Source organism: Diospyros lotus, chromosome 7 (genome assembly GCF_014633365.1).
Source record: "Diospyros lotus cultivar Yz01 chromosome 7, ASM1463336v1, whole genome shotgun sequence".
Classification (NCBI taxonomy): Eukaryota; Viridiplantae; Streptophyta; class Magnoliopsida; order Ericales; family Ebenaceae; genus Diospyros; species Diospyros lotus.
This window is the reverse complement of record NC_068344.1, coordinates 9,381,254-9,525,432: the sequence shown is the minus strand read 5'-3', so window position 1 is coordinate 9,525,432 and position 144,179 is coordinate 9,381,254. Positions and strand designations below refer to the sequence as shown.

Genomic DNA, 144,179 nt, shown 5'->3' with positions numbered 1-144,179 from the left:
ACGTTTCTGCAACAAAAACAGTTGACAGATTCAAAGAATCGGTTGACAAGTTAGTCCAAATATTTAAAAAATGGTCGACACCTTATGAAAATCAGTTGACATTATGCAAAATCGGTCGACAATTTGTGATGCAGTGAATGTCAACGACAAACAACTGAGAGCTATCATTTTGACCGATCGACAACTAATAAGGCTAACCGACAGCCTTGACTAAAACGGTCGGCAATTGCTTAGAATTTTCTAACAACTTGTCCTTTGCTTTGAAAACATATTGCTCTCCATTTTCTCCATCATTCAAAACCATTTTGGAACATATTTTAGGAGATTTATTTTGAGTCAAACGACTTTATTTTTCCAATCTCCAATAAGTTATTTTAACAAAGAATTAATTCGCATTTAGAGAAGATGAAATTGATTTTCATTTTAGTTTGAAATTGATTTTTATTTGAAGCCAAAGAATATTTCCATAACTTGGTTTAGGATATCATATAAAACTAATTGTTTTTTCATCATCAAAACCATACACAAGATCAAAATATCATCTTGTTGAATTGCAACATTATGTGGAACTTGAGGACATAGTTCATGTAATGACCCGTTAATGGGCTTGGATTATTCTGTTGACATTTCATCGCGTTTCAATTGTCAAAGTGACTATATGGATGTTTTAAGCAAAAATGACTATGCTTTCTCCATTAAGATGGATCGGGGATTAAATTGACATTAGAAATGTTGGTAAAATAATATTATAACATTCGGCACACTAGTTGCACCATTGGCTGAGGTTATTAAAAAAAAAATGTAGGATTCAAATGGGGTAAGAGTAACATGCATTTGATTTGATTAAAGAGAAATTATGTTTTACACCACTGCTTGCATTACTTGATTTCACCAAAACTTTTAAGGTTGAATGTAATGCTTCTGGTATAGGTATAAAGGCTATTTTGCTGCAAGAATGGAGGCCTATAGCATACTTTAGTGAAAAGCTTAATGGAGTAGCACTAAACTATCTGACTTATGATAGAGTTATATGCCTTAGTTAGCGCCTTGGTCTTTGAAGCATTTAAAGGGACGAGGTAAGTTAAATTGAAGGCATGCTAAGTTGGTTGAATTCATAGAAACATTCCCTTATGTGATAAAGTACAAGATTGGAAAAGAAAACATTATGGTGGATGCATTATCTCACATGTATGACTTGATGTCGACTTTGGAGACAAAATTATTGGGTTTTGAGCACATTAAGGATCTGTATGTCAATGATTTTGAGTTTTCTAATGTGTTCAGTGCTTATGAGAAGGCTGCTTTTGGGAAATTCTATAGGTATGAGGGTTACTAGTTTCAAGAAAATAAGGTATGTATTCCTCATAGATATTTAAGAAAATTGTTAGTTAGAAAGGCGCATAAGGGGTGGTTTAATGAGACACTTTGGTGTTAGGAAAACATTCGAGATGTTAAATGAGAATTTCTTTTGGCCATACCTGAAGAGAGATGTTGAATGTATTTGTGATAAATGCATAATATGTAGACAGTCTAAGTTTAAAGTTTTGCCTCATGGTTTGTATACACCTTTACCCATACCTAATGAATCTTGGACTGATATTTCTATGGATTTTGAATTAGGTTTACCTAGGTCCAAAAAGGGCTAAGATTCTATGTTTGTTGTGGTTGACTGGTTTTCAAACATTGCTCACTTCATACCATGTCACAAGGCTGATGATGCAACAAACATTTTTGATTTATTCTTCAGGGAAGTTGTGCGACTTCATGGAATGCCAAGGACAATAGTTTCAAACTGAGATGTGAAGTTCCTCAGCTACTTTTGGAAAACTTTGTGGGGGCAAGTTAGGAACTAAGCTCCTATTTTCTACTACTTGTCATTTATAAACTGATGGGCAAACAGAAGTGGTGAACATGACTTTAACTACCTTGTTGCATTCTATAGTCCAAAATAACTTGAAGAATTGGGAAGAGTGTTTTTCGCATGTGGGGTTTGCTTATAATTGTAGTGTGCATTCAGTAACAAATTCCTCCCCATTTGAAGTCATTTATGGGTTTAATCCATTAACTTTGTTGGACTTGATTCCATTACCTATTGGGGAGCGGGCCAGTATGGATGAGAAGAAAGATGAATCTATCAGACAGCTATATGAAAAGGTCAAAAAACATCAAAAGAAGAACTGAGCAATGTGCCTCTCAAGGTAACAAATGATGTATGAAAGTGATATTTGCACCAAGCGATTGAGTTTGGGTGCATTTGCGTAAAGAACAGTTTCCAATGAAGAGGAAATCTAAGTTGCAACGATGAGGAGATGGTCTATTCCAAGTGATTGCACGAATCAACGACAATTCTTATAAGCTGGACTTGCTCGGTGAATATAATGTCAATGCTACATTTAATGTGTTTGATCTTTCTTCTTTTGATGCAGGTGACAATTTGAGGACAAATCCTTTTGAGAAAAGGGGGAATGATGAAGATCAAGGTAGCAATCATGAAGAACGGCAAGGCAACACCAATGATCCATTACACATCCATGGTGGACTAATGACAAAGGCCAAAGCTAAAAGAATGAAAGAAGTTTTAAATGGGCTAATCAAGGAGACTTGGGATAAGAGTCATAAGCAATTTGGATTGGATAGCTTAGAGGAACCACAGGAGCAGTTGAGCCAAAATATAAAATATTATTCAAGTTCAAGTCCAACAAGACTAAAAGCATATGGGCCAAAACACAAAAGGCCACATTATTAGCACATTTTGGGCCTAATATGTGTTGTATCATATTTTTTGATTAATGAGAAAATGTGTTTGATGAAAAACCATGTATTAGAATGAAAAATCTTTTATGTTAGTCTCATATTTCGAAATAAGCTTTCTATATTTCGAAACATGTATGAAAAGTTTTGGTGCGAATATTCAAATATTTGAAAAATCTAAAGTTTATGCATCATGTTTCGAAACCTATATTCTATGTTTTGAAACATTGTTAAACCATATTTCTGTACTTGTTGCTAAACTCCTTTGAATAGGTTTCAAATGTTTTTCTAAGAGTGCATACTATATCTCGAAACATCTATGAGATTTAAGTATATGTTTCGAAATCTACATGGCATATTTCGAAATCTCTGACATTTTGGTCAACAGAGCATTTAAAAATCAAAATGCTTTTGCTTTACTTTTTTATTTTTATCTAAAAGCTTCTTAAATCATTTTTTAAGTTAATCTCCATACTCTCTGAATTTAAATTCAAATTTGAAGTGGATAACATTATTAAATCACAGTGGGCATAAGACTTTGTCTCTCACTCAATTATGTCTCTAAGTGCAAGTCCAGCTATATAGGTTGGATGTTTTGAAACATGTGGTGTATGTTTTGAAACTTTAATGTAAAATTGTGTTGTTTCGAAACCAATAAGATATGTTTCAAAACATGCTTTTAAATCTTGTCTCTAATGGCTATAAACGGTCAAAGTTTTATCTCTTGATATAAATAGCAGGTGTTTGAAGACAAGAAGCACATAGACAAGTACATACACGAGATTACACACACAAGAGACACAAGATACACATACAAGCACAAAGTGATCAAAAGCATTTTAGTGAGCTCTAAAAGAAAATCCATACATACATTTGTTGTGCTATGAATGTGCAAAGGAGAAGCAAGTTGAAAACTAAAAGTTCCATCTCGTTTAGCTTTCCTCACCTCAATTTGATTTAAGAGGTTTGTACAGCCATTGGTAAGATATCTCATTGCTATCAATTCATTAGGCTGTAAAGATAAAACTTTATTTATCTTGTTGATTGTTGTAAAGTTTGAGTTGCGCCTTAAAACTCATTGTGTAAAAGGTTTGAGTTGAGCCTCAAAACTTAGCGTGTCAAGGTTTGTGTTGAGCCATAAAACTCATTGTGTAAAAGGTTTTAGGGTGAACCATGGTAAAACCCTTGTGGTGGTCACTAGTGAAAGTGATTGGGATTAAAAAATCCTTCAAGTGAAAAAACGTGAAGGTAGTGGACTAGGCGGGGTGCCGAACCACTATAAATCTCATGTGCACTCACTTTATTATTTTGCTTGCTTAGTGTTCATTATTCAAACTTTCAAAAGCATCATTATCAAAGATTAAAACAAGCTTTCTTTCAACATAAACAAATACATATATATGTAGCTTCGATTATCATCATCTTTGATATACCTTTTCTTAAGGAAACTATCTTTGTTAAACCCTATACTTTGAAATACTAGTTAAAGATTTCGAAACAAGAAAAATAAAAAGTTACATTTCAAAACATATCTCATATATTTCGAAATAGGCTAAAATAGAAAGGTATATTTTGAAACATAAATAGTAGGTTTCAAAACATGCTTAACACAAATGTTTATTTTGAAACATAATTCTCTGCCATTAAATCGGTGTTTAAATTATCAAAAAATTTGTACGTATCCCAATTCAACCCCCCTCCTGGGATATATTTGCCATCATTCGAACTAACAATATGCACTTATTTTATTTTCATATGGGCTACATTTTTTAGGCCCTAGTTATTTATTTTAGCTATGTCTAGTTTTATTATTTTAGCTTGTATTTGGATTGGGCTAAAACATTATAGTTTGGGCTTAAAGCATTTAAAACCTTATTTTAACTTAAGCCCGTCCTTATTTAACTAAAACCCATTAGGTTTAGGGTTATGTTTGCCTATAAAAGGCTATATTCACGTGTAAAAGAGGAGGCATAATTTTGAAGGCAAATTTGAGAGCTTTTTTCTTGTTCTTTTGAAAAACTTTTAGATCTTATCAAGCTAACACTTGTGGTGATCAAATTCGACTTATCTTCCACCTTTTCATCTCGTTCTTGGGAGTTGCGTCTATACTTTTTAGTTTGTGATTCTCCAAAATCATCGAGTCAAGGTTTTTTTTTTTTTGTCTTTTATAAATATGTTTTAATCTTTCTTAAGGTCTTGTTTCTAATTTGATTTGTGAGTGGCATATTGGTATATGGGGTTCGCATCAAGCTCTACCACCTCTATGGACTCTGTTTCCATGGGAGTTAAGTCTGAACTTGTGAGGTTAAAGGGAACAATTGATTTCTTCAGTAAGAAAACATGAAAGATCGAGTGAATTCCTAACCCCTCTGGTAGTTATAACTTATAAGCCACCTTACCTACCTTGGCCAACACTTGGAAAGGTCCATAGTACTTTGGACTCAACTTGGATGGAGGGTTTTCAACAAATAGTTATTATTGGAACCTTGTTACCTTCAAATAGGCCATGTCTCCTACTTCAAAACTTCACTCACATATTTTCTTTTCTGCCAGCTACTTCATCTTGTTTTATGCCACTACCAATTCCTTCTTGATCACTTATAAGGCCTCTTGCCTTTGTTGTAAGTGTTTATCCATTGCCAACTCCACATTTGAGTAGTACATAACTGCAAGTATTAGTGAGGGGTTTGCAAACAAAGAAGGCCTTGAATGAGGACTTTTTTAAGGAGTGGCGGTAGTTGGAATTATACCACCACTAAGAAAGTGATAACCACTTATTCTAACTCTTAGGTTTGGAGAAACATAGGCACCTAAGATAGGATTTGAGGCACAGATTTACCATTTCAGTTTGTCCATCAGTCTCCAAGTAGTAAGCTGTTAACATGTGCAATCCTACTCCTAGCTACTTAAATAAATCCTTCTAGAAGTTACTGGTAAACACCTTGTCCTAGTCTGATGTTATGGACATAGGTAACCCATGTACCTTTACCATTGAATCCAATAGTAACCTAGCCACTTTAGGGGTCGTGAATTGGTGAGTTAGACTTAAAAAGTAGTTGAATTTCATCAACCTATTGACTGCTACCAATATGGTGTTCTATGCTTCAAATATTGGCAACCTCTTTACAAAATCAATGGAGATCTATTGTTATGCTTACTCCAATATGCATAGGGGTTGAAGTAATCTTGCGTAGGGAACCTGGCCAATGGAACAGTTGCTTCACCTTGTTGTAAGTAACATTTAGGCTGGAATGCCCTCCAATTAGGGAGTTGTGCAGAGCTTGTAGTATCCTCATTTTGAGTTGATTATCATCCCCAATGACTAGCATTCCCTTATACCTCATCAATCCAGCCTTTAAAGTATACCTCTTGTGATCAGTTGGCCTTGCTACCAACTAGGTTAGGAGATTATTTGCCCACACTGTTTGCTTGTAGCTACTAACACCTCCTTCACCCAATTCGGTACTATAACTGAGATAACTTAACACTCCCCTACTTCCTTATTTCTTGACAGTGCATCGACCAATGTATTTTCTTTTCCCTTCCTATATTGGATTGTATAATCCAATCCTAACAGCTTGGCTACCCTTTTTCTTTGTAATTACATATACAATATTTGCTGCATAAAAAATCTAAGGCTTTTGTGGTCTATCTTTATAATGAATGGATTCCCTTTTAGATAGTACCTCCATATCTCTATTGCAATGAGCATTGCTATATGTTCCTTGACGTATATGCTCAACCCTAAGTGTTTTGTGGCTAGAGCTTGATTGAGGAAAGCTATGGATTTGTTCCCCTGTACTAGTATTACCCCCACTCAAATGTCACAAGCATTAGTCTCCAAGATAAATGGTTTGGTGAAATCAGGCAACGCTAGTATGGGAGACTGTCATGGCCTTCTTAAGGGTGAGGAAGGCTGTCTTTTCCTTGGAATTCCATTCAAACCCATTTTTCTTTAGCAACTCAGTCAGGGCCTTGCTGATAGTTCCGTAGTTCTTGATGAACTTTCCGTAATCACCTGTCAACCCAAGGAATCTCCTCAATTCCCTTACTATCCTTGGTGTAGGTCATTCCACCATGGCAGTGATTTTCTTGGGATTCATGGTTACTCATTCCCTAGTGATGATGTGCCTTAAATATTTTGCTTCCCCCCCCCCCTACGAAGATACATTTAGACTTTTTACACACAGTTGGTTAGCCTGAGGATTTGGAAGGTAGTTTGTAGGTGGCTTACGTGTTGTTCAAAAGTTGGGTTGTATATAAGTATGTCATAAAAAAGAACAAGAATGAACTTTCTTAGGTAGAAGCCAAATATATGTATAACAAAATTAATTAAATAAATCCATGACAACCATTCTATTGAAATCCTCCCATAAATACCATTAAATTATTTTACTAAGTTAATTTACTAACTAACGAGCTTATCAAGTTAACTAGTTTAACTATATATTAGTTTTGAAATTAATATACCTCACTGCCGAAAATTCCTTTCCAAGCTCTCAGCCACCTCTCCTGCTTCCCTTACTTTATGTCTTCCATTTAACTTCCATGTCCACCTATTTATAGCCTTAGCTACCTCTTGTTTCCTCATCTAAATCCATGGTCTCATCCATTGTTTTACCTTCACAAGACACAAGACTAATTATGCCTCTGCAAAACATCATCATTTTATTTCTTCAATTTCCTAGGCAATCATTTGGTAGTCCATCATTCATTTTCCCCTCAAGTTCCAAGAGTACTTACAACTCCACACATATATGAATATTATATTTTAATTATAACTATCACTTAGTTACAACTCCATATATACATTTATAATTCCATCATCATGGCCAAGCCTTGGCCTTCACACCTACCTCACTTACACTTCACACACATAAATACATATATTATATGTTGGAACCTAACCTTCACTCATTTACTAATATATATATAATTTGCATATGTAATTCTTCAATTAAATTATTAATCCCACTTTATGCATTGCATGCTTACAATTATATCTTCAAATTTTAAATTAATAATCATTGAGATACTTAAAACACAAAATTAATAACTCAAAATTACTCAACAAGGTCGATTTTGCCCGTGTGCCTACACGGGATCTTTATTCCACCCGAAAATACTTCAGGGTTGCCTCACTGGCAAAACCGAACCATCCCTAGGGTCCCCTCAGCTTCCCGGAGGCCCCCCTACGATCATTCTGTACCAACATCCATTCGGGCTTATACACAAATTATTTATTTTCGGTTTAACTGTTTCCAGCATCATTAGCCTCATCTCGAGATGCTCACCAATCTCATACCCTCTTCCCTGGATATCCAAGTCCCAAGGCATTTCCTACCGTCGATTCAACGATTTATTAATTTTTTTCTCAAAATCACACATAACTCAATAAATCACCTTAAAATCCATAAACTAATTATTTCCAAAATCAGGGATGTTATAGTCTCCCCTCCTTATAAAATTTCGTCCTCGAAATTTTTGAATAATCATGTTTATCACATATACATTCTTAAAATTAGCATGTCCCTTGAGCAAATGTCATACATAAATTTCTATCAATCATTTATAAATTCTCAAAATTCATACCTTACAATCCTCAAATAAATAAGGAAGTTCTTTTTGCATAGTCTTTCTAAAGAAAGACACAAATCAATTTCCTTCATCAAACTTAACATTCATCAAAATCTCACATAATCATTTAATCTCCCGAATATAAAATAGAGCAAATTGTTCAGTATCTATGGCTCTTCCAGAAGATAAGATATGCGCTGATATCATCAATCAATCCATAATCGCCCAAATAACATTAATTTTCTTTGGGGTTCAAGGTAATCCCATGATAAAGTCTATTGCCACATGTACTTATTCTCATTCAGGAATCTTCGAATGTCATAATCTCTTCAATGATTATCATATCTTCCTTTAAATTCAATTTTACTTTTCTATTAATAAGTCATAAATAGATTAACACGAATACACAAGTCCTCGGCTCCCATATTTTCCCTTCATTCTCAACCACCATTATAGGGTTTTAGGGTGTACCATACATAGCGTTCGGTGCACCTTACTTAGAATCTCCTATTGTAGCTCACCACAGTCATATATATATCATTCCGCAGCACTCTCAATTAGTCTATGCGCCTCCACAGTGTTTAACTTCAAGTTGCTTGCATTATCCGTTCTTCTTCACCCATTTCCCTTGACTACCCTCTTGAGCCATAGCTCGCTTAATTTCTTCCCACAAGTTAACCTGCAAGTGATCTACACCACAACTATAGTGTCACTACATGGCTATACCTTGAGAGATAATTTTACAAATTTTCAATTAAGGTCCACAAATGAGTGATCAAATAAACTCCCGGGTGCACTGTATATGGAGTCCTGTGGGCCTCATCTAGAATCATTTGCCTCAATTCTCAAAGGTTAGGCACATACATTTTACCTCAAAACTTGAGAATGCCACATCGCATCTAAAAAAAAATAGAATCCTTGGGCTGGCCATGTTCATCTATCCATTGACAAATACTTGTCACCCACGTACGCCTCTTGTATTTAGTTCACCAGATCCAGCTAAACAACTAGGCTAGCGCTAAAAACAGACGATCCCTTTGGCACTACACTCATAGTTAGCAGGCTAAAAGCCTCCAACAACTGCTACTCATGGCTATCCACCCAGTTACAGTAGGCACACTCCTACTCAAAGCGTCAGACACCTCACTGCCACGCCCTGAGTGATACGAAGTAGTGCAGTCGTAGTCCTCAGGGAACTCCATCTATCATTGATGCCTCATGTTCAGCTCCTTCTGCAAGAACACATACCTTAGGCTCTTCATGGTCTGCGAGCATATCAAATGCCTCACTGTACCGGTAGTGCCTCCATAACCTCAAGAGCACATACCACGGCTGCCAGCTCCAAGTCTTACATCAGGTAGTTCACTTTGTGCCTTGGTGTAATCCACACATAATTATTCGTTCATGTTGCACCATCATGTAATTCGATCCTTTGAGCTATCACAAGCTCTCACTGTGTTTGGCAGATTATTCTCATTAGGCTCTTCATATGAGTCTTATTACGGACATAACTATTTCAAAATGTCCCATCACTACCCTCTGATAATAGTTTGCCAAAACATCTTATTTCGAAACATCTTAACATTCTATTTCGAAATCTAATTCCCAAAAATTTTATTTCGAACCCCACGTTGCTCCATGTTTCGAAATATAGGGTCAGGACTATAAATATCTGAAAAGCCTCAAACTCGACTTTCGTGTGTCCGGATAATTTTTTTGTTCTTACCAAAATCTTCGGAATAATAAAACATGTTTTTCTCATAAAGAAGAGAAAATTATTCTCTTTTTTTTTTTTTTTTTTCTTTTTCTTCCTTATTTCTTCTTTCTTCTTCTTCTTCTTCTTCTTCCTTTACCGACCCTGCGCGCGAACAGCCACCAGCTGCCGCCGCCTTCCAGCATCGCCGCCGCTGCCCCCCTCTGCAACCGCCGTCGGCGCCTGTTCCGCCATCGGCCGTGAGCCACCGTGCGGCTTCTCCGCTCCCCCAGTCGCCGATCACCATCTCTGAAGGACCAATCGGCCCTCCGTCAGCCGGATCTGGCACGCCGCCGTCGTTGCCAACTCTCTCGGGCAGCCACCGACCTTCGCCCGGCTTCCCTCGGTCGCCACCGCGCCATCGTCGCCCTTACTACTGCCGTTGTTGTCAGATCCGGGTCGATCCGACCCAACTCGACCCACTTCAGGTTTGACCCATCCTTGATTCGACCCATTAGATCTTACCCATATCTATTTTGACCCATCTATTTAGATCTGACCCATATCTGATCTATTTAGATTTAACCAGATCTAGATCTATCATGTCAAGGCACAACATGCCATGGGGCAGCATACCAAGGCCCCGATCTCGATGCGGTGCCTGCGTAGTCTTAAATAGAGGATGCAATTCATAATGCATCTTTGCTCCTTACTTCCATTGTGAGGATGATATTGCTTATTTTGTCGCCATCCGCGATGTTTTTACTGTCAAGAATGTCGTCAACATCCTAGCTCCGCTTCTAGTCAGCGACCGTTTTTGGGCTTCCGATACACTACTTTTTGAAGCTCAAGCCCGGCTTCAAGATCCCGTCTATGACTGTGTATCTCACATTCCTGCCCTTCAGCAGCAGGTTAGTGAGTTGCAAGCTTATCGAGCTTATTTGCAAGATTTACTATTCTCATATTATTCTTCGCATCCCCAACCTGTTTCTCAACCTGATTAAAACCCGAGCTAGAATTTCGATCTTCCTATCATCCCAGAGGATGTCCCTCATCCCAGTTTCTCAGAGGTTACTCTTCCACCTTACCTTGGTAAAGCCAATAGTAGCCAGATGCGACCCCCAGATGACATCGATGAGTTTGGACTTGTCATGTTTGGCAACCGTCGTCGTTACTGAGCATCGACATCATCATCAGTTTTATGGTTTCTTTTTTTTTTTTCTTTGGAGTGATTGTACGGCTTGATTTCCTGTAACTGTTTGAACATATGGAATGTATATTATGCTTTGGATGCTTTAACGTTCTATTCCCTTGTCTTACCTTCCATTGTATATTGATCATCAAATATCTTAGCCTCTTGTAGTTGTTTTAATAATTCATCAAATCGAGATAAAGACATCAGCTCTTAATTATCACCTGATAATTCATATCCTTAATCAAGTCACACATAACTAAGCATCCAATAATCTCAAGCTATCATTGGCAATTTCATCATTAAGAAATAATCCCGTTAAATCTTCCGAGAACATATCCTAGTTATTTCCCATTTTTCTTACGGCTTTTCACTGACCGCAAGTGCCTATACCTCATAACAATAGGCTTATTATTTTCATAACTTCCTGACATCATTTTAATGGTTGTCCCGCTATATTTTTCTCAATTTGCCTACTAGGGCTACCTAGACTAGCCGTCTAGCCATATGAGAGTTCCATTTTGAAAAGCTCGAATCTCTTAATCGATTTAGGTTTGCAGCTTCTCCTACTGCGACCCGTTATCCTGGCACATCTGCCATTACTTGATTTCCTTGATCCCGTCATCCAACCCTTACTGGATTTCTTCATGAAACTCTAAAGTTCCCTCACAACTCCTTTGATCCTCAATCAATTCTTTCAAAGAAATTCCTCAAAAATCTCATATCGATCAATCCTCGAAGATCTTGAATCAGATCACGATATCTAGTTCTAATGATCTTCCAAGAACTCGATTTTCTTTGCCATCATGGCTCTCAATCCACCATTCATCATGGTGCTTTCAAGTTTACCTTGTCAGGTTGACCACCTACAACTTTACCTGATTTTGTAGGTCCATCTGGCACACTGAACCGTAGTCATAACCTCTGTTGACTAGGTCTTCTCCTTATTCCTTTAGGGCCGATAGGACCTACCAAACAACTCTTTCCTTTTCGATACCCGAACTCTTCCTTGAACCAAGGTTACCATCTCACAACTCATTGTCAAGGTTTTGGACTTGCCATGTTCCATTAGCTAAAATCTTATTTATCCAGAATCCACTGACTTTTGCATTCCGTTTTTCAGACCCAATTGACTATCGGCATACGACCATTAAATTAGTTCTTCCTAAGCACTACACTTACAGTCGGCCAGCACACAAGCTGTCATCATCACCCCAATCACATGGTAGGCTTACTCCTACATCATACGTTAGCCCTCACATGGTTACGTCCCGGGTGAAAACTGCACGATCTCATCGTAGGCCTTCAAGAACTATCATTCGTTGTCGCTGCCACGAGTCCAACTCCTTCTGCAAGAACATTCATTCTAGGCCCTCGAGCCTCCCATTGCTCATCGTGTCACCAATTCCAAAGATAACCACGAACCCTGATGCAATTCTTTCAATAGGACACACGGTCCATCTCACATCGGGTTGATTCCCTTTTTCAACCAACTAGTGGCACACCTCGCACTTAGACCATTGGGACTTGAACCCCCCTACAAGGTACAGACCCTACCGGGTTATCCCGGATCTTTAACATTTGATCGTGTCCTTGGCAGTTCACTAAGTAACTCAAACCATAGGTTCCAGACCTATACCGCGAGATAGCCTACAAGCTTCTCCGGCACGTTAATCACAAGCTCATTGCAAGTCTTCTGCCTTGGTCCCTAGATCTAGATCTGTCACTACGAACACCGAACCAATAGTGTCGTCACGATGCTAGGGTTCCTTATCCTGTCTCTGCGAGTTTCATCGGTTGCACCACTATTACCTCATCAATTGACGCTACTCACGCGCCATCACTTGGCCATCTTCAACCTCTTATTTGACCCAATCCGTTGATTCCTGATCTATACATCTTATTTCCGAGATACTAGATGATCCTTGAAAAATACTTATCATTCGATCCTTAACTCACCAGCTAGGCCATGCCACATCAGACTAACCATTCATGATTAGATTATCCTAGATAACCACCAGTTATCCTATCATTTCTCGCAATTATTCCAACTAATGACCTCAAGTCAACAGTCTCCAAATCTCTCTGATCCATAATCATGGTTACCGAGTCAACCTTACACCCGAATCACATCATCGGATTCTAACTTCAATAGCTAGATCATTCCGCTTGTATTAGCTTTCATCAGGCTTACACTATTCACTATAAATAGTAACCATATAATGGAATGATGTATGTACGTGAATAGTACACCAGGTAAGTTCCCAAGAAAGAGAGGTGGGTCACAAATGGACATACTTAAACACCAAGTCTTTTCTTAGCCAGAACTTTCCTAGACATACACTTCCACTACACTACACTTAAATCTAAGTAGGGATTTCGTCCTATGAGCCATTAGTCTCATTTCCCCTAAGCCTTCACTTGGGGTTCCCACTAATTGGCTCTAACAATATCAGATTCTCTTAAGTCTCCAAGTTATTTTTCCCTAAATCTCTAAATAGGGTTAAGCTCTGATACCACCTTGTGACGCCCCGTCCCCACTATCGGGTGTCACCGTAACCCAAGGTTACGTCAGTAGGTCCCACTCCGGAGGCCGGCTATGCCCTAACAACAGGGGGGATAAAATAATGTGGGCGCCCTGGGTAGGGTCCAGGCTTTGCCGCCTCCGACCATCAAGAACTCGAGGTCTATGACTCATTTGCAACGGAAGGACACTCGAGTCTCGAGTTTGACCTGTGCCTTATGAGTAGATTAATAAATTGCAATTAGGGTATATCACAACTTACTCCTACAAGTACTCATTAAAAGTAATAAGTCCAACTGGGAAATACAACAGCGTTCAACATAACCACAAAATAATTACATGACAGACACAAGTTACTAGGTCATATTCCTGTCATGGGTTACCATTCCCATCATTCAGCTGGTCTTCGGCGTACACTGCCTTCCCTTTACCGGACCTTGAACTATCTGTGCAATTAGTAGGAATGGAAAGGTGAGTCCTAGGACTCAGTAAAGGTAATATGCAATGTAGTAAATTAGTAAGCATAACATCACAGATAAAAATGAAATGCAATATGCATGCAAGCCTGTCCACCGCACCTATCTTAGGCTCTAGGTGGCCCCTAATAGTTCCATCTATGACCCTGTCCTAGGACTCCCACGGTCAACAATCCACTGCCCCATGCTTAGTCACTTCCACAATATCTTATGCAAGTCATGACAAAAGAAATTTACACGCAGAGCATATTAAACACTTACCTCGAGATACGTGCCGCCTGATAGTTTGTACCGTTGACATACTCAAAATCCCTATATGTATAATAAAATTAATTAAATAAATCCATGACAACCATTCTATTGAAATCCTCCCATAAATACCATTAAATTATTTTACTAGGTTAATTTACTAACTAACGAGCTTATCAAGTTAACTAGTTTAACTATAAATTAGTTTTGAAATTAATATACCTCACTGTCGAAAATTCATTTCCAAGCTCTCAGCCACCTCTCCTGCTTCCCTTACTTCATGTCTTCCATTTAACTTCCATATCCACCTATTTATAGCCTTAGCTGCCCCTTGTTTCCTCATCTAAATCCATGGTCTCATCTATTGTTTTACCTTCACAAGACACAAGACTAATAATGCCTCTGTAAAACATCATCATTTTATTCCTTCAATTTTCTAGGCAATCATTTGGTAGTCCATCATTCATTTTCCCCTCAAGTTCCAAGAGTACTTACAACTCCACACATATATGAATATTATATTTTAATTATAACTATCACTTAGTTACAACTCCATATATACATTTATAATTCCATCATCATGGCCAAGCCTTGGCCTTCACGCCCACCTCACTTACACTTCACACACATAAATACATATATTATATGTTGGAACCTAACATTCACTCATTTACTAATATATATATAATTTGCATATGTAATTCTTCAATTAAATTATTAATCCCACTTTATGCGTTGCATGCTTGCAATTATATCCTCAAATTTTAAATTAATAATTATTGAGATACTTAAAACCCAAAATTAATAACTCCAAATAACTCAACAAGGTCGATTTCGCTCGTGTGCCTACACGAGATCTTTATTCCACCCGAAAATATTTCAAGGTTGCCTCACTGGCAAAATCGAACCATCCCTAGGGTCCTCTCAGCTTCCCAGAGGCCCCCCCCTTACGATCATTCGGTACCAACATCCATTCGGGCTTATACACAAATTATTTATTTTCGGTTTGACTGTTTCCAGCATCATTAGTCTCATTTCGAGATGCTCACCAATCTCATACCCTCTTCCCTAGATATCCAAGTCCCATGGCATTTCCTGCCGTCGATTCAACGATTTATTAATTTTTTCTCAAAATCGCACATAACTCAATAAATCACCTTAAAATCCATAAATTAATTATTTCCAAAATCAGAGATGTTACAGAGCTCATCACTCAATCCACTAAGGAAGCTAGATACGAAGTAATGCTCATCTAATGTCGGATGAGCATGACTAAGTATTACCTTAAGCTCCTTAAACCTGATTTGATACTTCTCCATTGTCCCCTTCTGCTTTAGCTTATTGAATTGTTCTACCTCATCTGTCAAGCTACGCTTTCCAAAGCGAGCACATAATTCTTCCACAAATTCTAGCCACTTGTACTTTGTTCCTTATCCAAGGTACTCCGTTCATGCTATGTTCATTGCTTTAACATTACTTTGTGCCTTCCCACTATCTTCTTCATCAAAATCTTCCTCAGGTTTTGGAATTAATTTCCCATCTTCTATAATGCTAGGCATTTCTATACCCTTAGTTATGGCTTTCCATGAATCATAGTCATTTGCTTGAGCACATATTTTCATCTTAGCTTTCCAATAAGTGTAGTTTGTGCCATTGAATAGTGAAGGTTGATTTATGGACTAACCTTCAGCTGTACCATTTCCAATAATGGATGTCATAGTATAATATTAAAGAGAAAGATCACAAGAAAGAGAATTAGACAATAAGATCAGATTATATACTTGCTCTGATACCAAATGTTACCCAAAAAATACCCAAGAAGAGGGTTGAATTGAGTGTTTAAAAACTTAAGATTTTAATTCTTGTTGAAAACTCTTAAATTGTGATCTTGATATCAAGTGATTGTAATTGAAATAAGAGCAATAATAACAACAAGCAACCACAAATAACATGGGAATTTTCATAAAGGTTCGACCTTAAGAGCTTAGTCTTCTATCTCAAGACTATGCTTGGGGTTTCATTAGGTGAAATATATTACTAGCTTTTAATTGGAGATAGAACCAACATACAATCACTTGCCTAAGTAAGAACCACAAGAACATTATTAAAAAATACAAATTTCTCACATAATAGGTGAATAAAACCACAACTTACAAACAAAGACAAACCAAACAAGTCACCAATTATGAGAATTCCACCAGCCAACACACTTTCAATTCTTGAACTCTATTACTCTATTTGAATGCTCTTCTAGTCAATTTGTTGTTTATTTTAAGACCCCATACTTACCCTATATATATTATTCTCCATAAAACTAGTTGTTACAAAGAAGTGCTAAAGGTAATTTTGAAATTACAAAATATTTCAAGCTTTTCCAGACTGCAACCAATTCATTCTAACATTTTATAGGTATATTTGATTACAGAAATATATTTTGCACAAAAAAATATATCGATCAGAATAATTTCTTGAGACAAATTAGATAAAACTAGGAATGTATAAGGAGATAACTTGAGATTAGAATTAAACATAAGCTTTTTGACATAAAAAGTTCATAAAAGTGAAAGAGAATAAGGTCAAAGAAAACATCAAAATATGCAAAGGGGGACAAATCTAAAGTCAAACACCTTTTCTTTTCAAAAGAGATTTTACTTTTTACATGAGGATTTGAAATGGGAAAGATAAACTAATCAAATTATGATTTTAAAGTGAAAGATGAGAAAAACATCTATTTGATTTTATTTTTGAACATGCAATAAAAAAAATTGAGAAAACTAAGGCTATCTGACATGTCTCTTGGACTTCAATCGACTTAAGTTGTCCAAAAACCTTTTGCACAACTTCAATTGAAGCTCAATCGACCTAACATTAGAGGCTAAAATTTTAGATGACTTCAGATGACTTAAGTTCATCTTAGGTTGACTTAACTTATGCAAAATTTAATACCAACTTACTGCCTAACTTCAATTGACTTAAGCTTAACTATCAATCAACTTAAGTTACTTAACCATAATTTTCATTTCTTCTTTACATTAAACTGATTAAAAAAAATTATTTTTATTTTTATCTTAATAAAATAATTTTTGTTATCATCAAAATCATATTTTTCTATCCTTGAGCTTAACACTTTATATGCAGGTCAACACATTCATTAAATGAAAATCAATGAGAAATATATTATGCAAAGGTGGTTCTCAAAATATAGTACAATATCTAAACATTTACCAAGAAATAAATTAAGTTGTAAAATAGAGAAAATATGATATGTGATCTAACATTTCAACTTTTATATAAAATTATCACAAACGTTATGCTTAAGAGATGAGAATAATATGATCACATAGATGGGGGATAATGGGTACAAAAATTATTAAGGCTACTAGTAAAATGAGACTTTCACTAATTATTTAAAGTCCATAAACTCAAATCATAGATATATTACTTTTTTAGATAGTGTTTGTTAAGTAAGATATATACCGGAAAAGATAAGATATGAAAAGTATTCCAGACTTTTGTCCTTTCTAATGTGTTTCTTAAATTTATTTAGCGACTTTTGGAATCGAAGTCATGTGACTTCTTATTTGACATTTTTCAGATGTACTTCTCTCCCCCCCCCCCCTCCCCAAGATAAACATATATTGGATCTTACAGATAAGAGAAATGACGCACATGTTCTCCAGTGCATTCCAAAAAAATTGACAAACAGTTTGATAAAAATCTTAGAATGCTTCCCAACATTATCTTGATCATTCCATATCTTGGTATGGAAAGCATTACAACTTTATCTTGATACAACTTTATTTTAACAAAAGCTACCTTAGAGAATGTTTCATTATGTGTTTAACCAAAATGAAAAAAAATACCTTTAACTTATTTTGATCAAGACTGGGTATATATTATGAGAATGTAGTTCAATAATCTTATAAACAAGAGATGATTAGTTGACATAAAGTAAAATTCTAAGATGGATGAGACATTTTGATCGAATGAAATTATCCAATCAATTGACCCAAGTACCTCAAGTTGACTAAAGTGGTATTTGAGATCAACTAAAATTGATTAGATAACAACCCACCCAATCTGTCACTGAAGTGATAACTTTGATCGACTTAAGATCATTTAAAATATTGTAGGTTTTGGTGGAGATGCTGGAACAAAAAACTTTTAAATTTTACATAAAATTTTATATATATGGACCGTCCGGGCCTAATCTCGGCCCTTTCCTTAGGCCCAGCGCCAACCTGCCACGGCATCATTGCGACTCCCGCTGGATATCTGTACAACAGCCTCAGATCCTGTCCTCATTAATGGCGGATCCCATCCACATTAATGAGGATCCTGTCACCACCATGCTACCACCACCTGGGAAGCTCCACCGGTGCCGGATAGCCAGTCCCATCACTTGAAAACACACGACGCATGCATGCAGGATGACATCTCTTCCTTCTATATCAACCAGCTATCTTCAGAGCCAATGTATGTTCTGATCTCTGACTTACTGATACACTGTCTCTCCTTACTCTCTTACTCACTCGACCATCGGAGTGCTTGCAGGTGCTAGCCGCCCCTCGGACGAACTCGTCGCCAGAGTCCGTGCCCTGCCTTCGATCGTCCTTTCTTGATCAGAAAGGAACATTTGGCGCCCACCATGGGGCTCGGTAAAACTCACCTACCCTATAAGTTCACTAAAAAGCCTTTCAAACTGCCCCAGTGGCCATATCATGGTGCGAACAAGAAATGCCCCCGCCCAAGAGCCGAATAACCCCGATCATCCCCCGCAAAACCCAATTGTCATAGAAGTCCCCTTTAAACAACCCAGCAACTCCAAAATCGAGTTACTGAATTAACCCAAAACCAGTAGCACAAACCCAACGAGCGAATTGACTTTGATGCGGAATGAAGTCATCACCAACACCACCAGGCTACCCACACCCTTATTCCCTCACCTTCCACGTCCTTATACTCCCACAGCCATCCCTTTTCTGAGTTCATCATGACCGTTCCCTTACCTTATGATGGCACCACTGACCCTTAGGATCACTTCACCACCTTCAACGCCACTATGCTGATAAGCGGAAGCTCGGAATTGATCATGTGCCAATCCTTTCATAGCACCCTAAGAAAATCGGCCATGTTGTGGTCTCGTCCTTGGAGCCGAATTCTATCCATGACTTCTCCGAGCTAGCTACTCACTTCCTCGCTCATTTCTCCACTAGTCGAGCCCATCGCAGGACCTTGGCCAGTCTTATCAACCAGAAACAAGGCGAGCACTAGCCACTACGAGCATTCATGAGTAGGTTCTTTCAATAAGCCTTCCAGATCAAAGATCTCAACCCTACTGTATCCCTACATGCCATTACGGCTAGATTAAGAGCATGTCCCTTCACCGATTTCCTGGCCTGAAAGCCCCCCGCCACCCTGACCGATCTTAGAACGCAGTCGACAGGGGTCATCAACATGGAAGAAGCCTCGGTCGACCGACGCATGGAAGCTGTGTTGCAAGTACAGCCGTAACTAGCCCCCCAGCTAGGGCCTCTTGCCCAACATCAACACAGCCACATGAGGGATCCCCACCGAAACCAAGAATGCCGGGATCACAACAAAGGGCGGAGAGAACCACCCCGGGCCCTTGAGCCACCTCGGTTACACTACAACGCATACACCCCCCTCATAACAAGGCGGGATCAAATTTTTAAAAGTCTACAACACCAAGGTCATTCCTCTCCCGGATACCAGCGAACAACGACCCCCTCGCGGTAACACTGACGATAGCAAGCGGTGTGATTACCACCGCATGTTTTGACATACGACCAAGGAGTGAGCCGCCCTAAAGGAAAAAATAAAGAGGCTGGTCAGGGAGGGTCATCTTCATTAATACGTTTACAAACCAGACAGGAGGCGATCCCCCTAGGGCAACCCAGAAAGGCAAAAAAGCCACAGCCCTCAAAGGCAGCACCAAGCATGCAATAGGCAAAACACTGGATCGCCCCCAAGAAACTTGGTAGTTGGGGTTATTGACAACATCTTTGGAGGCTTCGCAAGCGGAGGAGAATCAAGCTTGGTAAGAAGAAGACATCTCCGGGCGGTAATGTCAATAGATAGCGCTGAGAGGAGACCAAGGAGAATTCCTCGCCACCCCATAATCTCCTTTACTGAGGAGGATTTCGAAGGTATTGACAAAAACCTCAAAGATCCCATGGTAATCTCGGTCGTTATAGCCAACTTCTTGGTAAAGAAAGTCCTTGTATATCAGGGCAGCTCGGCCGACCTGATGTACTTGTCAACCCTAAAGAAGATGGGAATCCTCGAAGAGGAACTAAGACCATTTGATGGCAACCTGATTCGTTTTTCAAGAGAACATGTAAGGATCAGGGGTTACATCGACTTATTAACTTCATTCGGGACAGCTCCCCTTGTCAAGATAATCTGCATCTGATACCTAATCATTGGCTGTCGAATACCATACAACGCGCTGCTCAGCCGCCCTTCTCTCAACAAATTAGGCGCAGTAGTGTCCACTCCCCATCTAACCATGAAGTTCTCAGTAACAGACACCAAGGTCGGAGCGATTTACGCCAACCAAAAGAGGCTCGATAATGTTGCCACAACAATCTCAGGGTTCGAAACCCTGAGCCCGGTAAGGATAGTAGGGGAAGCGACACTCCTGGGAATAATAGTCAAGTGGTAGGGACAAATAGCCAAGCCTCGCACCCCAGTGTGCACATCACAGAGTTATAAAAGTAAAACCAACCAGCAGATGATCACTGTCGACCAGAGACAGAGCCCTACCTCGAAGGATCGGACTCCTGCCCAAAACAAATCATCTGTGGCATAAGCGTTGCGCTAGGATCAACATCAACAGCAAGGCCTGCCACCTAGTTGAATCCGAGGCGTGAGAAAGCAAGGGTGCACCCCAACTAGGCATCCATCCTTCTAGGGACTCATTATTACAACATTCCTTGCTAAATAAAGATGGTTGCTTCCACTTATTACTTGTCATAGCTTCACAAAAAGTGGAAACACGGACTTTCCTTCAACACTCCTGAATAAATCCCAACATAATCCCATTTTTTCTCAATCACCCTGAGACCACCTCAACACAGATAACCCCAGCCTTGCCTGATCAATTAAATATGAGAGCAAGTCATCTGCAACCTCGACCCACATAGTGTATATGCTAAACTAAGATAAATGTTCGGGCGAGCCACTACCGAAAGGGTCCGAAGTAACGAGGTATGCAAAAAAGACCATATTTTACGAAGCAAATTCAAATAGAGGTACAAATGCGGACCTTAGGCATGGCCCCGTCATTGCTCTAGGTGCCTCGAGCCCGCCTCGGCCCTATAGAGCCGCGCCTTGTATCAAGTAGGCGCACAGGACCTCGAACCAGACTTGGTCATCCTTTAAATCGTGCTCAGGACCTAGACCGACACAGGTCAGTCCGCCCCACGTAGACCTCAGGCACAACCCTGTCATTAATCTAGGCATCTCGAGCCCACCTCGGCCCTATCGATCCACGCCTTGTATCAGATAGGCGCACAAGACCTCAAGCCAGACTAAGTCCTCCTCTAAATCGTGCTCGGGACCTAGACCGACATGGTCAGTCCGCCCCCCGCGGATCTCGAGCACAACCCCGTCATTGCTTTAGGCGCCTCGAGCTTTCCTCGGCCCTACAGAGCCATGCCTTGTATTAAACAGGCGCACGTGACCTCGAGCTAGACTCGGTCCTCCTCCCATACTTGAGGCCCAGATCAACATGGTCAGTTCGCCCCGCGCGAACCTCGGGCACAGCCCGATCATTGCTTTAAGCGCCTCGAGCTCGCCTTAGTCCTATCGAGCCACGCCTTGTATCAGACATGCTCACAGAACCTCGAGCCAGACTCGGTCCTCCTCTAAACTGTGCTCGGGACCCAGACCGACATGGTTAGTTTGCCCCAAGTGGATCTCGGGCACAGCCCCGTCATTGCTCTAGGCGCCTCGAGCCTGCCTTGGCCTTATCGAGCCACATCTTGTATCAGACAAGCGCACAAGACCTCAAGTCAGACTCGGTCCTCCTCTAAACTATGCTCGAAACCTAAACCGACATGGTCAGTCCGCCTCGCACGGACCTCTGGCACAACCCGTCATTGCTCTAGGTGCCTCGAGCCCGCCTCGGCCCTATCGAGCCACGCTTTGTATCAAACATGCGCACAGGACCTCGAGTCAGACTCAGTTCTCCTTTAAAGCGTGCTTGGGACGCAAACCAACATGGTCAGTCCACCCTGCAAAGACTTCAGGCACAACCCCATCATTGCTCTAGGCGTCTCGAGCCACGTCTTGTATCAGACAGGTGCACAGGACCTCGAGCTTTCCTCGGCCCAATCCCAAAGTCGTGCCTTGTAATAGACAGGCACGTCGGACCTCGAGCTTCCCTCAATCCAATCCCAAAGTCATGCCTTGTAACAAATAGGCTCGCTAGACCTCGAGCATTCCTCGGCTCGGTCCCAAAGTCATGCCCTGTAACAGACAGGCACGCAAGACATCGAGCTTCCCTCGGTCCGATCCCAAAGTCATGCCTTGTAACAGATAACCACGCTGGACCCCGAGCTTCCCTTGGTCCGATCCTAAAGTCGTGTCTTGTAAAAAATAGGCACGCCGGACCTCGAGCTTCTCTTGGTCCAATCCCAACAAAAAACAACAGTCGCACTACAGAAAACACGGTACCTAGAAGATACTTACATTTCATTACAAACAATTTACATCTGATTACAAGCCTCACATCTATAATAGTTATACGTTACACTTGCCTATCATACTACAACTGTCGCACGATACAAATGCCTGGAAACCTACTAGGGAATAAGCAAACGAGTAAAGCATGGCTAAGCGACGGTAGTTGCAGAGCGCACTCTCATAGGTCACCAGTAATCATTTTCCCCATAAATCGCTTAGGAAATGATGGAACCCTTTTGTACTACCTAGCGTCCTACCCCTTGGATTCTGCCAGCCCGGCAACTGCTCCTAAAGAAAATCTGGGACAACCCGCCGCCTAGGTAGCCTCGACATTTCCAACTTTCAACTTGGAGCTGGCAGACGAGCCCCTACCTCCAGCTTGATAATGCCGACGTTAATGACCCAAGCCCTCGGAACCAGAACACGATACTTCCACCAAAGGTGAACTCCGAGAAAGCCACATTACCCATCCTAGACACGACATGTCTCACTCATCCTAGTATTACCCTCGTCTTAACGCGCTCAACCACAGACCTCTCGGGCCCTACCATACCACTCAGAAACTTGCCACTCGTAGAATCACCAGCAAAAACACCCCACCCAAGTGAAAAATTCCCATCGTAAAACACTAACCACATTTCCTTAATCTCCCAGAATGAAGACACAAACAAGCACAAATAGCATGGAGCGAAACCAAGAGCTTTTCTTTCCCTTTTTATAAATGCAATTGCCCGACAATCAGAAGTTCCTCACCATCTCCTAAACATTAAATACGGTCAGGCTCTAAAAAATCACGCCATCAATACGGTCACATCTCTACCTCAAAAATTGAAAAACCACTCTTACCCTAACCAATAAACACCCCCCGCATGTTGATAAAAATACCCGAAAGACGAAGCGTTTCGTCAAAATAACAAGTTCAATGCTGAAACGTTGCCTCATTTATAACCTCAAAGCTCGCATTACGCGCATAGTCCCCCCAAACCTCTACCAAACTCAAAGAATCGACACCTAGAGTTCTAGGATTTGACACTAATCATACCATCCAACTCAGGACCGCCACATCCGCACTCAAGTGCCCCGACTTGACTCAAAGAAAGTACGATGTTCCAAAAAAAAAAACATCCCATCAGGAACGGCAAGTCAAAAGATGACAAAAAGTCATAATACCATAAGCCCAGGCAAACTAAAGGAAACATTGAACAACCTACACTACTGTAACAAAAGAGTAAATTAGCCCAGGTTGGTTAGGGATTCAGCATCATCGATAGCACCTTCCCCAGCTCAACCCACCTGGGGAGTTTCCCTTAAAGTCCTCACACGCATCCCTTCGGTTGGGTCAACAAGACGGCCACCCTCGTCGACCCTCATATACGGCTTGCAAGGTTGCAGGTCTAGGCTGGGGAACAAAATCCGAACGTGGAGAAGAGCTTCCTCTTAGCCCTCCAGATACTCATCCACGACCTCTAACACCAGAGTCCTACCAGCCTCCGCCATCGATTGGGTAGCCCCGAGCGCCGCTCACAGATGGGCAACCTCTGCCTTTGAATCACGAAGGGTCGCCCTGGCATCCTCGTGCTAGCGGCCAAGACGGCTTATGACCTCGTGGCAACAAGTTAGTGACGCCTCCATCCATTGACAGAAGTTAGCCGTCTCCCTAGCCACCCTCTCCCTCACTTTTCTCTCTATTGCCTCCTGGACACGCCCAACCTCCTCTTGATGTGATCTCTTAAGGGTAGCTACCTCCCAGTGGAATCCGAACTCCAATGCCTGGTACTCCGCCAGAACACGATCCTCCATTCGGCGATACTCCATTTGATGGTTCCCTGAGGTGGAAAGATCGGATACACCAACAGATGGCACCCTAACGGATGACTCAGCCCCCCGGCGCCCCTTGAACGCTTCCCAGCCGGTGATCGCCTTTTATCACGAGCAGTCGGAAGAGCGGACCCAACAATGGAGGATATCAGACGGATGGTTGGGTAAGTGACGCCTGGCTGCACTCTCACCTTGCAATTAAAACACAAAACAAAACACAATAAAAATTTTATATTTTTTTTCTTTATTTAGGTGAGAGATTTATACTCGTCAATGTACGAGTGCAGTTGTAGTCCAAATTTAAATTTATACTTTCTGGATGACTCCAGGTCATCCACTGAGAGATTTATTTATGGCAAAAGAAAAAGAATGTCACACACACGCACACGCTTTTAGATGGATTGATAACAAGATTTTTTTATAGTTTTTTAGATAACAAATACTAGAAAATAAAGCAAGGCAGAAGTTGAAATAAATACTGAACGTGAGAATATGAAATTGGATAGTACTTGAGTTGAGACAATTTCAGCACCAACTCGTTGATTCTCAAATTTTAGCAGAAAAGATTAGCAACATTAATTTAATTTCAGATATGAGGGTTTGTTATTAAATGTAATTAAAGATAATGATAGTTCTAGTTTAAGCAATCCCCATACATGATATGCGGAATTCTAATTTAAGAAACTACCATAAATCCAATTGTAATTAATACACAAAATAACTAAATTAATCATCCGAGTTTGGGTATGATAGCGTTTCCAGTTCTAGTAACTCTCATGCGTGACATGAAAGCTCTAAGTTAGGCTTACGTTCCAATTCAAACCTAGTGATTTCTCAATAATTAAGACACACTCATACTGAAATTTAAATTAATGTTACTCATTTAAAGCGCAGCTTTCTTTGGGAATCATTGGCGTTGGACACTGTCCTTGCCTTAACCCAAGATTAGATTTAGCCACTCATCTCCATTTAAAAATTAATTGACAGGAATTTAAATGACATAATTTAAATAACATAATTTAAATGACAGGAATTAAAATAGTAGAAACTAACCGGCCATTTAGGCGGTAAACAATTAAATGACAAGAATTAAAATTACAGAAATTTAAAGGCATAAACTAACCGGCCATTTAGGCCGTGGATAATTAAATGACAAGAATTAAAATTGCAGAAATTTAAAGGCATAAATTAACCGGCCATTTAGGCGGTGAATAATAAAGTAATAATAAATGACATAAAAATTTAAAAGAACAAAGAAAGGAAGTAAGATCACAAGAGAAAACAATAAAGAAAATGAGAGAGAACAAAAGCAATTCTCAAAGAGAGAATTCTAAGGAAACAACTAAACTTTAATTCAAGAATAATAATCACCCTTACAAATGCAATCAAGTGAGCTATTTATAGGCCACAAGATGCAATACAAATCATACAATTTTAATTATTCAACTAGACATAATTATATCTAATGGGCACTCACACACTTAAAGTTAAATGGATTTTAGCTATAATACACACCTAATATTAAATGGATTTTAGCTAAAATACATACCTAATAAAGCACTCATAAAGTTAAATGGATTTTAGCTATAATACACACCTAATAGTTAAATGGATTTTAACTAAAAAATACACCTAATAAAGCACTCACAAAAAAATAAAAATAGATTTCTATAATTGGGTTTTTTTATCTTCATTAGGATTAAAAATAATGCTTGGACCTTCTCCAAATGATATATTCCATGGGTTGCTCAAATTGGGCCTTAATTCTTCATGGGTTTTAATTCTTCGTGAGTTTGAATTCTTCATGGGCTTTAATTCTTTTTGAGTCTCCAAGCCCACCTTCTTCATACCTACAAAAAAACAATTTAATGTTATTAATAAATTATATATTATATATATATGTACTACACATGGCACATATATATATATTACATGCACGCATATAATGATTTATATGTATTATATATAATTTTATATATTATTATTATTATTATTATTATTATTTTTAAATTTTACTTTAGAACTTCATTTCATTCATTTTTCAATTTAAACTTGCATATAACCATAAAATATATATTAATATTTAATTTAAGCCATTTTTAAGATCAAAAGAAAGGTGTAATTATAACATAATTTTTACAAATTTAACCACTAATCAACGCCTCCTTAAGCGTTGCTGCTAGTGTCCCTTTGATGACCAATAGGGATAACCTTCAACATCTTTCTATTGAAACAAGAAACTGCCTCTACTTGTGAGGAACGAACAGGAAGAAAGATTTAGAAAATTGTGCGCCTTTGAGAAAGAAACAATGAAAAACCCAGAAGCAAGAGGACGCACCTTTTATATTGTCTCACCCGTCGCATTTGAAAGAAAGCAAAACACAATCAGACACTTAGTAGAACATTAGAGGCACGCCACCTATCACGCACCTGTCACGCATTCAAGTTTCTCAGGGGAACCAGAAGTCGTCGTGCACACCTACGACAATACACCTTTTTGGCGTAGCACTCTATATCCAAAAGTCCCGCACAATTTATGCACCAGGGGATTTCCCCTGTCGCTGGGGTCAATCATCACCTTGCAAAGATTCAGAGTCCAGTTATAGCTAGAGCCCTAGAAACATATCCAAAGCCTCACCGGTGAAAACGCGACCTTTCCTTCTCAAACTTAGATAGCATACATGAGCAAGAACTCGACCATATCCCGAACATGTCACGGCAGTGCGAGACCCTGCCGACGCACACTCATGGTGGCTAGCTGCCCTTCCCACTTGGGCGTCACCCAATTAACGCCTTCTCCTTCCAGGAAAAGCACCCTCGAATCCCAAAGCCACGCGTGACACGAGTCAGCGCATAGAGAATACTGCTCTGCTTACTCGTTTCAGGCTGACCTTGAAATAACTCTAGAATCTTCATCCCAGCAAAGACAAAATCAGACTGCCTCGATCCCATTTAATTTGACTCTCCAAAACTAGCACATACAACAAAAATTGCTCAGGCTTCCCTTTTTCAGCCTGAACGCTCGTTACTTGAGCATCTGACCTGGGGGGTTATGGACCGTCCGGGCCCAATCTTGGCCTTCTCCTTAGGCCCAGTCTTGGCCCAATCTTGGTCCTCCCCCAGGACCCAACCTTGGCCCAGTGCCAACCTGCCACGACATCATTGCGACTCCCACTGGATATCCGTGCAGCAGCCTCAGATCATGTTCTCATTAATGGCAGATCCCATCCATATTAATGAGGGTCTCGTCGCCACCATGCTACTACCTAAGAACCTCCACCGGCGCCAAATAGCCAGTCCCATGATCTGCAAATGCACAACGCATGCATGCAGGAGGGCATATTCTCCTTTTATATAAACCAGCTCTCTTCAGAGCCAAGATATGTTCTGATCTCTGACTTACTGATACACTGTCTCTCCTTACTCTCTTACTTACTCGAACGTCGAAGTGCTTGCAGGTACCAGCCACCCCCTAGATGGACCTATCGTTGGAGTCTGCACCCTATCTCTGATCATCTTCACTTGGTCAAAAAGGAACAATATATATATATATATATTTATATTTTATACTTTTGACTTTTAACAAATTCAATCTAAATTAAGGGTGGTTGGGTTGGGTTTGGGTTTCTAATATGCCTTGCAAACAACAAATAGTTTGGATATGAAGCAAACCCAAGTGGCAGATCTAAGTCATTTATATATATATATATATATTTATGGGTCGAAATAAAAAAATTCAAGGCAAATAATGGCAAGTGAAAGAGAAAAAAAATTAAAAACCAAGCAATGACCAAGTAGGGTGCACCCTATTCAGTGATGACTGAGCAGGTTGCACCCCACCTAATCATGAATGGTTTTAGCCTTCGAAGATGCACAATCGACCCATCTACGAAGAAAAGTTTGCGAAACAAACTTGTTATTGAGCAAAGAGAAGGATGAAGAACCACAAAACAAAGTGGAAAACCCTCCACTCGATCCATGATTGGGTGGTACACCCCACACGGTCATTACCGAATGGGGTACACCCCACTTGATCATCCATGGCATTAGTAGCCCAAACTCCTAGCAAGTTCAACAACAAGAAGGAATATCATCAAGCTAGCATAAGAAGGAAGGAAAAGCCAAATTAAGGCCTTTCCACTCGGCCATGACCGAGTTACACCCCACTTAGTCATGACCAAACCCAACCATGCATTCTAGCACCCTTAAAAGCCTCTCTTGTCACTAAAAGACCTTCCCAGAGTGTTCCTTAAACCAAGCTCGGAAGCCTCTTTCCAAGACCCTTCATGGGACCCACAATAATATTTTAAGATTTCTCAAAATATGTTATCCGAGAAATGTGAGTTTGCTGACACATGTCCTTATCTCCCTCATTTATAAATAGGAGAGTCACCTCATCTTTTAAGTAATTTCACTTATGCTCTCAAACCCTACTCTTTGCGCTCAATCACTCGAAAACTGACTTAAGCATCAAAGGGTTTGCGCGGGGACATCCACTCATGCCCCAAACCGATTGTTCGTCTTAGCAGGTCATTCGGTCATCAAGGAGTCATTCGATTAACAAGGGAGCATCTAGTCATCAAGAAGGCATCCAGTTATCAACAAAGCACCTAATCACTAAGCATTCGGTCATTAGCAAGGCATGTGATCATTAGGGTACTCGATCATTAGGGCACCCAATCATTCACAAGACTCTCTAGATCACTTACACTTAGATTTGCAAGTCTCCAGATCATTTGCATCTAGACCTCCAAGTCTCATGATCGATCATCAGCACCTAAACTTGAAACTCTCGGGATAATTAATCGAGATCATTTTTTTTCGCACTAGAAATTCATTGTTGTATTGAGACAATAACAGTTTCGATTTCAAAACTTATACAATAATGTCAAGAATTTAATCTCAAAACTAGTAGGTCATTAAAAAAACTAGAATTTATATAAATTTATTTTGACAAGAACTATAAATCAACACATAATCAACAAGCTCAATCTAATAATCATAGGTAACAAAAATTTTACAATCAAGATATTAGCAAATAAAGGGGGTTTTATGGTTAGGGCATAATTTTAAGGGTCCATTACAATATGACCAAGAGAAAGGTAATATTGATAGAATTTTATTTTTTCCAATGACTTTACCCTAAATTACTAAAATAAAAAATGATGAATTTATTACTTTGCTAAACAATTAATTTAAAATTCATAGTTTATTGCTTAAATAAAAAATTTAAATAATAAAAATTCAGTCAATTTTATAATTCATTGAAATGTAAAATCCAAATTAAATAGGTTTAAAAGGTTTTTAAAATTCCTAAATTATAATTAAATATCTTTTTAAAAAATCACTATGTAACAATTTAACTAAAAATGGTGACTTTGAGTTCGAGCCCAACTCTTGAACATGATCGGATAATGAAATTAATATAATAAAAAATCACCTTCACAGGAGATAGAGAACCAGTTACAGTACATGCTAGCGGAATTAAGGTGATAAACATGCAAAGTCAACACTAATTACAGTTTAATTATAAAATATTTTAGACTTAATACATCCAGAGTTCTCTCTACGATTAAGAAGTATGGCATTTGGTTCTTGACTTGTAAAACATCAAGATTATGTATCTTAATAAGTTATTAACTATGTCATGTAAGATGTAATCGTAAAAATATAAAGTGTTATGTTATAAAAAAATTATGATAACGAAATATATTGTATTAAAATTTATCTTAATGAGAAAAAAAATCTAATTTCTCATAATTTAAAAAAAATCTAAATCCCAAATAAATAAACCCTAAACACCTAAATCTCTAAATTACTAACTTAAAAAATGTTACTTTATTCTATACTCAATCACAAAATATGACAAAACTAATTTGCATCGTTTCTTTTTTAACTTTGTTCCATCACTCTCGCACTCTGATATTTATATCATATTTTCTGTTGTAGAGTAAGCACTTAAAATAATAATTTTAAATAATTGAAATACGAAATTTTGATATTTTGCATATTAAAAATTAAATATCATATTTTTTAATTATTGAGGGCACAACAAACATACTAGCTTATTCAAATAGGGTCGTTCACACACACACACACACACACACTAACATTTTGTTGTGATAAATACGTAAGACAATAATTTTTAATAAATGAGATATAAATTTTCATAATTTACATATTAAAAATCAAACATTATATTTTTCAGTTATTGAGCGTGTGTATTCAATATTTTAACAAGGTTAAATACATATATTCACCCTTCAACTTTTATTTTTTTAAATTGTGCCACTCTCAACTTTAGCTTTTCCCAATTGAACCCTTGAACCAGCCAATATGGCATAAATTCATCCCTCAACATTCACATTTTTTTATTATGGCATCCTCAATTTTGTTTGATCTTAATTGCACCCTAAATCAACTAAACACTTGGACTATTTTGGAGTTACGACTCATGTGTATGTGCTTCTGATAACTTGAGGTCTATAGTCTCTACGGTTGGATCGACCATATAATCTATTGTCGATATTAATAGGAAAAAAATTTAAACTTTTGATATTATTTTTATTTTAATTTCAAAACTTTTCAATCTAACCCAATTCAATAATATTGCTTCTGCTCCTTCTCCGTCTTCCAACAAAGATGATGATGATAATGAATGTTCGAAGATTGGATTGGGAATTGCGTTGGGGATTTGTTCGATTCTTCTTGTTTTAGTGAGTAGATTTTGGTGTTACAGAGAAGTTTCATTTAAGAAAAAGAAAAGATGGGAATTAATTCACATCAACACGAATAATCCCATCATTTTCTATTAGACGAGCGCACATCATTTATTTTGAGCCACTCCAACCAAATATTTATATATTGTGAAATTGGTTAAGACCAAATAAAGTTGGGTATCATAATAAAAAAATAAAAATTAAGAGGTGAATTTATATTATATTGACTCATCATGAGTGTAATTAAGAAAAACAAAATTAAGAATATCATAATAAAAAAATAAAAATTAAAAAGGTAAAGTTATGGATTTAGCCTTTTTAACAAGAGAAGCAACCTTATTATTCCATCTGAAGGACATGGTGTCTCCATTGCCTCAAACCGGAAGACGCTGGGCCTAGATACTACTCGAAATGAAGAATCTTCGTGACATGGCGTGCCATTGAATCTGTTATCATTACTTTTTTTTTTAATTTTTATTTAAAATTATTATTTTTTATCGTTACTCATACTCTCAATTTCAGCAAGTGAAGTAAATAACTGATAAAGCCTTTATCTCATTACTCAAGACAAAAAATCGAACGTATGATCTATTGGTGCAATCCCAACTGCTCGTAGTCCAACTGTTTGACCTATGAATTGGGAATTTATTTTTAATTTTTGAAAAAATACTTTACTTTATTCTCTTGCTTTTTTATTTTGAGTTCAATCGTTTTGATCTCGGTTAATAAATAAAATACCTGGATTACAAATATAATGTAGAGACTAATAAGATTTTGAAATATATATATTTCATTACAAATTTTATTCATTCCAGTATATATAAATTATTATTCAATTGTAAAAATTAAATACTCAATTGATGTTGACTTATTAAAAATTTACATTATTTACTTGAATACAAACGCTTTAGGGTGTATTCGATTGCATTCGCATTGCCTAGAAAATAAAAATCACCCCATTCTCTTGAAAAATAAATTTTATGAAAAGAAAGTTTAAATACTTGTACCATACACATTTTTTCATAGAAAAGTTAAGAATGTTTAATTGCTTCCATAGAAAATATTGTAATAATTATACATTTTTTATGATAAATATGTGCAATCAAACACACTCTTATTTAATTGAATATATTGAACCTTTACTCAAATATACTTATATTTATAATCAATTACCTATTGAATAGCTAATGTTTACTTGATTACAAACAAAATGCGCTCGATTATAAAATCTTCTTACTTTGACTTTTAACTTAAGGTTTTCCTAACACAAGAATTACTCGAGTATATACAAGTTTTTACTCGAATACAAGAATTGAATCAAATACTTACTCGATTGAATGGAGTTTATCACTCGATTATCAGAATCTATAATTTGACTTGATTTAAGAACTTTGTTGTATTACTCGATTAAAAACTTTGATTAACTTAATTACTATGTATATACCTTATTTGATTATTCTTTCAAGCATATTTATCTTTAACATACTGTTTGATCATCATCATTCAACACAAATTTTCCTATTCCCTCGTCAAATCAAAATTAACACATTACATAAGAGTCCTTATTTTGATTGAGAGTAAATAGAACCATTACTTATGTCTCGTAAGACATATGTGAAAAAAAAAAGAAAAAAAGTGTCATGCTATGAAAAAGTTTTGTAAGTGAAATATATCATATTAAAATTGTTCTTGATGGAAAATAGACTAAATTACTCATAGTTTAAAAAAATATTAAATTCCAAATAAATAAATCTCAAACACCTCAATCTCTAAATCACTAACTCAAAAAACACCATCTTCTTCTATACTGAATCATAAAATATGATAGAACTAATCTCTATCATTTTTTTTTTAACTTGGTTCCATCGCTTTCATACTCTTATTTATATCATCTTTTATATTGCATAATAAACAATTAAAACAATAATTTTTAATAGTTGAAATACAAAATTTTAACATTTTTCCTATCAAGAATCAAATATTATAATTTTACTTATTAAGGGAGCACAACAAACTTACTAGCTTATTCAAATATTGTCAACTAGTCATCTATGTGGAGTGTCATTATGAAAAACAAAGCGTGTTCATACATGCACTAACGTTTTGTTGCGATAAATACGTAAAATAATAATTTTTAATAAATGAGATAGAATCTTCATGATTTACATAGTAAAAATAAAAAAATTATATATTTTTTTAATTATTGAGCATGTGTATTCAATATGTTAACAAGGCTAAACGCTTAAATTCACCCTTCATTTTTCACATTTTTTTTTATTGTGGTATTCTTAACTTTGTTTGATTTCAATTTTACCCTTAAACCAACCAATATGGTGTAAATTCACCTCTCAACTTTCACCTTTTTTATTATGGCATTCTCAACTTTGCTTGATCACCTTGAACCAACCCAATTTCACGCCATATGAACATTTGAACCATTCTGGAGTTATGACTGATATTTTCGTGCTTTTGATAACTTGAGGTATGTTGCCTAAAGGTTTGAATAGACCATACAATCTATTGTTAATGTTAATATGAACATAATTCAAACTTTTAATATCATATTCTTTTTGATTTCAAAATTTTTCAATCTAATCCAATTAAATAATACTGCTTCTTCTGCTCCTACTCTATCTTCCAACAAAGATGATGATGACAATAAAGGTGCGGTGAGTGGATTGAGAATTGTATTGGGGATTTGTTCGATTCTTCTTGCGTTTGGTGGGTGAATTTTGGTGTTATATAGAAATTTCATTTAAGAAAACAAAAAAGGAAAGATAAGACTTGAATTTACCTCTTTTTCTGGTTTTGCATTTTTTAATATAAATAAAATTCACATCATTAACATTAATAATCTCGTCATTTTTTATTAGGCGAATCACTATATCCAAAGTTTATATGGCGCGAAAATAGTTGGGATTAAGTAAAGTTGAGGGTGTTATAATAAAAAAAATGATAGAAATTAAGAGATAAATTTATATTATATTAATTGATTCAAAAGTGCAATTAAAAACAAACAAAATTAAGAATGTCACAATTAAAAAAATAAAAATTAAAAAGGTAAAGTTAAGAATTTAGCCTTTTTAAACAATAGAAGCAACCTTATTATCGCATCTGGAACACATGGCTTGCCAATTGTCCTACATCCGTCTTCTATAAAAAAGAGAAAAAACCGGAACATGCTTTGCTCTGTTTAGGGAAGTACTTTACTTCAAAATTTTCTATCGCTCTCACGTTCCCTTTTGATTTCGAGTGGATCGCTTTGCTCTGTTTTCGGTTAACTGAAGAAGGAACAGAACAGAAGCCCTGTTGAATTGATTCCCCAAATTATTTTTTTATTAAATTAAAATTATTTTCAAAGATAGTTTCAATGATTCAGCCAAACCTACCGTCGGCGCTCCAAATCGTATCCACTTTCGTCCGTCGCAACCCCGGCCACCGTCCGTTGCTCCACCGCGCGGTAGCCGCTGTTCCGCGTCTGCCACCGTGGAGTTTGACGGTGAGGGTGAGATCTTTCTCCACCAACGAAAGCGAGATAGCCGATGCTGCCGCGGCCATGGAGGAGGTGTGTAACAAGCCATCGGTGTGCACCGCCGATGAGCTCCATTACGTCTCCGTCCCCAATACCAACTGGAGGCTCGCTCTCTGGCGCCACTTTCCTTCTCCTCAGGTCCATTTTTTTTCTTATATCGTTTTGGTTCGCAACGTCAGACTTTTTATAGTTAAAATACGATATTTTACATATAAAAAATTAAATATTATATTTTTTAATTATTAATAATTACACAATAAATTTATTAAGTTATTTAAATATTATTAACTAATCGTCTATATAAATTGTTATTATTAAAAACATAATATATTCATACACGCACTAATGTTCTATCATGATAAATATGCAAGATAATAATTTTTAATAAATAAGATAAATTATGTTCATATATACATTAACGTTCTATTATGATAAATACGTAAGATAATAATTTTTAATAAATGAGATATAAAATTTTTATGATTTACATATTCAAAATCATATAAAAGACAACCATTTTTAATAAATGAGATATGAAATCATCATGATTTAAATAATTCAAAATCAAATGTTATATTTTCTAGTTATTAAACGTGCGCACTCAATATTTTAACAAAGACCAGCCTATAAATTCACCCTTTAACTTTTTATTTTTATTTTTATTATGGCATTCTCTAACTTTGATTGGTACCAATTGAACCCATGAATAATCAATATGGCATAAATTTATCTCTTTAACTTTCATTTTTTTTATTGTGGCATACTTAATTTTATTTAATTCTAATTGCATCATTGAACCAATCATTTTCACGCCATATGAACATTTTGACCATTTTGGAGCTACAACTAATATTTATGCGTTTTTAATAACTTGAGATTTATTGCCTTAAAATTTTAATCGATCGTATAATTTATTGTCAATATTAATAAGAATATAATTTAAATTTTCGATACTATATTAGTTTAGATTTCAAAACTTTCCAATCTAATCCAGTTAAATAATATTGTTTCTATTTTTACTCCATGTTCTAACTAGGATGATGATAACAATGAAGGTGCGGTGATTGAATTAGGAATTGGGTTGGGAATTTGGTTTATTTTTCTTGTTTTGGTGGGTGAATTTTGGTGTTATAAAGAAATTTGGTTTAAAAAAAATAATAAAATAAAAGAAAAATTAAATTTATTTATTTATTTATTTTTTTTTTTAATACAAATATGACATATTGTGAGTCACTTGATTATATGACATGAAATTAGTTGAGATCAAATAAAGTTAAGGGTGTTATAATAAAAAAAATAAAAATTATGAGGTGAATTTACATTATATTAATCTATGCAATTAAAAATAAATAAAATTAAGAATATCACAATAAAAAAATAAAAATTAAAAAGGAAAAATTATGAATTTAGCCTTTTTAACAACAGAAGCAACTTTATTATCGCATCTGGAACACATGGCGTGTCCATTGTCTTCTATAAAAAAAGAGAAAAAACTGGAAGACGCTGGGCATAGAAACAACCCGAAATCGAGAATCTTCGTGACATGACGTGGCATTGACTCTGTTGTCAGATTCTGTTGCTCCACCGCGGGGTAGCCGCTGTTCGGCGTCTGCCACCGCGGAGTTTGACGGTGAGGGTGAGATCTTTCTCCACCAACGAAAGCGAGATTCCCGATGCTGCCGCGGCAGGGGAGAAGGTGGGTAACAAGCCATCGGTCTGCACCGCCGATGAGCTCCATTACGTCTCCGTCCCCAATACCAACTGGAGGCTCGCTCTCTGGCGCTACTTTCCTTCTCCTGAGGTCCATTTTCTTTCTAATATCATTTTCTTTCACAACGTCTCCTGATTTTTGTTTCGGATGTATGAATAGGAAAGAAAGAGGACTTTTGAATTCATTTACTCATGGCTAACCTAATTACTGACTACTTGGTTTATCCCAATCACTTGTGTGCTCAATGAACTTACGCATGACTGGATGAGATGTACTTCTAATTGCTTCATTTATGCTATTCACTTGATTCTTCCAAATCACTTGGTTTATGAGATATGTTCTGAATAGTACATGTCTGTAATGTGCAGGCTCCTCCAAGGAATCATCCGCTGTTGCTATTGTCTGGAGTGGGAACTAATGCCATTGAATACGATCTCTCTCCATTGGTTAGTTTACTCTTATCTTTGACCCTTCCCGTCTCTCTAATAAATAGTTTCCGTTTCAACTTTAGGTAGGCGTGACGTACGTGTATGCTAAGATTGAAAAGAGGCTTCGGGGGTTGGAAAATGTAGGATTAGCTTGACATAATGCATAAGCCACTTCAAGTCTGTTGATACCCTGTTTTAATTTTATAATTACTTTTTATTTAACACCTCTAGAATATATATAACTAAAACTTCCCACCCATTGATTTTTGAACTCTTACTTTTTTGCCCATTGGATGATTGACGTATTTTTATGCCCAAGCTGTGGGTATGCATGCAAAGAAAATAGCATGTGCAGGTTTAATTTGTATGCAATAGTCCAGGTGCGGATCCAGAAATTTTTGTAAGGGAAGGTTGACATTTTTTTTGAGTTATAGAATTGCACATCACAGATTTGGAGGTTGAAATTTTTTTTGAGGTGTAGAATTGCACATCACAAATTTTGGGGGTGGACTGTAATTTTTTTTAACTATGTTATTATTAAAAATTATCATTTTTACATTACAAATGAATTTTTTGTATTACAAATTATTTTTTACATTAAAAATTAATTTTTTATTTTAAAAAATTAATTTTTTAATTAACGTGGATCCGCCACTGCAATAGTCAAAGGTTTAAGTACCCCTTTCAACGCCCTCTTGTGCTGAAGGTATTTCTCCTTATCACACAGCTGGTTCCAAGCTCAGGTAAAGGGGAGTTGCCTTAAGTAGCTTACAGCTAGAGTAAAAATTGTTGGATTTTTGTTATCAAATTTTAAAAACAACATGAGATATAAGACTTGTGATGATGTTGATGAGTAGAGTTTCATATAATTACCCTTGCATTGTATTTGACTATTTGTCGAAAAATAAAGCCTCAATAAAGATGTCAAGCGATCCCTCTTTCTATTTTTTTTTATGTGTTTCTCTTTTGCTTTTTTTATTCTTTTTCTTCTTTATATTTTTTTTAGAGCAAACCTTGGTAGAAATTGTAAGGTTATTCCTTTGTAATTAGAAGGTCTTGGGTTTGAGATGTGGAAACAATCTATCAATAAAAAAAGCTAGGAGAAGACTATAAATTCGACCCTCCCCTAACCCTTGCAAAGTGAGTTGCTTTGTGTATTGGAGATGCTTTCTATGTCCTCTCTCTTTTTAGCCGCTAACAGTGCTTGAATCATCTTGTTATGAAATTTTAGAAAGTTTAGAAGGCTTGATAGGATGACCTTGGAGACAAGTTGATCCATACTTATTGCTTTAATAATGGATGAACTCACTAAACACATTTAGGCAGAGGTGCCATGATGTATGCTATTTGCAGATGACATAATGTTGGTGGATGAAACAAAAGAGGGAGTGAACACTAAGCTTGAATTGTGGAGAAACAATTTAGAATTTAAGGGATTTAAATTAAGTAGAAAGAAAACGGAATATATGGAATATAAATTTAGTAAGAATGCAAGAGTGGATGATGTTATAATAAAATTGGAAGATCAAATCATACAAAGAAAATACCATTTTCAATATTTGGGATTAGTGGTTAAAAAAGATGGAGAAATTCACGAGGATATCACGCATAGAATTAAGGCAGGTTGGCTAAAATGGAAAAATGTATCGGAAGTGTTATGTGATGGTAAAATCACATTAAAACTGAAAGAAAAATTTTATAGGACAGCTATAAGACCAGTCTTGTTGTATGTCTCAGAATGTTGAGCGGTCAAATACTAGTATAAGCAAAAGACGAGCGTAGCGGAGATGAGGATGCTAAGATGGATGTGCGGCCATATAAGAAAAAATAAAATTATAAATGAGGTTATTCGTAATAAGGTAAGAGTAGTGTTAATCGAGGAGAAGATGAGAGATACTTAGACTAAGATGGTTTGGTCATATGAGAAGAAGACCAAGAGATGCTCATGTGAGAAGAGTTGATGAAATTGAACAATTAGTCAAAAAAAGAAGTAGAGGCAGACTCAAGAAGATTTTGAGAGAGACATTAAAGTTTGATATGAAGTGTATAGGCCTAAATATGACAAAAGATAGAAATACATGGAAGTCTAGAATTCATGTAGCCGACCCCACATAGTGGGATAAAGGCTGGGTATGTTGTTGTAATCCATATTCTCATGTTTTCATGTTGTACATGTTAGTTTCATAATATCAACTATGTGTGAAACACAACCATATCAATTATCTTCATTCTTATCTTATGAAAAATTCTTTCCATATAAAGATGGTGTTTTTATCTCATTATTTCCTCACTAGAATGTTGTATTTGGAAGGGAATATGGTTAAAAATTTTGCCACATTATTCTTTTGCATAGATTTGGATTGTCAATGTGACTTCTATAAGTCAATCAACATAATGATGCTGTGTCACTGACCATAACTTAGTCAATATTAGGTGCAATTGATGATGATGATGAGATTGAGAAAGAATGATTTATATATGTGGTTTTGTGTCCTTGATTTGTAGCATCGATCCAGTTAAAACTTAAACCCTTAAACCTACATCTTATGTAACTATTTAGCTCAACCACACTTCACTCAAAGATGACAGCCTAACTCGCTTCTTTCCAAAGACATTATTTAAATCTCTCCTATTTTTTCCCTCCTTAATTAGATTCGTTCCTGGAATTGAACTTGTGACTTCAAAAAAAAAAAAATTGTTGAATGTTGCCATGTGTTGCATAACTTTGAAACGCTCCCCCACTGATGCATTATCTCTTCAAAATTACCAAATATTCTTGTGAAATTTCTGTAGAAAGCCATAGAACTGAGTGCAACTTTTGCATTAAGGTGTTGACTTTTCATAATTGAGTGCACACTCTGAGTAACATGGCGCTCTATAATGTCTCTGAACCCTTGTAAGTTGGCATACTTTACATTTGAATACTTTCATAAATTGTTTTCATCTTTATTTTTGCATTGTTCTTGAATAATTTATGCAGATTATTTCCATGCCAGTTTCTGTTGTTTTTCAGTTGCTTCCTTCTTTTATCTTCTTTTAAATCTTTATTTTATCATCTTTCCTTGTATCAGTTTTATTTTGTTGCTTCAGCTTCAATGCTTCGTAAATAGATAAATTTTCAAATTATTAGGGCATTCACACAATAAATATTGTTACTGTCAAATCTCGTGAAATTAGAAGCTTGGAAGTGTCTTAATCCAGCTGATCTGTTTTTTAGAGATTTCTAAATTCTGTTTTTGGAGGTTTCTAAATTCAGGTTTAGGGAACTTTCCTATTCTTGTTTAGGAAACTTTTTAATTATATATAGTCAATTCTTTCCTTTGTTGTTGTTGTTTTTGTAGAAAGGGAGAAAGGGAAGTGATATTCCCACACACTTTATTGATATGAATCAGAAATATTTGTAAAGAAGTTTCCGAAGATTTAGGACTAGATTACAATCCTATTATCTAGGACTAGATGTTATTCTACTAGATTACAACACTAAGAGATAATCTAAGAAATATCTAAGAAATAATACAAGATAATACAAAACAAAATAACAAAAATAAATAGAAAGATGATAATGGATAATCTTCAAGGCCCGGCCCAGCCGGTCTTATTTTATTTCTTCAACACTTCCCCTCAAGCTGGGGAATAGATGTCAATCATCCCCAACTTGCTCACTAAGGCTTCAAACTAAGTACTATAGAGACCTTTGGTGAGGACATCATCTGCCACTTGTTCAGTAGATGGAACATAGGAAATCTGCAAGAGACTTGTATCCAAATTTTCTTTTAAGAAATGCCTATCAATCTCAATATGTTTTGTTTTTCATGCTGCACCGGATTGTGGGCTATGCTTATAGTTGATTGATTATCTCCCAAAAGTTTAATTGGCCTTGGCCTTGAAATTTTTAAATCTTCTAAAATGATCTTGACCCACAAGAGTTCACACACCTAGAGCCATAGCTTTAAACTCAGCCTCAGCACTTGATCTAGCCACTACCCCTTGTTTTTTACTCCTCCAAGATATCAAATTCCCTCCTAGGAATACATAATACCTAGTTGTGGATCTTCAGTCAAATAAAGAACCACCATAATCAGCATCCATATAGCCTTGAAGCCTCAAGTCTGTCCTAGGAGTAAATAGAATCCCTTTTCTAGGTGTAGCTTTGAGATAACATAGAATCTTCCTAATTGCTACCATATGTTCCTCATTAGGATCATGCATGAACTGACTGATTGGGCTGACAGCAAATGATATGTCAGGCCTAGTATGTGCTAGATATATTAATTGCCCTACCAAGCGCTAAAATCTCCCCTTGTCTACCTCTTGACCATCCTTATTTGCTTGCAGTTTTGTATTGGGATCTACTGGTATCCGTTCCCCTTTTCTTCCTAATAAACCGGTTTCATCAATCAAATCCAAAACATATTTTCTTTGTGACAGAAAAATGCTTTCCTTTGAGTGAGCTACTTCAATGCCTAGGAAGTACCTTAATTGGCCAAGGTCTTTGATTTCAAATTCTTGAGTGAAGTTGTGCTTTAGACAGGCTTGTTCAACTATATCATTCCTTGTCACCACAATATCATTCACATATACATGTAAAGCTGTTACCTTCTTTCCTTGATGCTTGATAAATAAAGTATGATCCCCTTGACTTTGGTGGTATCCCACATATAACATGGCCTTTGAGAATCTGCCAAACCATGCACGGCTTAAGCCCATATAGGGCTTTCTTAAGTTTACAAACTTGATTTTTTTCCATCTAGACTGCTTGAGCCCATATAGGGCTTTCTTAAGTTTACAAACTTGATTTTTTTCCATCTCCTTTATGCTGAAAACCTGGAGGTATTTCCATAAAGACATCTTCTTCTAAATCCCCGTGTAAGATGGCATTCTTGACATCAAATTGTTGCAATTTCCAACCAAAGTTAGCTGCTAATGCTATAAGAATTCTATCAGTAGTCATTTTGGCCACAGGAGCAAATGTTTCTAAATAATCAATACTATAAGATTGAGTATAGCCTTTGGCAACTAGGCGTGCCTAATGCCTGTCAAGTGTTCCATCTACCTTGTATTTAACATTAAAAATACACCTGCACCCCACTGGTTTTGCATCCCTTGGTCTAGGAACTAGCTCCCAAGTATGGTTTCTTTCTAGGGCATTCATTTCTTTCATCATGGCCTTTTTCTAGTTGTGGTCTTTTACAACCTCTTCCAATGATTTAGGAATAGCAATTGTATCCATTGATGCTAGAAAGCTCCGGTGATTAGGGGATAAGCAGTGGTAGGATAAGAAGTTGGACAATGGGTGCTTGGTACAAGTTCTAACACCTTTCCGGATGACAATTGGTATGTCTAGATCTATATATTTCGGTTGAGTCTGAGATGAGTTAGAAGCGTTGGTAGAGTCCTCACCATGTGAAATTTTCAAGCTAGTGTCAGGGATTGATGATGGGTTTGGCTCCAGCTCTTCAATGGGTTGCCTTCTCTTGTAAACATAGGGAGAGCCTTTGTATCTTATAGGAGAACTAAGTCTCGAGTAAGCTTGTTCAGTAGGAAAATCAGATGGCAAAGGTTGAGATGATATAATAGGATTGAGATCTTGTGAAGGGAGACTCTGGATGTTACTATTTCAAGACTAGGGTTGAGAAATTCCCAATCCATATCAGCTTGTCCAATGACATTTGGCCTATCTGGAATTGGAGTAAAGTATGGTTGTGATTCATTGAATGCAACATCTTTAGGGACATAAAATTTCTAAGTGATAGGATGATGGCATTTATACCCCTTTTGTGTTGGAGAATATCCAAGGAAGATACACTTAAGGGCCCTAGGGTCTAATTTGTCTTTATGGATTTTGAGTATGTGAATAAAACACATACATCCAAACACTTTTAAGGGTAAATGAGTATGAAGATTGAGGTTTGGAAAGAAACGAGCTAGACATTGGAAAGGACTTTGACCATTAAGAATCTTAGATGTCACCCTATTAATGACATAGGTGGCTGTCAACACTACCTCTCCCAAAAAATATTTCGGTACATGATGATGGTGAAGGAGGGTTCGAGTGACATTGAGAAGATGTCGCATCTTTCTCTCTACCACCCCATTTGTTTGAGGTGTATCAATGCAAGATGACTCATGGATGATTCCTTTTTTGTTGAAAATAAGTATGCAAGTTAGTATTGAAATAATCCCCTGCATTGTCTGTTCTAAACCGTTTTATAGGAGTACCAAATTGGGTTTGAATCATTTTGCAAAATGTGATTAACACTGACCCAATGGCAGCCTTATCCTTTAGAAGAAATACCCAACACATGCGAGTACAATCATCGATAAATGAGATGAACCATTTTGTCCCAAAATAATTGGGTATTTTGGATGGTCCCCCAAATATCAAAGTGAATCAAATTGAAAGGTTTTGAAGATAACATGTTACTAATTGGAAATGAGACTCGATGATATTTAGCAACAATACATTTATCACACCTAAAGCTACTAGGATCTAAAGATTTAAACAAATCTGGAAATAATTGTTTTAACACTGCAAATGGAGGATGGCCTAACCTAAAATGGTGTAACCAAATAGAAGACAGATTAGAGGCTGACTGGGAGGAGAAGGCCACAAGTTGCTGCTGTCTCTTTGTAGAACAATCACTTCCCCCGTCTCAGAGGTAGAGCCTATTCCAAACCTTAGCCACACCAATCATCTTCCCCATTTTCTTGTCCTGAAACTTACACATTGAAGGTGAAAAAACAGCTAAACAGTTAAGATCTTTGGTTAGTTTATGTATAGAGATCAAACTGGTAGCTAAGGTTGGGACATGAAAAACTTGTTCAAGGTGAAGCTGTGGGTTTAATGACACTCTACCTCTTCCAGAGATAGGGACAGTTGTTCCATTTGCAATGGTGATATGTTTGGTAGGTTCAAGGGTTTCAAAACAATGGATATTAGGGGTCATATGATCCGTAACTCCTAAATCAAGGACCCAAATGCTATTCTTATCAGATTTAGAAGATGTAAAAGTTGTATAGGAAAGAGTATTACCTTGCTGCACTAAGTAGCAGAAGGCTCCATCTTGGAACGTTCGGAGAAAGGCCTTCAGCTTGCCTTACTCCTCAGTATTTAATTGAGTTAGATCAGCCTCTGATTCTCCTTTATCAGCTTCTTCTTCTGGATTTTTATTGGATAGATAACTCTGGGGTTTCATATTTTTGAAGCCTCCAATCTTGCTCAAGATTGCTTCCTTCCCATGTAATTTGAAACAAGTTTTCCTTGTGTGTCGAGGCATTTTGCAATAGCTACACCATTGCTCATCATGATTAGAGCTAGCACCCCGGCTCTGAGAAACTGGTCCAGGTCTTCCAGGGTTCTAAAAACTTGATTTTCTAGCCTTATTTCCTCTTCCTTCTTGCTTATTGATGATTAGTGCTATGCTCAGTTAGGATTGCATATCTTCGATTTTCCTTACTCCTTATAATAGCAAAAACTTCATTTAAATTTGGGAGTTTGTCCTTACCAAGAACCTGCACCCTTACTTGGTCGAATTCATGGTTGAGCCTATGACCAGGTAGGAACTCCACAATCCGGCCTCTTGGTCAAATTCATGATTGAGAGTTGCAGCATCCTCTTAGCACACCATCTTGATGGCTTGATATTGGTCAAGCTCCAACTATAAGCTCCAAGCATTTGGTCACTGTCAACTGCCCTTGTTTGGTGGAGTTAGTCTTTGTTTTCACTTCAAAAATCACAGAGGCATCTTTAACCTTGGAGAAGGTTTATTGGACTCTCTCTCAGATCTCTTTGGCTGTTCTTAGGAACATAAAATTCCTACTTATGTTCGATTGCATTGCACTCCACAATTGTAACATAATCCTTGAGCCCTCCACATCTCATACGGTGAAGGATGGATCTTTTTCTTTCGATGGATTGTTTTGTTAAGTGACTTCCTTTACTGCGTCCTTTAAGAAGGATCTTTGTTGGCCCTTTGAGACACAGTGACCACTTAAGAGGGGGGGTGAATTGAGTGATAAAAACTTGTTAAATCGAATTCTTCCATTTTTTAAACTCTTGAGCTTTTCTTATACAAAGAAAATACTTGTTATAAATATATATGTTGTTTGGGAGTGATAGCAATATAAATACACAAACAACCACAATATTAACACAAGATATATGGTGGTTCGGTGTCTCTAACACCTACGTCCACTCTCTCAAGGTCAACCCGACACTTGAGGTTCCATTATAACCACACCTAGGTTTTCCAACAAGCTCACCTAGGAAACTTTTACACAACACCGAGGTTTTCCTCTTAGCTCACCCTAGAAACTAATACAACCCACCTAGATTACAACGGGTTCTAGGATGCCACTCACAATCCTTAATTAATACAAATAAATCCTATGTCCAAATAACCTTGGACTAATATGGAATTAAAACAATGATATTACAAGGCAAATATAAATAATACAAGAGTTACCAATAAGAAGAAAACTTCTTTGCCCTGGGCTCCAAATGATGTATCTTTAATGCTTGGGCCTTGGATTGCTTTTCTTGAGTGCTTGAGAGTACCTTTAGAAAGATTAATCTTGGTTGTGCATTAGCCTTCTCCAAAAAAACTCTTCTTGATATATAAACTTGAGCTTCCAACGAATTCGTAACGGTTAGAAAAATTCGATTGTTGGAGTCTGGAAGTCGACTGTTCTAACTGACAGTTGACTGTCGACTCTGCGACACCCACAGTCGACTCTAGATGCTGACAATCGACTCTCATTGGCCTATAGTCGACTCCCAATCGATTGGCTAAAACCTGCTCTCGGCTACCTCGACTTTGCATAATCTACATTCGACCATCTCTTACCAGGAGTCAACTCTCAGTCCAAATTTTCAGAAAAAATATATTTGCATGATGATACAAACCATAACATGTATACATTACAAAATAAGAAAGTAGCCCCCATTTAGATTCAATAAAAATATCTAAAAAATCAAAATCCATAACAATAAGAAAATAGAATTTTGGTTTTAGTACAAATTTGGGATTTAGCGATTTTACCACCTCTAAATACATACCTTATATTTCTTGAAAAATTCATTAAAATTATTTTAACAACAATGAATATTAGCTATCAAAATACCGTGAGATAGTTTTTCAAAATAAAAACATTTTCTTATATGTCTCCTTATAATGCGCTAATCTCTCAGACTTAGAAAAATAACATTTCTTGGTTCATTTTGATACACAAAATACTATGATACTTAAAATATGTTTTCCATCATAAGACATATAAAAAATCCATTAGGAGATTTAAATATACCAAAAATAGTTTTACTAAAATTATGTTTTGTTAAATATCAAAATACACAATAGGTTGATTGAAGCAATTTGGCTCAACAGTCTTCACCAATTGAGCTCATTGAAGATAATTCCTACCATATAATCGGTAGGACTGATGAAGGCTCGGCAACTCCCCTGCTATAAGGTTTTGATAAACCGGATTTAGCTTTTTGATTATGTTGGATGAATGAGTAAAAGATGGGGTGTTCAACGAGGATGTTTCTGTCATGATACAATTGGAAGGCATGAACACGAAGGATTTTGACACTAGGGATGGGCTAAAAAGACATCGGAGGGCCGATCAAAAGTAGCGGGGGCGAAAGGACAACGGATGTGCCTTCACGTGTCGGCGCGTGGGGTCAGAAGCAAACTGGCGGCGACGTGTGGGGGTGGGTGGAGACTCCGGCGGCAATGGGTCTCCAGTGGTTGGCCGATCTGATGACGATGAACCCAATGGTGGTGGCAATGCCAGTGCCGGTAGGCAGTTGTCGGACAGTGGTGTTTCAATTTCGACAATGACAGTGCAATGAAGACACTTGAATAGAATAAAGTGATAGTGCAATGAAGGCACTAGGGTTTATTGAATTAGCCTATTAACAAGGCTCTGATATCATGTAGAAAGGGAGAAAGGGAAGCAGTATTCTTGCACACTTTATTGATATGAATTAGAAATATTTATACAAGAAGTTTACTAAGAATTCTCCTGAGATTTAGGACTAGATTACAACCCTATTATCTAGGACTAGATGTTATTCTACCAGATTACAACACTAAAAGATAATACAAAGATAATCTAAGAAATATCTAAGAAATAATACAAGATAATACCAGCAAAATAAATAAAGCAAAATAACAAAAATAAATAGAAAGATGATAATGGATAATCTTCAAGGCTCGGCCCTGTCTTATTTTATTTCTTCAACAGGTTCCTATGCTGTATAATCCTCATTTCTGTAAGAGGACTTGTAAAGTTTCATATGAGAATAAGAATGAAAGTAAAAACATTATGCTTTTACATGGTATCAGAGCTATAGGCAATTCTCTCTATTGCCATGTGCCGTCATTGCCACAGCTGTGTTAGAGTCTGATTCCAGTTTGTCAGCCATTGTAATACCCTGTATTTAATATCAAGAGTATTTAGTGGCAAAGTTTCGAGCCTACGTGTAATATTCAAAACGTAAACAAAAGGCGAGGGACTATGTCAAAGCAAGTCAATAAAGGTAAAATTGACCAAATAAGAGATATTTGACAAAATCAAGAGATTCGCGAAGGTTTGAGGTCGAAAACACGCAATTAGGGGCATCCGGGCAAAAGTGCAGATTTTGTAAACTGCCCGAGGGAGGTCAAAACAGTGAATTCTTTAGAAATTCTTGAGGGAAATGAGATGTTTAGAACTTGTGGGCAGTCAAGGAATTAACAAAAAATCTAGGGGCATCCTGGATAGGGAGAAATGAGGTTGCAAAATAATTAAGGGGCTAAAATGCAAAAAAATGGAAAGCTAGGTGGGAAACCGATCGGCCGCACATGGCCGTCGGCTAGCTGCCTGGAGGCGTCGGGAAGGTCGCTTGGAGGCTCCAGAGTAGCCTCGAGGTGATGATGAAGCGAGTGGTGGTCGCCATTGGCTGAAAATGGCTGCGAAGTGGCCGGCTTTAATGGCGAATGGGATCAGAAATTTGGCTGAGATTTTCGAAGCCATTTTCTCATGATTTAGGGCTATTTGATGGGATTAAAGGCTAGATTTGGGATAAGGGGATAAGATCAATTGAGATTTGGTGGGTTTTGGCGTCAAAATCGGGTATAAATAGGGGTTGAAGGCCGAGGGTTTTGAAGAGCAAGTCGAAGAAATTGGCCGTGTTTTTGCTTGAATCAAGCTTCGGGGATAAGGGACTTTTGTTCTTTGAAGGTTGGAGAGCATTTCTAGAAAGTTTGGAGTCATTTGGCGTAGGATTCATTGGGTTTTAGCGCAACAGCCCGGCCATCTAACCCAATTACAATCATATGCAACCCCAATTACAATATTACCCTTCTACTATCCTAGGGTCGTGACACCTATGTGCCATCCGAACAGCAGTTAGTTGATCTTTTGATAAAAGGGTTGCCCACTAAGCGATTTGAAGAATTGGCATACAAGTTGAGAATGTTTGATATCTATTCACCAGTTTGAGGGAGAGTGTTAAATCTCATGGATTTAGAAGTTTGGAAGTGTCCTAATCCAGCTGATCTGTTTTTTTAGAGATTTCTATATTCTGCTTTTGGAGGTTTCAAAATTCAGGTTTAGGGAACTTTCCTATTCTTGTTTAGGAAACTTCCTAATTGTATATAGTCAATTCTTTCCTTTGTTTTTGTTGTTTCCTATGTTGCATAATCCTCATCTCTATAAGGGGACTTGTAAAGTTTCATACGAGAATAAGAATGAAAGTAAAAACATTCTGTTTCTACAGTTACTTGTATCTTGCTAGAGTTTAGTCAGACAAGTTCCTTTCAACATTGTGACTAAGACATGCAACAACAGGGTTGAGATCCAATTGAGTTCAGGTGGTTCCTAACCCAAGTGCTCAAGTTGTGAAATTGTGAAGCTTATAAATGTTCAAACCCAAACATTTGAAACTGAGAAGATAGCACAAACATCACTGATTGCAAATTGAATACAGAATTTAACATTCAAATACATACAAATTTTAGTCACTGTAAACCTGACTAAATTTTCATTTGGGCTTGGAGTTCAAGTCGCAGATCGCTTCTGACTCCAGTGGATCTTACCCCCATTATTTTCACATATCTTATTGCTAATATAGTTCGTACAATGATGCAATTCAAAAGCTCTTGTCATACCTTCTTAAATGAAGGCTCATTGTGTACTCAGTCATGTTTGTCCAATTACATGTGTGCAGTCTTCATTTGCACGTTACATGTGTGGTCAAGGATTTGACACATGGATTCTTGAAGTTCGGGGGTCTGGATTGAGCATGCAGAAACCAACTTTAGAAGGAATTGAGCAGTCTGCCCAAGAATTATCTGATCAGATGAAAGCTTCTGCTCAGACTGCAACTGATAAAGGTTTTCGTGCAGACCAGCGTTCAAGGAATAACATCTCTAGTACTTTGGTAGATGCTGATATATCCCTTGTCAAAGAAGACCAGCCCAGGGGGATGGGAACAGCATTGGATGAGTCCATTGGAGTGACAAAGTTGACGGGAACTTTTATGCATCTGTCAGAAAGACTCTCTGGTTTTCTAAGTGAAGGCCAGTCACAAATTATGTCTGCCAGATTTTTTGATCAAATATCACGACTTTTGGAGGATTCTTTTCTTTATGAACGTTTTAACGAGGTAAGAGGAAAACTGTCAAGTTTGTTAGAAGTGAGGTAAAATTCTGCTGTGGCTAGCCAAATCAGGGATCTGAGTCATAAGCTTGTAAATATTATTGAAGAAAGTCAACGTTCTGTTTCTCCTCAGCTGTTTAATCTGCAAGAGCTTTTTTCCACAACAATCGATGATCTCCAGAAGCAACTTGACGTGATTGTGAAGTATGATTGGGACTTTGATCATTACTTGGAAGAGGACGTCCCTGCTGCGGTGAGCTGGCTTTCTCCTTGCTGGAAGGCTATAAGCTTGTGATTCCACTTTTCTTAGCCCTAATGCATTCTTCTGATTCTTTCATTGAATTTTTACTGCATGTCAATGAATTATGCATTAACATCACATGGTACAGTCTTCAGTTCTTTTTTTCCTTTTTCTTTAATCACTTTATGCTACAGATGGAGTATGTAAGGGCCCAAACCAAACCAAGGGATGGTAAATTGCTGGCAGTTGGACACTCCATGGGAGGTATCTTGCTGTATGCTCTGCTTTCGCGATGTGGTAAGATAGCATTTTCTATTTAACCTACAGTCACTTGTTATTTCTTGTGAGCTGTAATACTCCCTGATCAGGAAGAAAAGAACAGACAGAAACTTCCTTCCACATTTTAGGAGTTGATTATTTAATATGGACACAGCCTTTTGTAAGTATTGGTTTTCTTCATTTTTCCCATGTATAATTGTAGATGACTAATGTTCTATTATTTATGATTGTTGGTTGAAGAAAGCTTCTAGTCTGTTGTGGGGTTCCAACTTTTCGTGAATGTTTCTCAATTGTTCATGCTGAAGAGAGTCGATGAGGTGGTATGTTGGAACCTTGCTTACAAGAGGCTGCACTAACGATCTGTTGTAAACTTGGAGAAGGAGGGAATAATGAAAGAATAATGCTATTGGTACACCTTTGTGTATACCTTGGGCTACACAAAGGTGTATCAATGATATAAAAATCTCTCATGAGGCGCATAGAGGCGCATGAAGGCGAGTGATATTTTGCTCATAATACCCCTTTATGTAGCTTAAGATGTACAAAAGTGATGAACATATAGCATGATTCATAACGGAAACAATGATTTGCGGTTGGCTGATCAAGGAAACAGTTAACAATCTAGCAAAGATGGACTGTGGTGCACTTACTGCAACAAACCTTGCCACTCTTGTCAGAATTGTTTTAAACTACACAGTAAGGCCCAAGTTTTGGCACAGACATGAGGATTTAAGGGCCAAGTAAATTGCCAAGTTAATGTGGCCAGTAAAGAGCAGTCACTAAATGACACTGCACGAACAAACAAGGAGGAAATAGGAAGATTGAGATGTCTTCTTGAATTCCTAGATAAATTTTCAAGTTCTTGTTTTCTTGCCAAAAGTGGGTATGTGTCTTATGATTGATTCTTTTAAAGCATCACATACTAAAATGGATAGATGGATTGTAGATTCAGTGGCGATTGATCATATGACTCATGATCTCTTTCTTTGATTCATATAAACCAACCCTAAGAAACCAAAAAAAATACTGTAGCTGATGGTTCTCCCACTGACATTGTTGGACATGGAAGTCTTCATCTTACCCTTCGATATCTCTTACAAATGTCCTTCATATCCCTAACCTTTCAACTAATCTCATCTTTATTCAAAAAATTACTAAAGAACTCCTTTGAAAATAGCATTCTTTGACTCTCATTATGTGTTTCATGATCAAGCCTAGGGGAAGATTGGATTTGCTAGTGATTGTGATGGGTTGTACTACCTTGTGGATCTTGCCAATGGTTGAGTAAATGAAACCGTTCTCCTTTCTCTCAATCCTTTTTAACCACATCTAATGAACAAATGATCTGGGCACATCATCTTCGTCTTGATCATCCACCTTTTTCTCTCTTAAAACATATGTTTCCATTGTTGTTAATAGATATGGTTGTGTCAAATTTTCAGTATGAGGTGTGTCAAATTTGCTAAATACTATCGTACTTCATTCCCTACAAATTCAATGAAATGTAATCAGCCTTCTACTTTGATACATTATGATATTTGGGGGTTGACCAACATTCTTGATATTCATGGGGCAAGGTGGTTTGTCACTTTTATTGATGACTGCACTAGGGCTACTAGGTTGTTCTTAATGCAAGACAAATTTGAAGTTATTTCACTGCTTCCTCAATTCCAAAAAATGATTTTTACTCAGTTTGGAGCAAAAATAAAATGGTTTCGTTTGGATAATGCCATAGAGTATTTCAATCAAAATCTCTCTTCCCTTTTTTTATCAAGGAAGGTATTATTTATGAATTTTCATGTGTTGAAACCCCACAATAGAATGAAGTGGTAGAACAGAAAAACCATCATCTCCTAGAAGTCACTCATGCACTTCTTTTTTCTATCTAATGCTCCAAAATTCCTATGCGGGGAAGCAGTTCTAACAGCTACCCATCTCATCAATCGTCTTCTTTCTAAAGTCCTAGTCAATCATAGTCATATACATATCATGTCCAACTATTTTCCTGCATTGCGTGTTTTGCATATTCACAAAACTCTGGGCAAAGAAGTGTGTCTTTCTTGGTTATTCTTTTACCTTAAAAGAGTTTCAAATGTTATGATTCTTCTAGTCATTGTTGTCAAACTCTTGAGTCAACTCGTATGAGTTTACGAGTCACGTAATTTTAAATGAGTCAACTTGCTTATAAACTCAAATTTTTATAGAATCGGAGTTGACTCGCGATTCAATACTGTAAACTCACATACTTTTGTTAGATGTTTAACAATGTATGTTGTTTTTATTTATATTAGGTTATGATTGACTTATGAGAATTTACATTATATATAAATTAATATTTAAAATTTTGATTATGGATGAATGATGATAAAAGATGGACTTAATATTTCAAAATTTCATATTATTTAGTATTTTTGAAATTAATAGATAAATTTATTTTAAAATAAGTACATACATGTACTTTATTCATAAGGAATATGGTTGTAAATTGTAATAATTATGTTATTAAGTAATAATAATTCATTTTTTTTTATAAAATTATGTCATTTTGAACATATATTTACATACATTAAAGAGTATTTACAATCCGAGTTTACGATTCGATTTTATGGATCTTCCTTTGATTCCACTTAAAATCTCGATTTTAACAACCTTGCTTCTAGTCGATGCATCTATGTTTCTCCTGATGTCACATTCCATGAGTCTCAACCTTTCTATAGATTTCCTCACACCCATGTTCAATGGAGCAATCCAAAGATGAAAATGCATGCTCAAGTCTCATCTCTTTTCTAGAGCTACATGCAAACCTTCTTGATAAATCACTACCCCCACCATCATTATCATCATCTCAAACCTTTCCAAATGTTATCATCCTAGAAACAATTGAACAGGTTGTAGATATCACTGCTACAACATACATTGCAGCAATTGATACTATCAACATCGAACTTGTCAATGTTGTTGAACCTGCTAATAACACTGCAAATGTGTTGGAACTTGCCAATGCCATTGAACCTGTAGATGTCTGTGAATGTGTTCAAGTCCATATCCCTTTAAAGCCACTGAAGCAACATTCAAGAAAAGTACAACCCTCACAACCTCTCAAGCAAGTCCAAGAATCAACTCCAAGTCTAGGTAATGAAAACACTTTGAACTTGTTCAATTCTAAAATCAATAGTACTATTGTTTGTGATGCTAATTCAAATTGTGATCTCTATCTTCTTATTACCTGGAGAAAAAAGGAACATGAAAGTGTACCCAACATCATATAGCTAATTTCATCTCCTTACATAGACTATCCTCCTTGCACAAAAGTTTTCTCTCCACCTTTAACTCAATTGAGATACCCAAAACAGTATATGATGCTTTAAGGGACAGGAATTGGACATGCGCCATGAAGGAGGAAATGAGAGCTTTGGAGAAGAATGAAACATGGAAGATAGTGGTGCGCTCCAAGGAAAAGAAAGTAGTAGGTTGCAAATGGGTCTACACTATTAAGTTGAAGGCAAATGGAACTATTGAACGATACAAGGCAAGATTAGTTGCAAAAAGCTACACACAAACCTATAGGTGGATTACCAAGAGACTTTTGCACCAGTGGCAAAAATGAACACAATGAGAATTCTATTATCTCTAGCAATACATTTTGGCTGGAAAATCTAGCAATATGATGTAAAACATACATTTCTTCATGGAGACTTAGAAGAAAAGGTGTACATGGAGCCACCACTGAGCTTTGATGGCAAGTATGGTGCTAATAAAGTTTGCAAATTAAAGAAATCCTTTTATGGTCTAAAATAATCCCTGCGTACTTGGTTTGGGAGATTCACTAAGGTTATGATGTAGTTTAGGTATAAGTAGAGTCATGGTGACCATACTCTATGTTAGAATTATTTATAATTATTATGTGTGTGTTTTATTTGTAATTAAATTAAGCTCATAGATGTTTAAAGCTCGTTATGCCTATTATAAATAACAAGATAAGAGAGGCTAATCTTTTAGATTTTTCTCTCATAATTATTTTCTCATATGGTATTAGAGCCACTGGTAAGAAAAACCCTAACCATCGCTATGTATCTTTTTCCTGCGATCGTCAAACCCCAGTTGTCACCGTCACTGCCCATACCAAAACCCCATTATCTAACCACCACCTGGTGATTTGCAGGAAAAGGTATATATGGAGCAACCACTTGGTTTTGTTGTTCAGGGGGAGTCTAATGTAGTCTGCAAACTCAAGAAGTCTTTCTATGGTCTGAAACAATCTCTACGGGCATGGTTTGGCAGGTTCAACACTGTAGTTCAAGCCTTTGGTCTCACTTGAAGTGAAGCTGTTCATTTGGTTTTCTATCGCCATTCTTCTTCCTTATGTATCTATCTTGTTGTTTATGTAAATGATATTGTTATCACAGGGAGTGATCAGGTTGGAATACAGAAGCTAAAGGAACATCTACATCAACACTTTCAGACCAAAGATCTAGGCCCATTTCAGTATTTCTTGGGTATTGAAGTTGCTCAATCAAGAAATGATATCTCAATTTCTCAGAGGAAATATGCCCTTGACATCTTAGAAGAAACTGGTATGGTGAACTGCAAACCAGTTGACACCCCAATAGATCTGAATGTCTAACTCTGGCCGGGACAGGGGGAGCTTTATTCAAATTCTGGAAGGTATAGGAGATTGGTAGGCAAGTTGAACTATCTCATAATCACTTATCCCAACATTGCTTTTGTTATGAGTGTAGTTAGTCAGTTCCTCAATTCTCCATGTGATTCTCACTGAGATGTTATCTGGATTCTGAGATATATCAAAAGAGCGCCAAGGAAAGGGTTACTCTATGAGGATAAGAGACACACAGATATTTGTTGTTATGCAAACGCAGATTGGGCAGAATCTCTTTCTAATCATCGTTCAACCTTTAGATATTGTGTTCTTGTGGGAGGAAATCTAGTTTATTGGAAAAGTAAGAAACAGAATGTAGTACCTAGATCTAATGCAAAGTATCGAGTTATGGTTAATGCAACTTGTGAGCTCATCTGGCTTAAACAACTTCTATAGGAACTCAAGTTTTGTGAAGTATCCCCTATGAAGCTTGTTTGTGATAATCAGACTGCCTTACACATTGCTTCCAATCCAATGTTCCATAAACGGACTAAGTATATTGAAATCGACTGTCACTTTATTAGAGAAAAGCTAGTTGAATGTGTTATTGTTACAGAGTTTGTTAACTCCAATGATCAATTTGCAGATGTCTTCACCAAGTCTCTAAAGGGTCCTCGAGTGGAATATATTTGTAACAAGTTTGGTGCATATGATATCTATACTCCAGCTTGAGGGGGAGTGTTAGAATTATTTATAATTATTATGTGTGTGTTTTATTTGTAATTAGGTTAAGCCCATAGATGTTTAAGGCCCGTTATGCCTATTATACATAACAAGATAAGATAGGCTAATCTCTTAGGTTTTTCTCTTATAATTATTTTCTCACACTCTATTTGTGAAACACTTAGGTAAGGGAAAGATTACTGTACTATTGGTATATATAGATAATATTATAGTTACTAGAAGTGATGAGGAAGAGAAACTTAGGCTGAAAACACAATTAGCTCGAGAATTTGAAATAAAAAAGCTAGGGAAACTAAAATAATTCCTCAAAATTGAAGTGGCATATTCCAAACAAGGGATATTTATATCCCAGCGAAAGTATATTCTTGACCTGCTCAAGGAAACAGGTACCCTTGGATGCAAACCAATGAGTACACCTATTGATCCAAACCATAGAATGAGCTAAGAAGTTATGCAAGAGATAATCATTGATAAAGGGCGTTATCAAAGACTAGTAGGAAGATTGATTTATCTCTCACACACCAGACTTGATATCGCTTATACTGTGAGAGTAGTTAGTCAGTTCATGCATGATCCTAAGAAAGAACACCTACAAGCAGTTTAGAGAATTCTCAGGTACTTAAAAGCTACTACAGGAAAAGGAATTTTGTTTAGAAAGGGAAGTAACTTGACAGTAGAGGCATACATCGATGCGAACCATGCAGGATCTCTCACAAATAGGAGGTCAACTACAAGCTATTGTGCTTTCCTAGGAGAAAATTTGATTACTTGGAGGAGTAAGAAGCAAAATGTGGTAGTCAAATCAAGTGTAGAAGCAGAATTTTGTGCTATGACTCTTAAGTGTTTGTGAACTTCTGTGGATCAAAATTATTCTAGAGGATTTAATGATTGAAAGTGGATCAATGAAACTATAATGTGATAACAAATCAGCTATCAATATAGCACACAACCCGACAGAACATGATCGAATGAAGCATGTAAAAGTGGACAAATATTTCATCAAAGAGAAATTTGACAGTGGGCTCATTACTATCCCTCACGTGACATCAGAAAACCAATTGACTGATGTTCTAATCAAAGGGCTACCCATTTCTAGATTTCAAGAGATTGTTGGCAAGCTAGGAATGGAAGATATCCATTCACCAACTTGAGGGGAAGTGTTGGAATAATGCAAATGGAAGACTTACTCGGCTAATGGGCTCACCATTGAACTATGTTTCCTAATTTCGATATGGAATGTACAGTTAGTTTTTTCTATATTAATTAGCTACCTAATTAGTTAGTTTCCCAATTGTATAAGTTTCCTTAATAGCTAGTTTCCTTGAAAGATAGATTGATAGTTTCCTTATCAAGCTGTTAAGATTCACCTTAAATATGACTATAAATTTATGTTGTGAATATACAAGAATTCTGAGAATTCCTATAGTGTATGATTTTAGAATTATGATATATTAGGATTTGATTTTGCCTATAGCTAAATGTATGATATACTCAGAAATACTACCTTTGATTATTTTGAATATAGAGTTATCAATTTCCTGATTATTCTAAATCAATATCATCTAAACACTTTTAGCTTATTGCGTTGTGGCCATTCAATTCTTATACCTTCACATATTATGTATAAATGTGTTCATCTTTTCATGGAAAATAGATGACTAGATCATGGAAAAAGATTACTAGATACTGAAAAATGTTTATCTTTTTGATGATTTCTAGTATCATTGTGATGAGTTTAGCATTATTGTAGCTTTTGCATCAATAATGACTAAGACATTAAGGAGTGATATTAGTTGCATTTGATTCTTAAAACTACAACTTTACAGTTTGCTCATGGTTCCTCTATGTTGGAAAATCGATTTGATTTGATTTGATTTGTAGACATCCCAATCAATCTCGTCTGATTGTGGGATTGGTTGTTAGGATCTTTCCATGTTTATTAGTTGTCTTTTGTATATATTTGATTAGGTTTAGTTTCCTTGTCGTAATCTTTCCTCCTACGTTGTAAGTTTCTACATCTATATATAGGGTGGTTTACCCTACAATGTAGAGATGAGAAATACAATTATAGCTTTTCTTACATGGAGCATCTCAGTTCCTAGGGCATTACGTTTCTCCGACCTTCATTGCCATTCATTCTTTCCATGACTCTCAGTTTCTCTAGCCTTCATCGCCATCGTCCTTGAGGTTCTTTCCCATCTACCTTCATCACCATTGCCATGACTGTTGGCCTTCATTGCTGTTGCCACGTCGGTTAGCCTTCATTGCCATTGTCATTTCCATCGGCCTTCATTGTCGTTGCTACTCCCATCGGCCTTCATTGTTTTCCTGTCACCCATCTCTAATCTCTATCGTCACTGACCTAGATTGAGGAGGTGTTGTTGTAGCTACTATTCCTAGCACCCTCGTTGCTATCTCATCTCCCTTGCGTCGCTCGTTTTGTCATCTCCAGCAACTATAGTGGGAGACAAACTGACGCCCTTTTTATCCTAGACTTCACATCTCCGGCATCACGACGTCCTTGTTGTAGCAAGTTGTTGTGACATTGCTGTGAATTGACTTTTCCAAATTTGTTTGGTATTGAAGTGTTCTTGCTCTGGTGACAATCCAGAATACTCATATATGTTTTTTTAGCAATTGTTCGTATTTTCGGGGACTGTTCTTGCTTTTCCTAATAACTCTTGATATTTTCTAGCAGCTATTCATGTTTTTTTCCGGTGATTGTTCAACTTCTAGTGACTGGTCACCCCATTTTCTAGTGACTATGATCTACCCTGACAAGATATGTCTTCAATTTCTACAACCAGTAACCCTGTCCCCACTTTGGCTGATCCTAACACTGGTATATTGTTTGGAGCCGCTTCTAGTAAGTGTCTCTACTTGTTCCTTTAATGCTAATGAAAGTCCACACCTTACTCCATGGATCCTTGACTCGGGAGCAACTGACCACAACACTGTGCCCCACCTTCTTTGAAACCAATAAACCTTTCTTGGGAAATAGGAGGATTGTTGTTGCAAATGGCTCTCATCTTCCAATTGCTGGTCAAGGCAATGTCAATCTCATCCCAAATATTCCATTAAACTGTGTTGTTCATGTTCCAAATCTATCCACTAACCTTTTGTCCATTAGCCAACTTACTAAATCTTTAAACTGCAGTGTTACCTTTTTTAACACACTGTGTTTTCTAGGACTGGACTTCAGGGAAGAGGATTGGACTTGCTAAGGTTAAAGATGCTCTCTACTATCTTGAGGCTGCGAGGACTTCTAATGGATTAGGGCAACAGTTGGCTCTCACGAGGTACCTCCTCTCATGCTACTACTTCCAAAATCTTACTGCAACATTGTCGATTTGGCCATCCCTCATTCAACCTACTAAAAACCATGTTTCTTGCCTTATTCCACAATGTCTCTCTTGACAATCTTCGTTGTGAAATCTATGAACTTGCGAAACATCATAGGCTTCTTTTCCTTCAAGGGTTCGGAGTTGCACTGTGGCTCGATGGTTTGTTTCCTTTATTGATGATTACGCTAGAGTCACTTGGGTTTACCTCATGAAAGACAAATATGAAGTTTCTACTATTCTTCCTATTTTTTGTCAAATGATCAAAACACAATTTGGGGTGTGTATCAAATAGTTTCGGTTTGATAATGCCAAGGATTACTTCAACCAATGTCTAAATCAATTCTTTCTAAAGGAAGGCATTATCCATGAGTCTTTTTGTGTAGACACCCCCCAACAGAACGATGTGGTCGAAAGGAAAAATTGTCACCTCTTAAATGTCACTTGTTCCTTGTTTCATTCTTGTGTACCTAATCAATTCTGGGGGGAAGCCGTGCTCACAACAACTCATTTGATTAATAGTCTACCATATGATCCCTTGACAACAAGAGTCCTATTCGGCTCCTGATGCAACACTACTTGTCTGTCCCCATTTCCTCTAAAGGTTTTTGGGTGCATGACTTATGTCCATCCATCTTTGTCCACATAAATGTGATACGCTTGACCCTCGAGCGCTCAATTGTATCTACCTTGGTTATTCTAACACCTATAAGGGGTATAAGTGCTATCTTCCATCCTCTCATAAATTCTTTGTTTCCATGGATGTTACCTTCAGAAGATATTGTTAGATATGAGCCCTAAAGACTAATTCTAGTGACACAAAGGGACTCGATCTTGTAATTCTTTAAATATTATTTAAATGGCAAGTTTATGTTTTATTTAAATTGCAATATGGTTTAAATTATAAAACATACATCCATTAGTATAATAAGGAGTGGATATCATTCTTAAGAGTTAAGAATACGAGTTACGAATAATCCACAGTTCGTTATACTATAAACATGTTTCTGGCCGTAGAATTCATAATCTGGATAATAGCAACTCGTAAAGGCCAGCACATCGTCTTCTTCCTTATTTAGTATGAGATACTGAAAGATAAGGTTGGTGAGTCTCGTGCCATTCTGTATGAGATATAGAAGGAAGATGAGTGGGTGCTCGTTACAAAAACGAGTTCACTGAAAGGGACTGTTAACATTAAATCACATGGGTTATTTTTTGCGGTCAATCATTTAATGTTAGCTGCGATTTTGCAACTAGTCCTTAGACCTGAGATGACTTGGATATCTGTGTATTGGTAAATTAGGATATCAGGGATATTATGTGGTTGTTCTAATCAAGGATAATCATACGTATCTATGTGCCTGATTCAATGATACATGAGGTATGTGTGCATCAGACATGGAATCTATCATCTCGAGATTTATGAGGAAGATATCCTATGCAATCCAGTAATCACTTGACGATAAATCCTTGGCCAAGGTAATATGACGATGGAATTTGTTCCATAAATGTTGTGTCATAATTAATCAAGATTGATTTTGGATTTGGTCATATGACGAGATTAAGAGATTCAACCTACTGACCATGATCTCATATCTTGTCTGGATATAGGATGATAGAGGGACCGTATTGCATGGTAACATAGTAAAAGGTTCACAATACCCGCTTCACAATAAATTGGGTAATCATGACATATTGCTAGATGTCACTCGTGATTTATAAGAATTAATTGTTGATTATTCTTGTTGTCAATTTATTTGTGAACCCGGAAAGTCCCACCCAAAAAGAAATCACTTTCAAAGAGAAAATAGATAAATTAGTAATTTTATAATTACTAATAATAATGCATTTATTTATTGAATAAATAAGAATAATTAAATAATTATATTATGAATATAATTATTTAATCATTAACTGGGTTGGACCTTTTGCTAGCACATTAGGCTTGGCCCAATAGCACTATTGAATTCAAGTTAACTTAAATGATTTGGACTTGGCCCAATTACATTAAATGGAATGGGCTTGAGAAGCCCAACCCATTTAATGTATATATTAGTTTTCCATCTGTTCATTTACTTCACTTGAGTCTTCTTGATTCACTTGAATGTTGAGAGAGTTTTTGGAGAAGTGTTCTTGAATCCAAAAGGTAAGTTGGAAATTTTAGTGAAAAATTTCTCACTTATCTCTCTCTTTGATATTCTTGGATAGAAGTGGTTTCGAATGGACCGACTCAGAATCCTACACTTGGAGGATTAAACGGCGGGAAATCTAACGATGAAATCGAATTTCATCAAAGATGTAACCTTTCGTTTTTGTTTCCAATTTTATTAAACCATAATTTCTGAAAAACGGGATACCTGAAAAACTAAATTTAATTTCCGCTGCGCATATGATAAGATCTATGTAATCCCAACAGTGGATCTGTTGCATTCTCTAATGTATCTATTCTCTGCACATTAACATCTCCTTTACCAACAATCTCTTTAATGAGATGGAAAGGTCTTTCAATATGTTTGGACTTTTGGTGAGACTTCAGTTCCTTAGCTTACGCTATGGTTTCATTGTTGTCGCAAAACAAGGGCACAACATACTTTATAGAAGGAACCTAACCAAGTTCTATCACAAACTTTTTGACCCAGACAGCTTCTTTTGCAGCATCGGATACTGCAATATACTTGGCTTCTATAGTAGAATCGGCAGTCGTATCCTATTTGGAACTCTTCCAACTGAATACTCCTCCGTTACAGGTAAACACATATCCAGATATAGACTTTCTATCATCATCTGATTGAAAATCAGAATCTGTGCAACCTTCTACTTTCAATTCTTCTTCACTATAAGTAAGAATCAAATCCTTAGTTCTTTTCAAGTACTTAAGGATATTCTTAACGGCAATCCAGTGTTGTTCACCTGGATTAGACTGATATCTACTTGTAACACTTACAGCATGAGTAATATCAGGTCTAGTACATAGCATCGCATACATTAGGCTTTCTATTGCCGAAGCATAAGGAATCTTAGACATGCGTTCTCTCTCTTCTTGTGTCTTAGGGCATATGTCACGAGAGAGGTGGATTCCATGTCTAAAGGGCAGCAGTCCTCTTTTGGAATCTTCCATGTTGAACCTCTTCAACACTCTTTCTATGTACTTATTTTGGGAGAGTCCTATCAATCTCTTGGTTCTATCTCTATAGATCCGTATACCGAGAATATAGGCTGCTTCTCCCAAATCTTTTGTGGAGAACTTACTTGACAACCAGACTTTTATTCTTGACAACAATCCTACATCATTTTCAATGAGTAAGATATCATCTACTTATGAGACCAAAAATGCTATTGCACTCCCACTAACCTTTTTATAAACACAGGATTTATCAACGTTTTAAATGAAACCAAACGATTTGACTTCATCATTAAAACGGATGTTCCAACTTCTGGATGCTTACTTAAGACCTTAAATGGATCTCTTAAGCTTGCATACCTTCCCTGCGTTAACTTTAGGTGTGAAGCCTTCAGGTTGTTCCATATAAATATCCTGGTCTATATAACCATTCAAGAAGGCTGTCTTCACATCCATCTGTCAAATCTCATAATCATAATGAGCAGCAATGGCTAGTAAAATTTTGATGGATTTAAGCATGATGACTGGAGAAAAGGTTTCTTCATAGTCAATGTCTTGCCTTTGACGATAACCTTTTGCCACAAGTCTTGCTTTATAGGTCTCTATCTTTCCATCTGAACCTATCTTCTTCTTAAAGACTCATTTACACCCAATAGGTATTATACCTTCTGGTGGATCTACAAGAGTCTAGACTTGATTCTCATACATGGAATCCATTTCAGATTTCATGGCTTGTAGCCATCTTTTCGAGTCGATATCTGATATCGCCTCTTGGTAAGTGGTAAGATCATCTGAGTGATCATTGTCTCCTACAAGGAACAACTCTTGTTCATTTAGAAAACCATATCTCTCAAGTTGATGGGGTATACTCTCACTTCTTCTAATGGGAGGTGCAATACTCAACCCTGGCTTCTTAATTGGTACTTGAACATCTTGTGGCATAGCTTCAGGCTCTGCGAATGGCGAACCCTTCACCAAGTTCTATTTTCCTTTCATTGCCACTTTCTTGAATAAACTTTTTTTTAAGAAAAATGACATTCTTGCTAACAACTACTTGTTGCAGTTCAGGAATGTAGAACTCATATCTTAAGGAATCCTTAGGATAACTTATGAAACTACCCTTTAAAGACCGTGTCTCAAGTTTTTCTAATTTAAGCTTTTTTACAAAAGTTGTACATCCCCAAATCTTAACATGTTTAAGACTGGGCTTCCTATCAAACCATATCTCATGTGATGTTGTAGGAACTGATTTGGAAGGAACTCTGTTTAGGATATATATTGCCGTAAGAAGGGCGTGTCCCCACAGAAACAAAGGTAAGTTTGTATAACTTAACATACTTCGGACCATATCTAATAAAGTCCGATTCCTCCTCTCTGAAACTCCATTCAGTTGAGGCGTTCTTGGTGGGGTCCGTTGTGAAATAATACCTACCTGAGACCTTAAGAAAATCTTCAAACTTGTTACTAAGATACTCGCCTCCACAATCTGATCGTAAGGCCTTTATCTTTTTACCAGTTTGATTTTCTTCTTCATCTTTGAAATCTTTGAACATTTCAAAAGATTCAGATTTATGTCTCATGAGATAAACGTATTCATATCTAGACATATCATCTGTAAAAGTTATGAAGTATTGATATAATAGGCCCACATACATCTGAATGTATAAGTCCTAACAATTCTGTGACCCTTATACCTTGCCCAGTAAAAGGCAATTTGGTCATCTTACCAAGGATACAAGATTCACAAGTTGGATATGGTTCACAACCTAATGGGCCCAGAAGCCCATCTTTCTCAAACTTAATGATTCTGTCATCCCCTATATGACCCAATCTATAATGCCACAAAATTTTAGAATTTCAGTTATCACGTGGTCTCTTATTATTATTTGATATACACAGATGTTTCCATCATCAACAGTCACATTCAAAATGTAAAGACCATTGACTAAATTACCAGTAGCAATTAATTTATTTCTAAAATAAATTTCACAAACATTATTCTTAAAAGAAATTTCATAATTTTCTTTCACCAAAACATGAATAGAAATAATGTTCTTAAAAGCTCCAGGTACACATAAACAATTGTTTAAAACTAAACTATGTTCATGTGATAAAATTAAAAATACAGTGCCGATAGTTGTGGCTGCAACTCTTGCCCCGTTTGCCACCTTTAGCACAATCTCATCATCTGCAAGTCTTCTACTTTGTTCTAGATCTTGTATAGGGGCACAAACATGAGTTGTTGCTCCAGAATCTAGAATCCATAAAGTAGAAGAATAAGCAATGGAAAAATATTCATCAACTATCATCATACCTTATGCTTCCTTTTTCAAGGAACTGAGATAATCTTTACAGTTACTCTTCCAATGCCCATCTTTGCCACAATGGAAACATTTTCCTTTGGCAACTATTTTTCCCTTCTTCTTATTTATTACTTTAGTTGCTTGGGTGGCCTTCTTTTTCTCTTTCCCCTTCTTAGTCTTACTAGAAGAGGACACAACCATCACATTGCCTTAGTTCATGTTGCCTTGGGTTGTTATTAACATGTTCATAAGCTCTGCAGGAGAGCACTTAATCTTATTCATATAGAAGTTTGAAATAAAACCCCCAAATGAATATGGCAAAGACTGAAGAATTGCATCAATTTGAAGATATTTATGCATCGGAACATCCAATTCCTTTAACTTATCCATCCAAGAGATCATTTTGAAAACATGGTCCCCAACTGATCCTCTAGGAGACATCTTTGCTCGAAAGATTGTTTTAGATGTCTCATATCTAGCACTTCGACTTTGCTCACCTTGCAACTCTTGTAAGCGAGTAACAATCAAATATGAATCTGACATGTTATTAAATTGCCGCTTTAGCTCAGTACTCATAGAAAGCAGGATGTAACTCTTAATGACAAGATCATCATCGTGCCACTTTGTGTGAGTGTCCTGCTCCTCCTGAGTAATGTGCTCAGCAGTAGGCCCAAGGTAAGCGCATCCATAACATATGTGATTGTTTCCAAGTTTGTAATCAATTTCAAATTAAGAAGCCAGTCATTGAAATTTGGTCCGATTAGCCGGTTTGCGTCAATAAATTTAGAAAGTGCATTTAGTGAAGCCATTTGATGTATCTGCAAAAAATAAATAGATTATTAGATATCTTGTTTTCTTAACTATCTGATTTTGGTCTTTAAATCAAACAATACCTCCCACTAAATTTTTCAAATTCCTTACTCCCATTAAAGGAAAAAGCAAATTCACGTTGGTATGAATTCTAGTGGGTATTTGGATTATTATTAAATTTATTACTCCTCACATAATAGATTTTTGGAATAATAAATTCAATAAGTGGACAACTACTGTCCAGTACATCTTATGTACGGCCCAAATATTTTATTTCAGCTCCTAGTCCAATGTACCTCACATAATAGTTTCTTGGCAATTGAACATAGTTAAATCATACCATCACGCTGACAAGTCTGCACAGTTGAATATCGATTCCCTCACATAATAGTTTCTTGAGTCACGATATTTGTGCATCCTCATCTCATCAAATGTTTTTAAATAGAAATTAAAGTATTTTAATCAATGTGCAACCCCTATGTATCCATAGCCGATCAACACACGAATTAAAATGCTCCAATTTCTACCGTGATGGAGAGCCCCGATTAGATTGTCTTAACTCTTAAGGTCTAACCAGTTACAATTTAATTTTACAAATATGGAGATTTTTTTTTTTTTTAATTAATTGGTCTCACTTTTCACATGCAACGTTTTAACATACATCAACTATGTAAATAAACATTGCATAAAAGTAGTCGATATGGTCATGAACTCAAACATGTATTCTAGGCACAACTCTAGCCATTGAAATTATGCGGTGCATTCGTGGGCGTATAAATAAGGAAACGCCTATAACTATTACAAGCATAACCCTTTCACATAGGGTCTTCGTTTCCTTTGATTATTTTGCCATCAACGACTTCACTCCAAGCCGTGCCTCAATAGGTGTGAATCCCTTACTTTTACAATTTACTATAAACTACTTTTACAATAAATTAAAAGCAATAAATAATTATTTTACAACCGTTGTGAAAAAGACGGCTACCTCCGGCACGCAGGCTGTTAAATAAAATAATCTATACATCCACATCACACATATATCATCCATGTAGTGTCCTAAGTCCATGACTAATACCGAAATACAACAAGGCATCCACAACATGTTATTAACAATTAAAAGCATATTATAAACAATCATATGATTATTAGACATGGGTATAACAAATTATACCTTGGAGTTTCTTAAAATTAAAAACATATAAATAAATAAATAAAATAATAAAAATTTAAAGTTAAATAAATGAAAAAAATAAAATAAAAATTTTAAAATTACTTATTTTATTTTATTTATTATTATTTTTATTTATTTATTTTATATATATTTTTTAATTTTATTTTCTGCATGCTGTGGTAGACAAAGGAGGGAGGGGGGGCCAGCCCCCCACTGTGGGCGCAGTGCTCACACTAAGCTGGTGCTCGGGCGAGGTCCGCGCACTCTCCTGCGCGCGATGTTGGTGCGCAGGCCTAGCCCGTGCATGGGCAGTAGCGTGGGCGCATCTGCACACACCATGCGCGCCTAGCGTGCACCGGTGCGCACCAGCCGCCCTGAGGCACCCCCGATACTACCCAACAGCTCCGGAACTGATTCCAACCCTGCCAATCATGCTAGATCTGATTCAAGTACTGTCCAACAGTACCAAATCAGTTCTATGGCGCTGCCAGCATGCAACTCATACTCAGATCTCATCCAAAATTCTTTTATTTTTCAAAACACCAATTTTATGTCCAATAATCACATGAATAAAACCATAAAACTGAAAAACGATAGCTCTGATACCACTGTTGGGATTACATAGATCTTATCATATGCCCAGCGGAAATTAAATTTAGTTTTTCAGGTATCCCTTTTTTCAAAAATTATGGTTTAATAAAATTGGAAACAAAAACGAAAGGTTACCTCATTGATGAAATCCGATTTCACTGTTAGATTTCCCGCCGTTTAATCCTCCAAGTGTAGGATGCCGAGTCGGTCCACCCGAAACCATTTCTATCCAAGAATATCAAAGAGAGAGATAAGTGAAAAAAAAATTTTAAAAAAAATGTCTAACTTACCTGTTGAATTCAAGAACATTTCTCCAAAAACTCTCTCAACATTCAAGTGAATCAAGAAGACTCAAGTGAAGTAAATGAAGAGATGGAAAGCTTATATATACATTAAATGGGTTGGGCTTCTCAAGCCCATTCCATTTAATGTAATTAGGCCAAGCCCAAATCATTTAAGTTAACTTGAATCCAATAGTGCTATTGGGCCAAGCCTAATGTGCTAGCAAAAGGTCCAACCCAATTAATGGTTAAATAATTATATTCATAATATAATTATTTAATTATTCTTATTTATCCAATAAATAAATGCATTATTATTAGTAATTATAAAATTACTAATTTATCTATTTTCTCTTTGAAAGTGATTTCTTTTTGGGTGAAATTTTCTGGGTTCACAAATAAATTGGCAACAAGAATAATCAACAATTAATTCTTGTAAATCACGAGTGATATCTAGCAATATGTCATGATTACCCAATTTATTGTGAAGCGGGTATTGTGAACCTTTTACTACGTTACCATGCAATACGGTCCCTCTATCATCCTATATCTCGACAAGATATGAGATCATGATCAGTAGGTCGAATCTCTTAATCTCGTCATATGACCAAATCCAAAATCAATCTTGACTAATTATGACACAACCTTTATGGAACAAATTCCATCGTCATATTACCTTGGCCAAAGATTTATCATCAAGTGATTACTGGATCGCATAGGATATCTTTCTCATAAATCTCGAGATGATAGATTCCATGTCTGATGCACACATACCTCATGTATCACTGAATCAGGCACATAGATACGTATGATTATCCTTGATTAGAACAACCACATAATATCCCTGATATCCTAATTCACTAATACACAGATATCCATGTCATCTTAGGTCTAAGAATTAGTTGCAAAATCGCAACTAACATTAAATCATTGACCCGTGAAAAATAACCCATGTGATTTAATGTTAACAGTCCCTTTCAGTGAACTCCTTTTTGTAACGAGCACCCACTCATCTTCCTTCTATATCTCATACAGAATGGCACGAGACTCACCAACCTTATCTTTTAGTATCTCATACTGAATAAGGAAGAAGACGATGTGCTGGCCTTTACGAGTTGCTATTATTCAGATTAGGAATTCTACGACCAGAAACATGTTTATAGTATAACGAACTGTGGATTATCCGTAACTCGTATTCTTAACTCTTAAGAATGGTATCCACTCCTTATTATATTAATGGATGTATGTTTTATAATTTAAACCATATTTCAATTTAAATAAAACATAAACTTGTCATTTAAAGAATTACAAGATCGAGTCCCTTTGTGTCATTAGAATTGGTCTTTAGGGCTCATATCTAACAGATACCCCCTTCTTCTCTCCCCAACCTCATCTTCAGGAGGAGCACTGTTGTGAAGATGAGGATCTCACTCTTGACACTCGTTTAAACCTTCCCCCCTTCTCTCTACCTTATTCACTCCCTTCATCAGGGTTCTTTGCAATCTTGCAACCCTCCACCTTATCTCCTCAATCTACCCTAATTCAGTCAGATACTATTTGTGATGAACGTAGTCAAATTGCAACATTGCAACAGCTAAACTTGGATCCACAAGAAACCCTCGTCTACTCAAGAAAGAAGGGAGCTAATCCTCGACCAATACGAGTTCAAGACTCTTGCCTGAATGAAGGTAATACCGTTATCCCTTATCCAAAATCTGTGGAAGAACTTAAGTCCCATGACCTTGACCTGCCCATTGCATTAAGAAAAGGCACTCGAGAATGCACAAAATGTCCTATCTACCCCATATCCCAATTTGTATCCAACCATAGACCGTCCTTACAACATCAAGCCTTGCCTCACTAGACACTATAGAAATTCCAAAGTTAGTTCATGATGCATTAAAGGGTAAGAATTGGACACTTGCTATGAAAGGGGAAATGAGAGTACTAGAAATAACATAACTTGGGAGGTTATACCTAAACCAAAGGATAAGAAACTAGTGGGATTTAAATGGGTGTTTATGGTGAAATACAAATCTGATGGGACACTTGAAAGATACAAAGCAAAACTAGTAGCAAAAGGATACACACAAACCTATGGTATAATCAAGAGACATTATCTTTTGTAGTCAAGATGAATGCAGTTAGAATATTCATTTCTCTTGTCGCTTGTTTTAATTGGCCATTGTTGCAATTTGATGTTAAGGATGCCTTCCTACATGGTAACTTAGAAGATGAAGTTTATATGGAGTCTCCTCCTGAGTTTGAAGGATTATTTGGGGGTAATAAGGTGTATCGATTGAAAAGGCCTTGTATAGGCTAAAATAGTCTCTGGGGGCGTGGTTTGGAAGGTTCACAAAGGTAATAAGAAAACTGAGATATAAACAAAGTCTGGGAGATCATACCCTGTTCATAAAGCACAATGGAGAAGGTAAGATCACAACCTTATTGGTTTATGTTGATGATATTTTTATTATGGTGAATGATGATATTGAAATACTTGCTCTAAGAGAACATCTGACACGAGAATTTAAATTAAAGACCTCAGTAGTTGAGCTACTTTCTTGGAATTGAAGTAACCTACTCCAAGAACAGTATATTTCTATCCTAAAGGAAGTATATTTTGGACCCACTGAAGGAACTAGGGAAGTTTAATAGCAGGACATCAAGCTCTCCCATTGATCTGAATCACATAATGGGGTCAAAAGATGAAGGCAACATAATTAATAAAGACAGGTACCAAAGGTTAGTTAATAAACTAATATATTTGTCTCATATCATGGCCCGATATCGCTTACTCCATTGGAATAGTCAACTAATTTTTTCATGACCTGAAGGAAGAACATCTATAGGTTGTCAACTACATCCTACATTACTTAAAGGCTACTCCAAGAAGAGGAATCATGTTTTCGAACAATGGTGGTATGACTCTAGAAGCCTATTTTGATGCGGACTATGCAGGGTTCCTTATGGACAGGCGATCCACATCAGGTTACTGTACGTTTCTAGGAGGAAATTTGGTCACATGGAGGAGTAAAAAGTAAAGTGTGGTTGCAAGATCAAGTGCTGAGGCAGAATTTAGAGTTATGGCTCATGGAGAATGCGAATTTATGTGGCTGAGGATTATTTTAAATGACTTCAAGATCAAATCAGAAGGAACGATGAAATTGTATTGTTATAACAAGTTTGTTATCAGTTTTGCTCACAATCCAGTCCAACGTGATCGTAATATAGAGATCGATAGATATTTCATCAAGGACAAACTGGACAGTGGTTTAATTACTACTCCTTCTATGCCAACAAAAAATCAATTAGCATACATCCTAACCAAAGGTCTTCCACCAGCAAGATTTTAGGAGATTACATGCAAACTGGGAATGGTCAATATATACTCGCCAGCTTGAGGAGGTGTGTTGGAGAAACTAATTTGATTTGTAGACATCCTAATCAATCTCCTTTGAATGTGGGATTGGCTGTTAGAATCTTTCCATGTTTGTTATTTGCCTTTTGTACATATTTGATTAGGTTTTCTAAACAAGATTGAGAAAATATAATTCTCTATTTCTTGAAATAATACAATGATTTCCCTTTTCTCTTTATAGAAGAAGAGAATAATACAAAAGGAAAATAATAAAAAGGAAATAGGAATATACATAGAATATACATAGAATCTAAGATATACAAAGAATATTCTATATCCATGAAATACTTCTATTTCTACACTCCCCCTCAAGCTGGCTTGAAGATATCTTCCATGGCAAGTTTGCTCACAAGATTCTCAAACTGAGTTCTATGTACTCCTTTTGTAAGAATATCAGCCACTTGGTCAACTATTGGAATGTAAGGCATACAAATTACTCCATTATCAATTTTTTCCTTAATAAAGTGTTTATCCACCTCTACATGTTTTGTCCTGTCATGGAGAACTGGATTATGAGCAATAGAGATTGCAGCTTTATTATCACAGTAAACTTTAGCTGGAAGGGAAATGGAGACCCTCAAGTCTGATAGAAGCCTCTTTATCCACATGATCTCACAAATACCATGGGCAATTGCACGAAATTCAGCTTTAGCACTGCTTCTGACCACCACATTTTGTTTCTTACTCCTCCAAGTAACAAAATTGCCTCCCACAAAAGTGCAATAACCTGATGTAGATCTTCGGTCAGTTATACTACCTGCCTAGTCCGCATTTGTATAAGCCTCTACATGAAGATGTCCACGTTTTCTAAAAAGTAGACCTTTCCCAGGGGTTCCCTTTAGGTATCGCAGAATTCTGTAGGTAGCTTCAAAATGTTGTGAACTAGGTGAGTGCATAAATTAACTTACAACACTTACAGCAAAGGCTATGTCTGGTCGAGTATGGGATAAATAGACAAGTCTACCTACAAGTCTTTGATATTTCTCCCTTTCTACCATATTCTTGGCCTCGGCAGGTTGAAGTTTTAAGTTGGGTTCAATGGGAGTTTCAACAACCTTACACCCAAGCATTCCTGTTTCATTGAGTAAATCCAGAATATACTTACGTTGGTTGACAAAGATCCCCTCCTTAGATCTTGCAAATTCTATCCCAAGAAAATACTTTAGAGGACCCAAGTCCTTGATCTCGAACTCGTGAGCTAATCTCCTCTTAAGCTGTTCAATCTCTCCCTTGTCATCATTAGTCATTATTATATCATTCACATAGACAATTAAGATTGCTTTCTTACCGTCGTCGGCGTGCTTAAAGAATAGTGTGTGGTCTACTTGGCTCTGAATGTAACCATAACTTTTTACCGTCTTTCCAAATCTTTCAAACCACGCTCTCGGAGACTGTTTTAAACCATACAATGATTTTTTTAAACGACATACCTTGTTTGTACCGAGGCTCTTTTCAAACCCTGGTGGAAGATCCATAAACACTTCTTCTTCTAAATCACCATTTAGGAAGGCATTCTTAACATCAAATTGGTGGAGTGGCCAATCAAGATTCACTGCAAGGGAGAGGAGAACTCGAATGGAGTTTATTTTAGCTACTGGAGCAAATGTTTCTTGATAGTCGATGCCGTATGTTTTGGTGAAACCCTTAGCAACCAACCTTGCTTTGTATCTTTCAATGCTCCCATTTGCCTTACATTTTATAGTAAATACCCACTTACAACCTACTGTTGTCTTGTCTTCTGGTTTATTCACAATCTCCCAAGTTCCATTATTTCTAAGAGCACTCATTTCCTCCTGGACTGCTAACTTCCAATCTGGGTCACCAAGGGCATCCTGAATTGTTCATGGGACATGCAAGTTAGAAATATTTGAAAGAAAGGCCTTGTGATGATTGGACAATTTTTTATATGACAGGTATTTAGCAATTGGGTGTTTGGTACAAGATCTCACTCCTTTCCTAGTAGCAATAGGAACATCAAGATCAGACGAATCAAATGAAGAATAATCTAGAGGAGTGAGTTTAGAGTTACCATGAGAAGAAGAAGAACTATCGGAAAGCCCATCACTCGAATACGTCGATTGTTCAATTGTTAGAGGAATATTCGGATTGATAGTATTCTTCAGGGTTTGTCTTCTAATATAAAACTAAGCTCCGGTTTTGGAATATTTTGATCCGTTTGTGGTAATTCTCTCCCTGATTCCAATCCCATCACGCTAGGCACCTGTGAACCAGACACACCCTGTTCCACAATATTTGGAACATTTATATCCTTGAGTTGTTTATCAGAGTGGAGGGGAGCACCAATCATGGTAGGACGAGGATCATAGAGTTTTAAGTAATTATTCTCCTCAACATTAGAATTCAAAAAATTATCTTCTTTCTCAATATGCTCCCCCTGAAGATGATTTTTGGGAAAGTAGTGTTGAGTTTCGAGGAAAGACACATCCATACTAATATAAGTTTTTTTGGTAATAGGATTAAAGCATTTGTACCCTTTTTTATTTGGTGCATAGCCCAGAAAGACACATTTTTCAGCTGTGGGATTCAATTTGGAACGAAATATTTGAGGAACATAAACAAAACAAGTGCATCCAAAAACTTTTAAGGGTAACTCAGAATATATACGACAGAGAGGGGAGAGTTGTTTTAAAGAGTGTAAGGGGGTTTGAAACTGTAGAACACGAGTGGGCATACGATTGATGAGATAGGAAGCTATTAAAATTGCATCACCCCAGAGGTATTTAGGGACATTCATAGAAAACATGATGGCCCTACCAACCTCGAGTAGATGTCGATTTTTTCGTTCAGCAATACCATTTTGTTGGGGAGTTTCACAGCAAGTGGATTGATGTAAAATTCATTTTTCTTTTAAAAACACCCCCAAAGATTCATTAAAATATTCAGTGCCATTATCAAATCGAAGAATACAGATTTTTGTGTTAAATTGAGCTTCAATCAGATGGAAAAAATCCTTGAAAGTTCTAGGCACATCGGATTTCTTTGCAAGTAAGTAAACCCAACAAATTCGAGTATGATCATCAATAAAAGTAACAAACCACTTTTTTCCAGATAAAGTGGAGACCTTAAAAGGGCCCCAAACATCACTATGTATTAAATAGAATGGTTTTGAAGGACAATAGGGTTTTGAAAGAAATTTAACACGATGATCTTTGGATAAATGACAACTCTCGCATTGAAACATAGAAGAATCCACTCCTTTAAACAATGTAGGAAATAAATGTTTCAAGTAAGGAAAACTAGGATGGCCTAGCCTAAGATGCCATTGCATTATTTGATTAGAAACAGAAGTAGAACTAATACCACTCAACCCGTGAGCTTTTTTATTACGCAAGACATCCCCATCCAAATAGTAGAGCCCATTTATTTCTCTAGCACTGCCAATCGTCTTCTCCGAGTTCTGGGCCTAAAAAATGCAATAAGAATAAAAAAAGATAACACGACAGTTAGAATCTTTGGAGAGTTTACTAACAGAAAGAAGATTGTAAGCAAGTTTAGGAACATGGAGTACTGATTGAAAATCAATATTGTCAGAAAGTTTATTGAGACCTTTACCTGCAATAGGGGAAAGACTACCATCGGCTATTCTTATTTTTTTACTACCAGAACAAGGAATATACGAGTTGAACAGATGCTATAAACTAGTCATATGATCAGATGCCCCTGAATCAATGATCCATGGAACAGACTGAAAAGAGCTAGATAGGGCAAAAGAGTTTCTACCTGAATAGGCCAAAGAACAATTGGGTGTATCAGGGGACAGATTAGGCTTTAGCAGTCGTAGAAGTTGATCAAGTTGCTCCTTGTTGAATGGTCCTGCATCAACTTCATGAGCAGTAGGTTGGGATCGCTTCGATCTAGACTTCCAATTGGTTGGCTTGCCATGAAGCACCCAACAGGTCTCCCAAGTATGGCGTGGTTTATTGCAATGATCACACCAAACACGAGGTTTTTCTTCTGCCTTTCGTTGACTCGTAATATGCCGCCCACCAGCATTAGCATCAGCAGTCACAAGCGCCATATTTTCAGATAGCCCACTTTCTCCACTTTTTTTCTTGCCCAACATAACCAGTCTTCGGCTTTCTTCATGCCAAACTTCAAAGAAGGCTTCACTAAGAGACGGGAGTGGATTTCTACCGACGATCCTCCCTCGGACTTCATCATACTCAACATTGAGTTCAGCGAGAAACTTAAATACTCGATTAGCATCGACCATTTTCTGATAATATTTGCAATCTTCTGTGTTTTTTCACTCATATGTATTGAAGAGATCCAAGTCCTGCCAAATGTGCTTTAAAGAATTAAAATATATGGTGACAGTATCACTACCTTGTCGAATCTCACCAAGTTTCAAGTTGAGCTCGTAGATTTGGGATTGATTCCCCAAATCGAAATACATGGCAGTGACTTCATCCCATAGTTCTTTTGCTGTAGAGAAGCACATATAGTTCGAACTTATCTCTTCCTCCATGGAGTTAACAAGCCACGTCATCACCATCGAATTTTCGGCATCCCAAGTGTCATACAACAGGTCTTTACTGTCTGGGGCTAATGTGGTGCCAGTCAAATAGCCAATCTTTCCCCGACCTCGAATGTACATACGAATAGATTGCGACCAATGCAGGAAATTGGTACCATTGAGACGAATGGTCGTAATCTGTACCGGATGTTAGTCGGAGGAGTTTCGGGGAACGCGAAACTGGTCTTGAGAAGACTGGGATTGCTGGGTCGGAGTGACTGAAGATACAGAGTCAGTCATGATGGTTGAATAAATGGATCAGGGCAGCAGAAGCAAGGACCCACTAGCAGCTGGATCTGAATCTGGAGCTATATAGATCTGGACACCCTAGCAGAGACCCACGGATCTGGATACTTAGATCTGGGTACTCAATTGCCCAATCTAAACAATAAAGGTCCAGCACAAACAGCAACACAAACGGCACTAGCGAAGCACGAACGAAGCAGCAAGAACGAAGGAGGCGGCTCTGGTGTGTGATGCAGAGCCGACCTTCTCGACAACAACAGGTGCGATTGTCCAATGCGTGATGGGACGCAGGACGAACGACGAGTAGGGGCTGCTCTGGAGAGCGATGCAACGCTGATCTTCGCAACCAAGGACCGCTATAGGTGCAACTGATGAGAGCCAACCTTTGCGAGAGGCTAAGGGTTCGCGACCGTTCCAGAGGTGGGAACCCTACTGGAGAACAACAACACCTGAAGATGCAACAGCGATCGGGATGGCCGAATCTCAGAGGCAACGGCCGATGTAAGGGCGGCGGCAGTCGGATGATGGCCATTGAAGGACATAGAGCTTTTAGGGTATAGCAAAGGAAATGAGGAAATTAAGGTTTCACAGTTGAATGACTGTGATTTAATCCTAATTTTAGCTCTGATACCATCTAAACAAGATTGAGAAAATATAATTCTCTATTTCTTCAAATAATACAATGATTTTCCTTTTCTCTTTATAGAAGAAGAGAATAATACAAAAGGAAAATAATAAAAAGGAAATAGGAATATACATAGAATCTAAGATATACAAAGAATATTCTATATCCAAGAAATACTTCTATTTCTACAAGTTTAGTTCCTTGTTGTAATCTTTCCTGCTTTGTATGTTTCTATGTGTATATATGGGCTGATTTACCCTACGATATAGAGATGAGAAATACAATTACAGCTTTTCTTACACTATATTGTTTAGACCTGCTACAGGAAAGATGATCAAAGTGATTGTTTCACGCCCATTTGTTGGAGTTCATACCTCATACATTTAGTATACTTGTACATGTGGCAAAGTTTTGTGCTGTTACTTTAGAGCAGATAATTTAGCAATCTTTTCAATTCCACTGTATTGTGTCTCAAAGGCCTTTGGTATGGCTACCAGCAAAGATTTAGCTGTGTTGTCCATGGAAGCACATTGTAGAATTCCCTCCCCCACTGATTTGCTGATAAGAATAGACTGATGTGTCTGTGTTGGACCTTGTATAAATGTCATAGTATCACAAGTACTGATTTTCTTTATGAAGAATACTTCTATTTTTAAGTTTCGAGATAGTTTCATATTTTATTCATCATTTTAAACCTTTCTTGCCCTTTTTGGTTGTCTGAAAAGGTTTTAAAGGAAGAGAACCTGGGTTGGCAGCTATTGGTACTTTGGCGTCGTCACTAGACTATACATCTTCAAAATCAGTGCTCAAACTTTTCCTTCCCCTGGTAAGTTGATAGAACATGCAGGGAAGGGTACTGTTTGTGTAACTATCTTTGTGTATGTCTTAGGTGGGATGCCCTCTTCCAAAGGTGTGATATGAAATAATTTTCTGTACAGGCTGATCCTGCACAGGCTCTCAATGTTCCTGTTCCTTTAGGGGCATTTCTGTCAGCTGTTTATCCTCTTTCATCTCGACTTCCTTATGTCTCATCTTGGCTTAATCTGATATCTGCAGAGGACATGATGCATCCGGAGTTGTTAAGAAAGCTTGTCATGAACGGCTTTTGTAAGTACAGCATCCAAAATTTCTTGAATTTTTATTTGAAATTATAAACTTTCTTACTTTATTGGTGCTAAAATTGAAGGCATGAAATCATATTTTTAGAGTGGTTTCTAAAGAACCTCTCCGTCTAGAGCACATTATGTGACATCATGACCTTGAGATTATTATGTTATTGCTTATGAATCAAAATTGAATACATAGATGTGTATGTTAAAATATGTTGATAAAAATGCTTTAAATATATAATTTACATCTTAACGGTTGATTTTCAAGCTAAGGTTGAGTCAATCTTTTAAGTCCCCTGGTGCTGTAACGTTTGAGGATGTAATTTTACATTTTCCCCAATAGGCAACTAAATTGTGAATCATTGGATGGACTGATGTAGTAAATGACCATGGAGCAAGTTATATCGTTTTTTATTTGAGCAAGATTACCAAAGGGCTTATTCCAAAAGGAAAAGAGTAACCCAGGCATGCCTCTAATCAATTTTGGAAGCAGCTAAATTTAGTAGTTTGTTTTGTTTTTTAGTTTTTTTCTTCAAATTGACTTGTTGCCTCAATCGACTGCCAATCTGGTGAATCATTCCAAATAAATAAAATGTAAGTGCTGAGAATGATGATTTAGATGGATAAAAATGAGATTGTGCAGACTTAAAGGACGTTATTAAATGCTGGTACCTGTTAACGGAGGCTGCTGGGAGGTGTTTGACCAAAGATTTTGTAGCCTTGTAGGATAGTTGCTTCTCTTAGGCTTAAACTTGTGTTCTTACAATTGGCTTGGTCTGGAATAATGAAATCCAATGTATGAGAATCTAAGAGACACAGACACGGGCACGGGACATAGGGAAACGACATTTTTCGAAAAATTAGGACACGGGTTGGGATAAGCTAGGTAATGAACTAAATTTTTATATTTCTAGTGACATGAAATACCAAAACTATATTCTAAACTCATAAATATGCATTTAAAATTCAAAATATGAAGTTCCCAATAAGTAGCTCTAATCTCATTACTTATTTTGAATTTAAACACCAAAAGATCTAAAACGAGTATCTAAGATTAAAAAAAATAATAATAAAGACTAGATTTAGGAATTATATAAACGCTAAACATAAATCAATCCTTCATGCCTTCATACTTCAGGCCTTAGCTGCTTGATCTTCAATTTCATTTACATCATCAATATTATCTACAAAAGTCACACCCTCCAAGTCTGGTTCATCCAAAGAAAGATTATCAATTTCAAGCATCCCAACATCCCCAAATGAATTAAACAAATCCCTAGCTATATCCCACATATTAGTCTCTCCTTGTACATATTGTGGGGATTTTCTTGACAAAAGGCAAAGGTTACTATGAATGAAAACTAAATCTTCGGCACATGCTTTGGGGTCGTCTTGTTTCTCTTCATGGGATGCACAAAAGAGCAAGTACTCTAATTTCTTTCACAACATGAAGAGGATGATGGCTGCATAAGTTAACCACCCGAGGTTAAGGAGTTGAAGAACCATGGAGGCTCCACCATATAATAGAATACATCGAGTACCTGTCTTCTATAGAGTCACTATTTGCAAACTCCCCTTCTCATCAATGAAAATTTGTAAATTTAGTAGCAACTCTAACACGTTTCTCATTATAGAAAAATATGTTTTCATACACTTTCCCCATTCTTTGCTTACGTCCAAATTCTTATGTGGAGCAATTTGATTTAGATGTTCTTGGAGCCTCTTTTCATTGTAAAACCTTTAGTAAAACATAGAGTAAAAAGAAAAAAAGATAAAAATCTGTTTGAATATAAATGACAAAAACACAAGCACCCAATATAAAATTAAATTAGAAAAAGATAGAAAGAATTACCTTGGATTCAAAGAATGAGCTAAACAATGGAGTGATGTATTATTTTTTGTCCAACGATCAATAAGGATGTCATATACCACCTCATAAAAGATAGATGATTCGGTTAGCCTTCCCCCTCATGCTTGTATATTGCGTTCTTCACATTTTCAATCGTAGAATCCCACATCTCGTGGACTAAATGGAGACAAGGTCTAACTGTGTCACAAGCTCTAAGCATGTCATATATAGGTGTTGTGAACTCAAAGTATATAATCAACACCATCCCACCAAAGTTCATCCAAAATCTTGTCACTCGCAAACCTTGCCTTAATCATATCATCATCTTGGTAGCATGACCATTTGTCATTGATCCCCATTGATTGCAGACCACAATTGATAAGCTTGAGCCTTTTTAACATTACTATAGTTGTTGCAAAATTGTGTATCTGCAACAGATAACAACTTTAAAGGAATTCTAGACAAACTATCTATTGGGATGTAACCCACATAGAAGTCTAGAATTCATGTAGCCAACCCCACATAGTGAGATAACGGCTGGATATGTTGTTGTTGTTGTTGTTGTTGTAAGCATCATCATGAATTTCTGTAATCCAACTGCTTGTGTCATAGGTAACTTCACTATTTTCATGATTCTTGGCTGCATAAATATTTTTCAATGCCAAATTCAACTATGAACCACACAAGGAGTCCAAAAAAAAAAAAAATGGAAATAATCCTTAAATGATTTGCCTGGCACCTTTACAATTTCTGGCGTTATCAGTAATGAATCACATTATCAACCCCAATCTCATTGATCACCTCTTGCATCAGATTAGTAATAAATTTCTTATCTTTAACTTCCCCTGAATAGTCAACAGCTTTCAGAAACTATGGGCTAACCATCTGAAACTGCTATAAAGTTAATTAATGGTCTTCTTTGTGAGTCATTTCAACCATCACTCACAATACTAATGGCCCTTACCCTCCAAGTTCCTTTGATAGGCTCAAACAATCTTTCAACATGTGCCTTTTCATGTTGGAGCAAACTACTCCTCAACAAATTATATCCAGGAGGCAAATAACCAGGAATTGCATTAGCAGTTGCATAGGTATAAGAACTCACATAATATTGACTCCTAGCAAGATGAAACAGTAAACCAGCTGAATAAACCATTCTAGTAATGTTAGCATGCAATTCATTATTTGCTTGCATATTAAAAGCTTTGGAACGAGAACTACTTCTACCACTACTTTCACTCACTCGTTATTCTCTTTGTTGAGCTAACACTTTCTTGTACATAACCCCCTAATGATCCTAATACAATATACTTTGATGAACCACTTTGAGGAGGCAAAGGAAAATTTTTTAGCTCGTTCTTCTTTGCTATCTCAACTTCATCATCTAACTTTTGTACTGTCAAGACCTTAGGATGTATAGTAGCTTATGGTAGAGTTGAGTGTATTAGATTATCCCTCAGGAGGAGGAGTTAATTCTGTTAAGTTGATTACCAATAGTTATTTTGCTTATTGTATTTTTTGTTAAGCTGTTGAAGTAGTTATATAAAGCGATTAGGGCTGTTGTAGATGGATTATCCAGAAATATATCAATTGAATCTTCTGATTCCCCTCCCCCATTCTCTCTCTCTCACAGATCTCTCTTTCTCTCCCTCAGCTTCTCTTCCTCTTGATTCTTTCTGATTCTCCCTCTCGATCTCCTTGTTTCTTTTACCTCCTGTTTTTCCCTCTCTTTAACCCTAGGATCCTAACAATTTAGTATCAAAGCAAGGTTTTTCTTGGCTGAGATTCCTTAATTTTTTGCACTAACAATTTAAGCGAATGTAGTTCAACTAACTTTCAACGGTGATTCTAGCAACTTCTAGAGCAGTTCCAATTTATTAGAATTTGCAGACAAGCAAGGCTATCCTTGAAAGCTGATCGCAGGCAAATTTAGAGGAAGCTGCAACTGAGGCAATCAATTTAGGAGGTATAATAAAGGTGATACCTACAGAGCTAAGCAAATTTTGGCGAGTATAGGAAATTGTTGCAACAGGCGAGTCAGAAGGTGGAATCGAATCTATTGCCTAGCAGTTCATTTCAGTCGGAAGTTCAAGGTTACTGATTGGTGCGACGATCGATTCTAAGAGGCCGATTCATAGCAGCTGATACTCGGTTATTGCAATGGACTCCAGTGAATCCTTGTGATCGAGATAGCGAAGCAAGGTCAGGTGATTCTATCGAACCGGGTGTTTGAGATAGATTGGGTCACAATAAGAAGAGTGCAATAATACTTGACTCGGAATTGAAGTGAAGTAAAGCAGTTGATCAGAAATTCTTGTTCGAATTTTGACAGCGATGACTAAACTAATTGTACGAGGCGATGGAAAATAAGTTTGATAATGCAAATAGTTGAATGTGCGAGGAAATAGGTAGGGTGATACACGAAGAGATGCATAATTTCATGATAATGTTCACTAGACAAAATCAAATTAGACTACCAACTTGCTTGCTTTCCAGTGAATATTTTGATCCACTTAGTATAAAGAAGCAATCAAATCTTGTGATTGGTGGAAATCCTCCCTCTCCTCAAAGAAATGGATCAGATCATGTTCGGTTGGAGCTTCGTACCTTACTCGTCTATGGAATTAGAATTCCAAGAATAGTTGATGGAATCAGAACTCCATTGTCAAATCTTAAAGTTCAACTCAAAGAGATGAAATTGTTCTAGTGAAAAAGGACTTTGGAATGTCTAAGGAAGAAAACAATGATAAGAAGAACGTTATTAATGAAGCATTACAGCCTTAGGAGCTCCTTAAAATGGAGCAGTCTAAGGAAAAGGGCGTACAATCATAGGAGGAGACATTCAAGAACTTTTAGAGAAATGGTTGGTTAACATCAACCAAATGATCAACTGAAGGGACGAAAGACTGACTTTGTTTGCAAAGAATTGGAAGGTTAGTAGATTAGTGGGATCTATATACAAAGTCCACTATAGTATCGGTTTCAGCAGGAGCTGGACTCCTACCTAAGACATTCAATCTGCATGAAGTTGTTGACTTACCTGCAACAGATCCGAAAATTCAAGATGATTGTCTCGATTGTTTTGATCATGAGAATGTTGATTTAGATGTTGGAGATGATGTGGATGGAGATATATTGGCAGCTGATGTTGCAGAGGACAGCAATTTGCCTATTGGAAATATTATTGAAACTCCTGAAGGAGAATTCTGTAGACATGAATTCGGTTAAAGTTGTTAGGCAACCAGATGCAAAGCTGATAAATCAAGATGTACCTATTGAAAGGTTATAGGAGGAAAATGATAAAGTAGTTGATGAAGGGATAGAGAAAGCCAAGTCCATGTTACCCTTGATGATTAGTCCATTGACTGAAGGCCTAGCTAGTGTCCAGGATTGGAATCTTGTGAGGAATGGAATCGATATTGGAGTTCTTAAGAATACTATTCCATTGCTTTTGATTTTGGAGAAGGCTAAGGATTCCTTAGCTTTGGTTAAAACGAGCAACGAGAAAGTAAAGATAGCACTAGCAGGAGAATATCTTACTGTCGACATGAAAGACTCTAACCCTGAATAGTATGACGGTATTGTTGTCATTCCAGAAGATGGAAGCCAGATTGCAAAAGATGCAAACCAATTTCTGATGCTAGTTGTAACAGATGTATCTATAACAGGTGTTTCAAGAAAGCAAGACATACTCGCTGAAATGAGGGATGTTGATTTCTCTTTTAATCATAAGATGGAGACAAAAGAGAGTTGGATATCATGCTTGTTCTGTGCATGACAGGATTTGGAATATAAGAACTTTGATTGCTCAACCTCTAGAATTACAATTAATCAAAGGCATGTCCTAGTAGCAGCCTTGGGAAGTCTCCTGAGAGTTATGGTCCTAATAGGAATTCTCTCAGTAAAGAGCAAATTCAAAGCTGTAAGGAATTTTGAAGACATTTTATAGCTAGAGGGAAGCTAAGAAAGATAGTTGAAGAAATCAAGGTTTTGTTGTGGAGAACAATACTCTTACTATTTTGTTTGTTCTTACTCCAGCTAGCCAATTAGGATTTATGTCTACTATATTGAAGGATGGATTGATGACTGAAATTAGTGTTGCAGCAACTCTTAGTTTTGATGCTCTCAGACAATTTTTATCTGAGTATCTGATGTGAGTCTGTATTTCTCAATTGCTGCATTTGAAGGTTATTGCAAATATTTCTGCAGTAGTGAATGGCAGTTGGTCTGTCCGAAATCCATTAACTGCTGGTACGGATGTGTGTTTGACATCCTTACTTGTACTAGATGGTGATGAACTATTAAAGGAAGTGACGGACACAGTTAGTCAATCCTCTGGACTCCAACCGACCAACATTGAAAGAGCTGTGATGAGAAAAATTTGTGTGAACAACGATTGGCAGGTTTCAACTGCTAACTATGACAAACAAAGTGGTTGATTCTGGTTTTATCCCGATCGATGATTACATGAGAGCTATGGACAACTTGTCATGCTTACATGGGTGGTTTTTCAAAATTTCTCCATCCAAATTGTGGAAGAGAAGGAAAAACAAGCTAAGATTGGGAAGTTGTAGCATTCTTAAGCTTATTTACAGCACTTCCACTCCAGCTTCCCGAGAGTTGCCTGGTAAGGTTTTGTATTTTTTGAGAACAAGAAATATTTCAAGGTTGGGAAAATGTCAAGACCTTAGGATGTATAATAGTTTACAGTAGGGTTAATGTAACAAATTTTCTCTCAGGAATAGTAGTTAATTATGGTAAGTTGATTAGTAGCAGTTAATTTTGCTACTTGTATTTTCTATTAAGTTGTTGAAATAACTATATAAAATTATTAGAGTGGTTGTAGATGAATTATCCAGAAATATATAAATTGAATCTTCTGATTTCCTCTCTTCAAACTCTCTCTCTGTCTCACCCTCAGCTTCTCTTCCTCCGAATTCTCCCTCTCGATCTCCCTGTTTCTTCTACCTTTTTCTATTTTTCTCTCCCTTTCTCTAATTCTGTCCTAATTTTTCTTAAAATCTATCCTAATTCTCTACTGAAACACTAAGCGAACCGTAGGATCCTTACATGTACCTCAATGAAATCATTTCCTAGAATTTTCTTACAAGGTGCAACACTTCTCCTGTATTTTTAGCAAGTGAACTCTAATCCTTGTATATGAGCCGGACTTCTTCTCACTGCAAAAGTTACATTGCCATTGAACATTCCCCCCTCCCTTTTGAGAAGTACTAATTTTTGTCACATATTTCCACAAAGGCAGATCCAAGTTTTCCTCAAAATGAATATTAGTAGCATCAACATGAGAAGAAGAATCCATCTCTGAGTAAAGCAATATAATAAAAATAAAATACAAAATATATATTAATCAAATAATATATATAATGTTATAGTAATCAATCTAATTTCTAATATAAAATAATATAGCAAAAAATGTTCTTGAAATATAATAAAGCATATACATACAGTAAAGTATATATTATTTTATATTATATTTTACATATATTAATAAATTGATACTTGGGATGTCGTGGCTCTGGCTACTCGGTCTTATAATTTTTAACAAAAGAGATAAATCTGAATCTGATCTACAGTTAGGGAGAGTATCCCCGGCGCGTAAGCCCGCGTTGGGCAAAGCAGCAATCGGCAGATGCACTCAGTCCAGCAGTTCTCACTCACCGTCGCCGATGATGCCAGTCCACCGGAGATCACACGATCTCACAATTTTACAGTTCGCACCACACCAGTCTGCCAGTTACTCAACGGAAACGAGGCACGGGCTTGCCTTTCTCGTTCACATTCCAGACTTCCAGTTCCAACAGGACAACTGATGAATGATGTTAAATACAGGTTAAAGGAAACTTCAATAAGGAGACCTAAGAATCAGATGAAGAACCCAGTCCAGCAGTCGTGCGGCAACAATAAATCGGAGTCAGACCAGTCGAACAGCCGGCAACTGTTCTTCTTTGCCGAGTCCGTAAGGGGACACTCGCGCCCCCCCCCCCCCCCCCCCCCCCCCGGGCGGCCGCACGCGACCCCCGCATGTCCCTTTGATAATGACGAAAGGAGTGTTGGACATGCCATGTGGGCGTGTCCGACACGTATCTCCAGCGTGTTGCTGTGCCGTGGCGTTCGACACGCCGGTGACACTGGCATGGCGACCTTTTTGCCGTGTCCGTGTTTTACAGATGAGAATACATCTCAGCAAATTGTGGCATGACAGTGCGCACAAACACAATGCTCATCACACACAATACATGTATAGGCAACTTATGCCATAGTTGACTTCAGGCTTGCTGTACATCTTTTCAATCCAGTTCTCCCTCAATACCTTAAACAAAGCATTGGGTGCCACATTTATGATGGATCGTGGCGTGTGTTGATGTTTCAATTAAGATTTTGGAGTGCTGTCGCTGTAATGTTGGAAAGTGTTGGAGTGGTGGTTGCTGTATTAGTGTGATGCCTTCAACGGGTTCTGTTTTTGCTGTTTTCTTATCGGCATGTGGTTATGTTGATGTCAGAGAAGAGATGGAAGTGGATGTTCTTGATTCATTGTTGCTGAAAGTTTCTGAGTTAGGGAATTGCAGAATCAGTAATGTTGGATTATTGATGAACATCTGAACGTTTGTACCTGTTAAAGGATATTACAAATGGGTAAATTATGAAATCAGCCCTTGATTTTAAGCAAAGCTTAACTTTCAATATGTTCTTAAAAAGTTATGCTTCTTTTATGATTAACACACTGATCTACTACAATGTTACTATTCCAATTTTAACAAGATCACTTAGAGCCTGTTTGGCTTAGCTTATATCATAGGAGCTTATAAGCTCTAGAGTTGATTTTTGAATAAGCTGGTGTTTAGATAAAATCTGCTATAAGCTATCAGTTTTATACTTGTGTGATTGGTAAAAGAAAAGCTTATATTTAGAAGATGGGCATCAGTGCTCGACTACTTCAAAATGTGTAACAGTCCAAAACTTCATTGGTTTAGCATACCATATGATCTAGATAGGAATCTTTCATGTCAAAAGTGAATGCTAACTAAATCCCCTAGTGGAAATGATAATTTCCTATGATGCTTATTTGCTACTCCATATTTAGCATTGGAAGCTCAAAGCTTCTCACCTCACTATACCTCTCTTATATTTTAACCAATCTCATCCACTTTACCACTTCATCACTATAAAAGGGATCCCACTTCATCACTATGAAAAGGATCCGAGAAATGGTCAAGAAATTAGTAATGTGATGGCTATAGATGATTTCAAAAGGAGATTTGTTGGTTGATCTAGTCCCTTACTATTGTAAGCAAATTTGGCTTGTGGTGAAATTAAGTCCCTTTAATCTGGTTATATGACCCACCCAACATCTAAGCACACTACCTACATTGTGGTTAACAACTTATATTTGTCCATTTGTTTGGGAATGATATGTGCAGCTAACCCAAAGCATAGCTCCAGGTTTAGTCAAAGTTTTTTGAGTGGCTTAAAAACTTCGTCCCCTCCTAAAGTGAGTGTTCTAAGTATTCCATGCAAACAAATTACCTCATTTGAAAACTAATGAGCTATATGAGATGCATTAGAGGCCTTCTGATGTGGAACAAAATGAGTCATCTTTGGATATGTATTGACTATTGCGAAACCAAAACAATCCTCTTAGCAAAATTTATGTGAACATGCTCCTAAGGTCTATTTGGTTCAGGTAAAGGAGCATACAAGCTTGTGTTTTATAAGTGACCCTTAAACAATTGGCAAATTCTACACTTGTTTACACAATGCATAATATCTTGCCTGAATTCAGAGAACTCTGCATCCTTTTGTGGGTAAAAAACAATCTGAAGATTATATTTCTTAAAGGTATGTGTGTTCTCTTCATCATGTTGGTCCTCCTATGAAATTGCCAAGGATGCCTCAGCAGAATGTCATACCTGAAGTGGAACCACACCACACGAACCTCATTTTATAATTCTTCTAAATGGAAAATTTGAGCGGGCACTGGTGAGTGACAGAGACCTCACCTACTTGCTTGAACCAGGCCCCTTAGTAAGGTTACCCACCTTTTTATTTTGTAAGCTAAGCTTGTGAATAATTTTATGTGGTACAAAGTTTTTAGTAGTTTCACTGTCTATTACAATCAATCAACTTTCCCCTATCCGCGCAAGTGGTCTGGAAGAGACTTCATCTCAATCGTTTATTGTGAGAAGGGGCTTTTGGAGCTATAATGATGCCATGAATCACAATAAACTGGCCTTCATCACTATCAACTTCTCTGCTTGGTGGCCTGTTTTTTTTGCTCCTACTTTCTTCTCGAAATCATACTTGTCCTCTTTACAAGGATCATGGATGTCGTCATCTGTCAAGTTTGACTTTGAGATGAATTTTCTTTGATGGAATTTGAATGACATGTCCTGGTTGCTCACATTTGAAGCAATTGAACGTAGTTCAGGACCTCCTCCATACTTGGGTTGAATTGGTTTGGTGGATGTAGAAAGTGTTAAGTTTTGAACTTCTCCCTTGGCATTGCATCAGTATATCTCATTTTTTTATCATAACATCTGCCCCACAACCGCCCACTGCACCGATACTGAAAAGAAATTTTTATTGGTCATCTTCCATCTAGTGAAAATACCACTTCTAGAGTCTTGCATTGCATAACTCATTTTTTATAATAACATCCTTAGAGCGATTGCATAAAAGACTTGTTTAGGGGTCGGTTAGTCGTCCAGAGAGAGAGAGACCCCACCTTGGAGGAAAGACTTGGCAAGATGCCTTTTGATGCCAACAATAGTCAGTTGAGCAAATTGAGACCCAAATAAACTCACTGGCTTGATAGAGCGATTAGGAGTTGACGCGCTTCTTCATAACCAAAACCAAATTAGTAGGGAACCTAGGAGGATAGTTGAGGAAGAAGAAGAAGAAGAAAGACGAAAAATGGAAGGAGAGAAGAGAAGAAGAATATCCATCTTGAGAAGCAGAGAGCGCGGAACCAGCTTTAGGTTTCTTTTCACCTCCAATATTGAAAATATTTTGAGGGGCTAGGAATAAAAATATCTAGCCCTAACATTAGTTCTATTATACTTGTCCCACTCCTTCCATTGTCTAATTTTTTCTATCATTTACTAATCACATGACCAAAAAGTTGAAGTAGACATTCCACACACCGTAGGCTAAATTAATCTACAATTCCGTTTGTATAATCAAAATAAGGATATAACATAATTAATTAAAAAACAAGTAGACCAAATCACATCATGTTGCCTCTGGCTTTCTGTTTCTTAGTCTGATATGCTTTCCTCATGCTTGACAGGTACAATCCCCACAGAATTACTCCTGCAGCTGACAACGGCGTTTCGGAAAGGTGGGCTCCAGAATAGGAGTGGCATGTTTTTCTACAAAGATCATCTACATAAAAGCACAGTTCCCGTCTTAGCCCTTGCTGGAGATGAGGACCTAATATGCCCTCCAGAAGCTGTCTATGGTGCGTTTAAGGAGATTCATCTTACATGTTCCTATTTGACCTTGGTAATTTTTACTTAATTTTTGTTTTTCTTGCTTGTCATCTTTCTAAACAGAAACCGTAAAGCTCATCCCCGAGCACTTGGTTACGTACAAAGTATATGGAGAATCTGAGGGTCCACACTATGCTCATTATGACTTGGTGGCAGCACGGCTGGTATGCAAATTATTAATTCTTTTACTTGTCATACTACATCTCAAATCTTGTAACGGCTTCAAATTTTGTTTTCACGCGACATGCAGGCTGGAGATCAAGTATATCCACGAATAGTACAATTTCTTAGCTCTTATGACTGACACCCAACCAAACAAAGATTTGTTGGGGCTCCCGTGCCTAGTCTATAGAAGGAATGAGGTACCTATCATTGATGTTCTTTTGAACCCTTATTAATTGTCAAATGATTACAATTAAGATGAGCCCTAAACTCTTTTGAACCCTTCTTAATTAATGTCAAATGTTGATGTTCTTTTTATTGGTGTGTTTCCATATTGCACTTGTTGATTTCACCATGTTAACTAAATGATGGAACACAACTATATCAATTATCTTCATTCACCACCTTCTTATGAAACTTCTCCATATGAAGATGGTGTTGAAATTTCATTTTATCATTACTCCGCTAGGAGATATTATCCACTGCCGGTCCCAAGCCCGGATAAAGGAGGAGGATTGCATTAGGTAGCCTACAGCCAGCGTAAAACTTAGTCGAATCTAAATATGAATTCTAGGCAAACTATCTGTTGAGATGTAACCCACATAGAAGTCTAGAATTCATGTAGCCAACCCCACATAGTGGGATAACGGCTGGATGTGTTGTTGTTGTTGATGTTGTTGTTGTTGTTATTGTTGTTGTTGTTGATGATGATGATGTTCTTTTTAATTGGTTTTGTGTAGGGCGCACATGTGAATTTCATGGCTCTAGGATCAAATATACAAGAGGGGGGATGATGTAGTTCATTGTGTGGCTCATGTTGTTGTTTTTGTATACCAACCTATCTGTCCATGCCACTGTTTTTAATTCATTGTGTTCTGTCCATGCCACTGTTTTTAATTCATTGTGTGGTTCATGTTGTTGTTTTTGTATACGAAGCTATCTGTCCATTCCACTATTTTTAATTCATTGTGTGGTTCATGTTGTTGTTTTTGTATACGACACTATCTGTCCATGCCACTGTTTTTAATCTTATTAACTTTATTTTTTTTTATTGCTTAGAGAACTGCAAAGCATCACAACTGTTAGTGTAGCTCAGATTGTTGTATTATTTCATTTTTAATCTCATGTTGTTGACGACTCTAGTAGAGAGGAGAAAGAGTAAAGAGATAAAAAAAAGAAAAATAAAATTTTGAAAGAATAATTTTAATTAAAAATCAAAAGTGGAAGGAGAAAACTAAAGTTTTCTAAACAGTTAGTTTTGTTATTTAACCATAATATTAGTATGTGAAGAAAAGGTTAGCTGAAGAATTTTATGCCTCGGTCACAAATTCAGCTCACAAATTTTATTCACAATCTAAGGTATGTTCATAATAAAATTCATTAGTAAGTATATCGTTAATTCATGATATTATATTATTAATAGTATGGAGATGTATTGTAAAATTTGAAAAGAATTATTTTGCATTTTTTACTCTAACCATTAACAAAAAGGGATATCATTTTAAAGTGAAAGTGTATATTAGTTCTTTTTAGATTTAATAATATGTTTTCATATTATAAGAGTTGCAATTGAATCGAATCGAGCTTAACTTTGTAAGCTCAAACTTGGCTTAGCAAGCTAGTTTCTAGTCTCGAATTTAAGCTCGACTTGAGCCTTAAAGTTTAGCTCGAACTCTACTGGTCAAAGATTGATACGCCAAACTTGGACGCAATTTTGGTAAGCTCATTTTAACACTTCAAAATTGATTTTTGTTTTGCATTATAAACTATGCTTTCTTTTATTTTTCTCAATGTTTTTTAAGAAACAAACAATTGATGTTATTATTTGTAAGGGTACAAAGTCGTAGCAAGTAGTAAAAAATGTCAAACTCACAGGGACTAATTATGTTATTGAGTACCGAATTTCAATAACTTATTTATTATATGGAGAATTGAAAATTGAAAAAATCTTGATCACTAATTTTGATCAAATGTATGACAAAACTAAACTAAATAAAAAGAAAGAAATATGATATTTGGCTTTGAAACTAGTAGGAAACAAATCTAGGACTTTTGATTTCACCTAGCTAATCTCACACAACTTAAAATTTCAAATCTTAAGAATTCTAATTTTTTTAAGTTCACAAAAATCTCTTAATTATCCAATGCATTTTCTCAAAGAACACCGAAAATATATCTACCTAATAATCCATCATATCTCTACGTGAGTTTAATTATTTGAAGATACATTAAATTTGTTGGATTTTTATAATTAAAATCACACTAGTCGGATCACCAATTCTCCAACAGAAACTCCCTATTTCAAAATCTTCCTTAAAAGTTGACTCTCTCGTATCATCAATTCTCCAATAGGAGCTCCATTTTTTTCCTCCCTTCTTCTCCGTTTCTTTCCTCTATTTATTTTCCCCGCTTGCGTCTTTGCTGCTGCTACGTGAGGCTTGGCTTTCACTTGACCTTGCAGCCTTTTTTCTCGTATTCAATCTCCTCCATATGAGGCTTCCCAACCACGATTCAAAAGAAATGGTGAGAGCCCAAAAAAATAGGAAAATAAACGACCAATTTCCCTTATCTCCTTTTTCTTGAATGTCATGTGTAATCCATTTTTCTCCAAAGCTTCTCCACCATAGTTTAGGATTTAATTCAACATTGTTTTAATTTAATCTCAAACATTCTCAATTGTGCCCTTGTTTCCTTCATGTAATGTATTAAATTTCCCTCCTTTTATACTAAACCATCTCATTCCTACAATCACAAATAAATAAGGAAAAATCACTAGAAAGAAAAAAAATTAAAAGAAATAAAAGAAAACTAGCAATTTTAATAATTAAAAATTTGATAAAAATCGTGTAAAAATTACACTTATCAAATTCCCCTAAATTTAAAATTTGCTAGTCCTTGAGCAAAAGAAATAAAAGAAACCAAAAAATAAATAAATAAACTCACAAATGGTTAAGGTAATAAAATGTATGTCTCAAAATTTGTTTAGACAAGATAACTAAAAAAACGATAAAATACTAACAAGATTTTGGACTCAATTCAAGACACAACTTTCATTCACAAATAATCCTTCAAGTGTGTGTGTGATTAGCCTTTGTCAATAATGAATTCGCAATCTAGATAAGTTTATGCAACAATAAACAATATGGATGAATGCAAGCTCCATATGCTTGTTTTTCATGCCTCTCTCCACTAATGTAGGCAACTGACACCACTTAGAATCAATAAATCTTTTTAAGGCTTGTAATGTTCGGTTATTGTATTTGGCTCCATCTAAAGAATGGGATTCCAAATAGTGAGAACTTATTTGTGAACACATCTTAAGAGTAATGTTTTTTTTTTCATCACTTGAACTATTCACACTAGTTGGTAACTGAAAGAGTAGTAGGACAAGAGGTAGAAATAATCATTGACACCACAAACTAACTGATGGAATGGCATAAAGAAATTCCAGGCACCACCTGAAGGTAAAGTAAAACAAAAATCCACAAATTTCACCAGCACCATATGCTATAACTGATATAAGGCCAAGTGCATGCTACGGTCAGTTTAAAGATGATTACTCTGTTGTATCCAAGCTTGATCCATCAAGAATTCCATTGCCTTGTCCTTTTTGAAAATATGAAGAATCTTTGTACAACGAGTGTCCATTTTGGCCAACATGTATGCTTAATACTGAATAAGTGAGAGCTAAAACTGGATCAACCAGTGCAGCACCCAAGTAACAACCATATATTTAAATACAATCACGCAATAGCAGGCTATTTAAGAAAGTAACTTTTTTTTTCTTTTCAAGTACCCCACTTTTACAGCATTAACTCCTCCTTCCTTGCATCCACCCTTTCACAGTTTTTTCATTTTTTTTCTTTTTTGTGGCTCTTTTACAAGATGTGTATTTTTAAAATTCTCACTAAAGGAAAGGTCCATGTTTAGGCTCGTAACTGGTAGGATTAATGAGGTTAAAAGAAAGAAAGATAAGACTAATATAGATATGTATGTCTGGCTCAAAAGGCAGACTAGCGGAATATAGAAAAGAGTTAAGTAATATATAGGCTCTAGAGGTCCAAAGAATGCCTAAATCATTTTCTAAGTAGTGTGTCACCTAGGATTTCACCTCAAGAAGCAATCAAGCATGTTCTAGAGCTAAAATGATAGAATAAAATGTTCTAGATCACATAAACCGTCACTAAACAAGCATAGTCACAAGTATCAATCAAGGCTATGTGCTCTATAAAGTTTAAAGGATCATAAGCTGACAAAAATTATCACAAGAATAAAACACAAAATCTAGAGAGTATTCAACTTTCTTTAAAAGTTCTAATCACTAGCAAGTAGTCTTATCATAGGCTTTTCACTACCCAACCAAAACAAAACAAAGAATTTTTTTTCTCAAATCCCATATTTCACTTCAATTGTTTTTTTTTCTTTTTTTTCAAAAGCACTAAAAATAAGAGAAATAGTTTGAATTTTTTTTTCTACCCTTTCCCCCAGACTTAAATATCACATTGTCCTCAATGGGAAAAAAAAAAACAAGAAAACAAGAATATATATATATATATGTATGTATGTATGAGCAAAGTTACAAAGTGCAGTTAAGAAATGCTCTCCAAATTAAAGTTGGGATTTTGGATGTTCATTGTTCCTGCAATATCTGGAGCTGTAGGTGTTGAAATGTCCTAATTCTTAGGCATATGACAACTAATTCAATTCCTTCACATCAACATGATCTAGATGTTTTGATAATGACTACATTCATGCCAAAACTTGAATGTCATCTTATGTTATGTTCTCATGGAACATTCATACGTGTTGAATTAGAATATTATTTATAGAATATGTGTTACGCTTATCTTGTTAAAATATATGGAGGTTTCCTTAGTCAAAGGACCTTGATAGGATTATCCTTTAGCATAATCTTATATGTGCCTTTTTGATTTAATATAGACATGTTTCTCCTTAGGGCTATCCTAAGTTCTAATGCATGAGTTGTTTCATGAGTTGTTTGTGAAGCTCATGCTATGCCAAGTGCTTTATGTGGTAGCATTACTCAAGTTTTAGAGTAATGTATTCTATATATGTTGACTAATGTTTAAGTGTTAAACATCAAGTCAACATCATGTCTTTTGAGAAGAAGATTATATACTCAAGTGAAGATACTTGAGTTTTGATTCATAGAATTTTTATTTGTCTTGTTCTTCATGATAAGGTTGTGTTAACAATCTTAGTATTTATGTGATTAATCTTGCTCTTGCCTATATGCTCAATGTGTTGCTCTAGGATTTCAAAGGATATCTTTTGTATCTATATTGCATGAGTGTCATGGACCTCATGGTGTTTAGAGTAAACTTGAGGTTGAAAAATATCTTAAGCACTTAAATTTTGTGATAGTTTCTCTCAAGTCTAATAGCGGTGTGTTTTTAGTTAATGTTTTAGTATCAATCATCTTTGCTCTCGAATATATACATTAGCTTAAGTTGTGATCTTAAGTTCTATTTCATAGAGCCTAAGTTATCTATTTGATAAGGCTCTCAATGTTCTAAGATGAAAGAACATTTAAGTTTTTGAATGATTGTTGCTTTGATTTGAGTATTTATAGGATTGCAAGTAGCACTTGGCTAAGTTGTTGTAGAACAATCTTCTCAAGTTGATATTCAAGTAATGGTCAGTCACTCGAAGATGTATTTAAATAATTCTATCTTTTAACATCTAGATATAGCCTAGATATTTCTTGAATGAATTTAAATGTTGTATGTTTTCAAGCAATGCTTCCTAAGTGTTGCTCATATTTAGGATCAATGCATTTGAGTAATAGTATTCTAAAATTTCTATCTTTCAAGAATTACTCAATGTGTGCATTAGTGGTATATGAGTTTTGAGCTTTTTTCATATATGCTTTGCTAAGCTCATGAGTGCTCTTGCTTTGAGAAAATCATGATGCTAGAGTTAGAGCATCTTAATGTTATATGTTGTGCTTTGTCTTATATGTGATCTTGTCTTGATATATAAATGAGTTATCATAATAATCAAACTAGAGTATTTTTGTGTTAATGATGTGCTTTGTTAAGGAACATTCTTGTAATGTTTTATGTGTTATATTTCAATCAAGTAATACTTGACTTATGTATGGTTCATATATATGTATTCCATTTGTGAATAAATAGTCATTTGTGTAATGGTATGGAATATGTCATGTATTGATGTATGAGCTTAGTTGAATGATTCTTATCTTTTAAGAATCTAGTGATATTACATGAGATGAGAATATCTCATTATCTTGGCTCCTTAAAGTTTCCATGTATCCAAGTGAGTGTGATTGAAAAGTTAGTTCTATCTAACTTTTACAAACAACACTTGTGTTTAATTGAACTATAAGAAAAGTGTGTTTCTTGGATAAGCTTATTCCTTCCGACATAACGAAGTTTGGCAAGACTAGTTGCAGTGGCGACGGAATGTCACAATCCAGTGATCTTCGCGGTGAGGGTGGCCAGCACCTGCAAGCACTCCGACGCTCAAGTCAGTGAGGGTTTAAAATATCAGAATGTGTGTAAGGTTTGGAAAGAACATACACCTTACCCTGTGATCAGACTAGTTTATATAGAGATGAATGTGTCATATGTATCACCAGTCATCGTGGGAGGATAGAGGGTCGAGACGCACGGTAGTGATAGGGATCATTCTCGAGGATCATGGATTTGATGAAGATTACAAGTAGATGAGGATCAGTGTGTGAGTCATTCGGGGTTGATAGAATCCATTATTGGTGTGAGGATCTCGACCTAGATGGAAAGACTATCTGATCTTCTTAGACTGAGATCTAGTTTGGGGGTCGGGCTCGGTGCCAAGCTGTGGGCCCTTGGCCCAATGAATCAATACAGTCCATAGCCCCCTAGTTCGAATGTTCGCAGAGGTGAGCATCCGAGCTCGGAGCATAGCCATAGTGGTGATAATGCTCTAGCCAGCCTCAATCGTTGTACCAAGCTTGCTGGAGTCGAGCTTGCTAAGGTTGTGCTTAATGAGGATGAGCTTTATGTGTCCAAACTCGATAGTTCCAGGGGGTGTTTTTCGAGGTTCTGACAAGTAGTGCACACAACCTTAAAATTTGAGCCGTCAATTTCGGAAGATGTGACGTTGTGGGCGAACAAGAAGTTGTATCGCCATTTTAACCTAAGGTGTTTAATGCGCATAATAGTGCGTGATGGGTGGCATGATCTCTATGAGTGTTTAGCGACTCTTGATCTCTATTCGTTGGATGCATCGTGCAATATCCATGTAAAGGCACCTGTAAGTCATTTTCCTTGCTTCACACTCTTACATTTGCTACCGATTTTTGAACCCTGATTTCTCGAGAGCCTCCGCATTCTTTCTACCTTCAATCGCTCCCGTGTTTGGGCTAAGTTCTCTTTTCACTATTCTCTCACATATTCCGCTCATTTCCTTAAGTAACTTCTTGAAACTAATTTTCTATTCTTTAGGCTTCCGCTCTTTTTGTTACTTTCTGTTGGCTTACAGAGTGTTAGGGCGAGTTTGGGGAGCGAACTTGGGGAAGGGAATGACTCCGCGATTATTGAGGGAGAGCCCCTAGTAAGGAATCGGACGCCTGGCCGTCTGGCTTTACCGGTCGAGCGTAAGGGAGTGGTTTGATATATAGATTAGGGTAGTTGAAACATAGATCGAAGTAGGAATGTGGTACAACTTATGACAACTCTGTTTTCTCTGGTTCCCTCAGGGATAGTGTAGGTGCTTTGTCCATGGTTGGATCATCTTCAAACCCGCTTTCTAACACAAGTGATGATTGTTAGATATGAGCCCTAAAGACCAATTCTAGTGACACAAAGGGATTCTATAAGCACCCCCGCTCGAATATCCCAACCACCCGGACTATCTGAACGAGAGCACTTACGGAAGGAGAAAGAATGGAACATACAAGACAAAACTACCCTGGCATGCATACACAAGATTTAAAACAACGGAAGCGAAACCATATATACATGCATGCACTATGGGTACCCCGCTAGCACAGTGGTCATAAGATCAATAAATGAAAACAGGCTCCTGTGCCAACATACACGAGACTCAAGGGATGACCTGGCAAAGTAAAAATAATAGAGTAAATCCTACTCAACCATCAGAGTTGACAGGGATTGATGGGACTGCCTGTACACCATACCGACTCTATCGCTAAAAGATGACTCCCTTGCCATGGCCCATGCTGCCACTACCTGGAATGATGGAAAGCAAAGTGAGTCGAGAGACTCAGTAAGCATAAGGAAAGAAAGGCTAAAGGTTGTACAAAACCAATAAACTCTCCCCCAGAACACCAACCCCTAAGCACACACAAGCCATGAGACGCTATCACACAATAGTATAGCATAATGAAATCACATACCGGTCCTTAGAGCCCACACAAGACACAAACACACGGCACCCAAGTCCCATACCAACCTGTCGTTGCCCTGAAAGGCAACATAAATCTCCAACAAACCTGCGCGTGCTGTCTCGGGTCGGTGCTCCCATCACCCATCTGTTTGTGTCAGTACTCCCGACACCCGAGCCATAGGCTCCCTCAGAACGGTCCTCCCGTCCAAGAACTAATAACTACCAGTAACCATATAGTGCACATAAAAATGCAATGGCGTAGTGAGCATCAACGTGATACACTGGCGCCCATACATCCAGGTATCAGGCCATGCTCCGCCCACATAGTAAACCACACGCGATGCATATGCACGGGCTAGATGCAACCTAACCAAGCTAGAATGTCCGTGTCCAAGCATACTCAATAAATGAATATCCCAACATGCAACTCGTACCCATGTGCATATCAAATCATGAATAGTAATATAATGAATCTAAACGTGCAGTAAATCACATACTGGCAGAGCTAATCAGCAGTGCTCGACACCGGTCAACGGCCAATGACTAGGAGTGTCCACTCGACGGTCCACTTTAGGGTCGTACAATAGTTAACCCCAACGTCACCAAATAGTTGACCCTTGCCCCACTGCTCGATAGCTCTAACCGAACCATAAACAAACCCGAGAAAATCGTAAATAAACCCGCATGTTTAGGAACCTAGTCCCCAATCTGGGTTCGGCATCATTTCGAAAGGAATGGGGGCGGTACAAACCCCTGTAGGCATTCAACAAATAAAACTCTAGAAGTTCCGGATTTAATTTAAATTAAAAAAAATGAATAATAATTCAACAAATAAGGTTAGGCGTCGAATTAGAGTAAGGGAGAGGATAAAATATAGGAAATTACAGAGTCTCTCACGAGAATTAAAGAGCAGGAGGAATGGGTTAGGACCTTGCCTTTACACGGTCGTTTCTTGCCCTTCTTGCACTCCCGCTGCGAAATAAAACGTTTAATAGCGATTAATAAAACCGTGGATCGCATTAATTAAATATAACCGTGTAATATAAATAATTTAGCCATCTAAAATTCCACGTAGGCACACAGTAAATAAAACCCCAACGAGTCTTATATTTAATTTAAATTAAATCACGCCAATAACATCCTCAATGTATATAATTAATACGCGACACCGAAATGAATTAAGGAAAGGCGTGGAGTTATAAAATGAAAAGAAATCGTAAGGGTAGATGAGAGCTTGCCTGTATCTAGTCGTTTATAGCGTTTTTACGCTTAAATGACACCAAAATAATACACGCTGTAAAATAGAATAACTCCCAAAATTAATAAAATTGGGCCCAAAATGAAATTCCAACCGTACAGAATGATTATTACATATTTATTTACTTACCTGGCTAATTAAACCGCGATTAAACAGAGTTTAATCTTCAATTTTCCCCAAATTCCTTTACTGACGCGCCTTCTTCTTTCCTGATTTTCCTTCGCTCGTTTGCTGTTGAAATTGCTCCCAGAGCATGCTGAAATCGGCCTTTAAAAAGGAAAAGAAGAGAGCCATCAGCGCACGCCACGTGGCAGCCAAGGGTTACCCACCGCCTTGCCCAAAACGACGTCGTTTTGGGCAAGGTTTTGGCTGAAAAATCAGCCAAAATCCCTCCAGCGCGCAAGCAGAATCGAACCTGCATTCCCCGCCTGCACATGCGCACGCGTAGTCGCTCGCGTCAACTGTCGTTTTGGGCAAGGTTTTGGCTGAAAAATCAGCCAAAATCCCTCCAGCGCGCGGGCAGAATCGAACCTGCATTCCCCGCCTGCACACGCGCACGCGTAGCCGCTCGCGTCAACTGCTCCCTCATATATACAATGCGCGCGATTATATTTAAGGTGACTCGCGACCCATTTTCAAGAATTATTCCAGCACCCAGACTTTCAAAAATTGACACTTGTGCCCACACTTCACAATTACCCCTTATTTCACTTTCACCCTATAATTTCCAGAAATCCCCTAATTCAATTTATTTTATTATTTTTCTATTTTCATAAATACTCCCAAATAATTTAATTAAATACCTAAATTTCATATTTCCTCAAAATTACATAAATAAATATTTCCTTTTAAATTCTCAAATATTTAATAATGTCCTCAAACACTGATTTGAATAATTATTATTTATTTTTTAAAATTCTAGGATATGATAGATTCGATCTTGTAATTCTTTAAATATTGTTTAAATGGCAAGTTTATGTTTTATTTAAATTGCAATATAGTTTAAATTATAAAACATACATCCATTAGTATAATAAGGAGTTGATACCATTCTTAAGCATTAAGAATACGAGTTACGGATAATCCACAGTTCATTATACTATAAACGTGTTCCTGGCCGTAGAATTCCTAATCTGGATAATAGCAACTCGTAAAGGCCAGCACATCGTCTTCTTCCTTATTCAGTATGAGATACTGAAAGATAAGATTAGTGAGTCTCGTGCCATTCTGTATGAAATATAGAAGGAAGATGGGTGGGTGCTCGTTACAAGAATGAGTTCATTGAACGGGACTGTTAACATTAAATCACATGGGTTACTTCTCACGGGTCAATGATTTAATGTTAGCTGCGATTTTGCAACTAGTCCTTAGACTTGAGATGACATAGATATCTGTGTATTGGTGGATTAGGATATCAGCGATATTATGCGGTTGTTCTAATCAATGATAATCATACGTATCTATATGTCTGATTCAGTAATACATGAGGTATGTATGCATTAGACATGGAATCTATCATCTCAAGATTTATGAGGAAGATATCCTATGTGATCCAGTAATCACTTGACGATAAATCCTTGGCCGAGGTAATATGACGATGGAATTTGTTCCATACAGGTTGTGTCATAATTAGTCAAGATTGATTTTGGATTTGGTCATATGACGAGATTAAGAAATTCGACATACTGACCATGATCTCATATCTTGTCGGGATATAGGATGATAGAAGGACCGTATTGCATGGTAACGTAGTAAAAGGTTCACAATACCCTATTCACAATAAATTGGGTAATAACATATTGCTATATGTCACTAATGATTTACGAGAATTAATCATTGATTATTCTCATTGCCAATTTATTTGTGAACCCAGAAAGTCTCACACAAAAAAAATCACTTTCAAAGAAAAAATAGATAAATTAGTAATTTTATAATTACTAATAATAGTGCATTATTTATTGGATAAATAAGAATAATTAAATAATTATATTATGAATATAATTATTTGATCATTAATTGGGTTGGGCCTTTTGCTAGCACATTAGGTTTGGCCCAATGGCACTATTGGATTTAATTTAACACTATTGGATTGGGTTTGACCCAATTACATTAAATGGAATGGGCTTGAGAAGCCCAACCCATTTAATGTATATATAAAAGCTCTCAATCTCTTCATTCACTACACTTGAGTCTTCTTGATTCACTTGAATGTTAAGAGAGTTTTTTGGAGAAGTGTTCTTAAATCCAAAAGATAAGTTAGAAATTTTTGTGAAAAATTTCTTGTACTTATCTCTCTCTTTGATATTCTTGGATAGAAGTGATTTCGGGTGGACCGACTCGGCATCCTACACTTGGAGGATTAAATGGCGAGAAATCTAACGATGAAATCGATTTCATCAAAGAGGTAACCTTTCGTTTTTGTTTCCAATTAGTTAAACCATAATTTCTGAAAAACGGGATATCTGCAAACTAAATTTTAATTCCGCTGCGCATATGATAAGATCTATGTAATCCCAACAATGATTACAGTTGGGTAAATGAGGATGTTTCCAAAGTCGCCTTGGCATACAAATCCCTAGACAACGTCGCTATGTTCAGGTCATGGATCCATTTGTCAGCGGCTGAAAAATACAAGGGTTTGTTTAAGTGTCAATCCTATAGGGAAGAGGAATGGGTCTTCATAGCCATAGACTTGGGGCTGATTTTTGTGTACGAGACGTTTTTTACATGTCTTCGTCTTCGACTCCCATTTACTAAGTTCCAGTGCTCGATGTTGGGTATATTGAACGTTGCCTTGACCTAGCTGCACCCAAATAGTCAAATCTTCGTGAAGGCCTTTAAAGTGTTGTCAAACTTTTTTATTTCGGGGAGCGAGCACGGGGGTCTTTTTTTCCTTCTTCCAGTTGAAAGGCGTCAGGAAGGGTAGCTGGCTCTCTTTGAGTAGGCTGTTGAGAATGAAATTACTGAAGGCCTTTGATAGTTCTTTTAAGAATTTAAAGACCGACTACTTCAAAGTGGCCTCTCGGCAGGACGTATTTGCTTTCTTCTTAAACGAGAATGCAGCCACCAAATTCTCTTTGTGTTGGAATAAGGAGTCGAGCTCCATTATAGGGGTGGAGTACCGAAGCTTAAGCTCGGAGGACCAGCTAACGGTGGATCTCCTTGAGGATTGCCCGGTATTGGAGAGCTTGTCCCTTGTCAAGTATGGGAGTGATCGAGAGGGTCTGGCTGCTTACATGAGTCAATTTTTGCCATTTCTTTCTTTTTCAGCTATCTTTTGTAGTTGCTTACTCTACTTGTCCTCTATTTCAGGCGAGATAGCCCCCAAGATATCTGTCGAGGAGGTAAGGTAGCGTACACTTAGAATGGAGGTGCTAAGTCGAGCTCAGGATCGGCATGTAAGGTTGCTGAGAAGGCCCTTGCTCTAGAGAAGAGTGCCCAGGCATCCAAGACCCCTATGTTATCCAAAGATCTTGTGTCGACTCCCCGTCCTTCTGCCTAACCTACTTCTTCAAAGGGTGTGGTTGCTCAACCTGCTTCTTCGAAAAGCACGACCTCTCGTCGGGCTGAGGATCAAGTTGATGTTAATGAGGCCTTGTTGGTTGGACACGACGAATAGGGAGAGGCCTATGGTTGAAGAAGACGACCAAAGGTGGGAAATGAAGAGATGAATAAACATAGCGAGTGTAAGGAAACAAACCTTTTTAGGCGGCGATGCGATGGAGACAAACATGCGGTAAAGACGACTAGATTGACGAAGGAGGAGACGAACAAGCGACGAAGAAGGTTAGGCGATGAACAATAATATTTATTATTAAATTAAAAAATAAATATTAAAAACTTATAGTAGAAAAAATTATAAGTAAGTCAAAATAAAGTTGTAAAGATCCAAAAAAAAAGAAGAAAAAAAAATAATTAAATATATATATGATAATTAAAAAAAAAAAGGGGAAATATTTAAAGAAAAGGGGGAGACGCTTGGGCAGCCCCCCCCTCGAAATATCTCTCTCTCTCTCATTTTCTCTCTTATTTCCTCTTGGATTTTTATTGATTCCTCGCGATCCGACCGTTCGATCTTCGATCCAACTTCATTTTCACCGTTAAAGCGCCCCCAATCTGCAAAGAGGTAAGCATTTTGGCTTGATCTTGTCGATTTTTCTTGTTGTTTTTATGAGATGTATGTTGAGGCGCGATGTGGGTTTTTGGCCGGTTGTTTAAGGTTAGATCTACGAAGATCCGACCGTTGGATTTTGATGGTTTTGGGATATGTTGGTTGGTTTGCTTGAGGGAGTTGGGTGGCAATCTTGGATCGCCAGAAATCACCGGCCACGGTGGCCGGCGATGTTGGCAGTGGGTTATTCTCTTTTTGGTCAACGGTTTGACTCTAGATCTACGAAGATCTAGCCGTCCGATCCTTGTTATTTTCGGGTATGTTGGTCGCCTAGGTGCTATGCACCTTGTGGTACCCTCCGATCGTCAAAAACTGGCCGACGACCAGCGAATGGCAATGGCCAGATTTCGCCCATATTTTGGTCGAAAATTAATTTTTAGATCTATTAAAATCTGACCGTCCGATGGGTCTCATTTTGAGATATGTTGTTATTCGTGGTGAGGGCTTCGTATCGGTATGATGGTCGGCCGTTTTTCGTCAACCGGCGACGGTAGTTTGCTGGGAAGAAAGAAAAGGAAAAGAAAGAAAGAAAAGAAAAGGAAATAAAATAAAAATAAATAAAATATAAAGAAAAATGAAATGAGGGCTTTGGGGGTTGGGCATGTCGGGTTAGGTTTTGGCCTAGGATGGCGGGGCCCAATTGGGTTATAGGATGGCCCAATGTGTTGGGCATGACTAACCCAGTTGTGGCAGGCCTTGGGTTGGCCCACTCGGCTTGTTCTCTCTTGTCGCTTGTCCGTGGACCTATGATGACTTAGTTAGGTTGGTCCTACTCAAAATATCAACGTCAGTCTAATTTGGGTTCTCTTTAGGTCTCTTGGAATTGGCGATATGATTGGCGAGTCATTTTGTTGATCGGAGTCCTAAGGGCGAAGCCCTATTAGATGACTCGAGGCCAAGCAAGACTGATTTCGAGTGCGTTCTAGGCTAGCCTATGATGATGACGTGGGTTTATTCCGAATCCTGATGTCTGATGGATTCATTTTACTCTGAGGCTAGAATATTACAATTTATTCCTTTTAAACCATTTATTAAATTATTAATTAATTAATTATTAAGTTTTTAAAAATTTATCAATTGAGTTATAAATATAAATATATATGTATTTTTGATAAAGGAGGAATTTAAATAAAAATATATTATCTATATTAAAAGAAAACTAGTTTATGGGTGAATATAGAAATATATATATATTATTATGTTATTGCAGCCTATGAGTGGGTGTGTAGTTCCACTATATACTTACGCATAGCATGCAAGGCGAGGTATAATGACGTAGTTGATGGCTAAACTTGACGAATTCTATGACGCTAAATTCAAATATTGCGCGGGCCAAGGTACCAAATAATCGATTCAAGGTGTTTGGCAATAGTTAGGATTTTTAGTAATTTCATTACGTCGTTACTCTTGTTACCTAAATGTGACCACCCCATTCTATTTATTGTAGGTTCGAATTTTCAGGATTTTGTTCGATCTTCTCCCCAGACTCAGACTTGAGTCATTGTTTCCCAATCGAGTAGACAAGATATGTTATGTTTACCTTATATTATGCACGTATATACTGTTTCATGCATAAAGATTATAAACTTGTATTGATTTTTATATGCATAACTCGTACATGATTTTTATATGTGGATCATAGAAGAATACTTTTAAATGTTCTAACTTGCATGAAATATTTTTATCCCACTGAGAGAGACATAAGCTAAAAGATACCCTAACTTTATTGTCTGGAGAATGTGAAATATTGAATGATATGGTGTATTTTAGGCACCACATGAAATGATAAATGATTATGACTTGTGCATAAATTAGGGTATCATTTGCATTATTATTAGAGGACTATATAGTAGATTCCCTGATGACTCACAGTAGGAAAAATCATGGTACTATGAGGCTTGGCATACTAAGGCCATGAGAGACACGGATAGTATGTTTCAACACTACTATCACGTGGGCCATTATGATATTATAGTGATGATGACGTATGTGCTAGTATATATACTTGAGTGCATGTGTGTATAGGCGTTAGGCCAATTTCTACTAGTGTGTCCTCAGAATCAGTGCATGTATCTCATATAAAAGTATAGGGGACTTAGGTGGTTAGTGAACAACTTATGGGGGTTGTCTTTAAGCACCTATTTTCCCTACACTATGTTTTCCTTTAAAACCTCAAATTATTTAAACATATGGTACATATTTCTGTTATTTATACCATTATTATGTTATTGTATTCATGATGATCATCCTAGCATTTTATTATATACTCTCCTAGTGGGCATAACATACCTTATACTCGCGAGTCCACAAAACTCACCCTTTTTTATTAAAAATATTTTCAAGCAATTCTCCTTTTTGATTATTGGTCCAACAGATCTTCTGGTATGATATCAGACCCTCTTTTAATTCCTGATGTGATATAGGATGCTCTATGGAGACATACATGTATTGTCGAGTATGATCTTTTGTCTTTTATTTTTGTGGCACATAATTGTGCCAAGGGCCCTAGATACGAGATTAAATATGTATTTATGACAGCAATGTGATGGACATTCTTATTTTTGTACAACTGCTGTATATGAAATATTGAAATGTTATTTGGAATGTGAAATGGTATTTTACTCCATATTCTATATCTTGTCAGTAGCATTATTGCTTTTATTAATATCGAGCTAGAGAAGAGGCTTTCTAGTCCATTGTGGGGTCGCTGGGCCTAGGAATTAGTGCTGGTCATGACTTATCAGATTTCAAGTCGTAACAAAATTAGAATTGAAGTTTATTAATAAATAAATTAAATAGATAATGAAACAAGGAGTGTAGTTGGAGTAAACACAATTTTTGAAGTAAAAAAAATAAGAGAATTATTTATAATATAATAAAAAATACAACAGGAAGTGTGGTTAGAGATAACATAATATTCTTATAATTAGTATCCATGAGTGATTTCATTTTTTTATAATTTCCACCAACTGTTTTTAGTGTATAATTAATAAATTTATTGAATGTTGGTAAATGGTTGATAAATCATACACATTAGATAAGTACATAAGAATTTATGGACTCAATGATATTTAAACTCTTGTTGTAAAAGATACCACTATAATATTTTATTATACAATTTTGAATAAGAAACTCTATTTAGTATTTTGTATTATTTTATAGACATCAAACAAACATAATTAATATACACAACTAAAGTAGAAGATATTGTGACACAATATGGACCATTTTCATAGCCACACGATGCTCCTATAGTTGTTATGCTATATTGGGCTAGACCATGGATGGCATAGTGCTTGTGGTTCTCATGTCGTGATAATGGTAATCAAGAAGAAAGAAAGTTAATATTTGAGCTTTCAAGACACATGTCAAGTGGTTGAGTTACGATAAATTGAGATTTGCATTAGTAGGTTATAAATTTAATTCCTTGAGACAAAATCTCTACATACGATTTATCTTTTATGTTGAAATTGAGGACACAAGCAGCGAAAGACCACGCAAGACGATAATCCCAAGAAAGTCAATATTTAAATTTATTGGTTCATCCATCTCTCAACATTGTGATACGTTCCAATAAGATTTCTTATCTTTCCCTCAAAGGTTTTGATAGACCATATTATTAATTATTAATATTAATAAGAATATAATTCAAACTTTCGATATTATATTTGTTTTAATTTTAAATTTTTTTAATTTAACTCAATTAAATAATACTATTTCTTCTCCTGCCTTTGCTCTATTTTTTGACGAAGATGACAACGACATTGAAGGTGACGAAGATGACAACGACATTGAAGGTGCAGTAATTGGATTGAGAATTATATTGGGGATTTGTCTGAATCTTTTTATTTTGATGAATAGATTTTGATGTTATAGAAAATTTTTATTTAAAAGAAAAAGGAAAAAAAAAATTTTAATACAAATAAAATTTACACTATCAAAGTTAATAATCTCATTATTTCCTATCGGGTCAATGTACATCATGTATTGTGAGTCGTATTAGTTAAACATTAAATTAATTAGAATCAAATAAAATTAAGAATGTAACAATAAAAAAATAAAAATTAAAAGATAAATTTACATTATAGAAGCAACCTTACGAAAGATACAACCCGAAATGGAGAATCTTCGTGACATGACGTGGCATTGACTCTGTTATCATTACCTTTTTTTTTTATTTCTCTTTTGTTTTTTGGGAAAGTACTTTACTTTAAAATTTTCTCTGGCCTCCGCATTCCTTTTTGATTTTGAGTTCAATCGCTGTGCTCTGTTTTCGGTTAACTCAAGAAGGAACAGAACAGACGCCCAATTGAATTGATTCCCCAAATTATTTTTATTTTTAAAATTAAAATTATTTTCAAAGATGGTTTCAATGATTCAGCCCGACCTACGGTCAGCGCTCCAGATCGCATCCGCTTTCGTCCATCGCAATCCCGGCCACCGTCCGTTGCTCCACCGCGGGGTAGCCGCTGTTCGGCGTCTGCCACCGCGGAGTTTGACCGTGAGGGTGAGATCTTTCTCCTCCAACGAAAGCGAGATTCCCGATGCTGCCGCGGCCGTGGAGAAGGTGTGTAACAAGCCATCGGTGTGCACCGCCGATGAGCTCCATTACGTCTCCGTCCCCAATACCAACTGGAGGCTCGCTCTCTGGCGCTACTCTCCTCCTCCTCAGGTCCATTCTCCTTCTCATATCATTTTCTTTCACAACGTCTCCTGATTTTTGTTTCGGATGTATGAATAGGAAAGAAAGAGGACTTTTGAATTCATTTACTCATGGCTAACCTAATTACTAACTACTTGGTTTATCCAAATCACTTGTGTGCTCAATGAACTCACGTATGACTGGATGAGAATCATGAGATGTACTATTAATTGCTTCATTTATGCTATTCACTTGATTCTTCCAAATCACTTGGTTGATGGGATATGTTCTGAATAATACATGTCTGTAATGTGCAGGCTCCTCCAAGGAATCATCCGCTGTTGCTGTTGTCTGGAGTGGGAACTAATGCCATTGGATACGATCTCTCTCCAGGGGTTAGTTTACTCTTATCTTTGACCCTTCCCCTCTCTCCAATAAATAGTTTCAGTTTCAACTTTAGGTAGGCGTGACGTACGTGTATGCTAAGATTGAAAAGAGACTTTGGGAGTTGGAAAATGTAGGATTATCTTTGACATGATGCATAAGCCACTTCAAGTCTGTTGATGCCCTGTTTGAATTTTATAATTACTTTTTATTTAACACCTCTAGAATATATATAACTAACCCACCATTGATTTGAACTCTTACTTTTTTGTCCATTGGATGATTCATGGTATTTTTATGCCCAATCTGTGGGTATGCATGCAAAGAAAATGACATGTGCAGGTTTAATTTTTATGCAATGGTCAAAGTTTTAAGTATACCCATCTCAAACACCTCTTGTCTTGAAGGGATTTCACTTTATCACACAGCTAGTTCCAAGCTCAAGTAAAGAAGAGTTGGCTTAAGTAGCTTACAACTAGAGTAAAAATTGTTTGATCTTTTATTATCAATTTTGAAACACTACATGAGATATAATGGCCTTACAAAAGATATTAGCATGAGATATAAGGCTTGTGATGAAGTTGATGAGTAGAGTTTCATATAATTACCCTTGCATTGTATTTGACTATTTGTTGAAAAATAAAGCCTCAATAAAGATGTCAAGCGATCCCTCTTTCTATATTTTTTATGCATTTCTCTTTTACTTTTTATTCTTTTTCTTCTTTATATTTTTTTTAGGGCAAGCCTTGGTAGCAATAGTAAGGTTATTCCTTTGAAATCAGAAGGTCTTGGGTTTGAGTTGTGGAAACAATCTACCAATAAAAAAAGCAAGGAGAAGACTGTATAAATTCGACCCTCCCCTAACCCTTGCAAGTGAGTTGCTTTGTGTACTGAGATGCTTTCTATGTCCTCTCTCTTTTTAGCAACTAACAGTGCTTGAATCATCTTGTTATGAAATTTTAGAAAGTTTAGAAGGCTTGATAGGATGACTTTGGAGAAAAGTTGATCCATCTTGTGTATGATTTTTTTTGTTTTCTTATTGATAAATCCATATTCTTATGTTTTCATGTTGTACAGGTTGGTTTCATAATATCAACTATGTGATGAAACACAACCATATCAATTATCTTCATTCTCATCATATGAAAAAACTTTTCCATATAAAGATAATGTTAAAACTTTATTTCATTATTTCCTCACTAGAATGTTGTGTTTGGAAGGTCATCTGGCGTAAAATTTTACCACATTGTTCTTTTGCATGGATTTGTATTGTTAATGTGACTTTTATAAGTCAATCGGCATTATGATGCTGTGTCACTGACCATAACTTGGTCAAGATTAGGTGCAATTGATGATGATGAGATTGAGAAAGAGCGATTTATATATGTGGTTTTGTGTCCTGGATTTGCGGCATCGATCCAGTTAAAACTTAAACCATTAAACCCATATCTTATGTAACTATTTAGCTCAACCACACTTCACTCAAAGATGACAGCATAACTTGCTTCTTTCCAAAGACACTGTTTAAATCTCTCCCATTTCCCTCCTTAATTAGACTTTTTAACAAAATTGAACTTGTGACTTCAAATAAAATTGTTGAATGTTGCTATGTGTCCCATAACTTTGAAACGCTCCCCCACTGATGCACTAGTTTACCTCTTCAAAATTACCAAATATTCAATGTGAAATTTATGTAAAAAGCCAACTTTTGCATTAAGGTGTTGACTTTTCATAATTGAATGCACATTCTGACTAACAAGGCTCTATAATGTCTCTGAACCCTTGTAAGGGCCTGTTTGTTGCAGCTTAAAAGTTGCAACTTTTAGCTTATAACTTCAAAAAAGTTGGAATGTAGTGTTTGTTTTAACTTATAGAATTCTAACTTATAGCTTTTACTAGCTTTTAGAAGGGGTAAAAGCTGGCTTTTTCAAAGTTGGGGTATCCCAGCTTTTACAACTTCTGCTTAAATGATTATATTTTTGTGACAATTTTGCCCTTATTTTTAACAAAGAATTACTCATTTGTCTATACAATCATGGGTTTTTCTTCTCCACTGCCATCTCCATTTTCAAATCTCTTCTTCTCTTTCGCCATCTTCCTCTCTCTCTATACTTTAATTAATTTTTTTATAACACTTGAAACTTATACATATACACTAATTAATTTTTAAATTATCATTCTATAACTACTAAAGGTATTATGGACAATTATACAAAAAATAAGTTATTTTACAGCTTATGGTATCAAACACCACAACTAATTAACTACAACTTCTAAGAAGTTGCAGCAAACAGGTTCACAACTTATTCTAAGTTTTAGAATCTATAATCTAAAAAGCTAGAAGCTATAATTTCTTTAATTAAGCTGCAACAAACGGGGCCTAAGTTGGCATACTTTACATTTGAATACTTTCATAAATTGTTTTCATCTTTATTTTTGCATTGTTCTTGAATAGTTTATGCAGATTATTTCCATGCCAGTTTCTGTTGTTTTTCAGTTGGTTCCTTTTTTTTTTTTTATCTTTTTTTTAAATCTTTATTTTATCATATTTCCTTGTATCAGTTTTGTTCCTAATATTTGTTGCTTCAGCTTCAATGCTTCATAAATAGATAAATTTTCAAATTATTAGGGCATTCACACAATAAATATTGTTACTTATATCTCGCTAGGGTTTATTCAGACAAGTTCCTTTCAACATTGTGGCTCAGACAGGCAACAATGGTGTTGAGGTCTAATTGAGTTCAGGTGGTTCCTAACCCAAGTGCTTGAGTTGTGAAATTGTTAAGCTTATAAATGTTCAAACCCAAAAATTTGAAACTGAGAAGATAGCACAAACATCACTGATTGCAAATTGAACACAGAATTTAACATTCAAATGCAGGTAAATTTTAGTCACTGTAAACCTGACTAAATTTTCATTTGGGCTTGGCTTTCAAGTCATATGATCCCCTCTGACTCCGGTGGATCTTACCCCATTATTTTCACATATCTTATTGCTAATATAGTTCGTAGAATGAAGCAATTCAAAACCTCTTTTTATACCTTCTTAAATGAGGGCTCATTGTATACTCAAGTCTCATTCTTCCAATTACATGTGTGCAGTCTTCATTTGCACGTTACATGTGTGGTCAAGGATTTGACACATGGATTCTTGAAGTTCGAGGGGCTGGATTGAGCATGCAGAAACCAAATTTAGAAGGAATTGAGCAGTCTGCCCAAGAATTATCTGATCAGATGAAAGCTACTGCTCAGACTGCAACTGATAAAGGTTTTCATGCAGACCAACATTCAAGCAATATCTCTAGTACGTTGGTAGATGCTGATATATCCCTTGTCAAAGAAGACCAGCTAAGGGGGATGGCAACCGCATGGGATGAGTCCATTGTAGTGACAAAGTTGACAGAAACTTTTATGCGTCTATCAGAAAGACTCTCTGGCTTTCTCAGTGAAGGCCAGTCACAAATTATGTCTGCCAGATTTTTGGATCAAATATCACGACTCATGGAGGATTCTTTTCTTTACGAACGTTTTAATGAGATAAGAGGAAAACTTTCAAGTTTGTTAGAAGTGAGGCAAAATTCTGCTGTGGCTAGCCAAATCAGGGATCTGAGTGAAAAGCTTGTAAATATTATTGAAGAAAATCAACGTTCTGTTTCTCCTCAGCTGTTTAATCTGCAGGAGCGTTTTTTCACAACAATTGATGATTTCCAGAAGCAACTTGACTTGATTGTGAAGTATGATTGGGACTTTGATCATTACTTGGAAGAGGACGTCCCTGCTGCGGTGAGGTGACTTTCTCCTTGCTGGAAGGCTATAAGCTTGTGATTCCACTTTTCTTAGTCCTAATGCATTCTTCTGATTCTTTCATTGAATTTTTACTGCATGTAAATGAATTATGCATTAACATCACATGGAACAGTCGTCAGTTCTTTTTTTCCTTTTTTCTTTAATCACCTTATGCTACAGATGGAGTATATAAAGGCCCAAACCAAACCAAGGGATGGTAAATTGCTGGCAGTTGGACACTCCATGGGAGGTATCTTGCTATATGCTCTGCTTTCGCAATATGGTAAGATAGCATTTTCTATTTAACCTACAGTCACTTGTTACCTCTTGTGAGCTGTAATGCTCCCTGATCAGGAAGAAAAGAACAGACAGAAACTTCCTTTCATAATTTAGGAGTTAATTATTTAATATGGACACAGCCTTTTGTGAGTATTGGTTTTCTTCATTTTTCCCATGTATAATTATAGATGACTAATGTTCTATTATTTATGATTATTGGTCAAAGAAAGCTTCTAGTCTATTTAGACCAAAAGGATCACAGGATTCCACAAAATTGTTTATAGTATTTCAAAGCCCAATACTTCAAAAACCACAAATGAAACCTGATATCAGATATTGAGTTCTCTCACTCAAGATGAAAACAAGAGCATCCATGTTCCAATTTGCTTGTATATTAGATGGACTTAAGTGGTCATTTAAGTATCAGGTTCACATTGCCATGTTCTGAACATCAAGACACTGGTAGATTTCATATTTCTTAAAATACTTGTTTTACCTTTTGCAACAAAATGGTACTTACAACTTAAGTTGGAGTTTTTTTTCCATAAAATGGAATCTTATTGCATGATTGTTACAGAATTGGCTATTTAGGCATACCTTGCATGCCCAACTACACACACCTGGCACATACCTCATATCCTTTTAAGTGTTGAGTGTCCAACATTTCTGCAACTTTAGAAAATTTTATGTAATATAGATTTACACATTTTCATGAGTTTGTAATCATGTTTTTCTGTTTATCATAGTGATGAGGAATGAGGATTATCAGGATTCAATGTTTGATAATGGTATTTAGAATTTTGATTTATCATAATCTTTTTAGATTTTAGAGTATGTTTATCTTCTAGTTGGGATTTATTGTCTATTTTATTTTGTTGAGATGATTATGGTTAGTGTATGATTTCAGAATTATGCTATATTAGGATTTGATTTTGCCTATAGCTAAATGTATGTTATATTCAGAAATACACTGCCTTTGATTATTTTGAATACAGAGTTATCAATTTCCTGTTTATTCTATGTCAATATCATCTGAACACTTTTAGCTTATTGTATTGTGGCCATTCAATTCATATACATATGCATATTATGTATATATGTGTTCATCTTTTTCATGGAAAATAGATGACTAGATCATGGAAGAAGATGACTAAGACATTAAGGAGTGATATTAGCTGCATTTGATTCTTAAACTACAACTTTATATGTTGCTCATGTTTCCTCTATATTGTTTAGAGCTGCTACAGGAAAGATGATCAAAGTGATTGTTTCACGCCCATTTGTTGGAGTTTATACCTCAGACGTTTAGTATACTTGTATATGTGGCAAATTTTTGTGCTGTTACTTTAGAGCAGATAATTTAGCAATCTTTTCAATTCCACTGTATGTGTCTCAAAGGCCTTTGGTATGGCTACCTGCAAAGATTTAACTGTGTTGTCCATGGAAGCACTTTGTAGAATTCCCTCCCCTAAAGATTTGCTGATAAGAATAGACTGATATGTCTGTGTTGGACCGTGTATAAATGTCATAGTATCACAAGTACTGATTTCCTTTGTTAAGAATATTTTCTATTTTTAAGTTTACGAGATAGTTTCATAATTTATTCGTCATTTTAAAACTTTCTTCCCATTTCTGGTTGTCTGAAAAGGTTTTAAAGGAAGAGACCCTGGGTTGGCGGCTATTGTTACTTTGGCATCGTCACTAGACTATACATCTTCAAAATCATCGCTCAAACTTCTCCTTCCCCTTGTAAGTTGCTAGAATGTCCAGTGAAAGGTTACTGTTTTTGTAACTACCTTGTGTATGTCTTAGGTGGGATGTCCTCTTCCAAAGGTGTGATATGAAATAATTTTCTGTGCAGGCTGATCCTGCACAGGCTCTCAATGTTCCTGTTGTTCCTTTAGGGGCATTACTGTCAGCAGCTTATCCTCTTTCATCTCAACCTCCTTATGTCTTGTCTTGGCTTAATAATCTGATATCAGCAGAGGACATGATGCATCCGGAGTTGTTGAGAAAGCTTGTCCTGAACAACTTTTGTAAGTACAGCATCCAAAATTTCTTGGGTTTTTATTTGAAAGTATAAACTTTCTTACTTTATTGGTGCTAAAATTGAAGGCATGGAGTCATATTTTTAGAGTAGTTTCTAAAAAACCTCTCCATCTACAGCATGCTATGTGACTTCATCATGACCTTGAGATTATTATGTTATTGCTTATGCATCAAAACTGAATACATAAATGTGTATGTTAAAATATGTTGATAAAAATGCTTTAAATATATAATTTACATCTTAATGGTTGATTTTCAAGCCAAGGTTGACACAATCTTTTAAGTCCCCTGGTGCTGTGAATTTTAAGGCCACAGAAAATGATGTACCATTGGTTTGATGTTTTGATGGGCAATAAATACCCTGATGCCTTCATGCAACAGTTTGAGGATGTAATTTTACATTTTCACCAATAGGCAACTAAATTGTGAATCTTTGAATGGACTGATGTAGTAAATGACCTTGGTGCAAGTTATATTATTTTGGATTTGAGCAAGATTACCAAGGGGCTTATTCCAAGAGGAAAAGAGTAACCCAGGCATGCCTCTAATCAATTTGGAAGCAGCTAAATTTAGTAGTTTGACTTGTATTTTAGTTTTTTTTCTTCAAATTGACTTGTTGCCTTGATTCATTGCCAATCTGGTGAATCATATCAAATAAATAAAATAAGTGCTGAGAATGATGATTTATATGGATAAAAATGAGATTGTGCAGCCTTGAACAACATTACTGAATGTTGGTACCTGTTAACAGAGGCTGCTGGGAGGAGGTGTTAGACCAAAGATGTTGTAGGATAGTAACTTCTCTTAGGTTTAAACTTGTGTTCTTACACTTGGCTTGGTTTGGAATAATGGAATGCAATGCATGAGAATCTAAGAAGCACCGATACGGCGACACGACATTTTTCAAAAAATTAGGACATGGGTTGGGATACGTTAGGTAATGAACTAAATTTTTATATTTCTAGTGACATAATAAAATATCAAAACTATATTCTAAACTCATAAATATGCATTTAAAATTCAAAATACGAAGTTCCAAATAAATAGCTCTAATCTCGTTACTTATTTTGAATTTAAACACCAAAAGATCTAAAACGAGTATCTAGGATTAAAAAAAAATAAAAATAAAGACTAGAGTTAGGTAATATATAAACGCAAAACGTAAATCAATCCTTCATACTTCAGGTTTGTCATGACTCCAAGGATAGATTAGTAAATATAATAGTAGGAGTTTACATGCATTATACAATAATCGTAATTTCCTTTTCTTGTTTTTTGTTATAAGGCTTTGTCCTTAGCTAATATAGGCTGTTTTTGTTTTGCACATGGGTGCATCTGGGAGGCTGTTGGCTATATATAAGCCACAACTGAGGATGAGAGGTTATGTTTTGAATTGATAATTGAATACTTTGATTTCCTTCCTCTAAATTCTCTCTCTCTCGATCTTTCTCTCCCTCACTTTCTATCCTTCTGATTCTCCCTATTCTTCTTCTAAATTTCCCTCTTCATTCTTCTAATTTCCAATCCAACCCTAGGCTAAACCCTAGGTACATGACAAATTGGTATTAGAGCCAACGATCCTTGGTTGTGATTCCGTCGATTTTAGTAGTGAATTCGGTTCAGTCACGTATTGGAGGCAAATTTGAGCCATCGGGATCATAACGATCGTGATCGAATTGGTGAATTGCGGTGACCCACTGCGATTGGATGGGAATTGTGGACTGTCGATCCACAGCAGGTGGTGTGATCAGAGCCAATCCATTCAGGAGGTGGTGTTAGAGGCGATTCCTAGCAGCAACTCTGACCGTCGATTCAACATAAATTATCAAGTGGCATGTGAAGGTGAAGCAAATTCCAGCGAATTTCATGATTATGGCATATCCGAGTCCGAGTCTTGAAGATGAAGCTAGTGGTTGACTCGGGGTTGGAAATTCAGAGGTTGCTCAACTTTTGGAGGCGACTTGAAGGACAAGATCTGTTTTTCAGATCCAATCATGACGTACGAGGAGATTTCGGCTATCCTAGTAGCTGGATCCAAGTCGCTACATGTGGTAAAGGCAAGCAAACCTAGGCGATCTTGGCTGTTGTTTCCTAGTGACGGTGCTCAACTATTGCTTTGTACTTTTCGATCACTTCACGGTCGACGATTCCAGTGGTGAAATCAATTTCAGTAATTAAAGTTCGGGGTCTGGTGATTCAACAGACTCGGCGAGTTCAAGCATTCCAATAAGTTTGGGTGGGTCTCTCTTTTGAGGATTAATTCTCGGCCATTGATTCTCGGAATTAGATTCCGATGCATGGAAGGGATTAATGGCGGATAGGTAGTTGCGATTTCGAATTGGAAGGCAATTCAGAGCCGGTGGTTATTGGCTACTGCATAGTGACTTAGGCGAAACCTACAGGTTGATTTCGGCTTAGATTGCTACTGATTTAGAGTAGTAGAGTCGAGGTGATTCATAACAGCGATTCAGTGAAATGGATCCAAGGTTGCTGAATTGAGAGGAGATCGATTCTCAATTAGGTGGAGCATAACAACTGTCTTGGAGTCAATTGATTTTCTGGAGGCTGTAATAGAACTGATCGAACTCACAGGAAGTACTCGGGGCTTCCGGTTCGAATTGTGGAGGGGAAGCAGAAGGTTCTACTGTGAAGGCGGAGCAGCTGTTTGATTCATTGTTGTGTCCGAGCTGCTGTAGTCGAGGTTCAGGGAGGTGACCTCAGCCATTATTGGAACTAATTAAGCGGTGATTCAGGAGATTCTGATTAGAAGTCTGACAACGCATATTAACAAATCAGTGAAGAAAATTCCACAAGCGGTGGATTCCAATCGAAATTCTAGGCTGTGAATAAGGGGAAACAAGAGGTTGATTTTAGCTTTGAATTTTGGTTAACTTGGTTCGAATTGGACAGGCAGAGAAGAGCGGGTGCCTCGGCTATTGAATTGCGTTGAGGCGATTCTAGTTTAGAGTCGATTAGCTCACGAAAGGGTGTGGATTCAGTATGTATAGAACTTTTGCTCCTTGGTCACCGAAGTATACTACTTCCACTAAATCAACCATGGGGAGCAATGCACGTATGAGACCAATGGAGTTTCAATTGCGACAGACGGATGTTGCATTTTCAAGGGGATGTCCTATTTGTGAGGCCATGGAGAGCAGTGCACACATGAAACAAATGAGGTCACAATTGCAGTAGAAGAATGCTGCATTTTCAGTTGGAGGTAGATAGCATGAGGAGTTTGGCCAGAAGAATCAGGCATGGGAAAAGTTAGATAATCAGTTCAGTCAAAGGCATAAGGAAAAGTTGGATAATCAGTTTGGTGATAGCCTGATCCAAGGTCTAGCTTGGAAAAGATAGTGGCATTATGCAGCTCATCCATTAGATCTTCTACCAATGGGATAGGAAATTTGTCTTTTATAGTTAGGGTGTTTAATTGCTGGTAATCTGCACAAAAATGCCAAGAACCATCATTCTTCTTGACTAGAAGGACTGATGAGGCAAAAGGGTTGTGGCTAGGTCTTATGAAGGATTGGTTTAGCATCTCCCTTACCATTCTTTCAATTTTTGTTTTTTGAGTGGGAGAGTATCGGTAGGCCCTGATGTTCACGAGTTCAGAATCGGGTTTAAGGTTGATAGAATGGTCTAGGTTGTAGGTGGGAGGTAGGGTATTAGGCTTAGCAAATAAGTCCTCAAATTCAACTAACAATTTATCAATAAGGTAGTTAGAGTGTACCTGGCCAATTTTCTCATTGTTGATTGACAAAGTTAGTTCCCCACGCATCATTTTCCCAGGCCCTTCCTCCACTACCACAATCGAAAACAGTTAAGTCAACTTGCTCCATTTGCTCTTAATGGCTTTATGCAAACTCTTCCTTGTTATCATCTTACAGGTATTGGTTTCTCTCCCCCCCTTTTAGCGTCATCCTTTTCCCCTTCTTTTTCAAAAGTCACCTCCATCCAATTAAAGTCAAAATTGATGGGGCTTACCCATTTCATCTAGTCAACCCCTAGGATTGCATCACATCCTCCCAATTGCAGTAGCTTGAGATCTGCTTCAAATTCCTCTCCTTGCATCTCCCAATTGAATCCATGGCAAGCTGAATTACTCAACACCCTTCCCCCATAAGCTACTGTTACACTCAAGGGTTGAGTGTCTGAGAGTGGGCACTTTAATCTCCTAGCAGTGCCTTTATCAAGGAAGTTGTGAGTGCTTCCACTATCTATCAAGATCATTAGGCTCTTGTCCTTCACCTTCCCTTCTACTTTGATTATTTTGTTGTTGGTCACCCCCTTCAACACATGGAGTGAGATTTCACCGTTGTCTTCATCTCTAGAATCTTCACACTCCTCAGTTCCTTCTCCTCCTTCCATTCCCTCCTCTGAGTCACCTTCTAATAGGAGAATCTGTCACCTACATTGATGCCCAGGGAAATACTTATCCCCGCATCTAAAACACAAATCGGGTTGCCTTCTCTGATCATTGAATTTCCTATTCAAGTGGGGTACTCCCGATTGTCTAGCCCTTGAGTTGCTCCCTACCCACTCACAGTTTAATCCCTTCCCCCCTTGATGGGAGGTTCCCATGGTCATAGCCTTATTTTGCTGAATCTGCTTCTTCATCAAGGCCTCAACAACCATCTGTTGTAGTCTAGCACTCTCCACTGCTTGTTCAACCGTTCGAGGCCTGACCATCTTAACCATAGGCCTTAGGTCATCACTTAAGCCACTTAAGAAGCTGGACACGAAATAAGCCTCAGACAGATGAGGGTCGTGGCTGCTCATAAGAGATCTAAGCTCCTCAAATCTCTTTAAGTAGGTTTTCAATTCTCCCACCTGCCTTAGTTTGTTAAACTCTTCAACAATATCTGACATACTTCTTTCTCCGAACCTCTCGCATAGTTTTTCAACAAATTCCCCCTCAGGTAGGATGATCCCTCACACTCGTCCATCCCTGGTACCAAGCATCCACTACGTTGTCAAAATAGGTAGCCGCTAAGGATACCCTGCTACCTTCTTGTATGTCATACCATTCGAACATCCTTTCACACTTCCTTACCCACTAGTGGGGGTTATCTCCTTCGAAGACAGGAATCTCCATCCTAGGCATGGGAAACCTCAGTTGTTGACGATGGCCTTGCTCTCCACGGCCCCTCTCTGACATTGTTTCCACATCCTCATCCTACCCCCCTCCTATGTCGGGGGTTTCAGGCCTACGAATTGTTTTATTGTTTCGTAAGAGAGGGTCTGTTCTATCTCTAGGAGGGAATTTAGGGGCCATACTCACCGAGTTTTGGCGTGTGAACATCAATATAAATTGTTGAAGCTGCGCTCCTAACTCCTCCCTCATTTGCGCCATCTCCTCCTGCATTTGTACTAGCGTTCCATCTAGTCTCCTTTCCAACCCCCTTATAGAGCCTTCCATCTTATGATCGATCGCCATGATCGCATCATGGTTACGTCCATTTCCCAGCTCTAACTGGTTGACTCGCCTTTGGACTTCGAACATGGAAGAGCTAACTTGCTGTAGCTGGGATTCCATATTTTTCATGCGAGTTCCTTCCGCCATGACTTCTAACAACCTTTGGTCGGGACGGGGCTCTGATACCAAATTGTCACTGCCCTTGGCATAAACAATAAGCTTCCCTTGACTCGATGAGATTCAAGGGATCAAACAAGGAAAATTAGGGAGAGAGAGAGAGAAGAGTAAGAAAAAGGAGAGAAGAGAGAAAAGAGTGAGATGAGAGAGTGTAGAAGGAGAGAATAGAATAGTCATGTATTCTGATTTTGCATGCCCTCTCCTATGGAATAGGAAGAGTACATATAGTCGCTTGGCATGGGTGTGGATGTAGCGGATCATCCCCCCTTCAAGCAGTTACAACAAACTCTTTTGTCCTTTTCTATGGCTTTGCATGTTGCCCCCCTACTCTAATAGAATTGCCAATTGGAAATACAACAACAACAACAACAACATATCCAGCCATTATCCCACTATGTGGGGTTGGCTACATGAACTCTAGACTTCTATGTGGGTTACATCCCAACAGATAGTTTGTCTGGAATTCATATTTGGATCCGACTAGGTTTTACGCTGGCTGTCGGTTACCTAACGCAACCCTCCTCCTTTATCTGGGCTTGGGACCGGTAGTGGATAACATCCCTTGGCGGAGTAATGATGAAATGAAGTTTGAACACCATCTTCACATGGAGAAGTTTCATGAGATGGTGGTGAATGAAGATAATTGATATAGTTGTGTTCCATCACTTAGTTTATATGGTGAAACCAACAAGTACAATATGGAAACACAACATCAATTGGAAATACAACAATTAAAATAAAGAAAAAACAACATAGCATAACAAGAAAACAAATAAAGACTGAACGACAAAAATTTAAAATAGCCTGAGTCGTGACAAAAGGTTGAAGAAGGTTGGCTTGGTGGTTGAGAGGATAAAGGAAGAGTTAGATGGGTGTCAAGAGTGAGATCATCATCTTCACAATAGTGCTCCCCCTGAAGATAAGATGGGGGAAGAGAAGAAAAAAAAGGAGTAGTTTCATGAAAGGTAACATCCATGGAGGCAAAGAATTTATGAGTGGACGAATGATAGCACTTATACCCTTTCTGAGTGATAGAATACCCAAGGAAGATACACTTGAGAGCCCGAGGGTCAAACTTGTCATGGCCATGTTGATGAAGATGTACATAGACCGTGCACCTGAAAACCTTTGGAGATAAAGTGGATGAAATGGGGATAGACTGGTAGCATTGTATTAAAAGCTAAATGGGACTCTTGTTGTCAAGGGATCGAGAGGGGACACGATTAATCAGATGAGTGGCAGTGAGCACAACTTCCCCGTAGAATTGTTTAGGTACACAAGACTGAAATAATAAGGAACCAGTAACATTTAAGAGGTGACGATTTTTCCTCTCACCACCCCTTTTTGTTTTTTTTTTTTTTTTTGGGAGGGGGGGTGGGGTGGGGGAGGGGTGTTGACATGAGAGGACTCGTGAATAATGCCTTCTTTGAGAAAGAATTGGTTTAGACATTGGTAAAAATAGTCTTTGCCATTATTCGATTGAAATTGTTTTATACACACCTCGAATTAGGTTTTGATCATGTTGAAATATTTGCCTGAGGATTAGACATATGGTCACGGAAGAGGAAGGACGAACAAAAGGTATTAGATTAAAGCTCCTAGAAGTCTGGTAGTTAGGGTTATATCTGTAACTGCAGGCAGTTATTAGAGTCCTTGTATATCCCGCCCTTTATAGTTTATAAATAGAGGGTTCGGGAGTCTTATTTTCACTCTCAATATGTTTTTCATTTTGTCTTGTGAAAAGAGTATGTGTTGTGTGTTTGTGGGAGAGAAAAGTGGTATTACTTTGTAATCTCTAGGTAAGGCAGCTTGGTAATAGGGCTGGGAGAGAAATCAGTGCATGTAATCTTTGTTTTCATTTTCAAGATAGTGAAGACCGTCGTGACCTTTTCAGTTTGGATGTAGGTTCTCCGTCTACTAGTTTTGAACCAAGATAAATCTCTTGTTTTGTATGAGTGCTTTGATTCTGTGTTGTTTTCCTGTATTCCTATTTTTGTTCTATCCGTGAGTGAGGAATTGTATTTGTCTTGAGGGAGATTTGAGTGTGTGTCGGCGAGAATTGTTACAACAATTTGGTATCAGAGTGGGCGTTCTTCACACATTCAAAATTTCAAGAAAGACTCAAGAAAGGAGACGCAATCCAATAGGCGATCATGTCTTCCATTTCATCCTCCACCAGACATGATATAGAGAAATTTGATGGACAAAATGACTTTGCCCTCTGGAAGATGAAGATGAGTGCACTCCTCGACAATCTTGGCCTTGAGGAGGCACTGGAAGGAGAAGCAAAAAAGCCCAAGACTTACACGGTAGAACAAAAGAAGGAGATCGTCAAGAAGACATACAACACGTTGATCCTAAGCCTCAGTGACAAGGTACTAAGGGAGGTGTCAAAGATGAAGACTGTTGTTGAGATATGACTCAAGTTGGAGAGCCTATACATGACGAAATCCTTGTCCAGCCGTCTCTATCTCAAAGCCAGGGTCTTTACTTTTAAAATACAAGATGGTCAGAAATTACAAGATCATATTGACGAGTTTAATAAACTTTGCCTTGATCTTGATAATATAGATGTAAAGTATGAGGATAGAGACAAGGCATTAGTCTTGCTTCTTTCCCTCCCTATGACTCATGAGGCTTTTGTGATATCTTAAAGCATGGTAGAGATACATTATCTTTAGATGATATTATAGGGGCCCTAAACTCAAAAGAATTACAGAATAAGGTGAAAGGAAAATCATCCCCAGGAGATGCCCTCACTGCTAAAAATAAAACTGATAGAAGAGATACTAGAGGAAGAGGTAAGTCGAGGTCAAGGTCAAAATCTGGAAAAAGGCCTATTAGATGTTATCATTGTCATGAGGAGGGCCACATTAAAAGACATTGTTCCAAGAAAAGAAAAGATCATCAAGAGAAATCTATTGATGGAAGTAGTGTTTGTGAATTTGGGTATGACAGTGCTAATGCACTGGTTGCCTAAAAAAAAATTGAGAGTTATGATTGGATCATGGACTCCGGTTGTTCATACGGTATGCCTGACCTCTAAAAGACATTGGTTCCAGAATTATCAAGAAATTAATGGGGGGAAGGTCTTGCTAGGGAATAACCATGAATGCAAGGTATTGGGGATTGGTGATGTAAGACTTAAAATGTATGATGGATAATTTAGAATCCTAACAGCAGTAAGGCTTGTTCCAGAAATTAAGATAAATTTAATTTCTCTTGGTGAACTAGACAGAAATGGTCTTATCTTTAGGGGTAATGGTGGAGTCTTGAAAGTCACCAAGGGCTCCCTAATATGTACAAAAGCAGTGCTTCAGAATGGTATTTACATTCTGCAAGCAACCACCTTAAGTGGGGAGGCTGCAGTGGCCAGCAATAGTGCCCAGATGCAGGGCAGATTGTGGCATTTAAGAGTGTCACATATCAGTTAGCAAGGGCTTAAGGAGCTGGCCAAGCAAGGCATTCTGGGTAATAGGCAGGTTGCAAGACTTGACAAATGTGAGTCTTGCATCTATGGAAAGGCTGCCAAAGTTAAATTTAGCAAGAAAGCAATCCACTCTTCCAAATCTCCATTAGATTATATCCACTCAGATCTTTGGGGACCATCTCAGGCCCAAACACATGGAAGCTCTAGGTATTTCTTATCTATCATTGATGACTATTCTAGGATGGTGTGGGTATATGTCTTGAAGACAAAGGATCATACCTTTGAAGCTTTTAAGACATGGAAAAAGATGGTAGAAAACCAAATGGGGAAGTCTATCAAAACCATTAGGACCAATAATGGGTTAGAATTCTGTAACAAAGAATTTACACAAATGTGAAAGTGGGATAGTTAGGCACTTGACAGGCCTAGGAAACCCAAAACAGAATGGGTTGGCTGAAAGGACGAACAAAACTCTATTGGAAAGAGTGAGATGCATGTTTTTTTATGCAAAATTGCCTAAGTCTTTTTGAGGGGAGGCTGTATCAACTGCAACATATGTAATAAACAGATCTCCATCTGTTGCAATTGAGTTTAAGACTCCTTGTGAAAGATGGTCAGGCCACAAGCCATCCTTAGACCACCTTAGAGTATTTGGGTGCCTTGCCTAGGCTCATGTAAAACAAGGCAAGTTAGAACCTAGGGCTAAGAAATGCCTATTCATAGGATATCCCCACTGGAGTTAAAGGTTATAAGTTGTGGAATCTTGAGTCCGAGGGGCCTAAAACTATAATCTCAAGAGATGTGACATTTGATGAAGGGTCAACCATGGAATTATCAGATACAAAAGTCCATCCAACCTTAGGAGAAAAGTCTAAATCTATAGGTATAGAAGTCCAAGAAACAGTACTTGAAAATGTCCAGGAAGACTCCTTTGAGCAAGATTCTGCTCAATATGAAGAAGGTGAGGAAAAGAGTGATGCCGATTCTAGTATAGGTGACCAGCCTAATACCTCTAGGTATAGTGTGGCTAGGGATAGATAGCAAAGAAGTAGAAGGCCTCCTCTTAGATATGGTTTTTCAGATCTGGTGTCATAATCCGAAGTTGTAGGGGAAGAATCTCTCACTTTTGGGGAGGCAGTGTCATCAAAGGATGCAAAATTATGGATAAAAGCCATGAAAACTGAAATTGAATCTTTAAGGAAGAACCAGACATGGATACTGGTTGATAGAGGGTAGTAAGCTGAAATGGCTCTATAAGATTAAGGGGCTGAGAGCAATCCAAAACCTAGGTACAAAGCTAGGTTAGTTGCTAGAGGGTTCACCCAAGTCCCAGGTATAGACTTTAATGATGTCTTCTCACCAGTTGTGAGACATACCTCAATTAGGGTGTTGCTTGCTATAACAGCTCACTTAAACTTAAAATTGGAACAAATGGATGTTATCAGAGCCTTTCTCCATGGAGACCTAGAGGAGAGGATATTAATGGAACAACCTAAAGGCTTTGAATCTAGAGGAAAGGTGGAGAAGGTATGCCTGCTTAAACAATCACCAAGACAATGGTATAGGAAATTTAACTTGGTAATGTTAAACCAAGGATATAGAAGAAGATCCTATGATAGCTATGTTTATTTTAAATATGTATCTCCTAGTGTTTCAATCTATTTGCTCCATTATGTTGTTGACATGCTCATAGCAAGTCAGTCAGGAGCAAGAAATCCAGCAATTGAAATTGAAATTGAAGTCTGAATTTGAGATGGAGCTAGGGGAAGCAAAGAAAATTTTAGGGATAGAAATTTCCAGAAACCAAAAGCATAGAAAATTATACCTTTCCCAAAAATCCTATCTAGAAAAGCTAATCAAAAGGTTTGGAATGGCAGATGCAAAGGCAGTCAATATGCCATTTGTTGAACATTTTAAATTATCCTCAGATTAGTTTCCAAAAGATGAAGAAAGTATGAAGGAAATGATTGATATTCCTTTCACAAAAGCTGAAGCATTGTTTGAAGTTGCTTTAGATGAATGAAGAGATTGGAAAAGAAGATCGAGTCAGATATGGTCTATATGCAGGTGGCTATCCTGGAGCAGTCAAATCCTATACAAATAGTGGAGAATTTGTTGAAATATTTGCCTGAGGATTAGACATATGGTCACGGGAGAGGAAGGACGAATAGAAGGTATTAGATTAAAGCTTCTAGAAGTCTGGTAGTTAGGGTTATATCTGTAACTGCAGGCGGTTATTGGAGTCCTTGTATATGCTGCCCTTTATAGTTTATAAATAGAGGGTTCGGGAGTCTTATTTTCACTCTCAATATGTTTTTTATTCTGTCTTGTGAAAAGAGTATGTGTTGTGTGTTTGTGGGAGAGGAAAGTGGTATTACTTTGTAATCTCTTGGTAAGATAGATCATGTGATAAAAATTGGGAAGAATAGTGGAAATGTCATATTTGTCTTTCATAAGGTAAACCCAGGTGACCCGAGTGCAATCATTAATAAAGGAACCAAACCATTGAGCCCCAGTGCAATTACGAATCCATGAAGGACCCCATACATCATTATGAATTAATGAAAAAGGGAAATCAGATCTTTTATTAATCAAGGGAAAAGAAGTTCTGTGATGTTTAGCAAGTTCACAGACTTCACAATGAAGATTGTCAAGAGATACATTGTGAAATAAGGCAAGAAACATAGTTTTTAAGAGACTAAATGGAGGATGGCCAAACCGATAGTGCTGCAGCAAGATCTTGGAAGTAGTAGGAAAGGGGTTACATTGTGATGGGAGAGCCAACCAGTGCCCTAATCCGTTCAAAGTGCTGGCTGTCTCAAGATAGTAAAGTCCATCCTTAACCTTAGCAAGTTCAATCATCCTCCCTGAAGTCTTGTCCTAAAAACACAATGTGTGTCAAAAAAAGGTAACATTGTAGCTCAAAGATTTAGTAAGTTGGCTTTTGGATAAAAGTTGGTAGATCTTGAGAACATGAAGAACGTTGGTTAATGGGATATGGGGAATGAGATTGATGTTGCCTTGACTAGCTATAGGAATATGAGAGCCATTTGCAACGGCAATCTCTTTGTGGCCCAAAAGGGGTTTGTAGGTTTCAAAAAAGGTGGGACACGGTGTCATGTGATCAGTTGCACCTGAGTCAAGGATCCATGAAGGAGGATGTGGGCTTTCATTAGCATTAAAGGAACAAGTAGAGAGACACTTACTAGAGGTGGTTAGAGAGCATGCAGAACTAGAGCCAGAGAGAGAATGGATAAAATCTTGCAGCTTCTCAATTTCCTCCTTACGTAGTTTACCGAGTTCATCACTACCAACAGAAGCATCTTGGGACTAATCTGTCATTTTGTTAGTGTTTGCTGACTGTTATGCTTGTCCCTAGAATCCACCAGTTCGACGTACAACTTGAGCCTTTCCATGAAGCTTGAAACAATTTTCTCTCGTGTGACGTGGCTTCTTACAAAATGTGCACCAAAGACCATCTTTATTGGAGGGCTTAAGACGATCAGTTTGATTTCCCACGGTTGTCTTTTCTCCATTAGGCTTCCTTGATACCATGGCAGATCCTTTGGTTTGCTGAGATTCCAATATAACCAAGCGCCTGCTTTTCTCAACTCGAACAATAGAGAAGACTTCCCCCAATGGTGGCAACTTTCCTCTTCCAAGGATTTGAACTTGAACAGGGTCAAACTCTAGGTTTAGACTTGCTAGAAACTCAAATACTTGATCTTGTTCAATCAACTCCTTTAAGGTTTGGGCATCCTCGCTATCTTTCATCTTTAAATTCTAATAGTGATCAAGTTCTAACCACAAGCCATTTAGTGTATTGTAATAGTTAGTCATAGAAAAACCTGCTTGTTTCGTAGATGCGATTTTGGTTTTGATTTCAAACATCAAGGCTCTTGCATTTTCAAGTATGTCTTCCGAACAGTTTCCCATACCTCCTAGGTAGTGGATAGAAACATGCAATTGCGGCTGATTTCAGATTACATAGAGTTCCACAACCATGACAAAATTGTCAAGTCCTCCTCGTGCCATGTTGCAAATCTCAAGTTCTCTTTTGGTGGTCCCATTCCATCATGATGACTTAGCTTCTCTTTGCCTTTCAAGAGCATTCTCACCACTTGAGATCACTGTAGGTCGTTTCTCCCATCTAACCAACAAGATGGGTTAAGATTTTGGAAGTCTCTTGTTGCAATGTTGTGAGCGACTCCACTCAGCATGCTGGTGTTAGGATCAGCTAAGGAGCGGCTAGGGTTGGTGGTTGCAGAGATTGAAGACATCTTTCAAAAATTGAAGGTGATGGGTCAGTGAACAGATCAATCACCAAACAAATCCATTCATTGTAAGGGCATAGTAACTTGCTAGAGTAGGAAGCTGTGACGTTGTGGGAGTTCGAACGGCAAAGATGGGAAGCTTGAATCAAAGGGCTGCTAGAGCAGGGACGTTGCAACGCCAAAAAAGAGGCTGGACTTAACAAGTCGTCGAAACCAGGGAGAACAGAATAGGTAGCAATGGTCGGGGGCGACGGTCTAGATTTGGGTCATCAAAACCAGAGAGAACAGAATAGGTAGTGATGGTCGGCGCGACGATGATGTTCTAGGGCCACTAGCGACGGTAGATGGTCAAGAGCAACGACCGATAGGGACACCTTCTCGATCTGGGTTAGCAATGAACTGGCAATTAAGGCACATTGGTGACAAATTGACAAACTAGGGATTAAAGCACACCTAGAGGCGATGTAGAGATGGAGGCTGATGGGATGAAGGCGATGGCAATGAAGGCCAAAAAAACCTAGCTATGAAGGCCGGAGAAGCAAAGAGTCGCGGAAAAAGACGGCAATGAAGGCTGGATAAACAGAATACCCTTGGAAACAAACCACTCTGATACCATGTAAACAAAGCTGTAATTGCTTTCTCATATTTATATTGTAGGGTAAATCACCCTATATATACACGTAGAAACTTACAAAGCAGGAAAGATTACAAGAAGGAAACTATGAAGAAAGGAAACCTAATCAAATCTGTACAAAAGGCAACTACTAAACATGGAAAGATTCTAACAGTCAATCCCACAATCAGAGGAGATTGATTGGGGTGTCTACTAATCAAATCAAATCGGTTTCTCTTTATAGTTTCTGATAGGCTTGTGGCTATGTTGATGTCAGAAGAGATGGAAATAGATGTTCTTGATTCATTGTTGCTGAAAGTTTCTGAGTTAGGGAATTGCAGAATCTGTAATGTTGGATTATTGATGAACATTACTGAATGTTGGTACCTGTTAAAGGATATTACAAATGGGTAAATTATGAAATCAGCCCTTGATTTTAAGCAAAGCTTAACTTCCAATACGTTCTTAAAATGTTATGCTCCTAGTCCTTGTATGATTAACACATTGATCTACTACGATGTTACTATTCCAATTTTAACAATGTCACTTAGAGCTTACATCATAGGAGCTTATAAGCTCTAGAGTTTATTTTCGAATAAGCTGCTAAAGTTTTTTGATAAAATGTGCTATAAGCTATCAGTTTTATACTTGTGTGATTTGTAAAAGAAAAGCTTGTATTTAGAAGATGGGCATCGGTGCTCAACTACTTCAAAATGTGTAACAGTCCAAAACTTCATTGGTTTAGCATATCATACGATCTAGATAGGAATCTCTCAAGTCAAAAGTGAATGATAACTAAAGGAGATTTGTTGGTTATTTTAACAACAAATCTCATCACTATGAAAAGGAGCTGAGAAATGATCAAGAAATTAGTAATGAGGCAGTTATAGATGACTTCAAAAGGAGATTTGTTGGTTGATCTAGTCCCTTACTATTGTAAGCGAATTTGGCTTGTGGTGAAATTAAATCCCATTGATCTGGTCATATGACCCACCCACCCAACATCTAAGCACCCTACCTACATTGTGGTTAACAACTTATGTTTGTCCATTTGTTTGGGGATGATATGTGCAGCTAACCCAAGGGGTAGCTCCAGGTTTAGTCAAAGTTTTTTGAGTGGCTTAAAAACTTAGTCCCCTCCTAAAGTGAATGTTCTAAGTATGCCATGCAAACAAATTACCTCATTTGAAAACTAATGAGCTATATGAGATGCATTAGAGGCCTTTTGATGTGGAACGAAATGAGCCATCTTTGGATATGTATTGACTTTTGCAAAACCAAAATAATCCTCTCTGCAAAATTCATGCGAACATGCTCCTAAGGTCCATTAGGTTCAGGTAAAGGAGCATACAAGCTTGTGTTTTATGAGTGACCCTTAACCGATTGGCAAATTCTACACTTATTTACACAATGCATAATATCTTGCCTGAATTCAGAGAACTCTGCATCCTTTTGTGGGTAGAAAACAATCTCAAGATTATCTTTCTTAAAGCTATGTGTGTTCTCTCCATCATGTTGGTCCTCCTATCAAATTGCCAAGGATGCCTCGGAAGAATGTCATACCTGGACTGGAACCACACCACATGAACCTCATTTTATAATCCTTTCAAATGGAAAATTTGACCAGGCACTGGTGAGTGACAGAGACCTCACCTACTTGCTTGAACCAAGCCCCTTAGTAAGGTTACCCACCTTTTCATTTTGTAAGCTAAGCTTGTGAATAATTTTATGTGGTACAAAGTTTTTTGTACTTTCAGTATATATTACAATCAATCAACTTTCCCCTATCCATGCAAGTGGTCTGGGAAAGACTTCATCTCAACCGTTTATTGTGAGAAGGGGCTTTTGGAGCTATAATAATGCGCCATGAATCACAATAAACTGGCCTTCATCACTATCTACTTCTCTGCTTGGTGGCCTGTTTTTTTCCTCTCCTACTTTCTTCTCGAAATCATACTTGTCCTCTTTACATGGAACATGGATATTGTTATCTATCAGGTTTGATTTTGGGATGAATTTTCTTTGAGGGCATTTAAATGACATGTCCTGGTTGCTCACATTTGAAGTAATTGAACGTATGTGGTTCAGGACCTCCCTCCATACTTGGGTTGAATTGGTTTTGATGGATGTAGAAAGTGTTAAGTTTTGAACTTCTCCCTTGGCATTGCATCGGTATAACTCATTTTTTTGTCATAACATCTGCCCCCCAACCCCCCACCACACCAATACCAAAAAGAAATTCTTATTGGTCATCTTCCATCTAGTAAAAATACCACTTCTAGAATCCTGCATTGCATAACTCATTTTTTATAATAACATCCTTAGATCCATTCATAAAAGACTTGTTTAGGGGTCGGTTAGTTGTCGAGAGAGAGAGATCCCTAGCCAGAAACCTTGGGGGAAAGACTTGACAAAGGCATGATGCCAATAATAGTCAATCAAGCAAATTGAAAACCAAATAAACTCGCTGGCATGGTAGGGCGATTAGGAGTTGATGCACTTCTTTGTAACCAAAACCGAATTAGTAGGGAACGTAGGAGGATAGTTAAGGAAGAAGAAGAAAGGTGAAAAATGGAAGGAGAGAAGAGAAGAATATCCATCTTCAGAAGCAGAGAGCACAGCACCAGCTTTAGGTTTCTTTTCACCTCCAATATTGAAAATATTTGGAGGGGCTAGGAATAAAAATATTTAGCCCTAACATTCGTTCCATTATACTTATGTCCCACTCCTTCCGTTGCCTAATTTATTCTATCATTTGCTAATCACATGACCAATAAGTGGATGTAGGCATTCCACACACCGTAGGCTAAATTAACCAACAAATTCCGTTTGTATAATCAAAACAAAGATATAACATAATTAATTAAAAACAAGAAGTAGACCGAATCACATCATGTTGCCTCTGGCTTTCTGTTTCTTAGTCTGATATGCTTTGCTCATACTTGACAGGTACAATCCCCGCAAAATTACTCTTGCAGCTGACAACAGCATTTCGGGAAGGTGGGCTCCGGAATAGGAGTGGTATGTTTTTCTACAAAGATCATCTTCATAAAAGTAAAGTTCCCGTCTTAGCCCTTGCTGGAGATGAGGACCTAATATGCCCTCCAGAAGCTGTCTATGGTGCGTTTTAAGGAGATTCATCTTACATGTTCCTATTGGACCTTGGTAATTTTTACTTAATTTTTGTTTTTCTTGCTTGTCATCTTTCTAAACAGAAACCGTAAAGCTCTTTCCCGAGCCCTTGGTCACGTACAAAGTATTTGGAGAATCCGAGGGTCCACACTATGCTCATTATGACTTGGTGGGAGGACGGCTGGTATGCAAATTATCAATTCTTTTACTTGTCATACTTTATCTACATCTCAAATCTTATAACGGCTTCAAATTTTGTTTTCACTCGACATGCAGGCTGTAGATCAAGTACATCCATGTATAGTACAATTTCTTAGCTCTTATGACTGACACCCAAACAAAGATTTGTTAACACCAAAATTCATTAGGGCTCCCGTGCCTAGTCTAGAGAAGGGATGAGGTACCAATCGTTGATGTTCTTTTGAACCCTTATTAATTGCCCAGTGATGACAATTAGGATGAACCCTAAGCTCTTTTGAACCCTTATTAATTGTCAAATGTCGATGTTCTTTTTAATTGGTTTTCTGTGTAGGTCACACGTGCGAATTTCATGCCTCTAGGATCAAATATACTCAAAAGATGAACAAGTAATACAAGTGGGGGCTCATGTTGTTTTTGTATACGAAGCAATCTGTCCATGCCACTGTTTTTAATCTTATTAATTTTATTCTCTGCAAGGCACCGTAACTGTTGTTGTAGCTCAGATTGTTGTATTATTTCATTTCTGTTCCATTGCCTCTTGTCACCCACTTGTACAACTCTCTTCCACCCCTCTCTCATTGTCAAATGTTACATAGCTTCCAGCCTCTCTCTGCTTCTTCTGTTCATCAATTTACGTCAATTTGTTCTGTTACATTTGTTCTCCATTTTATGCAGTTTTCTTGCTAACGATAATTTATTGCCAAATGGTCGGTTTTGTTTTGTCTGACCTTCCAAAGATTCTCTTTTTTTTTTTCTTCCCGGTCGTAGCTAATAATAATTTGTTCTGTAACTAAACTTTTACTTATACTAGTGGGGTCCGGGTCCGGGTCCTCGTTTTTATTGTTAGTTTTCAAAATTTTGGAAACAAAAGTAGAAATGATTTTTTTTTTTTTTTTAAAGAAAAAAAGTTATAAGTTCTGGGAACATCTAGAAAAGTTGACATTTTTGGAAGTTCTCAAATTTTATTTCTGTTTTCCTTGTCATTCCCACCAATCTCTCCCCCTTTTCATGAGATAGATAGCTTTTTATGACGACTCTAGTAGAGAGGAGAAAAAGAGTAAAGAGGAAAAGAAGTTATCAAAGAATAATTTTAATTAAAAATCAAAAGTGGAAGGAGAAAACTGTAAGTTTTCTAAACAGTTAGTTTTGTTATTTAACCATAATATTAGAATATGAAGAAAATGTCAGCAGAAGTTATGCCTCGGTCACAAATTCAGCTTACAAATTTTACCCACATTCTAAGCTAAGTTCATAATAAGATTAATTATTAAATATATCATTAATTTATGATATTATATTATTAATGGTATGGAGATGTATTGTCAATTTTGAAAAGTATCATTTTGCATTTTTTACTCTTAACTATTAACAAAAAGGGCTATCATTTTAGAGTGATAGTGCATATTAGTTTTCTTTAGATTTAATAATATATCTTTGTGTTATTAGGGTTGCAATCAAATCGAGTCTAGTTGAACTTCGTTAAGCTCAAGCTTTGCTTGGCGAGCTATTTTTTAAGCGAGTCTTAAAGCTTATCTCGGGCTTTACTAGTCAAATAGTTGACAAGTTAAGCTCGGACGTCTGTTAGTCAGCTTGTTTAGCATCTCAAAACAGATTTTTATATTACACTACAAACTATGTTTTGTTATATTTTTCTAAATTTTTTTAGGAAAAAAACAATGTTTGTGTGATATCAGGAGAGAGAGAGAGAGAGAGAGAGAGAGAGAGAGAGAGAGAGAGGGGGGGGATACCTTTGCAGGTGGCTTCAAGGAAAGGAAAAGTGTTGGCCCAAACAGAGAGAGGGAGACAAGGAGATGAAGACAATTAAAGAGAGAGTTGAGGAGAGAGAGAGGGAGAAAAGTTGTCGATTAGAGAAAGATGGAAACAAAGGAGATGCAATAAAGATATAGTGGGAAGGAGAGGAGGAGCTGAGGAGACACATATAAAGTCGTATGTATTAAAAAAATGGTATTAATGTATCTTCAGCCACATTTTGAAAGAATGGAAAATTCTACCACATTAATTTATGACGCATTCTCGGTTCAAAAGGTGAAATCGCTTATCTTGGGTGTCTCTCACACTCGGCCTAACAAGACGTGGGGGAGATTAATCATGGTGACCCAGTCAGACGCAGTAACTAGACCCGAACTCACCACGCACAAGGAGTCCCCCCTCACTTTGGAGAGAGGTACCCCACACTGTCCCTTGCGAGATTCGATCGTCGGTCTTGATCCAAGATTCACCACGGAAGGCACTTTGTGCCCCTTTCTTGACCAACTGAGCTGCCCATGCGGGCTATGACGCATTCTCATTGGCATGATTCACGGGTGGGGCAGTGGACTAAGTCTAGTATAAAATTTTTCATTCTGAATTTTCAAGAGAAATAAGGGTCCAACGAGGGTTTGATGATTTTGGGTTTGGTGGGGAATAAAATTAGTTGTAGTGTTGAGTCAAGATTTATATGTTATAAAAAATGGTTTATTTTCTTATTTTTATTTTCATTTTCTCTCCCATACTACAATCAAGTAGAAATAAGAAAAGTTGTCTAATAGGTTTTAGGTTTTTTTCACTCTTGATTAAGTTTTGAGGTGGTTTGTTATTATGTTTAAATTAAACTGATTTCCAGAAAGATTTTTCCTAATTTGTTATTTTGCTTTATTATATATATATATATTATATTAAATGATTAAATTAATATATATAATAATTTTAAACAAATTTAATTTAATTATATTATTATAATAATTTAAAATTTGATAACTTTACGTTAGATAATATGTTTATAAAATTATATATAAATGTATTAATGTGTTTATAAATAAGTTTATTCGCAAACTATTCATGAATTTTTAATTAAATATGTTTACAAACATCTAACTAAACTTATTAGTATACACGAGTTTCTAATTTAATATATTTGAAAGTTTTAATGAGTCGAGTTCTATTAAGGTCAAAATTGGATCGTTTATAAATCGAGTTTTAAAGTTTAGCTCAATTTTGTCTTGTTTACTCTAATGAACGAATTCAACGAGTTTTTGTTGAATCAAATACTGAGTCACTAATGAGTTTTTGTTAAGTCGACAAATCTACATCAGGGGTTATCTAGGTTGTGCAAAGCATACTTACTTAATTGGTGTCTTGCCTTGGCTTGGATTACTACCACCTTGCTTTTGATGAGCTCATGACTTGTAGTGAACATGTTTGACAATATATACTTCTCAACAAATACTTTCAATCAACAAAAGTTTTTTGGCTTAAGTCGTCATCGTTGCCTGTGCTTTATTTTTCAAGACCCAACTCAATCTCTAATGTCATGGGAATATATATTCTTCAAAGTGAGCTTTATAAATAATAAATCAACTTTTTTATTAGTAATAAAGTCTTTTCTATTTTTGTTAAGAGAGTTTTTTATTTGACTTTCGAAAGATAGCTAGATCTAATAGAAAGAAAATTTTTTCTTTAATTTAAATATTAAGAATATAATGTAATAATTTAAAAAATAATAATTCAATACAATTAAATTTTAAATATAAAATATATTCATTTTTAAGATTATATAATATATATATATAATTATCAACTCATATGTTGGGACAGAAAAAGTCTTCCCTCGTACCACATTGGAGACAAAATGGCACACGTCGTCTTCACATCGCATTCATTCCACACGCAAACCCCCCACCCCCCCCCCCCACACACACACACACACCAAACAAAGGATGGGCAAATTATACAATTCTTGTTGTAATCGGCAACCATTCATGCTAGCCCTAGTAAGGCTGTCTCTGAGGTAAGTATCCTTTGCTCGCCAAGCCAAAATTTTAGTCAGGAAGAAGAAGAAGCTACTCCAATGCAACTCGTCATTGAAGGGTTTGCTCACCATTCAAATAGCAAAACTTTTTGCTCTCACCAAATACGACGATCGCCATCCCTCATCTTAGTGCTCGCCATCTCTTCATGAACTCAGCAATTGATTGTCGTCGGTAATCAAACACGACAAATAGGGAGAAGCCCATGGCCGAAGAAAATAACCAAATGTGGTGAAAGAGGAAATGAACAAACGTAGTGAGTGTGAGGAAACAAACCTTTTCAGGTAGCAATGTGATGGAGACAAACAGACAGCAAAAATGACTAGATCGACAAATGAGGAGACAAACAGACGTGGTGGAGACGAACGATAATATTTATTGTTAAATTAAAAAATAAATATTAAATTTTTATAGTAGTAAAAATTAAAAGTATGGTAAAAAAAAATAGAACTTGTTTTTAATAAATAAATAAAATAAAGAATCAAATAGATAGTAGAATAAAGAGTGTAATTGGAGTAAATACAATTTTCGGGATAAAAAAAATAAAGAGTGAATTGTTTATAATATAATAGGGAGTAAAATAGAGAGTGTGGTTGGAGAGAGCGTAATATTCTTGTAATTAGTACTCATCCATGAGTGATCTCATTTTTTTAGAATTTGCACTTACTATATTTTAGTGTATAATTAATAAATTTATTGAATGTTGGTAATGGTTGATAAATCACACACATTAGTAATAAAAAAAAAAAATTGTGCTGCATTTGTTCATTTTTATCTTTTATTTCAACATTTTTTCTTTCGTAAAGTTATTATCTTCTACATTATTACTTGCATTGACACTATCATTCTCAGCTCATTGTTATTACTAAACTTATAGCAATAGTTTTCAAAAGGTCTAAATAATTAAAACTATTTTACATATTTACTTGCATCAAGTTTGATCTTAAACTTATCATATTCTATTATCCATCAAGATTAACGCTTGAAACAGTCTTTATCAGATTTCAAAGATTTATAAAGGCAAAAAGTTTTTGAACAAAATTGCTTTAATCTAAAAAAGTTTCCAATTTATCCCCTCTTGGGTGTATATTATTTCTTATAGTACATATATATTTGATAATTATAATTTAGGAAATAAAATATATTTATGATACAAATTAAATTTTCTTTTTTATATTTTTAGTTTATATTTATATTTATAAAAATATATATAATAGAAAATGTAACTAGAAATTAAATAAAAAATTTAAAACAAAATCCCCACAGCATAAATTGTAAAACTTTTTATAACTTCGTATTGAACCTGGGAATTTTGGAGTGCATGCAATAAATATAAAAATATTAGATCTAATATTTATTTTTTTTTGAGAAAATTACAAGAACACACTTAAGGTTTATCCAAATTATAATAAATCTCTTGATATTTGAGGAATTATAATAATTATTCTTACTATTAAAAAAATATGAAAAGCCATTTGACTTTTTTTTTTCTATTTTCTCTTTTTCACTCCTCTTATTTAATTTAAAAAAAAAAAACAAGCAATTCATGGTTGGCCTATTCAAATAGAAAAAAATAATGAACCCAGATCAAAATTCAATTTATCAAGATGAACCTAGATTATCTATGTAAAGAAAAAAAAAAAGTGATAAAAATATTAACCTAGAAAAAAAAAAGCAATAAAAAGAAAAAGATAGAGAAGAAATTAGAGAGATAGAAGAAGAAAGAGAAAAAGAATAAGCAAAAATCAAAGAGAGAAACAGATAGAAGAAATAGAATGAGAAATCAAACGGAGAGATATAGTGAAACATTTCATCTCGAACTTAAATTTGGTTTCGAAGAAGAGAGAGATGAAGCGAGGAAAGAAAGATAGAGATGTAGGGAAAGAAAGATAAAGAAATAATGAAACTCTTTATCTAAATCCCAATTTTAAGTTTGAAAAGAAAAAATCAAAAAGTGAAAAAAAGAGTATATGCAATTACTTTTGTTGTCATCATTGTTCCCCTCTTCATTCTAGTTGATGTGGCCCTTCATTCACTATAGATATATGGATAATATAATAAAAGGAAATAGAAAAGAAAAAAAAATAATGAGAAAAAAAGAGAATAAATTTAAATATAAATGGATATTGAATGATAGTTAACTAATAACATAAGAAAAATTACAACATAACATTAAATTTTATGGTACTTTTTTATTTTTTCAAACATTAAGAATAATTTTAACAATTACACTAAATCTCATAGACCAATCACATATAATTCTCACTTATTGTTTTTCATCGAAGTAATTGTGTATATTTTTAAAATATTTGTTGAATTAAAAATACGTATCTATTTTATTTTCTAAGTTCAATATGGTTTTAATAAAAAAGCAAAGTTTTGATAAAATGAGTTTTTAAATTTAAAAAAAAATCAACTATGTTTAAATTTAATTTATTGACAAAAAGTGATATATTGAACTTATAATTAACAGATAGCTAATTAAATATGTAAAGATATAGATAAAAAAAATTTGTTCGGTAAAAAGAATATGATTGTAATTTATAAATATGTATTAACACTTATAAAATTATTGTAATTAATTCAAATATTTTGAATGAAATTTGGAGGAGATTTGCATGCACAGTAGCAGCCAGCAGGAGTCATCGCTTCACGGCGTACATTGCGCGCAACACCGAAAGGGCAGGGCCCACCGCCAATACCTTTATTTTTAGTCCACCCCGCTGTCGGACTTCACGGCCTGGTCGGCCCGCCGGGTTTATACCTTTATTATTAGTTCACTGAACTGGTGTCCCCTTGGCCTCTGTTACTTCGCATAGACGATAGTTCGACACGAAAGCTGTTTGTTTTCCGAGCAGGGGAACAATGGCTTCCACCAGCACCCAGTTGCAGTACGGAGCTTCTCTTCCTTCTGGGTCTAGTTCCCGGAAATACGACGTCTTCTTGAGCTTCAGAGGCACAGACACCCGCAACGGCTTCGTTGACCATCTCTATTCGGCTCTGCATCAGAAGGGCATTTTCACGTTCAAGGATGACCTGAAGCTCGAGAGAGGTGAATCCATTTCTCCGGCGCTCCTGAAAGCCATCGAACAGTCGAGGCTTACCGTCGTTATTTTCTCCGAGAACTACGCTTCTTCCAAGTGGTGCTTGGAGGAACTCGTTCAGATCCTCGAGTGCCAGAAGACGAGGGGACTCACTGTTTTGCCCGTGTTCTATAAAGTAGATCCCTCGGATTTACGGAAACAAAGAGGAAGCGTTGGAGAAGCATTCGCCAGACACGAGCGAGATTCCAGCGAAGAGAAGGAGAAGCAGAAGGTGAAGAGATGGAGGAATGCTCTAAGGGAAGCGGCCAACATTTCTGGGTGGGATTCAGAAAATGGCACAACCCAAGGGTAAGTCTTCTTTTATTTGTTTGGTTCGCAAAAAACACAAATTCGATTTGATTGTTTTTTTCAAGAAACTTCAGTTGTTATTGGGGCATTGTAGGTCTGGCTTCAATTCCTTGACAGATGAGGACTATGTCCTGCTTTATCATTTTTCCGGTACTTCTTTCCTAATTGTTGACGTTTGGACATTTTGCTAATTTATTTCATGTTAGCTTGGAAAAGGGAAAAGAAAGAAGAGCAAAAATAAAGACAAAATTGATCAAAACAATTGGATGTCTAGGTATATATAATATATTTGCTCAATTAATATGTTTTCAGTCACCTGCAACGCTTCTTGTGTAATTGTGATGAAAGTGTGATCATATATTTTCTTGTTAATGCCATTATAAAGCTTGCTTTTCCTCCTCAAAGCATCCCATGCATATGCGGCTAGAGAGGACCCAGATGGCCTCTTCATCCTCTTCATCATGTGGCTATATTCTTATGAGATGTGGTTGAGTTCTTAAACTTATCTTGAATTTTTTACTTTTTATTTTTTTCATCTAATGGACAGGCTTGAAGCAAAACTTGTCCGAGAAATCGTCAAAGACATTCTCAATAAACTGGGAGATAAGGATTCAATCATTCTAGATTATGTTGTTGGATTAGATCCTCGTGTAGCAGAAGTGAAATCACTGTTGGGTTTAGGATTGGATGATTCACGTATAGTGGGGATAAGTGGAATGGGTGGTATAGGAAAGACTATTATTGCTAAGGCTGTTTATAACCAAATTCGTTCTCAGTTTGATGGTAGCAGCTACCTTGCAAATGTCAGAGAAACTTCTAAGAAACATGGTTTGGAGTATTTGCAACAATTGCTTCTCTCTGACATCCTCTTAGACAGTGATATAAAAATAAGTAATCTTGATCGAGGGCTTAGTATGATAATGAACAGGGTACAATACATGAGGGTTCTTGTAGTCCTTGATGATGTGGACCGGTTAAAGCAACTGGAAGCTCTTGTTGGAAAGCTTGATTGGTTTGGTTCAGGAAGCAGAATTATAATAACGACCAGAGACACTCATTTACTTAACAATTATGAAGTGGATCATGTGTATAAAGTTAAAGAACTAAATAATGAGGAAGCTGTTAAGCTATTTTGTTGTAAAGCATTTAGGAAAAACCAACCAACAGAGGGTTATGAGAGGCTCACTAACAGTGTAGTTTCTTACGCTAAAGGAGTTCCATTAGCTCTTCGAGTTTTGGGCTCTTTTCTCTTTGGCAGAAGCATAATTGAATGGCAAAGTGCAATTGATAGAATAAGGCAACAGCCCAATGCAGAAATTCAGGAAGTGCTGAAATTAAGCTATGACGGACTGAACCATGAAGAGAAGGAAATTTTTCTTGACATTGCGTGCTTCTTTAAAGGGGAGAGCAAAGATTACATAATAGATATACTGGATGCTTGCGGCTTCTGCACTCATATTGGAATACGTATTCTTGTGGATAAGTCGCTTATAACAATATTGAACAACAAAATAGATATGCATGATCTCATACAAGAAATGGGTTGGCATATTGTTAATGAAGAATCCCCAAAAGAGCCTGGTAGAAGAAGCAGATTGTGGTATCATAGTGACATCCACCATGTTCTCGAAAAAAATACAGTAAGTGCTCTCTTGAAATGTGTTGAATTCTTAATGACCTTCTCATATATTAGCCTAAGCTTGTAGAGAGAAAGTATCTTTATCGTTCATGTTGTTATTTTTACTCTGAATAGAATGAAAGGGAAATAGAACACTTTGGAAAACATTCACTTCATTTGACAGGTGGCATCTATGTTTAATTTCTTACCCTTTCCTCTTGTTTGTTAGGGGACAGAAGCAATTGAGGGCATAATTTTGGCTTCTTCTCAAACTAAAGAAATGTCCCTGAATCCTGGTACATTCTCAAAAATGAGCAAATTACGACTCCTCGTGGTTCATAATATTCAGCTTCCTCATGGTCTTGACTACCTCTCCAATGAGTTAAGCCTTCTTGATTGGCATGGATACCCTTTAAAATTAATGCCATCAAGTTTTCAACCGAATAGGCTTGTTGAACTAAAAATGCGTTGTGGTTGCCTGCAACAGCTATGGAAGGGAACAATGGTATGGCTAAAATAGTTTTATGCGTGTTTTTTTTCTTTAACTACATATGGTTGTGTTGTTGAAATCCGATTTATCCTAATAAGCTTTATTTGTTTCTATTTATGACAGTCCCTAGAGAGGTTGAAATACATTGACCTCAGTTATTCGTTATACATAACCAAGACCCCAGATTTCACACAGGTGGTAAATCTTGAGAAACTGATTCTTGAAGGTTGTATGAACTTGGTTGAGATTGGCCCATCCATTGGAGCCATCAAACGACTTGCTTTCTTAAATTTAAAGGACTGCAAATATCTCAAGGTTCTTCCTACAAGCAGTTGGTTGAAATCCCTTCAAAATCTTGTTCTTTCCGGTTGCTCAAAACTCAAAAATATTTCTCAAGTCCTAGCATGTACAAAATGCTTAATTGAGCTTTATTTGGATGGGACATGTATCATGGAACTGCCAGTTGAACATCTCAACAATCTTGTCTGTCTTAGTCTACGGGATTGCAAAAAACTTGCAAGTCTTCCAAGTGGCACTTGTGGGTTGAAATTTCTCAAAACATTGATTCTTTCTGGCTGCTCAAACCTTAACAAATTGCCTCAGAATTTGGGAGAACTGGAAAGCTTGGAGGAGCTTCGTGCTGATTTGACTGCTATTAAACAGACACCATCATCCATTATATTCCCGAGGAATCTTAAATTTTTGTCATTTCGTGGATGCAAGGGAGAAACATCTACACTATGGAATTCTATGTTTTCTACATTTCTATTTCCAAGAAAATGTCAAGATCCCATTGGTTTGGCGCTACCTCCTCTATCGGGTTTACGCTCATTGAAAGAACTAGATCTTAGTGATTGCAACATTTCAGAAGGATTTCTCCCAAATGACCTAGGCTCTCTGTCCTCATTGGAATATTTAATGCTTCGTGGTAACAGTTTTATGAGTTTGTCAGCAAGCATCAGTGGTCTTTCCAGACTTATTTCCCTTGAGTTGTCTGATTGCAAAATGCTTAAAACATTGCCTGAGCTCCCATCAAGTCTTGTTTCCATTGATGCTGATGATTGCACATCACTAGAAAGATTACCCAATCTTACTGCTTGTGAAAAGCTTCAGGATTTCACATTGAGTAATTGCCGTATGCTAGCAAAGAATCAGCCGAGCAACAACCACCTTGCCCTTGAACTTTTCCGGATTCAGCTTGAGGTCTCTCTCTCTCTCTCTCTCTCTCTCTCCCTCCCCCTCTCCTTCTCTCTCTGATGTCCTTGTGGGTGGGTTGCAGGGTTTTGCTACTTCAAGGACCGCAGATTACACCATTGTTGTTCCTGGAAGAGAGCTTCCTGGGTACTTCAGCTATCAAAATAATATGGGAGATACTGTCCGAATCCCACTGATGCCAGGTTGGAATGTGAAGCTCAAGGGTTTTGTCGTATGCGCTGTTTTGGAAGTTAAAGCTCCAACTCGTGCAAAAGTCCGTATGGATTACTATTGGTTGTCCAATGATGTTAAAGTCATGTCCACGGACAATGAATTTGGCTCCTACACCGGGCGATACTTTGATTCATATCACTTGCTCCTGCAGTACATCCCATTTCAATTATTTTTCTATGAAGAGTTGAAGGATGAGTTCCATACTTGGACCGAATTCGTCGCTTATTTTAGCAGTAATAGCCCTAAAATACTTGCACCAGTAAAATGCGCTGCTTATCTATTATATGAGAAAGACACGGAATGGATCGGTCCAAGAAGTATCCAACAAGCCGACTCTGAGCTATCTGTTACGTCAACTGAAGTGATGCAACGATGCTATACCGAGAAAGAGGAGATGACGCCGTGAGTGACAGCAATGAGGTGGACACCAGAGGAAGTGGTGGCTCCGACGAGCAGCAATACCATATATATATATATATATATATATACATGGTTGCTGTGTTGGTGATCCCCGGCGGCATGTTGGACTATATATATATATAGGATAACCCAACCTTTTATGTTCATTTACTCATATTTGCACTCAACCTACTTTGGAGGGGTTCGGTTTGTTTGGTTCTTGTTATGTTTGAGTTGGTTTTATGTTAAAATGATTGAATTTTACAATCGCATTTAAAATAAATTTTGTTCATTAATATATATTTAAAATAAATTTACGTTTAATGAAATGTAGACAAACAAAGCACCAAAAGAAATATAATTATATATAAACTATGCATGGTAAATAGTTGTGACGGATATAAGTATGGTGGTTACAAAGAGTTTTTCACACTTGTCTTATATGTTACTAATATACAATATAAATAAAATAGGATAATTTTATTGCATAATTAAATAAATATAATTATATACAATATTTCTTGGTCCTTATAAAAGGGGAACAAAGAATGCCTCTAATAAACTCCTTGGGTAGCTTAAGTGGTCGTTTGCACGGCATCTAGGTATTAGATATTGCCAAGTTACATGTTGCATTACAGCACTATATCGCTGCGTTATGCTGGGGTCACGAGTGCGGGTATTTAATCCAGACTTATCTAGCCTGATCAATTGCTTGTAAGTTATAAGGAGAATTGGCCTGATCAATTGCTCGTAAGTTATAAGAAAAATGTAACAAATACGTCAAAGGCGCTATTGTGAAGATGCTGTATTGAGGCTATGCTTGATTTCTATGTAAAAAAAAAAAAAAAAAAAGAATATCTCTAATAATTTACATACTTTTACATATAATTTTTGTTATTATTAATTTATTACTTTTTGTTTTCATCTCCAGCTTTCATTTCGTTTCAATGGCGGTTGTTTTAAACTTTCTTGTTTAAGATTTCTCTAAATTTTTTAATTTATAATATTTTTAAGTTAATAAATGTTTGAATAAGATATGTTTAAAATATATTAGTTATATGATATGTGTTTGGTAAATAAAAAACTTATAAATTGTGAAAGTTATAAAATGAATAAATCTATTACTTATTTTTATAAATAAATCTACAAAAATAATTTTTAGGTAAGAAACTTAATTAATTATCTGTTGTGACAAAGGGAAATATATTATCAATTGTTGTACAATAAATTTGATATTTTATTAATAGATATCATTTAAACCTAAAAATATATTTATATATACTGTAATTTAATCCTATTTTAATTTTATTAGAATAATATATATAAATCTAAAAATATAGTTATGTAATATAATTTATGATATATATATATATATATATAGAGAGAGAGAGAGAGAGACGTGGTTATATGGCAGAAGTTGCCATTGATGATCAGTAGATGGTGGACGATAAATGATGAACAATAACAGTTGTGATTGTTGTTGTGAACGACGAACGGCCATGGTAGTGGCTGATATTATTACCTAACTTAAAAATTAAGAGAATAATGAATGAATTTAGGGAAGAAAGGCTAGGAAATGGACCATATTGGTCCAATTAGACCCGGCCTAATAGAGGCCCAAGGTCCCCATCGGCCCATGGCCTAATCTCGACCCAATTTCAACTTGCAACGACTATCATCACCATCGGGTACTGGTGCTCCCATATCCATCCACATTTATTACAAGTTCTATCCGCATTTATTGTCGATCCCATCAACACCACGTCTTCGTCTGGGAGCCTTATTGGCATCAGATACCACAGTCCCATCACCTTGCGACACTTGAGGCAAGCATGCATACTGATATAAACTAGTATGATCACAAACTAAGGTATGTTCTTCTCTAGCCCTACTA

At 36.9% G+C, this 144,179-nt stretch overlaps 3 protein-coding genes across 3 annotated transcripts; all 3 read left to right on the top strand.

The window, feature by feature from the left end:
- The first annotated feature begins 34,925 nt into the window (after window positions 1-34,925).
- LOC127806185 (uncharacterized) lies at window positions 34,926-90,017 on the top strand. The gene is made up of 12 exons (XM_052343305.1): window positions 34,926-35,381; window positions 36,814-37,044; window positions 37,323-37,400; window positions 49,597-50,034; window positions 50,161-50,280; window positions 50,463-50,532; window positions 77,061-77,161; window positions 77,274-77,442; window positions 88,601-88,771; window positions 88,866-88,966; window positions 89,053-89,164; window positions 89,705-90,017. Exons 1-11 carry the CDS (start codon window positions 35,082-35,084, stop codon window positions 89,104-89,106), a joined length of 1,833 nt encoding a protein of 610 aa, XP_052199265.1. The 5' UTR covers window positions 34,926-35,081; the 3' UTR covers window positions 89,107-89,164; window positions 89,705-90,017.
- A 16,980-nt stretch (window positions 90,018-106,997) lies between these two features.
- Window positions 106,998-131,692, top strand: LOC127806186 (uncharacterized). The gene is made up of 10 exons (XM_052343306.1): window positions 106,998-107,438; window positions 107,726-107,803; window positions 110,895-111,575; window positions 111,759-111,861; window positions 113,506-113,606; window positions 113,719-113,893; window positions 130,769-130,939; window positions 131,035-131,135; window positions 131,228-131,351; window positions 131,484-131,692. The coding sequence occupies exons 1-9, from the start codon at window positions 107,130-107,132 to the stop codon at window positions 131,279-131,281; spliced, it is 1,773 nt and encodes a 590-aa protein (XP_052199266.1). The 5' UTR covers window positions 106,998-107,129; the 3' UTR covers window positions 131,282-131,351; window positions 131,484-131,692.
- Window positions 131,693-137,716: 6,024 nt separating this feature from the next.
- Window positions 137,717-142,551, top strand: LOC127805502 (disease resistance protein RPV1-like). Its single transcript, XM_052342262.1, has 5 exons — window positions 137,717-138,350; window positions 138,898-139,990; window positions 140,198-140,473; window positions 140,582-141,661; window positions 141,738-142,551. Exons 1-5 carry the CDS (start codon window positions 137,824-137,826, stop codon window positions 142,290-142,292), a joined length of 3,531 nt encoding a protein of 1,176 aa, XP_052198222.1. The 5' UTR covers window positions 137,717-137,823; the 3' UTR covers window positions 142,293-142,551.
- Window positions 142,552-144,179: the final 1,628 nt, after the last annotated feature.

Coding starts and splice junctions, on each gene's coding strand:
- LOC127806186 (XM_052343306.1), top strand. CDS start 107,130: ATGGTTTCAATGATTCAGCCCGACCTACGGTCAGCGCTCCAGATCGCA. Junction 107,439..107,725: donor GCTACTCTCCTCCTCCTCAG/GTCCATTCTCCT, acceptor TGTAATGTGCAG/GCTCCTCCAAGGAATCATCC. Junction 107,804..110,894: donor GATACGATCTCTCTCCAGGG/GTTAGTTTACTC, acceptor ACATGTGTGCAG/TCTTCATTTGCACGTTACAT.
- LOC127806185 (XM_052343305.1), top strand. CDS start 35,082: ATGATTCAGCCAAACCTACCGTCGGCGCTCCAAATCGTATCCACTTTC. Junction 37,401..49,596: donor AATACGATCTCTCTCCATTG/GTTAGTTTACTC, acceptor ACATGTGTGCAG/TCTTCATTTGCACGTTACAT. Junction 88,967..89,052: donor ACTTGGTGGCAGCACGGCTG/GTATGCAAATTA, acceptor CGCGACATGCAG/GCTGGAGATCAAGTATATCC.
- LOC127805502 (XM_052342262.1), top strand. CDS start 137,824: ATGGCTTCCACCAGCACCCAGTTGCAGTACGGAGCTTCTCTTCCTTCT. Junction 138,351..138,897: donor GAAAATGGCACAACCCAAGG/GTAAGTCTTCTT, acceptor TCTAATGGACAG/GCTTGAAGCAAAACTTGTCC. Junction 140,474..140,581: donor AGCTATGGAAGGGAACAATG/GTATGGCTAAAA, acceptor TATTTATGACAG/TCCCTAGAGAGGTTGAAATA.